We start from the raw sequence: 121,896 nt of genomic DNA on the forward strand, positions 1-121,896 counted from the left end.
CAAAGTGCTTCCCAAAGCCAAACTTGCACCAAAAAAGTCACGGTCACTGTTTCGTGGTCTGCCACCAGTCTGATCCACTGCAGCTTTCTGAATCCCAGCAAAACCATTACATCTGAGATGTATGCTCAGCAAATCAATGAGATGCACTGGAAACTGCAATGCTTCAAGCCAGCACTGGTCAATAGCAAGGGGCCAATTTTTCTCCAGGACAACACCTGATGGCATGTTACACAACCAATGCCTCAAAAGTTGAATGAATTGGGCTACAAAGTTTTGCCTCATCCACCATATTCACCTGACCTCTAGCACTGACTAGCACCTCCAACTGACTAGCACTTCAGGACCTTGACAACTTTTTGCAGGGAAAAGGCTTTCACAACCAGGAGGAGGCAGAAAATTCTTTCCAAGAGTTTGTTGAATCCCAAAGCTTGGATTTTTAACCTACAGGAGTGAACAAACATTTCTCATTGTCAAAAATGTATTGATTGTAATGGTTCTTATTTTGATTAATAGAGATGTGCTTGAACCTAGTTGTAATGATTTAAAATTCACTACCTGAAACCACAATTACTTTCACACCAACCTGGTATATAATTCCCTAGAAGTGGAATTGCTAGGTCAAAGGGCAGTGTATTTGATGAGTTTCAGGTTGTAACCAAGTTGCCTTCCATATCAGTTTACTGTTATGCCATTTTATGCTTGTAAGGAAACTAATGTATGTTTTAATTCAGAGAAACATATAGCACAGTCATTGTCTTTGATGATAAACCAGCATTCAGAAAACATCCACTATATATCAGGAACCCTTTTTGATAAAAGCACTCATGACACCTCTGAAGCAAGCGAATTTAAGATTTTTGTTTAAGGTACCGAGGGCATGGCAATCCACTCCAATATTCTTGCCTGGAGAATCCCCATGGGCAGGGGAGCGTGGTGGGCTACAGTCCATGGGGTTGCAAAGAGTCGGACACGACTGAGTGACGGAGCACAAGCACAGCACCAACTAAGGAGGCAGCAGAGCCAGAAATCAGACTTGTCCAGCTCCCTACCCTGGGCCTGGGCCTCGTCACCAGGCAGGAGGCTGACGCCCTGGTATGAGGAACTAGATTCCAGCATAACTGGTGATGTCACGTGACAGGTGACTAGCGTATGACCCAAACACTTCTGGGAACACAGGCTAAGGAGTGAGGCTGGGCTAGGGGAAAGGGCTTTACAGAGGAAAGAGCACCAGGCAGAAACCTGTATGGGAGGTGCTTTCAGGGAAGGAGGAGGGCGCTGTAGGTCAAGGCTGTAGACTGGACCAGGAGGGGTCCTTGGTCTGATCCTCACCCTGGGACACTACTGGAATACTCAGAAGGCCCTCATCCTGAATAAGATACTTACCTGGGAGAAATTAAATATCAATAGTCATGAGTGGCTGTTGAACCCTTGAAATGTGGCTAGTCCAAAAGGAGAAGTGCTATAATAACTAGAAAATACACATCGAACTTTAAAAATTTAATACCAAAAAATTTTTGTAAATTATTGCTTTACAGTGCTGTGTTGGTTTCTGCTGTATAGCAAACATTTTTTAAGTAAGCTATCTCTATAATTTTTATATTAATCACATGTTGAAATGATAACATTTTGGATACATGAGGGTAAATTTTAAAGTGTTACAATTAACGTCACTTGTTCCTTTTTTTCGTGTGTAAAGTGGCTACTGGAAAACTCGCATATTGTGTTTCTATTGGACAGTGCAGGTCCATAACCTTCCTTTAGGCCCCTGCCTCCCTTCCCCTGCAGAAGAAGCTGTGGGGTCAGTGGTGAGGGTGGGGACGTCTGGGTGGTTCATGTGCTCGGCCTGCCCACTAGGCTTTTTCATTTGGATTTTCCCCACATCTGGGCTTCTCCGATGTTAAGAATCCTTAGGGTAAAGGATCCGCCTGCACTGCAGGAGACCACAAGAGACATGGGTTCTATCCCTGCGTCCGAAAGATTCCCCCGGAAGAGGAAATGGCAACTCGCTCCAGGATTCTTGCCTGGAAAATGCCATGGACAGAGGAGCCTGCGGTCCATGGGGCCGCAGATAGGAGGACAAGACTGAGGGATTAAGCCTCTCTGCGTCCGCTTCTGGGCAGCCGCTGGGTTTCCCGTGACCGGCCGGGCTCACTGTGCTCTGCCGCCCTCTAGCGGCTCCTTTCCCAGCTGTTCTGCTCTTCAGCGCCATCCTTCGAAATACTGTGCTGGATTTGGTATTCTGAAACACTTCGTGGTCCCATTTATTTCACTCACCTACCATCCTGTTTTGATTTTAGTTAATTCAAAGTCTTTTCACAGAAGTAATTTAAGAACTATTCTGATCCCTTGTTTAGCTGCTCAGTTTTGTCCGATTCTTTGTGACCCCTTGGACTGTAGCCCCCCAGGCTCCACTGTCCATGGAATTTCTCAGGCAAGAATCCTGGAGTGGGTTGCCATTTCCTTCTCCAGGGGATCTTCCCAACCCTGGGATGGAACCCACATCTCCTGCATTGGCAGGCAGATACCAACTGAGCCACCAGGAAAGCCCATTCTGGTCCCTAGTTACTGTCTTCTCAATAGGCCTAGGGCTTCCCTGGTGGCTCAGACAGTAAAGAATTTGCCTGCAATGTGGGAGACCTGGGTTCGATCCCTGAATTGGGAAGATCTCCTGGAGGAGGGCATGGCAACCCACTCCAATATTCTTGCCTGGAGAATCCCCATGGACAGAGGAGCCTGGCGGGCTACAATCCATAGGGTCACAAAGACTGTCTAAGCACAGCACACACAACAGGTCTCAATGTTACTAAAATGGAGGCATCATCAACTTCTCTTAATTTCTCCAGTTGTGGCTTTTTAATGGTGGAAAATTATCAGTAATGTCTGGAAAGTGATATTGCCTAATTCTTTAAATTCCTGTATATTAATAAGTAATTTTATTTAGAGGGATACGATTTCAGCATTAGAAGACACTTTCTTTTGTTGGTAAAATGAATTAATAGTGTGGTAAATAGGTTAACCTGCATGCTAAGGATTATTGGGCAATAATGGCCTATAAAGTACTTAGCATGGTGCCTGGTACATTATAAGCTCTCGATACATGTAATTGTTAGTGTGTGAAATTCCTTGTTGTTTACATATGCAGCAATCTTTGAAGAGTGTTGTGGTTAGAAGCACTTGAGCCCCTGCATGCTAAGATCCTGGTTCAGACCCTTCCTAATGAGCAAACAAGGGGTAATGGAAAAGAACTATAAGTTTCAACAGGTCACTGAACTAGAAAAACACCTGGCTGGTTTGGGATCTTCCTGGAAAATCACTCATCTGAGTCAGAGCTGAGTTAAGTCAGCCAACCAGGGCAAGAAGAATGGCAGGGGATGAGGTTGTGGATCCACTCCACAGGGAACTCTGGATTTTCCAGGGTTGTGCGGAATGGAAATACATGTAAGATCAAGGAGAAAATGAAACAATATGTAAATGCATCTGTTCAAGAAAAACGTGTCTGTCTTTAAAATGGAAAATTGTGAGTTCGAATCACTGTGGCATTTATATTCCTATGGATATATTTAAAAGAATGACTAACTGCTTTATTTTTAAGAGTTGACATTATGATGATGCTGGAAATTATAATCTTTCTGAATTTGTTTATACTTAGGATGAAAAGTTCTACCTATACTTAGGATGACAAGTTCTGCGTAACTTGGAATGGAGAGAGGAAAACTGCATCCTTCAAACTCTTGTAGAGAGAACGTGAGCACAAAAAAATGATCAGCACTCTGGCTGTATAACTCAGCAGTGGGATTGCTGGGATCTGGGGGCCCACAACCAACATTCCTCAGGATACCAAACTTTCCAAGGCAGCTGTGCTAATTTACATTTTCCCCAGCAGCAGTGGAGACGAGTCCCACTACTCCCAGTTCTCCCCAGTGCACTGGCTGTGTGGAGGCCTGCAATGTTCATGAACCAGACATGGCCACTGTCTCTCTGGGGAAGCACAAGGCTCAGCAGAGGTAACAAGAGCCTGGACCCTTTCTAGGGCTTCTGAGCCTGTGAAATCAGAGTCTGGAGAACTAGATCAAAGAGTTCTAATGACTTCTCTCTACAAAAAGCCCAAAGCACTTGTTGCTATAGGGAGGCAGCCAGCCCCGCATTGTATCCCAGTGATGGCTTCACGCCAGGCCTTGGCTCCTGCCCACTCCCTTTATCTCTGAGCTAACCAGTCACCCGTTCATATGGCCTGGCTCTGGGCAGGAAGCTAGGCAGTTGGTAGCACTGACTTGTTACCATCTTAGTCCTATCCTCCAGTCACCTCAGTGGAGTCACGGTAAATTCAGCCCTAACGTATGAACTCCACTAGTCAAATCCTGGGAAGCCAGCCTCTGGCCGCTTTTTTTTTTCGCGGAGAATGCTCACCTCCCAGTTATGTACTGTCCCATATTCTCAGCCCCTTGCACAAGGTTAACCAAAAATGCCCAGTTGCCCAGACAAAAGGGTGGAGAGTGTCTGAGGCGGGGAGCAGCAGCTCCACCCCCACCCCACTCCACCCCTCCCCTCCCCTCCCCTTTACTGGGAAAGGTGATCAAGGCCCTGTAGTTGTCAGTTGTGGCCGTCAGAGGGCAAAGTGTGCAGCACTTTGGGAGAGCCGATTTAGGAATGATGGTTTCCACTTTCCAAAATCAAACTAGACAAACTTACTGTCTCTGCATACTCCAGCTGTGTTTGCCGTCCTTGAGCTGAGTTTGGTAGCATCCCCTCAGGAAAGGTCTTTTTAACCTGCCTGCCTACCCCCTGCCCTCTCCCTCCTAGCCCTTACTGGCCATGGGGCAGGTCCCTGTTGCCGCCGTCCTCGGGCTCCACCTCCCCAGACCAGGAAGAAGCCTGATGAGTTAGAACTCCTTGGCCTTTTTCTCTCCCTTGGCCATGTCTTTCTGCTTCCGCTGCCTGATCTCTGACCCAATTTTTCCCATATCATTCTTTTAAGGAAGACTTCTCTGCCCCATACATTATTATAGTCTGGTCTTTCTACCCATAGCAAATATATTTGTGCCCGGTGTGTGTGAAAGGAATTGGTGTGTCATGGCCTTCTACAAAGAGCAGAGGTGTGGGCCTGCATGTTAGTGTTAGCAAGTTGACTCACCCTAACCAAAAACATTGAAGATTAGCATCAACCTAAGTGCCAAGTTGTTTATTTACACTAAAAGCAGTGATAATCTGTCCCACTTAACGAACACTTTCCACATTCTAGGCACTATGCAGAGTGCTTTAAAGACATCATTTATTCAGTCACAGAAATCCAGGAGGTTAATGGTCATTTCTTCCCTTTCAAAGCAAGGAGTCTGAGACTCAGAAAGGTTAAGTGACTTGCCTGAGATCACAAAGCTTGTAAGTGGTAGCAGTGGGACATGAAACAGAATGAGCTGGCTTGATTATTTCTGCACCCTCCTGCCCCCTGACCAAGCTGTCCACTCCTGGAGACCCTCCTGGCAGGACACCAGCATCCTTCAGTGGCGCCCATGCATTGCAGTGATCCCGTCTGTGTGATGCTGCAGGTGTACACCATTCATCACAGAGCATCTTACTGCCTGGAGAGAGACCGGGAAACACGTGTCCCGAAATGTTTATGCTGCTTCACCAAAAGAGTGGTGTATTTATTTGCTTCTCTATCTTTTCAATTTTTTATGAATGTGTTTTATTTTTTAAATCAGAAGCTATTTTCATAATGCTGGGGGAGTCCTTCTTTTGCTCGCATTCATTCTGACTTACGTGTCTGCCTAAGTGTTGGGTGTCCTGTAAACCTCACTTCAAGGGTTGGAGCTCTGTGACATCGTCTCCAACACTCTGCCCTCCTCAGTGCCCTGTTGTCCCTACCTTGACACTTATGATGCTTATCACACTTACTTACTTATCTGTATCCCCAGCACCCAGCCCCAACTCTGAGTTTCTGGAGGGCAGGAGCTGTGCCAGATTCAATGTCCCCATGATCTGATATGGACAGTGGATCCAAGTAGTAGCAACTAATGCTGCTTCAGCACTTACTGAAATGGAGCAGGACCCTATGACCTTTGCCCGTCAGGTCCTCAGCCTGCCTTTTGTCTATGGAAAAACTTTAGCCAAAAAATAAGTTTAATCAGAGAAGTGAGGAAATGATGAAACAAAGGAAAATCGTCTAACAAGACTAAATAGTAATAGTTTAGTCATTAAGCATAGTCAAGGATCTTTAGCTCCTCTTCAAGGGCTATAGATAATATTCTGAGCCTTTGAGCTGTCTCACAGTACTTAAAACAATGACGATGACCCTGATCAGGGCCCTGCAAGACCAGTTTCAAGATGACTTTTAAAGCTGACTGTGCTGTTTCTGAATGTAGCTCCCTTCCTTCATCTATAAAAGTTCTTGCCCACTGATTGTCAGTGGTGGGAAGTCTTTGGATGGGAGGCTGGCAACCTATGGGGAGCTTTACTCCAAAGTAAAGCAAACTTTCATTTCCACCAGACTTGCCTCTTTGTTGGCTTTTGAGTGTCAAGCAGCCAAACCCCAACTTTCAGTAACACTATTATGTTCCACTACTATGTTTACTATGTACTAAGTATTAAATACTTTGCCTGTATTGATTAATTTAATCTCACAACCACCTATGGGTGGGTTAGAGATTATTTCCATCCCATTTAATTTTAATTTTTATATTTCGGCCACCCTGTGTGGCATGTAGGATCTAAGTTTCTTGATCAGGCACTGAACCCACACTTCCTGCAGTGGAAGTGCCAAGCCTTAACCACTAGACCACCAGGGGACTCATTTTATAGAAGAAAAAGGTCCTGTGTATATGGAAGAGGGTGCTGTGACAGTCTCACTTCTCTGGCTTCAGGAACAAAGCTGAATTCTGCCTGAAGGGCCTCCTCCACCCTAGCTCCTGTCCAGAGCTGATCTGGGTCAGAGAAGGATTTCAGGAATTTGCATGAAACAGTTCTGAATTTCCCAGCATCCCAAGCAAACAGGAAAACAAGATTGGCACATAATTCAGCTGTAAATCTGGGAAATAAGTGCATACACTCTGCCACTGTGCCTAATCTCATGGAAAGAGAGAAGTAAGACATCATTGATTTCTGGGGTTGAAGGGATTAGGGCAGCACTATCCAAAGGAAATATGAATCATGAGTGGAAGCCACATATGTAACTAAATTTTCTAGTAGCCACTTAAAAAAAAAAGCAAAAGAAACAGATGAGCTTAATTTTAATAGCATATTTTATTTAACTCAGTGGAGACCTGGGTTCAATCCCTGGGTCAGGAAGATCCCCTGGAGAAGGGGATGGCAACCCACTCCAGTCTTGTTGCCTGGGAAATCCCATGAACAGAGGAGCCTGGCAGGCTACAGTCCATGAGGTTACAAGAGTTGGACACAACTTAGCGACTAAACCACTGCCATCATCTAAAAATTACTGTTTCACCATGTAACTAATATGAAAATTATTAATAAGATGGTCTTTTAAAAATATATTTTGAAATCTGGAGTATGTTTACACTTACGGCACTTTTCCACTTAGACCAGCCACATTTCAAGTGCTCAATAGCCCTGTGAGGCCAGTGACTGCCGTGTGGGACCATATAGATTTATAGTCCGATTAGAAGAATAAACTTTTCTTTATTCTGAGCTTCCAGAAGAAAGGATTATAGGATTTGGCGTTGGAGGTTGGGACAGTCACAGTGTCTCACAAGTGGCCACATGATCAGAAATCCATATCTTTATGTTGCCCTTCCATTTTTTCCCATTTTTATACATTTAAAATTTTACCAGTGGGACTTCCCTGAGGGTCTGTGCTCCCAGTACAGGGGGTATAGGTCTGATCCCTGGCCAGGGAAGATCCTTCATGTCTTGTGCTGTGCCCAGAAAATAAAAAAATAAATTTCACAAATGATACATGAAAATATTCTTATAAGAAAAGTCAAGCAATAAATTGCCCCTGAACCTTCTCCAATACTATTCCAGATCCTCCTATATATTTATATGTATATCCATTTTATTTTATTGTATATATTACACAGTCTATATTGTTTTGCAAAAAGTTTGGTCACATGGTGATATTTCTTGGTGCTCTTGTCACGTACATACACAGATTCACCTCATTCTTTTTAAGCACTGCATAATATCCCATAACCATTGTTTTACTGAAGGGCTGTCAGATTGTTTTATATTTGTATTTTCACTGTTATTAGTAGTACCATAATAAGCACTCTTGCACCACTTTCATTTACATTTGTGTGTTTTTCTGAGTAGATAAAAATGAACATATTTGTTGGGCCAAAGGGAATTGACCTCTTAAGTGAGAGTAGGAGGTACCACCAAGCTGCCTTCACAAAGAAAACGCAGATTACACCCCAACTCCAGGGTGAGGTTGTGCTCTTTCTCACACTCTTCTGTGCATTGGATCTTATTTTTCTTGTACATAGGGGTATACGGTAAAGACTCTGTCTGCAATACAGAACTGGGTTCGATTCCTGGGTCGAGAAGATCCCCTGAAGAAGGGAATGGCAACCCACTCCAGTATTCTTGCCTGGAGAATTCCATGAACAGAGGAGACTGGCAGGCTACAGTCCATGTGGGTAACAAAGAGTCAGACACAACTGAGAGACTAATACTTTCACTTTTTTTTTCAGGGGTATCAGTAGTGTGAGCCTTTTAGAAGTGATACAAAACAGTAAATTTTAAAAACTCTTGGGGACTTCCTTGGTGATCCAGGGGTAAGGATCCGGTGCTTCCACTGCTGTCGGCCCAGCTTCCATCCCTGATTGGGGAACTAAGATCCCACAAGCCACACAGCGAGGCCAAATAAAACAAAATAATGAAAACTATTTTGAAATTTATTCTGTAATATTGTTCTATTGATAGTCAGAGACTCAGTTCCAGGTTCAGAGTGAGTCACTGATGAATTTTATTCAAATCATTGAAAATGCGATGGAATCATCATATTTCACTTGAAGGTGTTACTATCTAAAGTATTTGATGACTGGGACGTCCCTGGTGATCCAATGGTTGGAAATCCGCCTGACAATGCAGGGGACATGGTTTTGATCCCTGGTCTCAGAGGATTCCATGCGCCTTGGAGCAACTAAGCCTATTCATTGCAACTGCTGAAGCCTGAGCACCTAGAGCCTGGGCTCTGCAGCAAGAGAAGCCACAGCGATGAGAAGCCTGAGCACCACAGTGAAGAGTAGCCCCCGCTCGCTGCGACTAGAGAAAGGCCATGCATAGTAGCAGAGACCAGCGCAGCCCAAATAAGTAAACAAACAAAAGAGCGATGACCAAATAGCGTGGATATTATCCTCAAACAGCAATCCCTTAAGAGGGGCTCTAGTAGAGACTGATGTACCCTCTCTCTGTGAATCCAGTGTTCCCTCAGGATTCGCACAGATCCCTGGTTCTTTTATTGAACACTAGGAAAAGTTGTTGGCTTATTCAGGGGTCTTGTAGAAAAAAAAATATAAGTCACTGAACACTCAGCCCAGCTAGATGCTCACCCTCAGGGAAGAGCAGGCCCTCAGGGAAGCAAGACCTACACAGCCTGGTTAAGCAGAAGGGCTCTTCAGTTCTCCATCTCACATGCTCAGGGAACAGGGAGGCAGGCACACCCAGTTTCACTCTAAGTTCTCTCTTCCTTTTTTTGCCAAACTCCTCTAATTGGATCCACATATGCTAAATGCTTTCTATGAGATTCCACTGGGCTGGTCTTTAAGTAACTACACTGTTCTCCAAAACTGTGGGCTATATTCATTCAATCAGGCAAGCCTCACCTTTGATTTCTAGGAATTTCAGGACAAGACTTGTGTGGCCCTCACAGACACATTGCCCTTTCTTCACAGTTCCAGGTACACTTCTGTGGCATGAATGGCCAAACTGAGTAAACCCTGTTTACATTTTGGATATTTGGAAAGAGATTAACAACTTACTCTAACAGTCCCAACATTTTTTTTTTTTTTTTTTGGCTTCACTGTGGGGCATGCCTTGTCTTAGTTCCCTGACCAGGGATGGAACCTGAACCCCTGCAGTGGAAGCACAGAGTCTTAACCACTGGATCACCAGGGAAGTCCCAAAGTCAGACATCTTTTCTTTTTTTGGCCATGTCGAGCAGCTTGTGGGATCTTAGTTCCCTGATCAGCAATTGAACCTGGGCCCTTGGGAGAAAGCAGAGTCCTAACTACTGGACAACCAGGATATTCCCTATTTTTAATTAGAATTCAGTGTATTGTGACTACTATTATTTTTACAGTGTGATTTTGAGTGATATAATGTCTTCTTATAATAGATAAAGAGGAAGGCATCATGATAAAGGCTTCCTTCATGGGCTTTCTCCTAGGACCAGACGACAATACCCAGGGAGGCATCCTCTTGCGTCATTGGGAAGGGGCAGGAGATGAACTACCATGGAGACTCCAGAGGTGGTGTTTACATCAAAGAATTCTCCATGGTCTGATCCTTAGCTTTGAGTCTCCACAACTTGGTTTTGTGGGTATCCCAGTAAGATGCAAGGAAATTTATATGAGCCACACTACTAAGAACTGATCTAAAACCAGAATTTGTTAATTAATTTCTTTGATAATCAAATTTTGATTGACACTGGGCCTGAGCCAGGCCATATCCTAGACTCTGGGTGTAATGAACAAAATAGACTTGGTCTCTGCACTTAGGAAGTTTACGGTCTAGTAAGAGAAACACATAAATAGGCCATTCCAACCCAGCGAGGTGAGTGTGCTAGTTACGGGAACAGCCAGAGGAGGCCCAATTCTAGAGGAAGTGACAGAGGGAGAGACATGGAGAAAAAGCCTATTCCTGATTTCCTTACCTCAGTGAGGGTTGTCACTAAGCATCTAGCCGTGATGTCATTTTCAATTCTCCCCTCAACCTCAGTCCATCACCAAGGTACATTAGATCCACAGCAAGTCTCTTTGGTTCATCCATTTCTTTCCATCTTCCCTGGTCCCTCTGTACAGAGTCCCCCCAGAACTCTGTTAAGGCCATGACTATAGGATCAGAGCATCTCAGCATCAGAGGTGTTTCAGTGCTGGCAAAAGCTCAGATGGCTTCTAGGACCAGACAACCAGTGAGCGAAGCTGTCAGGAACCGTGGCACATTGGAAAACCCTTTCCCATATAATGGGAAAGGAGAGTGCTGGTATGAGGAAATGTGGGGCCACAATTTTGCTAGATATTTCTATATTTTTAAGAAAAATGTAAAACAGTTTTATAAAGAAATTTTCTAATTTTTTAAATAGAAACAAACTTCGGATTTAAAATAAAAGTGTTCATCACAAGGAAACTTTTTCTCTTTTTTCAATTTATTTTTGTATCTATATAAGATGATGGATGTTAACTGAACCTTTTGTGGTAATCATTTAATGATATAAGTGAATCAAGCCATTATGTTGTATGCCTTAAACTTATACATTGATGTATGTCAATTATTTCTCAATACAACTGAAAAAAAAAAAAAAAACTGTTGGGAAAGTTTAAGGCGTGAAGTGTCCTGATGCCTGAAAGTAACTTTGAAATGTATCAAGAGATGCATTGTTGGGTGGATAGAGGCAAGGATAAATATCTGATTAAGCAAATACAGAAAAAAATGTTAATTGCAGCACCTAAGGGATGCATATATGGGTGTACACTGTACAGTTCTTCCAACTTTTCTGTATGTTTGAAATTTTTTGTAATAAAATCTGTGAGGAGGGATTTTTTTAATTGAAAAAGAATTGCGAGCCATTATCGTGACTTCTGTTACAAGCTGTAAGACTTTATGAACGTGAGGTAGAGGTAATGACTTAATAATATAAAGTCCTAAAACAGCCCTTAGAATATTTAATACATATTATATATATATTATCAGTTTGCAACAGAGGAAGTGGACACAAATTGGAAGAGATAGGTGCCTCAGTGAATTTCTTTGAGGGCTTTCAGCCCAAAAGTGCTTTTATTTTTTTATTCTTTTGTTTCATTAAAGAATAAAGTGAGCAGATAAGTGTGTGTTTATACTTGGTTTTAAACTGATGAGAACTGGACTCTAAACTTCTCTGAATTTTTAAAGCTCTGATTGAGATATTGGCTCCTCTGTCTATGGGATTGTCCAGGCAAGAAAACTGGAGTGGGTTGCCATGCCCTCCTCCAGTGGATCTTCCTGACCTGGAGATCGACCCCTCATCCCTATGATCGACCCCTCACCACTCTCTCTCCTCCATTTGCAGGCGGGTTCTTTACCGCTAGTGCCACCTGGAAAGCCCCAGGTTTCTGGATATTGTTGCTGTTCAGTCGCTCAGTTGTGTCCAACTCTTTGCGACCCCATGGGCTGCAGCACGCCCGGTTTCCCTGTCCATCGCCATCTCCCGGAGCTTGCTCAAACTCATGTCCATTGAGTCGGTGATGCCATCCAACCGTCTCATCCTTTGTGTCCTCCCCTTCTCCTCCTGACTTTAGTCTTTCTAAAAGCAGTATCAGGGTCTTTTCCAATGAGTCAGCTCTTTGCATCAGATGGCCAAAGTATTGGAGCTTCAGCTTCAGCATCAGTCCTTCCAATGAATACTGAGGATTGATTTCCTTTAGGATTGACTGCTTTGACCTCCTTGCAGTCCAAGGAACTCTCAAGGGTCTTCCCCAACACCTCACAGTTCAAAAGCATCAACCCTTGCACCGCGCTTTTCTCTTTCCTTTTACCAAAGTGAAAACTACACTTCCCATGAGCGCTCACAGGCGTCGACGTCGCGCAGTTCTTTGTCGTTGCACAGCGCCCTTTATACGCACTTCCGCCCGCTTACCACTTCCTTTCCTTTCGGCGGCTCGCGTCGGCAAGATGGCCGTGCAAATTTCCAAAAAGAGGAAGGTGAGATCCCGGGGCCCGGTTGCAGGAAAGTGGCGTTTCGCGGGTTAGGAGCCTCTCTGGGTGCTATTGCGAGACCTATAGCTCTTCGCTATACCCGGGGCAGCGGCCGGACTGTGTCGCTTTCCCGTGGGCTGCGGATGGCGGTGGATTGAGCGCAGGCCCGTGGCTGCTGAGAGCGGTATGGCTGGGATGGGAGAGAAGGATTTCTGCCGGTTCCGGGCGGAGAGCAGAGATGAGCACTGAGGGCTCCTCCTGCCGTGGAGGAGCGCTTGTGAGCCTTTCTTAGCCTTTCTTACTAACTTTCTTAGTAAAGTTACTAAACGTGATGTTTTGAATGCCTGAGCCTTTTCCCTCATTGAATGATAGCTTTGAGAAAGGGAGGTAGTAGTGTTTGCTTGCCGCCTTCCTAGGCGTGTCTGGGTGCAGGCTTCTGACCCCAAGGACCTCAGTTTGGAAGGTTACTGACAATTTCTTGTTCTATCTTGGGGTCAAGGAAAAGTTCTGGGGAAATAGAGGGAAGGGACCTGGGGGAAACGGTTTGATAGTTTAAAACCCTTCAATGAAGAGGAGATGACGAGTCTGACTGGAGGTGTTCTCTTTGTCCAGGTGACCCCTACCCTGTGCCGCGTTCTGTGGCACAGTTTTAAGGGCCTGGGTCAAAGTTAACTTCCAAAAGATGACTTAGAGGCATTTGTCTGAGAAGGGTTGCTATATTTTCTCTGGAACAAGGCAAAATAATTGATGATGGGTCGTTGGTTGGAGGTGTTGAATTTTGATTAGGGTTGCATTGACTGGGCTAGAAACCTGAGCCCATTTCCAGATCCTGATTTTCATTTTACTTTTGGTTAGTTTGTCGCTGATGGCATCTTCAAAGCTGAACTGAACGAGTTTCTCACTCGGGAGCTGGCTGAAGATGGGTACTCTGGAGTTGAGGTCCGAGTTACACCAACCAGGACAGAGATCATTATCTTGGCCACCAGGTAAAAAATTCCTTTTTCTGGCCATCACCTGTAATTGTTGTCTGCACTAAGGTGATTTCTTCTGTAAACGTAGCAGAACAACAGTTGAGTCGTCGTGAATGAGTTTTTAAGCTGCATTAAAAAATAAAGATAATCTTTTAGTTCTTGTCATCCAAAATTTATACTTGCTTGTGTCAGATGAATTAGATTTTTACTACCACATATGTGCAAGGTTTAAAATTATATCTGTAATGTTATGAGAGCTGTGAATTGTCACTCTTCATTTTCCCCAGGACACAGAATGTACTTGGTGAGAAGGGCCGGCGGATCCGGGAATTGACTGCTGTGGTTCAGAAGAGATTCGGCTTCCCTGAAGGCAGTGTAGAGGTGAGTGATCCTGGCTTGTGCCAGAGGCTACTCTGGAGCTAGAAATGGCTCTTCAGGATGGTGCTGTGCTGTGCTTTGTCACTCAGTCGTGTCCAACTCTTTGTGACCCCCATGGCCCCAAGGCTTCTCTGTCCATGGGGATTCTTCCAGGCAAGAATTCTGGAGCTGGGTGCCATGCCCTCCTCCAGGGGATCTTCCCAACCAAGCGATTGAACCCAGGTCTCCCACATTGCAGGCGGATTCTTTACCATCTGAGCCACCAGGGAAGCCCTCTTTAGGATGGTACTTCTGAAAACTCATATTATCACCCTGAAAGCTTACTTGTGATCAGTGAGTATTACAAATGGATTGGTATTTTGTTGAAGGTCTTTTAATAAGCAGTTGGCAGCAGTTTATACCCATCTTGGAATTAGTAATGATACATAGGAGAGGTTGGCTGCCCATTGATCTCCATGATTTGGCTGTGGAAAGAGGTGGGGGTGGGAGAAAAATGAGGAATGGTTCAGTTCAGTCTACGTCCCTGAGTGTTTGTTAGATGTGGGCATTAGAAGTGCTTTAATACTTGGGTAGCACAGTGAAGGGCTTCCCAGGTGGCTTACTGGTAAAGAATCTGCCTGCCAATGCAGGAGACGTGGGTTCAGTCCCTGAGTCAGGAAGATCTCCTGGAGGAGGGCATGGTAACCTACACCAGTATTCTTGCCTGGAGAAGAAGAGGAGCCTGGTGGGCTGTAGCCACTAGGGTTGCACACTCATCCACTAAATGAGGACAAATATAGTGATACATAGAGTGGTATCTGCTTGAATCATGAATGTGCTGATTTTTAGTTGAAAACAGTGGTGAGTGTAACAAGTTTAAGAATGTGCCTTGTTTTCTTTAAAGCTTTATGCTGAAAAGGTAGCCACAAGAGGACTGTGTGCCATTGCCCAGGCAGAGTCTCTGCGTTACAAACTCCTAGGAGGCCTTGCTGTGCGGAGGTAAGAGTCCTTATGAGTTGTGTCCTTTTGTGAATCAGTATATCAGCTGTTTTGTTAATTTAGTAAGTGGACTCTTGACAGGCTCAGCTAGTCTCTCAGGGCTTTAACAATAAGACATTGTTGATCCATGTTGCAGCCTAGTTAGAAAGACTAGTAAAGACAAGTGTTTAAAAAAGCGAGTGGTGTTAGTAGAGCACGGTGGGAGTATGAACGTAGGATGGGGGTGGGGAATGGTTTGGGTTCATGTTGAAGTCATTCACATACATCGTGTGGTGGTAACTCTGGGGATTCAAGAGGGAAGACTCATTGCTGATGAGAGAGCTTAAAATCTAGTCAGGTATGCCCAGTAGGTATTTATAGATAGTGATGTGAGGAACACAGGACATGAGGTGGTTAGATTGGCCCCGGAGCTGGGCTTGCTAATAAGATTTCAGCTGGCAGTTCCTTGAGTAATTTCACTACTTGGAGTAAATAAAATGCCTTGCTTGGGTGTTGGGAATTCATTAATCCTTAATGCAGAACCTTGGGAGGTTTTTCAACAGAGGAGGGATGTGAAAGCTGTGCTGTAGACAGGTTCCCATGGGAGGAATGCTGTAAGCAAGGACGTGCAGAAGACTGCATACCTGGTTTGACTGCCATCTCCACCACGTACAATGGTGATAAGTTTGGTGCCTGGGCCAGCATCAGTGTTGCCAGTAAGAATCGATGAGAAATTTTCCGTTTCCAGCCCAGACTCACTGAATTGGGGAGTGGGGGGAATACAGCCCAGCAACCTGTCTTCATAAGCCCTCCAGGTGAATTTTGCACACACTGAAGTTTGAGTGGTTCATTTTGACCTTGAGACGATTCTGTAGTGTTCAGCCAAGTTTGGAAAGCGCTTGATTAGAAGGTACTTTATGTCAGGCTCTGGTCACACTTACATTAAAGGAACATTGAAAGTGTTCAAGTGCAGGCTGAGTTCTGTTTTGAAGGAGGATGGGGTTGCGTGGGCATGTCTGGTGATGACACATGGCGCTCTGTCTCTTGTGCCCCCAAAGGGCCTGCTATGGTGTGCTGCGGTTCATCATGGAGAGTGGGGCCAAAGGCTGCGAGGTCGTGGTGTCTGGGAAACTTCGAGGACAGAGGGCTAAATCCATGAAGTTTGTGGATGGCCTCATGATCCACAGTGGGGACCCTGTTAACTACTATGTTGACACCGCCGTGCGCCATGTGCTGCTCAGACAGGGTGAGTAGCCAGGAGTGCTTGGTGCAGTGGGCCTAAATGGGTAGACGTGGTTTTACATATGCTTTCCAGTGTTTGGGGAATCTGGGATATAGTGGAACATGTTTGTTCTCTTTGGGCTCATTGTTTGCTTCATTGAAGAGAGTTGGTTTGTCCTTGTCTCAACCACTGGTGTACCCTTCCGTGATGATACGATGACGAGTCAGAAAAGGCACGTACTGCTCTTGGTCCTTGTCGGTGCCACGTTCTGTGGCACTGTGCATGGGTTCCTTTTGCAAAGTGTCCTGTTCATTGATTGATTAGAGGCATTTGTCTGAGAAGGGGCCAGACACAGGATGCTTGAGTAACCTGTTCTTTTCTTCCTTCTGCTCTGTTCTGTTGTGTAGTGGGGGGCAGTGGAACTCTAGGTGGGTCTTAACTGTGGCATCTTCTAGGTGTGCTGGGCATCAAGGTAAAGATCATGCTGCCTTGGGACCCAACTGGTAAGATTGGCCCTAAGAAGCCTCTGCCTGATCACGTGAGCATTGTGGAACCCAAAGATGAAATACTGCCCACCACTCCCATCTCTGAACAGAAGGGTGGGAAGCCAGAGCCGCCTGCCATGCCCCAGCCGGTACCCACAGCATAATAGGTATGTCTGTAAGGGCCTCTTGGGGCATAATGGAACAGTATTCCACCTAGTGAATAAAAAGGTTACACTTGTTCTACATGAGAGGACTCAGATTGGAGCCAGGGATTCATTTAGCCCTGGTATTCTTTTGGGAAGAGTGTTTGCACTGTCTTCTTTAGTTCAAAAGTTTCAGGTCACTCTTACTAGTGATTAGCTGTTCCTCCCACAATCGTTAAAATGGTGACAGGCCTCGCCTGTGCCTAGTGCCTGTTGTGGTGTTTGTTCCTAGATATTCTGTGTGTATTAACTTCCATGCAAACCCGATACTCAGGTGAATTTTCTGTTCTTACTGTACTTTGTTTGCTTTTAGGTCTCCTTGGCCGTTGGATCTGGAATCTGAATGTTGCTCTGCAAAGACCTCTAATAAAATCTTTTTAAAAGACATGTGGCCTACCAGACTCTGCATCTAGGATTCAGGCTGAGGGTCATGTCACCCCGTGGGAGCATTGCTTGATCGATTCTTAGGACTGCCTGGTTCACAGTGTTTCTGTGCTTTCCTTAAAAATCCTGTTGGTTTCAGTGTGAGGAGAGGGGCAGAATGAGAGAACCCAAGCAGAAGTAACCAAACCCTGTCCTTGTGGGGAGTAAATCTGGTGATGGTGAAGGCTGATAATACATTAACAGGACAGCACCTTGATTGCCTCAACTTGAAACTCGGGGTTAAAGGAAAGCAAATGCTGAAGAGCCTGATGTTCAGAAGTAGGTTCACCTAAGCATTATAGAGCTGTGATCAGAATCTACATCTCTGTGTCCTTGTTCTCTTAACCATTATCCTCTAGGAAAGTATAAAGGGTACTTCAATTAACTACCGTTCAGTCTGATGATTTAAAGAGTTTTATACTGATAGGTGGAGAAGGCAATGGCACCCCACTTCAGTATTGTTGCCTGGAAAATCCCATGATGGAGGAGCCTGGTAGGCTGTAGTCCATGGGGTTGCTAAGAGTCAGACATGACTGAGCGACTTCCCTTTCGCTTTTCACTTTCATGCATTGGAGAAGGAAATGGCAACCCACTCCAGTGTTCTTGCCTGGAGAACCCCAGGGATGGGGGAACCTGGTGGGGTGCTGTCTATGGTATCGCACAGAGTCGGACACGACTGAAGCGACTTAGCAGCAGCAGCAACATACTGGTATGTATTTATAAGAAACTAAGGATTGTCTTCATTTATTCAGGTGAGACTCGTGAGGGACAGGCTGGCATGAAAATCCTACAAGACTAAAGGTAGTGAATTATGTTGAGAGCATACTGACATCTGTGTTGTCCCCTTTTTAACAGAGCATTGGATGTTTCTACTTGCTAGACAGTAATACCTTAGTTGTTTTTGTCAGTGTTAGTGGAATTGAAACCATGTCTCAGTGGTAAAAGTACTCCCCTCTAGAATTCTCCAACCACTGGAATAGCTGTTGTGTTAATCACTGTTTACTGTGTTCCATGGAATGGGCTCATGTATGTATATTTCATCTTGTGGCTAGGAACTAGAGCCTGAATACCAAAACATTCCCGTTACTCGGTGGTGGCACATGTCCAGGAGTGAGTCCTTTCTCAAGCTGAAGAAAGTTTTCTGTAAAGGGTCAAGAGAGGTGGTTGCTGAAAATTGTAGTGTTTGAGCTGAGCTGCGGTGTTGGAAAAGACTTAAGAGACTGTTCGACTGCAAGGAGATCAAAGCAGTCAATCCTAAAACAAATCAGTCCTGAATATTCATTGGAAGGACTGATGGTAAAGTTCCAATGCTTTGGCCACCTGATGCTGGGAAAGATTGAAGGCAGGTTAAGGGGAGGACAGGATGAGATGGTTGAATGGCATCACCAAGTTGATGGATGAGTTTGAGTAAGCTCTGGAAGTTGGTGACGGACAGGGAAGCCTGGCATGCTGCAGTCCACGGGGTCACAAAAGAGTCAGACGCGGCTAACAGTCAACATTTTCTATGTCAGAAGGTAATTTTTTTCTATTTTCTCCCTCAGAAACAAGATTTTTACATTTCATGAAATTTTTATTTCTTCTTTAACAACGAAGTACAGTAGTACCTCCACATGCACATCCCTTACTTCCAGCGGATACACTTCAGGCCCTCCAGGGGTGCCTGAAACAGCAGATGGGAAACTGTATACTAAGTTTTTTCTTATACTAATGGGTGGGCAAATACACAGACATTTTAGACTTTTGAATCCAACACTTCCTTGGTGGTATAGTGGGTAAGAATCCACCTGCCAATTACGGGACATGGGTTTGATCCCTTATCCAGGAAATTTTACAAGCTGCAGAGCAGTTAAACCTGTGCACCACAACCGCTGAAGCCCTCATGCCTGGAGCCTGTGCCTCACAAGAGAGACCACTGCAATGCACTGCAACTAGAGAAGGCTGGGTGCAGCAACAAAGACCCAGGGCAACCGTCAATAAAAAAGAACCCAATGAGTCCATAGAGTGATCATGTGATATCGAGTTTTATTCTGTTGGGTATGAAGTAAATGAAGTCTTCCTAGTTCCTTTGAAGCCCACTAAAAATTCCAGTTATGTAGCTTACTGAATGGTAACAATTCACATTCGGCAGGCAATCTGGGAACCCAGAGAGCTGGGGGACCCTGTATATATGGTCTAACCAGTCATCCTAGGACATGAGGACACGTGGCTGTGGCTGTGGCTGTCACCTTTTGCTTGTGTTCCTGTGAGCCTCTCCAGGGATAAGCACTATGTCTCCCCTCGTCAAGTTCCAAGTCCATAAGATCAGGGACAATACCCTATCTGGGGTGGAGGGTGTTAGGTCTGCCCAGGCCTGACACCCTCCTCAGCAGCAGGAAAGAGCATTGGCACTTGGCATAAGCAAGCACTGGGACAAATGGCCATCATGGGAGAAACCGGGCAGTCTGCCTAGCTAGACAGAATTGTTAAGCCTGGGGAAGATGCCCATGTCTCTGGGGAAAGCTTGCTCTGGCTTTTACCTGGGTAGGCAATAGAGCACCTTCTTTGCCTTGTTCTGGTGTTTTCCACTGGGTGGGAGCAGGCAGGCTCTGAAGCTAGGCCTCTATCCCACTGCCCTCCCCTTTTGCCATTATCAGCATGTCCAGATGGTCACAGGGTCCCTAATCTGGGATAATCGGAGGGTGGGAGCTCAGCTGGGACCCAGGCCTTTGTGCTGGGTGTGATGGGCCAGCCCCAGCTGGAGAGAGCATGCAGACAGGGCCCTGGGGCTTTGGAAGATGGAGAACAGCATGGGGCTGCCCTGTACTGAAGGGGATAGAGGAGCAGATGATAGCTCTTCAAAAGGCAATCTGAGTGCAAATAAGGGGAGTCCCAGATGGGGCCTGCCAGCTCTGCTGGGCCTTGCCTCAGAATCTGTGGCGTCCATCCTTTGTTCCCTCTTTATCCTCCACTGGGCTCACCCCTCCCCACCCGACAGTTTTACGTTGCTGCCCCAGAGCCCCAGCCAACCCAGCTGTTTTATAATGGCATCAAGAGCTTGTGACCCCCGTTTATGCTGGGGCGGTGGCATGTCCAGATGCAGAGCTGGACTCATTGGTGTCTCAGAGGCCTGTGGCACTGGTGCCCACTACCCTGGGCTTTCAGTTTGCTGTGAGCCTTGACCCCAAGTCTGCTCAGGGTTCTGCAACTGTCTCTGTTTTGTTTCAGCTTCTTTCATGAATGGAGGAGCCCCACCTTGGCCCAGGCTTATAGCAGTGAGCCTGGGTTTGGAATCTTTTTAACACCTTTATCCCAGAGTCTAAATCTAAAAGCTTGAGCTTCTGCCTTAGGTTTTACAGTTCTGTTTCTGGTCCTCAGACATGTTTGCTTACTTATGAGCTTATGCCTCTTTTTAGTTGTCTGATTTTTAATTTTATCTATCACTGAAAGTGTTAGTTGCTCAGTCATGTCTGACCCTTTGTGACCCCATGGATTGTAGCCTGCCAGGCTCCTTTGTCCATGGAATTCTCCAGGCAAGAATACTGGAATGGGCTGCCATTTCCTTCTCCAGGGAATCATCCCAGCCCAGGGATCGAACCCTGGGTCTCCTGCATTGCAGGCAGATTATTTACCATCTGAGCTAGCAGGGCTAGGTGGTTAAATTGGAGAGGATGGTTTAGAAAGGGAGAAGCATTCTGACCAGAAGTTCTTCTTAGATTCTGAAGCTTCATGAAATCTGTGGGCTATATATTCTGCCTTCTACTAAGTATGTGGCCTTGGGAGAGCCTTCTTATCTTACAGATATTAGTAACTAGCTGACTAAAAGTTTTTTTTTTTTTTTTTAACTGTTGATAATCTGAAATATGGGCTTCCCAGTTGGCTCTAGTAGTAAAGAACCCACATCTCTTATGCAAGAGACAGAAGAGATGCAGGTTCGATCCCTAGGTCTGGAAGATGCCCTGGAAAAGGGCATGGCAACCTACTCCAGTATTGTCTGGAGAATCCCATTGACAGAGGAGCCTGGTGGGCTATAGTCCATAGGGTCACAAAGGGTCAGACACAACAGAAGTGACTTAGCACAATTTGAAACAAGAATAGTGACTATTCCTGGGAGGAACGTGGGAAGGGATGGATTGGGAAATAGGGGGACCTACAAAGGCATTTGTAATGATCTATTTCTTAAGTTAGGTTGTGGGAACACAGATATTTATTTTATTAGAATTCTTAAACTGTACAAAATATATTTTTATGCATGAAATATTTCATGATTCTTTAAAATGTCCATACTGTTATTAAATGAAGTAACATGAAGTGCTGAAGTGCTTTGTAAAGAGTCATAGCAGGGAGCAGATATTGGGTATTACTTCTCCAGGCAAAGGAGGCTTGAGCTGGAATACAGACTCGACCTTTGAAGAAGGTTTTATTTCTACAAGAAAAGGGGCAGTAAGTTAAGATGCTGTTTACATGGAGGTGTCATAAGGGGAGCAGTGGTGAGCCTGAGTTCTCCCTCCCCTCCCACCTCCTGCCTCAAGTATGAGTCACCTGCCCAGGCTCTGGACGATGGTGACGCAGCCATGGGAGCTCGTGCAGCGCTGCAGGGACGGCTGGGCCTCCACCTGCCCACTGCTGGGGTCAAAGGTGAAGACCCTGTCGGTGCTTTCCCCGAGATCATCCCGCCCGCCGAGGATGTGGACTTTCCCATCACACACAGTCACGCCACAGCTCTCCTGGGGGGACAGACAAAAAGACAATTAGCTATGTGGTCCGGCCAGGGGCTCCCTCTGTCCCTAACAGGCTAGGCCAGACAACAAAACTTTGACCCAGAGTATGAGCAGACAGTCTGGATGGTAGAGAAGTAGGAATTGGATGGACCTGACTTGAAGCTCTGGCCTGACCCTTACTAAATGAATGACCTTAGACAAGTCATTTCACCTCACTGGGCCTCAGTTTCCTCACCTGCCAAGTAAGAATAACAGTACCTTCTTCATAACGTTCCTTTAACTTAATGAGAAAGCACATAAAGCATTTTACGTAGTGCCTGGATTATAGTAAGCACTCCAATAACAGTAATTACCACCACCACCATCTTCGGATCTCAGAGAAGCCAGAAATCTTAGGCTCCTAGAATTACTGGAGATCAGAACTGGCAAGGACCACCAATCCATCCACATCCCTAGATACTCTCAGGAGCTTTGGAGAGGGAACAGAACAGTGAGGAGGGGCAAGGAATGCAGAAGTAGAGCATCCGAGGGCCGAGCACCTCCCTTCTCTAATACCAGTGAGGCAAGGGAACTTAGCAAGGCCCCTCTCTGCCTCCTTCCTCCTCCCACAAGAAGCTACCAGGTAGTGGCCTACAGAGCAGGAGAGACTGCAGGGCCACTGAGACCAAGCTCCCCATCCAAAGCTACAGCACTTCGGGGCTGGGATTCCAGGTTCTGCCTCACGTGGCCTTGCTGGTGGCCTCAACCTCTCTAAGGCCAGTCTTCCTACCTTTGAAGCCCAAGGCTGATTATCATTGTAAGGACTAAACTAGAGAACATGTAAAACCACCTAACATGGAGTCAGACTCACTACCTCTGAGATCCAGATCCTTAGAAGTGAGTCTTTACCCTCCTCAATGGAACCAGTGCCAGGGCTGTACCCAGGAGCCTCCACTCACCACAGGGCTGGGGAGGACAGCTGCCTCCCCCCAGACATCTGTGCCAGGGTCGTAGGTGAAGATTTTGCTCATAAGGCCACCAACCACATAGATGGTGTTCTCCAGGGAGACAGCGTCAAGGCACCGCTGTGAGAAGGGAGCCGGTGACCGCAGGCTCCACCGGTCCTCCTTAGAATCAAAGCACTGCACCTGAGGGGCAGGAGTGGCAGTGGTGAGGCCTCAGCCCCTGACTGCCCCGCTGCCCACACCTCTCACTTCTCTCTGTTGGGGGCGCTCATTCAGCACATTTGCCTATGTCCACCAGTTCTGAGCTTGGGTCCCTCCCCGCAAGTGTGCTCTGCCTGGTTCCACATTCTAGCCCCTCTCCCTGGACTCCTGTTGTCAAAAGTTTTCTCATCTTTCAAGGTCCAGGAAGAGGTCTGTGTCCCAGGAGGTAGAAGTACTGTCTGCATTAGCGCTGCAGAGGGTTCTCAGAGCAGGTCCCCTATGAAGATGCATTCCTGGCTGCACAAACTGTCAACCCTCTTTCTCCTTTCTGGTGCGCTGAAGTCGCGACAAGGTTCCAGCTGGGGTGTCTTGCCGCCCCCATTCCTATAGCTGTCTATAGGCCTCCTAGGCCCACAGGTGTCTGTGCCCTCCACAATTTCTGAATGTTCGAACTGCTGCACAAGAAGGTGCTAAAGGGCATTCCCCCAGCCAGCCCAGGAAGCACACCAGGAAGGTGTGTGGGAGCGGCACTTTAGTGAGAGTCCTAGTTTTGGAAAGTTAGATCTCAGGGCCACATTCCTGTGAGGCCATCAGGCCAGGGAGGAAGCTGCCACAAGGTTTTGTTCACAAAAAGCCTAAATGTACAAAATTTGTACATTTTTTGATAGATGGAGAATTTGATAGGCTATGATTCAGCCACCCAGGAGACTATTACACAGACATCGAAATGATAGCTGTGAAGGGTCTCTAAGCAGGTAGGAAGTACTTACAGTTTGAAGAAGAAAAAGCAGGATAGAAAATTTTACTAGTGGATTGTAAAATTGAAACAGAAAAGCAAAAGTTAATTCAGAGGAAGCCTGGAAGGCAATGTACCAAATATTAATAGCAGTAGTTATCCTTACCTGACGAGATTATGGTTTCTATTTCTGTTTTCTAAATTTGCAATAATAAGTGTATTATATTTTCGAATGGAGGAAGAGCACTTTAACTACCATTGCCCTCACTTAAGTTTTTAAATCTTTGAAACCCATATGGCACCAGGCCAAACATTCAGGTCCAGACCTACTGTGTGACCTTGGAGTCCTTTTTCTGAATTCATTTCCTTGCCTGAAATATGGGGAGGACGACTCGGTGCTGTCGATTAAATCAAGAAAATGGACAAAGACATGAAAGAGGTAGCTCTGCTCTGGGCACACAGCAGGCCTCCCCCGCGCTCTGCTGGCCCACCTTGTTGGTGCTGACGCCATCCTGCCCAGCGCCCCCGATCACGTAGAGCCGGCCGGCGCAGGGGGCCACAGCGGCTGAGCTTACTGCCTCGGGGAGCGGGGCCGCGGACGCCCAGGTGTTGGAGAAGGGATCGTAGCGTTCCACGCTGCGCAGTCGACGCAGGCCATCGAAGCCGCCCACTACGAACAGCTGTGGATGAGGAGGTCACCTTGAGTCAGGGCTGCCTGCATCTCCGCCCCACAGCCGCAGGCTGGGTGTGGAGAAACTGTCCCACCCAGGGAGCATCCCAGCTCCTGGCTCCGCCTCTGCCCCGGCCACTACTGATCCTCCCTTAGATTTTCCTCTATTAATGGGGCCTGGTTTCTAGGATGGGTATTGAATGTGGATAGTGAAGTGAAGTCGCTCAGTCGTGTCCGACTCTTTGCGACCCCATGGACTGTAGCCCACCAGGCTCCTCCGTCCATGGGATTCTCCAGGCAAGAATACTGGAGTGGTTTGCCATTTCCTTCTCCAGGGGATCTTCCCGACCCGGGGATCAAACCCAGGTCTCCTGCACTGCAGGCAGACGGTTTAACCTCTGAGCCACCAGGGAAGCCCAAATGTGGATAAGATCTGCAAAATAACTGGCACCAAGTTAATGCTTATGGACAGCTATAAAAATTACTATAGAAATACTATAAAAATAGCTAGTAATTTCTTAAAGGTTTACCACCTAACTTAACTGACCCATTTAATTTGCATTTCTGAACCTGGGGTGTAACTTACAAAGATAATTGGCAGGTTTTGTTTTTTTTTTGGTTGGTCTTAAGTGGCAGAGTCAAGATTCAAACCTAGGTTCTTTGACCCCAGAGCCCACACCCTTGACCTCCTGACTACCAGACTGTACTGTCGTTGCTATTTTTATTAGCATTACCATTATTAAGCAACTTGGAGCAAGTTCTTTTTCTTTTAGGTGCCCTAGATCCCTTCTTAAAGAGAGGATCCTAGAGGGCCCTCCCCGAGAAGGCCACAGATCTCTGCCTTGGGCCCAGGGTGGCAGCGGCGAGGCGCCCCTACCTGCCCCTGCACCACCGCCATCTTGTGTCTCCACCGGCCCCTGTGCAGCGAGGCCACTTTGATCCAGGTGTGCAGATGGGAGCTGAACATCCACACATCACGGCTGTTGATGTGGCCTCCTAGGGGGAGAGAAGCAGCTGTCGTCCCCAGGCCCTCTTGCTATCCCCTATCCCCAGGGCACTCCGGGAGAGCAGGGGCTGTGTTTTATTCTCTGAATCTCTAGGGCCCAAATCTCAGGGAGGGCACAGTCCACTGGTATCAAATCGATCTTTGCCATTGTGCCATGACAACAGGGAAATTGTTGACTCCCTATAAAATTGTGTTGTCATGGGAATTAACTAATATAAGCTGCTTAGCATAATGCACAGCACATGGTGGGCTAGATAAAGAGAAGTGGTTAATACTAATCTGAATTGAAGTAAACACTGCTGAATAAGGGGTGGAGTCACACCAGCGATTGCTCTGCAGTACCTCTACAGCATGGTGGTGGTGGTTTAGTCACTAAGTCCGGCCCCATGGACTGCAGCCCACCAGGCTCCGCTGTCCATAGGATTTTCCAGGCAAGAATACTGGAGTGGATCGCCATTTCCTTCTCCAGAGGATCTTCCTGACCCAGAGATCAAACCCAGGTCTCCTGCATTGCAGGCAGATTCTTTACCGACTGAGCTATGAGGGAAGCCCACCTCTACAGTATCAACAACTGTAGGTTATCAAAAGGATCTGGTTGGAGGAAAAACAGGGCATGAAATAATGAGCCAATCCTGTGGGACTCCATTTATGGCCTCCACCCTCACCAGAAACATAGATGTCATTGCGGAGAGTACACGTTGCGAACTCTGAGCGAGCATAGCCAGGCAAGCTGGGCAGCGGGGTCCAGCGCCGGCTGTCTGGATGGTAGGCGTCGGTGAAGGGCAGCTTCAGGAGCCCCTTTCGGTCACAACCACCGATGACCACGATCATTTCAGCTAGGTCCATGAATCTGGCAGGGGGACAAACCCAATGCTGGTTAAGCTACACCCAAGTTTCAGCCTTTTCACCCTCTCATCGACTGCACTATGTGGTCCTGCTCCCCTTCTGCTCCCCATCCTCCCCATGTTGGACTCTACCACTTTCAACCTCCCCTCTGGCTATTGAGGGGAAGAGGATCATTACTCCTGACCCCATGTTGCTGATCTCTAAGTTACAGGAAAAGAATGCTTACAAAGCCCTCACCCTTACTTAGAAAAGTTATCTTGTTTAATCGACTTTGGCTTTCCAAAGGTTATATAGCTGAAAGTAACAGAGCTAGAATTCAAGCCCATTCTCTTGACCTCCATCGGGGAGTAATTTTGCCATGTCCCTCCTCCTATAACCATACCATCTCCTAAACCCATCCCCTAATCACGAAATCCATTGAACCAACAAGGTACACACCCTTTTAGCAAAGCATTCTCCCCTCCCATTGACCCCTCAGACTTCTGACTCCACCAGAATTATTAAACCCTTTAGCCAGTTCCTACCTAATTCCTTTGACAAATACTGAACATCTTGTACTCTTGTTCCAGGCCCTGAGCTTACTGTTGGAGATACATTGATGACTAAGACAGACTGTCCCTTATTCCTTCGAGAGCGACAGACCATCCTGACTACTCCACCCAAAGCCTTTGGTCTGATGTTCCAGGGGTGGGAGTATGCCTCTTTCATTTTTCCCCAGCCTATTTTAACCCCTTACAAGACCGCGCTCCCTGAGGTTAAACGGTGTCTCCAAATCACTCCGGAGACTACACGGGACAGTTTGTACATGAGAATTTTTCAAGGACCCAGAATCAAGCCTATGAAATGTCTGTTGAGTGTATGACAATCTCATTCAAGAGGCATGATCAAGTGATAGGATTAAAGGACGGTGGAGGATTGTGCGAGCGGCTGAAGAATGCCTGAGTAAGGCAGGGCGGGAGGCATACCTCCGCGGCCGGGCTCGAAGTGCGCTAGACTCGCGGCCCAGGATGAAACAGGCGCGGGCCTCGAGAAGCAGCGGGCGGCACTCGATGCAGGCCTGCAGCAACTCATCGGCCTCCACCTTCTCCAGGAAGTAGGCGGGCGCCAGAAGGGGCAGTCGCACGTGCTCCAGCAGGCGCCGCAGCTGGCCGCGGCGGGCCGGCGCGTCGTGGCGCACCCAGCGCATGGCCGCCTCGAACACGGCCTCCTCGTGCGCCACGCCCAGCGCCGGGTCTGCCAGCAGCGCTGCCACCTCGTCAGGCGTCAGCTCCAAGAAGTCAGCGTGGCGCGCCACTTCGGCGAACGCCTGGCGCAGCACGCGGCCGCAGCGCTCAGCCAGAGAGGCGAGGGAGAAGGCGGCGGCCACGCGGCGCAGCGCCAGGCTGTTAGCGGCGCGCAGGCGACCCTCGAGGAAGCGCGCGCAGGCCTCACGCAGGCCCGCCACGCCCAGCCGCTCAGCCAGCGCCAGCACCGCGGCCGCCTCGTCCTCGGCGCGCAGCCGCACGCCCGCGCAGTACACGTAGTCGAGCACTACGGCCAGGGCCGTCGCCACCGCTGTCCCGGCGGGGCCTGGCGCCTCGGGCACCACGGGCACCACGGCCAGACCACGCTCTGGCCGCCCGGCCGCGAACAAGCTGCGGAAGTAGGCACTGCCCGCGCTAAGCGCCGCGCGGTGGCACGGGAAGTCGCGGCCACCGGCTCGCAGCACCACGTCGGTGAGGATGCCGCTCCGCCGGTACGCGTTCAGGGTCTGCAGGACACGCTGCGCGTGGCAGGACCCCGCGCATGGCGCCTCGGAGCCCCACTCCGACTCCTCCAACACCGGGCCGTTCAGCATCCTGCCGGGCAAAAAACAGACAGCGTCGGCAAATCCATCTGGCTGGGGCCCTGCTAGAGGACAAGAGGCCCCTCTTCCATCATTCCTTCTTTAGTTCACTAGTTTACCCAGGCAGGTGCACACGATCTTAACATGTGTTTCACCCCTCCCCCCCCATTCATGCAACCGCACTCCCTTCCATATACCCATCGAGATTCCAAATGGCCTCAAAGAGCTGGTCCCTGCCTACCCAACAGGCTAGACCCGTAGTTGTACCCACTTACCCACTTCAGCCATATTGCTCTTCCTGTGCTTCAGGCTCGCTAAGCTTTTCCCTGTCAGTCTCAGCAGGAGACAGATGGCATACTTTTAACGGGTAATTTGAGAAGACTCTAATAAAGGAAGGATTTACAAAAGCATAGGCAGTGCTTTGGGACTCCTACAAAGGATAAAGCAATGCCACGTGGCTACCAACAGCCAGGAGACTTTACCTCCCAAGGTCTAAAGGCAGAGGGCTGGGAGGTTATTGGAAACTATACAAAATACCTGTATGAGAGCCCTCTGACAGGAGCTGCAGCCTTTGGTCAAGGAATTCTGGTGACCTCACAAAGATCCAGTATGTTTGGGGGAAGTAGGCGCTGACCCTCTCTCCTCATCCCATCTGCTCGCCTAGGGATCTCTGTAGATGCTCCCCATTAACCACACACTGATTATACTAGTTAATATCTGCCCCTCCCCAAGAGTACAGGATCTGGCCCATAGTAGGTGCTCAGTTAGTGCCTGCTCAAGGTCGAGTGAATATATTGAGCTGGTGTTTATTGAGAGCTCTTTTCTGTGAAAGGCAGTGAACAAGATTGTCCCTGCCCTCCTGGAGCTTCCATTGAGGTGGGATCCCCTGAGGAAATACAGAGCATTAGGGGAGCTAAGAAGGGGCACTGCACCCAGTTGGAGGGGAGTCAGGGAAGGCATCCTTGAGAAGAGACAGAAGAGATAGAATTAGCCAGGTGAAGGAAAAGGAGTCGGAGGGAGGAAGTCTCCAGCTGAGGGAACAGCCTGTGCAAAGACCCAGAGGGAAAGAAGGCATGAGGTTAAGCGCCCAGCCTGGGAGGGAAGTTGACCCTCTTTCTAGTAAGTTCTCTGTTCTCTAGGAAGCCCCGTGGCGGGTGGTGGGAACACTGGCTCTAAGGACTCATCCAGGTGCTGGTCCTGCCTCTGCCACTGACTCGCTCGCTGTGCGACCTGTGCAACAGCTCCCCTTTAGTTTCCTCATGTGAAACAGGGTCATAAATGCCTCCCTTGTGCAGTGGTTGTGACCTGGTGACTGTTAAATGGAATGTATGAGAAGTGCTAGGTTTATAGTACCAACTGAACAAATGTTTCCTTACCCGGGAGGAAGGGAGCACATCACATATGTTAGTTGCTTTTATGTACATAATTTCATTTGATCCTCAAAAACCTGAAGTTTCTTTAGACTCTTCCTTTTCTTTTTTAAGTTTGTCATGAGGAAGCAGTCACATAGATAGAACCTGCCCTTCAGAGGTTGCTGTGAGGGTCAAAGGAGGGGTGTCTGTGAAAGCATTCTGTAGCCTGAAGGGCTGTAACGAATTGCTTATGAATTGGCCATTATGAACACGCAGCCTCTGCTTCCATACCTCCGGGGACAGGGGGCTCACTCCTTTATGTGGCCACTTACTCTAGGGGAGCAGACGTCTGCTCTCTGCTCCTTGCCCTTCCCTCCGTTCTCCTGATCCCAGCTGCCATGCCTCCTCTGAGCCTGCTTTGCCCTGGGAGTCAGATCTTGCTTAGTAGTCAGTCTGGCTTTCACTGTTTATGCCTGGGCCATCCTTGCTAGTGGATCCCCTGTCTTTGCATCAAAGGAAATGAGCTCCATGGTGGGCAGGGTCCCAGCAAGTTAACTACTTTGCCCAAGTAGAGGGGCTGAGCCCTGCACGCACTCTGCATGCCCCGTGGCTCAGCCACACTTGCCAAAGTGGGGGCATGTCTCAGGAGCAGCCTGGGACACTGGCAGGAGCTGGGAGGGGTCATGGGAGCACGCTGCCCTCCTTCTGTTCTCCACTGGTTGAGAAGGCAGCCACACTCTGAGCTGAGATCCAAGAAGGCAGATTTCATCAGCATCAGGAAGGACTTCTCTCTGCAGAGACGTCCTGGCACAAGGGGAGAGGGAGGGAGTCCCCTTGGGGGAAGTGCAGCAGTGTTTTTTCATTCATTCTCCTACTGTTTACGGCACTGGCACTTAGAACACACTGACACATCAGACCGAGTTTCCGCCCTAGGGATTTCCCGTCTGGGGGCTGAAGAACACCCCACTGGAACATGAAAGGTAGGGTTCCCTGGGCAGAGCTTGATTCAGTTTTCTCTCATCCCAGCTAAGAGTCTAGGTACCTCAAACTGAGGGTCCTGACACAGACTGAGGTACCCAGCCCCTAGAAGTTGACATGTCACCCTCTTTTTCACACTCACACCCACACCTACACACACACACTCAGACTTGTAGACACCACCCAGCCAGGGCAGCGCTGCCGCCTAAGTCCCCAGCTGTACCTGGCACTTACCTGGCCATGACCTCTCCTGGGCACTCTGCGGCTGCTGCTCCTGCACTGACCACTCCTGTTTGTCCTGCCGCCTGCACCCCTGGCAGCCTGGGTGCAATGTCCCTGCCACTCTGCCTGGACTCCCGCTCAGGCTCAGCTGCAGGAGGACAAAGGGGATGGACGCTGGTCGGTGGGGGGGGGGGAGTGGGGGGGAGGGGAGAATTAAGGGGGAAGGGGAGGAGGGGACACTGGGCTTTTGTTCTGCTCTTGGACCAGCCCTGGGAGGGGGAGAAGGGAGGAGCTGGGAGTAGGTGTAGGATTGACTGTGCAACTCGGGGATCCATGTGCCCAGATTGGGGGTGATCTGGCGCTGGTTGTGCCCTTGAGTGATACGTGGATGTGAGGGTGTGTGTGCGTGCAGGTGTTCCAGGGTACGTGTATGTGCGTGTGGGAGTGCATGGGGATGTGGTGACCATGTGGCATTGGGGCAGATGTGACTAAGAATGTACCTGCGCAGCTTAGAGGTCTAGGTTTTCCTCCCGCCTCTGTGACTGTGCAGTGTCTGTGTTCCTGCTTTACAGCAGACATGTCATTGTGGGACTTTGTGTATCTGGTTACAGGCATTGCATGTGCCTGTCTTTGTCTGCATCTCTGTGTGATTGTTCATCTCTGTGACAGGGGTCTGTCTGCATACAACAGGGGGCTGTGTCTCGTGGACTGTGTGTGTGGACAGCGTATGGTCCCTGGCTCTGTGGTATGGTATGAGCTGAGATGGCTTTCACTCAACAGTGTACCCACCCTTGGAGTACAGTCAGGCAGGCGTGATGGGTGTGGGGGAGAGAACAAGGCAGCTCTGGGCCGGCCTGGAGTCCTGGAGCCAGAGAGAGGTGGCACCCTGGGTTGGTGTCTGATCATTTGCTGCCTCTATGCAGGGCCATTGGGCCTGGTGTCTTTGGGGCAGGCAAGGGGGGTTTGTCTTCATGGAAGAGGGCAGCAGACTCTGGGGAGGTTGCCTGGACAAGAACCTGGATGGGGCAGGACACCTGGGACCTGGCCCTGGCTCTGCCGGGATTCTGCGTGCAGCTCCAGGCAGATAACTGCCCAACCCTTAGCCTTGGTTCTTCATTTCAGCAGGATTGGTAGTCTAGTTGTGGTTCTGGCTTCGTTTTACCAGGGTGCTGTGAAATCAAGAGGGGTTTGTGAAAGCCATGTGCCATGTGGAGCAGAGTGGGTGAAACTGGGATCCTGTTGGAACCCGCCCCAGCAATGCTCAGGCTGGCTGAGTTGGTGGAAGGAATTGTAATGGGAGGGGTCAATGGCTAAGCATGTGTCCTGAGGCCTGAGGGAGTCTGTTCCAGGGACTCTGCTCCAGGGAATGGTGTATCCTGCTTCCTCCTAAGAAAGGATTGTACATGTGGCTCTATGTTAAAGGATGTGAGAGATTCGGGCACCATTATACTGGGGACAGAGGGTCCAGAGAGGGCGCTGGAGGGGGCGGGTAGGCTCAGCCTGGACAGGCCTCACCCAGTAAGGTCCAAGGTAGCAAGAGAGGAGTGGGTCTGTGGAGATGGCTGGAGGGAGGGGCCCTGTCTCCTGTTTCCCTGTGAAGGGGAGTCAGGCTGTCCTCCACAGACAGGGGGAGGTTACGAAGAGGGCACTGGGAAGGTGGGCTTCCCAGTAACTCCCCAGGTCAAGGGACAGGAGCCAGGGTTGAGCACAGGCTCAGCTGAGGGTGGAGAGGGGCCCAGCCATCTGCCTAGAGGGGGGACGGCCTCCATCTTCCCGTTGTTTGGGGTGAGGGGAGGCAGCCATACTGCCTCTGTGTTGGGGGGTGCAGGGGTCCAGTGTAGGGCTCTGGTGAGAGTGGGCTGCTGACTGGCTGTTCCACTCAGCACTCCCAGGCCCTTCTCCCTGCTCCTGAAGGCTCTAGGTTAACTCAAGTTGCCCAAGTGTGGCCAGGAGCCTGGAACATGCTGCCCAGTGGACCTAGGGGCACTGACTGGACAGGGAGGGGCTGGCATGAAAGACTGATTCCACTTTCCTGGGCAGGCCTGCCAGACACTGGAGAGGAGGTTACTGGAGTGTTTGGGTAGGGCAGTGTGCCCCACTGCTGACCCAGACAGTCCAGGTTTCACTCACACTTCCTCATGCCCAGGGAAAGCTGGAGCTGACCTCTACCCCAGGAAGGGAGCACTTGGCAGATGTTTGAAAAGGGGAAAGGAGGGAGAGTCCCCCAAGAGTTTCCAGAGGGACGGTCCTAGAGGTTAGTGTGGGGGCCCAGTCTGGTTTCCAGCATTGGGAGGGATTTTTCTTTTCTTTTTCTGAATGAAGCCTCCAGACCCCAAGAATTTTATTCAGCAGGCCCCCATTTGGAGAAGAGACATACCCCTTGGTTCCCACGAAGCACCATGTTTATTTAATGCAGGCTGGAACTGGGGTTCAGCCTCCCCGTTCCCCCTTAGGACACACCCAAGACCATGCAGACTCTTAGGACAAATATGGGAGTTACAGACATCTTCCCAGGGCGGGCAGGGAGCAGGGGTCCAAGGACTGAAAGACAAGGACATCTGTGATCCCAGGGGCTGTATTTTGGCTTTCAGCCCAGGTGCCCCCCTGCGCCAGGAATGGGAGTGGGCCTCTTCAGTCAAAGCCAAACCTCTGCCATCGGGGAGAGGCATCTCCTGACTAAGGGCCTGTTCCTCCATAGGCCAGGAGCTCAGAAACCCTTCATGTGACTGCTAGTCCCACTGGCCAGTCCTACAGTGGGCCCAGGAGCCCGCCCCGTCTGCCTTACCGTTCCCAGCTGGTCACGGAAGGTCCACAGCCAGGGTGGGGTCCTGGCTCTGCTGTACTAAGCTATGTGGCCAGGGATGGTCACTTTGCCTCTCCAAGACTGTCTCCCCCACCACAGGATGGGGACACTGGCCCCCCCGAACCCAGGACTCTTAAGGAAGCCCTAGTGCCACATGAGGCGGGGAAGGGGCCCACCACTCTGCCTCTCTCCCATTCACTCCCGAGAATGGCTCTTCCTCAGTCATGGGACCTGAATCCCAAACCCTGCAGGCTCTGTCCCCACCCTCCCACCGATAATTCAGAGATGAGACGCGTCAAGATGGCAGCTTTAATCATCCTGCCCAAGGCCCCTCAGGCTCCCTCCACTGCAGGCCTCCTTGGTCATACACCCACCATCAACCATGCCTGAACACTTTTCCCAGGTGGCCCCTGCTCTTGGCCACTGACGTGGGAACCTGAGGTCATGTCAGTCTGTGGATCTCCTGGGTCTGGATCCAGCAGCCCTGAGCCTGCTCTTGCCATCTCCAGCGGCTCCTGGGGGACATGGCCAGCATCAGCGGGAGGCTGGGTGGGGAGGACAGGTGTCCCCACCACTGGAGCAGGCATTCCTCCTGGGCCGAGCTTCCTTGTGCTTTGAGACTGACGGAAGAGCGGAGGTGCTGGGGCAGAGGCCCAGCCCAGCCCCTTGAGGCAGGAGAATCACCGAGAAGGCGGTTTCCTCACAGCACGGACAGGAGAACAGACACACGTGAGCACACGCGGGCGCCACGTCCTCTGCTGCTGCAGCGGGCATGGCACAGCCCAGTGACCCCCCCAAAGCTTCCAGGTAAGGATGCCAAGGAGGGCCTCAGGGAGTGGACCAAGCCCCGGGCCCCAAACTTCCCAGAAAACGGAGCCCCAGGCCTGCAGGGGCATCTGAGAGGCTAGAGGGGAGCCCCTCCAAAAGAGGCCGTGGCTGACAAGGGACCGGAGCCTATGAGGGGGCAGTGGAGTCAGCGCCCCGAGCATGCTTCTGCCAGCTCTGTGGGCTTCTCTTGTCTCCACACGAGGTACAGCTGGACAGATGGGTCTTCGGCTAACGCCCACTCCGGTCTGTGAGGGTCTTGGCACGGCTGCCGCTCCCCTGAGGGGCCACCGGGGCGGTGGCGCTGTCGGCATACGTGTCGTAACTGTTGTCCGAACATACGGAGAGCTCATCGGAGACCTCCATGCCATCGCTGATCTCTGCTGGGCCACAGGGAGGCAAGATGTGAGTGCAGGGAGGAGAGGGGACACATAAGGAGGGCTGGCAGATGCGGTGGGGAGGCGTGGCCTGTAGCAACTCCTGAGCAGGCACTTGGAGGCTGATGCAGCCTCAGGTTTCAGGTGTGGTATTGGTGTGTGAGTCTGGCATTCAAGGCCCTTCTCAGTCTCTGCAAACACTCTGGTTGCGCCTCATTCTCCTCTCCCCTGGAACTCCAACCTCAAGCCACAGAAAACTACCTGCACCCTCCTGAGCGTGGCACCCGCGTGTTTACTCTCCCTGGGGCTTTGCACATATTGGCCTGTCTCCTGGGCACGACCCCCCAACATCACCTCCTTTTCTTAAAATCTGGCTAAATTCTTCTCATTTCTGTTACTGCCCCCAGGCTGGGAGGGGGCCTCCTCACCCTGCCCCCTGCTGCTCCCCCTGCTCCATCACCATCTGTGACCCCCTTCAGCCGGAGCACTTCAAGGACACGGATGAAGCCTGGGCATCAGTGTTCCCAGTGCCTGGTGCAGTGCTGGACGCACAGCAGAGCCTCAGGAAAGGTCTGCTGAGGGCAGCGAAGCCTGCCCAACGGGACTCCAGGTGCCTGGGTGGGGCTGACGGTCCCTAGAGAGGGCTTCTCAACCAGGAATGGGCAGAGGGTAAGACCTGTGGTTGATTCCTCAGGGCCAGCACCCAGAAGGTGCTAAGTGAATGGCCTTTGGCACTGCAGGAAAGGTGAGGGGTGGGGTGCAGGATCTGACAGGCCTAAGTGCTGGCCTGCCTTCCATTCATTCTACCCGCCCTTTCTGGCTTCTCTGAGTCGGGTACAGCGCAGGAGCCTGAGGATCCCAGATGTCTGTTCTGGCTCCTCCTTCCAGGAGCTCCTGAGTGTTGCCAGAGAGCTGTGGAACACTAGGGTAGGCCCTCCAACCCAGCTCTGGTGCTCAGGGAAGGCTCCCAGGAGGAGGGTTTTGAGTGAGTGTAGAAGGAATCAAGTACCCTGGAGGCAAGAATCTGCATATCCTTAGCACCTGGAGCAGTGCCTGCCACGCCTTGAAAGAAGGGTGAATGAAGGAGTGACTGAATGAGTGGATGTTCACACAGTTGTTGGAGCCAGCCCCCCCTAAAACCACAACCACCCACTCTGGGTCCAGGTTCATTCAAGCAGCATTTACCAAGCACCCCTCTGGCATGGCACTAACCCTCACAAGTACTCTGTGAGGGAAACCTCGCCCATTTTACAGATGAGATGTCTGAGGCTGAGGTAGGTTAGGTAACACATTCTTGTTCACACAGCGAGGGGCATAAGCTGGGCTTTGAATCCAGGGCCATCTGGCTTGTAAATACCTCCCAGATCTCTCCTCTCCCATTTCCATGCCCACGATTCCCATCTGAATTATTGGTTTCCTTGCTTTCAGCTTCCCGTTCTAACCTACCACCCTCCACACTCGTTAGGGATTGAATTGTGGGGACTTCCCTGGCAGTCCAGTGGTTAGGTCTCCACGCTTCCACTGCAGGGGGGCATGGGTTCAATTCCTGGTCAGGGAACTAAGATCCCATAAGCTGTGTAGTGTGCCCACCCCCCAAAAAGAGGTTGAATTGTGTTCCCCTCAAATTCCTATATTCCTACACTCCGCATGTGACTCTTTTTGGTAATAAGGTCACAGCAGATGTAATTAGTTAAGGTGATGTCGTTAGAGCGGACTGGTGTCCTTGCAAAGGACAGCTTCAAACACAGAGATGCATTCGCAAGGCAAGGGGAGAGGCCAGGACCAGATTTTTCCCTCACAGCCCTATTGACACCTTGATCGTGGACTCAGCATTCCCAACTGTGAGACGATACATCTCTGTTTTTAAGCCACCTTTAAGCCATCTCTGTTTTAAGCACGTGGTACTTTGTTACAGCCCTACTGTAACAAAGGCAAACCTATCTGTGACCCTCCTCTGCTTCCAGAACAAAGCCCAAGCTCCTGACCACACAGGCCCAAGTGCCTCCCCAGTGCCACATTGGGGTGAACCAGCCAGAGGCACTCCCTTCAAGCCGTGCGGAGTGACCTGGAGTTCTTGGTGCCCAGCAAGTAGGCCTTCCTTGCTGCCTCTGAACACAGGCTGTTCCTGCCTGGAGTGCCCTTCCTTCCCTCTGCTTGCGCAGTCCTCACCTCAACCCATCAGCCAGGCCCCTCCTATCATTCCTTTCCATTTCAGTGACATCACTCCTCACAAAGTGGGCCTGAAACCTTCCTCACTGTCCCAGGGAGTGCTGAACCCCTCTCCTCCTTGCATCCCCATCTGTTATATCTAATTCTCCATGTATTTGTTTGTACAGCTGCTTCCTCCTTCAGTCTGGGAATGTCAACAGGCAGCAAGCAGGGGGGGAAATCAACATTTGTGGGGTTCCTGTATGAACCAGGCATATGGCAGGATGGACCTTCAAAGCAGACTCCTCCCCCAACCCCAGCATGTCACCCTAGCCCACCACCCCTGGGGCTGACACTGAGCCACAGGACCTGGAGCTGATGGCTGGAGGTGGAGGGGTGTGTGTGTGTGTGTGTGTGTGTGTGTGTGTGTGTGTGCTTCCGTGTCATTGTGACATGAAGCCAGGTGGGTATACATATGTCTGTGCCATGTGCCTGTCTGTACATGCTGCATGTGAAATACGTGTACACACACCCGTGTGAACCTGCAGGGTGCAGAGAACAGAGCCCGGAGCCTGTCTCAACCTGTCTGTGGAGTTGCACACCTGAGAAGATGAGCTTCTCCTTCATGATGCTGACGTCTCGGCTGGTCCGGCGTACTGCGGCACTCAGCATGATCTGCTCGGGGTTGTAGCTCCGGATGCCACCCAGGCGCCACCTGCAGAGACGGCCCCGTGGGCATCAGGTCCTTCCCCACCCTTCCTTGGAGCAGGGATCATGCCCACTTCCACAGACTCTCTGGAACTGGCCCGAGAGACCAGCAGGAATCTTGTCTGACTGTATAGAATCTGTGGGGAATCTGAAGCCCAGAGAAGGGCAGAGCTGGGGCCTGATCAGAGTCCACTGACTCTCAGCCACGGCTCTCCAGCCCTCTTACCTCCAGAACCCTACATCCACTCCCCTTGCCCAGGAGGATGCTTAGGGGTTGGTTAGTTATGTCTCAGGTGCCCCCAATTATACACCTGGCTCTCTTTGGATAGGACAAATTTGGGGGGTGCAGGCTTAACAGGCATGACTGATGACCTGCCCTGGGGTACAAACCAATCCTGGGGAGTCCCAGCTAATGTCACCTATAGCTCCACCATTAGGACCAGGCTGAGTGAAGCCAGTGAGGACCCCCAGAGAGGAAGTAAAGGAAAGGAAGGAGAAGAGGGGAGACAGCGGGGATCTTGTCTTCACGTGGGGATCAAGGCAAGGGTGCTGGAGTGACTTGGGGTGGGGCCTACTGCTGCTCCATTCTTACAGCCCTGGAAGAGTGGGGGTGCATATCCCCTAACAGGAAGGGGCAGGCTGGAGTGTTATCCCTCTAACGGCTGGGGCAAGGTGGGAGCAAAATTAATTGAATGGGTTGAGGTGGGGCTGCATGGGGTGTGCAGGGACCAGGTGGAGCCAGGAGAACTGTTTCTTTGGTCCGGCCCAGAGCACAGTTTTGATTGTTACAGTTCCTCTGAATTAGCCCCAAATCCCTGGCCTCCGAACAGAGACTCTTCCTGCAATCTAAGAGAGAAGGACTCACTGGACCCCCACCCACACTCAGGGAAGCGGGGGATCAGCTTGGAAACAAAACCCAACTCCCCTGGGGCCCTAAGCCCTGCTGGAGTGGGTGGACGGAGCCCAGATTCCATGAGAAATCAATTGTTTCCAGATGGGATCGGCACAGCAGAAATGGACAGACAGATGGACAGGCAGACAGGTGGGTGAAGAGAGCAGACAGACACGGGGAAAGCAGGAGGCAGAGGGGAAGGCAGTCTGTGCTCTGGCCGGGCTGGCTGCCCTACACGCGCTCAAGAACAGCAGCAGGGTCTCATTTATCACTGCGTGCCTGGCACCAACCCCCATGCCTGCTGTGTGGTGGGTGCTGTAAGGAGTGTTGAGTGAATGAAGGGAAAAATGAGGCCCACGGGGAAATGATCTTCTCCCCCAGGGTCCTCTCCTCCATCAGGCCTTGCCTGACCCCCAGGAAGACAATCACGTCGCCCTGACCGTATCTCGAGTGGCCCAGCATGCCCACGGAGCACCCTGGGGCTCCGGGCAGAAGACCCGACTCTTTGCTACAGGCCCAGCACAGCACCAGCCAGCACGGGAGGACATCTGCCCACGGAGAGGATGGTGGAAATTCCAGGTAAACGGCCCTTCTCTGGGCTCAGCCTCACAGTCAGGGAGCCCAGGGCTCCTCTTCCTAGAAGCTGGTCAGTGAAGGTGCCTGACCTAGGAGGCACCTGCCCAAGAGGAACTTCTCATCTTAAAAATCAACATTAAACCCAGGAGGGAAGTGTCAGGCCCGGGTCTCTGCAGCAAGGTACATCTAGGACAGGAAGCTCAACCACTGGGGTCTCCTCCCAGGGGAAAGCTGGGAAGATGGTGCATATAGAGGAGAAGGGGAGGGTCAGCGTCAAGAGACAGGAAGTGAAAGAGATAAGAGAGAAAGGTAAACAGAGTGAGCAGTGGAAAAGGCAAACGGAGGCGGGAGGGCAGCAGGTGGGCACGGAGAGACAGAACTCGGTAGGCTGTGCTCCGGGCGTTGGGAAGGCCTCGCCCAAAGTGCCAGGCTGTGGCGGGAGGTGCGGGGGGGTTTTGCCCAGGCAGAACCCCCTCCACAGAGGGAGACACTTCAGTGCTGAGAGATGCCAGGTCAGCAACCTGCAAGGAAATGTCTGCGGGAGGAAGAGAGAGCAGGGGGACACACACGAAGATGGAGAGAGAGCGGGAGGGCTGCAGGGGAGAGGAGGGGAGTGAGGAAAGGGAGGAGGCTTCAGGCAGGGCCAGGGCCTGGGAGGGGGACCTGGGCCTCGGGCTCCGCGAGAGGCAGGCTTTCAGACGGAAGTGGAGAAGGGGGTGGTGAGGAAGAGGGAGAAAGAGGAACAGGAGGAGGAGGACCACACCAGAATTACCTGATCAAGTGATAGCTGTGAGATGCCAAGAGTGCAGCAGAGAGAGGGGAGGGGGAGAGAGGAGGGACATGCGCCGAATCAGAGCGGTATGGGGCAGAGAGAGAACGTCAGTCAAGAGCAAACCCCCCTCCCCGGGACCAGCCCACTCCCACTGCGACCACCACCCCAGCTGTCGTCCTGAAGGGTGGGGGGGAGCTGGCATGGGAACTGTGGGAACCCAGGCCCTGGGTGACACGGGGGGAGTGGGGAGACCAGCCCAGAGAGCAGCTGAAACTCACCAAGGAGTTTACACAGCAAATCTCCACCCAGCCTGGCTCCGGGCTCCCTGCTGGGTGCTCATTCCAGAAGCCACTGGGCTCTGGCTAAGGGGGACGGGCTGGGGGCCACTGGGAGGCCTCCTTCTCCCCTGAACAGGGTGGTCTGGTCAGGATGTCTCCCGGCCAAGGGCTCAAGAGGATGGGACCCCACCCTGTGGCTGGGGTGGGGACTGGCCTGTCTTGGGCAGGGGAGACCATGGAAGGCGGTCGGGGCCTACTCACTTCTGGAGTACGAAGATGCCAATGATGAGGGTGAAGGAGATCAGGTCGGCGGTGACCCACATGAGACAGTACTCGTCCGGGGGCTGTGGACAGATGGCCCGTGGCCAGCTTCCAGTCATGCTTGGTCCAGACCAAGGGCCCATGGGCAGGAGGACCACATGTCACCCTCAGACAGGGGCAGAGGAGGACTTGGAGGGGCTTGGGGTTTGTGTGTGTGGGTGTGTAGGATAAAAGAGAGCCACACAGTAGTCAGAGTAGAGGTGGTGGTGTGTGCTAACCCTAGAGGATTTATGTGTTTAAGGGAGCTTAACGCGAGAGTCAAAATATGAAAGACAAACAGCTGAGTGAGAGGCTGTGACGTGACGAGCGGGTGCACAGGTGAGTGTGGGTGGATGTGGCACCACGTGGATGGGAGCGTACGTGTCATTGTAGGCTGTGGAGTGTGGGAGCTTCCCCTCCAGGGGGCCAGGGAGGTGGCTAAGAAGGCAAAGCCTGCAGAGCCAGGCCCCACAGCCCCGTGATCTCAGGGGAGCTGTGGAAGAGGGGCAGGGACGGGCCAGATGCACTTTCTGCTGTTGGTCAGCTCCTATGGCCTGGAAATTAGTGTGCTCGTAGCTGCTGCCGCCATGTCAGTTATTTCATCTCATTCTGAGCTGAGCCTTTGGAGATTTTCAAGGACAATGGGTGGGTGGATAAAGATAACCACCCAAATCCTAGATGATTCACTGACACTGGCAATGTCTTAGCCATAATGAGAGCCTCCATCTGCCTTTCATGACTTCAGGGAAGTGGCAGTGGGGGCAGTGGATGGAGGTCAAGGGCTCCCCAAGACCCCTGGTTGGCAGAGCCGAGACTAGCACTCGGCCAGTCTTCAGTTGCTCGACCAATTGAAATGTGGTTTCATTAGCTATACTCTCTGAGCAGATTTCAGTGTCTCCTATTCTTGCCCTCATGTTGCCCTCTCTTCTCAATTACTTTCCTTCCTTTAAAACAAAATGTAATAATCCTCAAAACCAAAAGAAAACTCGTTGTTTATTTCTCTAGGGCTCTTGGTGTTTTTCCCATTTGGCTCAGGCCCAGGTTCCTCCCACCTCCCAGTATCTCCTGACCTTAGGTCAGAAGAATCTTCCTCACGTCCCCCTAAGTGTTCCCTCCACCCCTAACACCTCACCAGAGAGCCGCAGGTGTGGAGCCTGCTCCCCACTCCTGGGAGTCACAGGTAGCTATCAGACCCCCAGTAATCCTCCAACTCACCATGATCCAGAGTGGGGAAGGCACCTGGGACAAGGTGTGGGAGTTGTCGGAGGTGACGGATGGGACGCCTGCGCACCACAGCAGGGAGAAGAGCCACGGGGCATTGACCGTGTACAGGTTCACACTCAGGTTCCAGGACGCATAGTCCCTGTGGGGCAGCAACAGAGGCCGGTCAGCCCTTGGGCCTGTGTGGGAAGCCTGTAAAGCCTGGTCCTTCACACCCCCATACCATGCTCACAACTGGTGGAAGGAACCTCTGTTCCCAGAGGGCCAAGCTCACACACAAGCCCAGGTCTGCCCGATGCTCTCCACCTCTCCTCTCTGAGCCCGGAGCCCGCGTGTCCAGTCCTCTGGGTGAGTCTGGCTGGGTAGGGTAGGCACCTGAGCTCCTGGCGGGACACCTGAGTGTAGCGCAGGTTCAGCCGCTGGATGTGGCCTCTCCTCAAGCTGGCGGCCGCCTCCTTGGAGCCTGACACCTGCTGGAAGCCGGGAGCCACCTTTTGCACGAAGGGCCTCTGCCTGTTGGGCAGCCACAGGACCTGCAGGCAGGAGAGAGGCAGCCTCTGATTTCTCTTCTATAAATGGGGAAGGGTGTCTATCCCTTCTGGAGCACCTGGAGGGGTTAAAAGAGGCGGGACCTGGCACACAGTGAAAGCCTACAGGTAATAAGGTGGTCCTCTGGACCATCTCCAGAGGATGTGGTCCCAGCCAAGGCTAGGAACTGCTCCGGCAACACCTCAGGGAGTTTTCCCTCCAGACCCTAGTCAGGACAAGATCGATAACCCCCCAAACGTCCACTACTCTGCACATGGACACCAGCGTCTGCTGTGCTGCCATAGTTGGTATCAGATTCTTTTGATTCCCAAGTATTACACCCCGAGGATGTGGGCAGCAGTTCACGGGAGTACTGTGTTCCCAAGAACCTGGCCCTGCTCCTGCCCTTTGTATATTTTAAAGGACCTCTTTGTTTCCTTCTCGTCCCTAGGGTGAACCCTGTCAGGAAGGTGTGGGGCATGCTACCCTCATTTTACTAATGTAGAAACTTGAGGTATGGAGAGGAGTTTATAGCTGGAACTAAACTCCAGGCAGGCCTGGTCTCCCTGCGGCCAGGGGCTGGGCGGGGCTCCCCAGGGGCGGGGCGGGGCCCCCCAGGGGCGGGGCTCCTTGTGCTTCAGGGCCTCACCTGGTGCTGGGGGAAGCCTGAGTGCAGAAGGGCCTCCAGCGTGATGTTGAGGAAGCTACTGCGGTAGGGGTGCTCCCGCGGCGGGTCACGCAGGTTGAGCAGCAGTGTGGCATTGCCCTTGGCCAGCTCCAAGAGCTCCACTAGTCGGCAAATGGACTGGTTTTGGGCCTCCCTGTGGTCGGAGGGTGACAGGGAGCTGGCTGTCCAGAACGGGTCCGTCTATCAGAGATAGGGACACACATGGTGGCCTCACCAGTCCTATGGGGCCTCCACATGCCTTCCTGGCTATGGAACTTGGAGACCTCTGAGCTGCCAGTGTCTGCTGGTGTGTGCAAGTCAGGCAAACTGAAGGCTGTGGCCCCATGGGGACTCTAGATTAACCCAACCTTAACCTCTCTATCCCAGTCTGCTTACCAAAAGAATTATTTGCTTGGAACCTTTCCCAGACCGCAGTACGTTTCTCCTTTAGTACCATTTCAGATCAGAGAACCGACTTTGTCTAGTTTTACAGTGTTAACAGTTTTAACTATTACTATCACCATCAACTTTTTCTGGTAGGGGGGGCAGAACCAGAACAGGCAGTGACAGCCACGATATCTGGGCCGCAGTGGCATGAGCCAAGGAGGCCGCCAGCCAGCCTGGCTGTGAGTCAAGGAAGCTGGGCGTGTGAGGGTCGCCTGAGTGGCGGGCGGCCCCGGGTCCTCTCTGTGGAGTCCCGCCCATGCTTTCCATGCCTAGGACTGGGACAGGTGCTGCCAGACCTTCAGGAACCACTGGCCGGCGTTGAGCTTCTGCAGGATGGTCCAGTTGAGCATGGAGGCGGGCCTGCGGGCGAGCTCCGGGAACTCCTCCTCCACGTTGGTGGTGCGCCGCAGGGTGGCGTCGTGCATGAGGAAGGGCACCCCATCCAGGCTGCGGGAGGGTGGGGCCACCGAGTCACTGCCCACCCGGGTCCCTCACCTGCTCGTCCCACTCTTTCCTGCCCACCCACTTACACCAGCCTACCAAGGGGCTCAGGAAGGCTCTGCCCCTCTTTGGCCTCAGGTGTCCTGACTGCACAGGGAAGTCAGTGGACTGATAGGTGACTCCCTCTGGCTCTGAGGGTCAGACAGGGCTGGGGACGGCTGAGGAGGAAGGGCTGGGCCTATTGGCAACCTTGGAAGGCAGGTGCTATGTCATTTGATAATGGGGAGACTGAGGCTGGAGACAGAAGTATCTTAACTCAAGGCCTACCAGCCAGTGAGTGGTGGAACCTGGGTTAGAACCCAGTCCACGTGATGCCATATGAGAAGAGGGAAAATGCAGGCTCCTTTGACAAATTCCATCCCACTATCATCGTGGTCTCCCCCACTGCTGGCCATAAGCCCCATAAGGTGCCTGAGTATGGAACAGTAAAAGGCCCCCGTGCTCCCTATCCTCAAGACATTTTCCTACCATCTGCTAGGAAGAGTTGGTAAACACACAGTTCCAAAATGTCTACAGTGGGAGTGGTGTCTTCATACTGTGGTCCCCTAATTCAGGACCCTGCCCCTCCCCGTCTCAGAGATGATGTCATCAGATTGGTATGGATTCTTCTTGCCCTTTATATAAATAGTAATACATACTCATTTATCTACATGTAGAAAATGTATCAATCAGTTTTATCTGGTTTTTAAAAATAGAACTGACATCACAGTGAATGGATCACTCAGGAACTTCTGCTGATTTCACTCATCAGAGTGTTTGTGCTCCACCTTGCTGAGCCATACAGATCTAATATTTCCATTAAGTGGATCAGCGGCAGGACTCCAGGTCCCTACCTCCACTCTGCTTGAACCAAGAGAGTCTGTTTTGTTCTCTACATATTTTATATCCTGGAGTATGGCACAAGGGGATTCCCAGGTGGTGCCAGTGGTAAAGCACCTGCCTGTCAATGCAGAGGACATAAGGAACATGGGCTGGGAAGCTGCCCTGGAGGAGGGCATGGCACCCACTCCAGCATTCTTGCCTGGAGAATCCCCATAGAGGAGCCTGGCGGGCTACAGTCCATCGGGTCACAGAGAGTCAGACACGACTGAAGCAGCTTAGCGCACACATGTACAGCGCGTGTTTACTTGCACGAACATGGTGCCTGCCCTGCAGTGGGTAACTCAAGCCTCCATTCTCCCATCCCCAAGACTCTGGGACCAGAGGTTTCTCCAGAGACCTGGATGTGGATGCACTGAGGAGGGGAAGAGGTGCTGTCCTCCCAATCCGTACACCTACCTTATGGCGACATCAGCCTGGAGTCCATACAGCTTCTGCTCTAGGGCCTTCCTGAAGGACATCAGCGTGTGCTCTGGGGCCAGCTGAGGGGGAAGGTGGTGGTGAGGGGGAAGCCAGGCTTTAGCTGGTGTGCCCCTCCCCAGCCAACAAAAGTCTTCCATGCCGGGAGGCTGGGCAGGCCTGGTTCTAATCCCCCTCCTTCAAGCAGTAGCTGTGGGGCCCTGGGCATTCTCTGAAGCTCAGTTTCCTTATCTGTTAAACCATGCCTGTCTCACAGATTTTGGGGCGGGGGGGGGGGGGGGGCGGGTAGGGAAACAGGGATGGTTAGTGTTGATGAATATAAATGTGGAGGTCAGAGGATATTTTTACAGTCTTCTGCCTCTATATAGTCTGGGGCTGAGCTGAATGCCGAGTTTCCTCCTGTTTATACTTGGAGTCCGGATAGAGATACCCAAGGGAGAGGAGAGGGTAGATAGCATGGCAGTTTCAGTAGGGTGACCAGTTTCCTCACCTATACAGACATGAAAACACCATCTCTTAGACTGTTATTAAAAGCCCCAAGCCTGTTGCCTGATATCCAGTAAATGCTTAATAAATGACAGCTGTTACCCTACAGCATCTATATCAGAAAATCCTAGTCTTAGTCCTGACTGTCCTTAACTAGCTTTGTGGCCTTTGGTGCATCTCTTTATCCTATAGGCCTTGGTTTCCCCATTTGCTCCTTGAGGGTATAAGTACAGTGTTCTCTGAGGATCCTTCCAGTTGGGGGAGTTGGGGGTGTTGGGGGTCTGAGTCTCCCTCCCTAGTTTAGTTTGATGATCTTGTCATACCCTTTTCTGCCACTAGGCGTCAGCACCATACCAAGGGTTGTGCTAGGACCGAGCGCAGTGTAGGATGGAAGACTGGGAAGACTTCAGGCAGTGAAGATGGATGGAAAGTGCTCCCATGGCTCATCCCTTTCTCATCAAGATGTGCTAATTCCCATCTTTGCTCCCTGTGGCCATATTTTTCCCATTTCCCAGCACATAACACATTCCCCTCTTCTGGAAAGCAGCCTGGCGTGGCAAAGGCTTTGGAGCTGAGGTGGAACAATTCTCCTTCCCAGTCACCGACCTGGGCCATCACTTCCCCTTCTGGACCTCAGTTTCTTTAGCTGTCAAATGGGTTAATGTTATCAAGCTCATAGATGAGGTAACAGATGTCAGCAGTCTCTGAAAGGTGTGCTTCTTTCTTCCCCTTTCTGCAGGGCAGAGGAGCCTTGGGGGAGGTGCTACCTGTTTCCCAGTTAAGGGGGCTGTGTAGGACCCCACAGAGGCCCCTAAGGGGAGGTGTGCACTTGGTGGAGTTCCTACTCAATCACTTCCAAATGCCCTGGTGCCAGGCCTCCCACAAATGACCACCGGAGAGGCACTGGCAGGAGGTAGACAGTGGGTAGACAAAAAGAGCATAGCAGTGGCTATGGAGACTCTTGGGGACAGAGGAAGTGTTTGGGCGGGGCCTAGTCTCTTTTCTGGAGGCTTTTTAAACTCAGGTCTCTCTAGGTTAGGTGCTGATTTCCTGGAGAAAGAGGGTTCCCACTGCCTCAGGCCGAAATGCAGATGGGGTGTATTGTCAGAAATGTGCGAGTGTGGGGTGGTTGGCACAGACTCATGGTGGACCGCTGTGCTTCAGAGGCTCAACTCTGGAGTCAGTCTGACCAAATATTACAGTATGCACACACACACACAGGTCACTCCAACAGGAATGACACCCAGATACCATCTCCAAGACAGGGAGGAGCACTTGGGCTTACCACACATAGATGTGTGAACCCCCCCCCCAGGCCGATGTATACAGGTGTAGACACTGATACTCACGCATTCACAGTGACACAAGAGTTGTGTCAAGACACCTATACCAGCCTCTTAAGGAGCGCCGCTAGGATGCAATCAGCCAGATGCACAATGGGGAAATTCTACAGGACAAATGACTCAGTTTCTTCAACAAATAAACATATGGGGAAAAAGGGAAGAAGATTATTATAGACTAAAAGATACTTATGGAGAAGGACACGGCAACCCACTCCAGTATTCTTGCCTGGAGAATCCCATGGACAGAGAAGCCTGATGGACTATAGTCCATAGAGTCACATGATTGAAGCAACTTAGCGCAAAAGATACTTAGCTCAGCTGGTAAAGAATCCACCTGCAATGTAGAAAATGCTGGTTTGATTCCTGGGTTAGGAAGATCCCCTGGAGAAGGGAAAGGTTACCCACTCCAGTATTCTGACCTGGAGAATTCCATGGACTGTACAGTCCATGGGGTCACAAAGAGTTGGACACGATTGCGCAACTTTCACTTGACTTTCACCTACAGAAAGACATTTTAGAGACAGTAAAGGAAAGCTGAGCACTGATTCAGTATTAGATAGTATTAAGGAATAAACATGAGTTTGGTTAGGTGTAATAGTGGCATTGCGGTCGTGGTTCCATTTTTAAAGTCTTTATGCATTAGAGATACACCCTGAAGTAAGTATGGGTAAAATGATACACTGTTTGGGATTTGCTTTCAAATATTAAAGTGGGGGGAAGGGAGAGGGGAAAGAAAAATCAGGGAAATGGATGAAACAAGAATGGCAAAATATTGCAAAATATTGCTAAGTGAAGGTGCTATTGGATTCATTGTACTATTCATTCCACTTCTGCTAAAAAAACAACCCGCACAAGGTCATCTCGCTCCTTCCCTTTGCCCCCTCCTTCCTGCCTCAGCAAGCCTTCTTGTCCTGTGGCCTCCAGAGCAGGTGGGATGAGTAATAGGGGCCATGGAAAGAAGAGCAGCTATAAGCTCGGGCCCTGCTTCCTGGAAGGCTGTGCTTCTAATTTATCCTCACAAAAGCCAGCAGCAGGGAGGCTTGGAGGAGATCAGCAACCCCCTGAGACACACGGGCAGCATGTGGCAAAACTGGACCCCCAAATCCAGATCCCTCTGATAGGAAACGATGGCCTTCCCAGCTGGCTGCCTCCAGGTGCTGAGAGCAAACAGCACAGGGTGTGATGGGAGGACCCCAGGCTCCAACTCAGGGGCACAGGTCTCAGCCTTATCTAGGAAATGGGCACAATAATACCCCCATATGCAGGGGGTGTAGGACCTTCAGGGTGATTTGCAGCCCTGTCAGACTCGACACCTCCTTTAAATGCTTCCTTTGTGAGGCTCCCTTAACTATCCCGAAATTCGGTGACACAGTGGACCTCCCAAAAACCCTCACAACCAAGAGAAAGCTCTCAAGAGCCCTCAAACGCCCTCTGGTGGTGGGGAGAGGTACTGCCTCTGTTGAGAACCTCATTTCAAGGCTTCCGTAGGTGGGGAAACCCAACCTAGGGAAGCAGGAGGGCTTGCCCAAGGAAACAGGAAAGTGTAACTCTTACTTTCTGTAAGCCAGACTCATATCTAGGCACATCACACATGCTAACAGACTCCTGCTCTTCGTGGCCCTATGGTGCAGGCACTCCCATCATCCCGGGGTACTAGATGGGGAAAACAGGTCCAGTGAAGATCGAATTGGTCCTGACCTCCCACAGCTGCCAAGGTGCCTGGAAGCCTGGCTCCGGACCATACTCACTCTTTTGAAGGGGAGGGCCTACTGTGGGGTCACAGGGGTGGCAGAGAAGGAGCAGGTGCTGTCTTTGGTGCCTTCCTCCCCTGTTTTACCCTGGTGCAAATGTTTTCCTTTAGCAGTGGGCTTGGGGCTGTGCCCAGCTCTCCTGCCCACAGGAGGGTTTTCCTATTGCTTCATCCCGGCCCTGGGAGCCTGCTCCCCTCCCCACAACCAGCATCTCTCTCTCTTGGGTCTTCCTAAGCCACAGCCTCACAATGTCTTTCCAGGGCCCTCAGGATAAAAGTGAAATCTTTTAAGCAAGATGCCTTCAGGACTTGATCCCACGCACAGATGTGAGAGGTGGACTGTGAAGAGGGCTGAGTGCCCAAGAATTGATGCGTTTGAACTGTGGTGTTGGAGAAGACTCTTGAGAGTCCCTTGGACTGCAAAGAGATCCAACCAGTCCATTCTGAAGGAGATCAGCCCTGGGATTTCTTTGGAAGGAATGATGCTAAAGCTGAAGCTCCAGTACTTTGGCCACCTCATGAGAAGAGGTGACTCATTGGAAAAGACTCTGATACTGGGAGGGATTGGGGGCAGGAGGAGAAGGGGACGACCCAGGATGAGATGGCTGGATGGCATCACGGACTCGATGGACGTGAGTCTGAGTGAACTCCGGGAGATGGTGATGGATAGGGAGGCCTGGCGTGCTGCGGTTCATGAGGTCGCGAAGAGTCGGACACGACTGAGCGACTGAACTGAACTGAATTGAACTCTCTAGTCTTTACACCAATCCTTTCCATATACCACCCCCCACCCACACCACACACACATCATCACCAAGAAGGGCTAAAAATCGTTGCTATTATTATTATACCCATTTCCCTGCCAGCTCCTCCCTGCAAGGAGATAGGTTTTTGCCTGTCTCCCTCTGGAATGGCAGCTCTGCCCACCCCTCACCCAGTCTTTAGGGCCCACAAGTGGCACTCACCATGGGGGCCCCGCGGTGGCCGATGAGGGCAGGTTTGGGGCCCAGGTCCTTTTTCTCCATGATGCAGGGAGAGGAGATGGTGAGAGGGGCCAGGTAGAGGGCAAACACCACAGTGAAGAAGGTTCCGAGAATGGCTATCTGGGAGGCTGCAGACACGGGCACAACCGTGAGCCCCAGGCAGCAGGGCAGGGCATGCCAGAGCCCTCCTCCCTCCACCGATCTGGACCCTGACACTTTGAGGGGGACCCTGCACCAAGAGGACTCCTCATTCTTGCTGCAAAAGTGAACCCAGCCGGCCTCTAACTCACACACAGATGTAGAGACACAGAGGAGGGAACATGCAAGGCTGAGGCTGTCACCTCTGTGCAATCTGCAGGCCACTCTGAACTAGGACTCGCCATGCTAAGAGCAAGGGCCCCACCGCATTCCCAGGTTGCCCAGGTACCGTCCAGGTGGGGGCAGGGCAAGCTGGCCTTGGTGTTTGGAGCACATGGGTGGGGACAAGTCCTGCCCAGTCATACTTACAGGATCGCTCTGCACGGGCAAACTGTCCTGCCACGATCCAGGAGAGCGCTGTGACAGCCACCAGGGCCCCCACGTGCAGGAACGGTGCTGTGCCCTTGGGTACAGGAAGGGACAAGGGAGACTGTCAGCTCCCAGCCATGCCCAGACCCAGCATCCTCCCGGCCTATCTCTATCCGTGGGGCAGGCAGCTGTCTCTATTTTCAGCGGAGGACACTGGGACCCTGGGTGCTAGAATCCGCCCTGTCTCTGAGTTGCTCTGTGATGTGGACCCTTACCCCGCCTTCTGGACTTCAGTCTGGAGGAATGGGAGTGACCTAAAGGTGCTGTCTTGTTCTGAGGGTCCTGGGGAACCAGCCCGTGGGCCCCCACCCCCACTCACCTGCAGGGAGATGAGGAGTACCTCCCACTCGTCCTCCCACAGCTGGGCCACAGCCGACATGGCCACCACGGCGGCTACCAGGATGGCCACCAGCCCGATCTATAGGGGATGAACCACCAGACGGTCAGGGGGGCGCCAGAGCCTGGACAGCCCAAGGGTCCCCCATGTGTGGGGGCGGGAGAACGGAGGTAGAGAGACAGAGGGAGGGGCCGAGACACGGACAGGGAGAGCGGGGAGTGCGGGAGAGGCCGACCTGGCAGGGCAGTGAGAGACGGAGGCAGGAGGAGGCAGGTGGGCGGGTCCGGCAAAGAAGGGACAGGAGGGTGGAGAGAAGACAGGTGGGCTGGGCTGGGACATGGCCCCAGGGCTGGGACATGGCCCCAGGGCTCAGGCCCCAGGGGAGGGAAGACACTCAGCAATCGGGGCCTCCCCATGTCCAGCAGGTCCCATTCCAGGGCTTGCCCGCCCTCCCAGCCACCTTTCATCCTGCGTGATGGGTGAAGATATCAAGGCTCCCCTGGAGCTGGGGCGAAGGGTGACTTGCTCAGGTCACCGGGCAGGAGGCTGAGGAGCCGGGTCCTATGCAGGAGCCTGATAGCCAGTCCAACCTCCCCTCGGCCTTCAGGCGGGAGCAAGCAGAGGGGAGGCAGGGGGCGGCCCCGTGTGCCCTGCCACCAAGGCGCACTCTCAGTCCCAGCCTCCCGGCTTCCAGCCTCTGACGAGTTATGGGAGCTGCCCTCCCAGAGAAAGTAAGGAGCGGAGCTCTGACGGAACCTTTGTGGGACAGAAAGCTGTGGGGACAGATGCGATCTGACATGTGTCCTGTAACACAAGATGCTTCCCCACACTAAGCAATGCCTAGCTTCTGGTTATTTAGCCCCCAGGGTCCCTGCCTTGGGCCCTGGATCTATATCTCTGCACCACCAGGCTGGTCTTGTAAAACTCAGGTCATGCCTTCACCCTGAAGCCTTCCACAGCCCCCAGCTCCACAAAGCGCCAGCCAGGACCACCACCTCTGACTCCCTACTGCCTGCTCCCAGCGGTTCTCTGTGCCAACAGGGCTCTCACCCTCTTTCTGTCCCTACAGTGCCTTTTCTGGCAGTGGCAGCAGCATTCCCAGAGCCCTCCAACAACCAAACAGGCTCTAAATTGAGTTTCTGGCTCGTGAGAGCAAAAACGGCAGCTGATCCATCTTCGTTCCCTGCCAAGCAGGGAAGATTCATTCTTGTCTGGGATTAAGGTTTCCTTTGGAGGTTTGTCGTTCTGGCCCATCAGCCTGGAAACAAATGTTCTAATAAGAAGCAGTAATAACGCTGAAATGGGTAGGAACCCTTATGGACTGTGACAGGCCGGCCCAGAAGACATGGGAATAAGAGGTATGAAGGTGCGTGGAGGGCCCAAGTGTGCCCTGGGTCTGTGGTGGGCCCCGTCGCTTTCCCCTCATGTTTATCCTTGGGAAAGCCCAGTCAGGATGTCATCGTCTTCATTTTACACGTAGGAAAATGGGGCTCAGAGAGCAGAAGGGTTTGCTTGGTCATGTAGCTTAGACGGGGCAGAGTCAGAAGCAAGCCCCATTTTGCCTGTCTTGGAGGTTAGGCTCTTTCTGGGGATCTGCCCTCACAGTGAAGTGGAGGGAGGCCCGGGGAGCATCCTCTCAAACCCCCCACCCCAACACGCAGGCTCCCTGCCCCCAGCTCCAGGCACAGCAAGCATCTCTGGAGGCTCACTCCCTGAGCGTGTTTTATAACTGCTAGTGGAAATACTTGTGATAAAACTGATTTCCCAGGATCCTAATGCAATGAAAATCTTTATCCTCTCTGAACTCGGCAGTTGTCATAGTGGCAACCATTATGCAGCATTCCTGCAGTGGTCAGCGCCTGTGGGATTTCGCCACACACACTGTGTCCTGAAGCCACGGAAACAGCGCTGATTCCTAACAGCTAGACTGTTGTTCCTCAAGTCTGACTGCAAAGGACACATCCCACCCAGAAAGTGGGGAAAGCCCAGGAGAAGCCTTGGAGAAAGTGGCCTTTGGTTTTTCATGCTGGAGGCGCTGCGGTTCGTGATAACAGTTAGAGGGATGGAGGATACAGGAGGTACGTCCATTCATTCATTGAGCCCTGTCTGGGTGCTGGGACCTGGGAGGAGTTGGAAACCAGCCTTGCCAACACGTTGGCCTCTTGGGAAGGTGATTAGAATCTGGGTTCCGCGTGGTTTAAGTCACAGATGGTTGGCCCAGGGTTCAGGGACCCACTCATGTCACATTCCTTGGTGACTGTGCCTAATGGTGTGGTTACCCTCTCAGAGCGTGTTTCCTGAGCTGCAGACATGGGGAGAGTGAGCACCTGCTTGAAAGGGGTTTGGAAAGATACATGAGAACACTCAAGTGAAATGCTCAGCACCATGGCTGGCAGCAAAATAACCAGTGCTTACTAAATGTTGTGTTAGCTGCTCAGACGTGTCCTACTCTTTGCAGACAAATGTTAGTAACATAATTTTTTAAAAGTGGGCATGGGTTTCCCTGGTGGCTCAGTGGTAAGGAATCTGCCCGTTAATGTAGGAGATACAGGAGTCGTGAGTTCGATCCCTGGGTTGGGAAGCTCCCCTGGAGAAGGAAATGGCAACCTACTCCATTATTCTTGCCTGGCAAATCTCATGGACAGAGGAGCCTAGAGGGGTATAGTCCATGAAGTTGCAAAGAGTCAGACACAACTTAGCACCTAAACAACAATGGCAGCATCAAAAAGAATGAAATAATGCCATTTGCAGAAACACAGATGGACCTAGAGATTGTCAAACTGAGTGGAGTAAGTCAGAGACAAATTTCACATGATGTCACTTATATGTGGGATCTAAAAATCAAAATGGTACAAATGAACTTATTTACAAAATAGAGTCACAGATATAGAAAACAAACTTATGGTTACCAAAGGGGAAAGGGGTGTGAGGAATAAATTTGGAGATTGGGATATATATATATACTATACTATATATATATATACTATATATAAAATAGGTAACTAATAAGAACCTACTGTATAGGTCGGTTCTTATACAGGGAACTATACTCAGTATTCTGTAATGAGCTATGTGGGAAACAATCTGAAAGGAGGAGACATATGTCTAACTGAATCGCGTGGCTGTACATCTGAAACTAACACAGCATTGCAAATCAACTAAAAAAAACTACACCGAGGTACCATTGTCACCCACCGGGAATGGCAAAGCCCAGAAATGCCTGAACACTTTATGGGCAAGGGTGGCTTTATAGGCACAATCATGTACTTTTGCTTGTGCGGGCTCAGTCGTGTCAGGCTCTTTGTGACCCCTTGGACTGAAGCCCGCCAGCCTCCTCCGTCCATGAGATTTCTCAGGCAAGAATACTGGAGGGGGTTGCCATTACCACCTCCAGGGGATCTTCCTGACCCAGGGATCGAACCCACATCTCCTGCGTTGCAGGTGGATTCTTTTACTGTTGAATCACCAGGGAAGCCCATACATAAATTATACTGCAAAAAAAAAAAACTACCAAAAAAATGTTAAGATGCAAAATGAGGGTATAATAGGCTACCACTTGTGTTTAAAGAAAAAGGAATGTGTGTGTATGTGTGTGTACATACACACATCTGCATGTGCTTAAAATATCTCTGGAAAGATAATGGGGAGATTTACATTTTGTACTTCTTTTGTAATGTTGAACCGTGTCAATGTACTAACGGGCAAAAGTTAGTTAAAACAACCCCCGCTCCGCAAATAAGAATTCCTTAAAATCTTAGAATAAAACTATAGAGTCTTGCAAACAGGTAGAATTTCCAGCCCCTACTTGACTGCTGAGCCCCAGGGAGCTCCTTCCCTCCTGGTGCAGTGGATCCAGCTAAGCATCAGCTGGAAAGACGTTCCTCATGCTGAGATCTCTTGGGAGGGATCAGAGGGGAGAGGAAGGCAGGGCTGGCACCCTAGGAGCTGGCACCGGTGCGGACGAAGGGATCTGAGCCCCTGCCCGCAGGAGAAGACTCCCTGCGCTGCACTGCTGCCCTGGCTGGCTTGAGCCTCCAGATGCCTCTCTGCTGGGATCAAGCAGGTGTGCCCTGGCCTGCTGAGAGCCAGGCAGGCCCCAGAGAAGGGGGCCGCGGTGTGCACCAGCCCCACCTGGCGTGCCCACAGTTGTCGTCCTTTCAAGTGTCAGCTTTGCAGCTGGGAAAAGAAAGTCCCTCACAGAGAAGGCTTCAGAAGTGCAGAATAGATCTTAGGAAAGAGTGATGAGCAAGAGGAAGGTGGGAGGCAACCAGAGATGGCTCACTGCTCTTTATCCCTCCAGGACTTTAGTCACCTGGGTCTGACTCCCCAGCTCCAGACCCTGGAGGCATGCCTGGATGCCCACAGGCACCTCCCACTGCACGCAGCCCAAGTGGAACTCACCACATCCTTCTTCCAGTTCCCGTTCTATATCCTTTTAGCTGGAAGTGAGCCCCTCCCTCAGAGTCACTCTGGACCCATCTCACGGGCTCATGATTATTCCTGGACATTTCTGCCTCTTCCTGAATGGCCAGCCCATGGAGTCAGGCTCTGGGGAAAGAGAGGTGGCCTGGCCCTCTCTCTGGGGCCCTGGTGCTCCTGGGAGGGAGGGCCTCTGTCTGGGTCAGTTCTGTGCCACTCCTGAGCCCACTGGGGTCTCAGAAAGAACAGGAGGCATCAGCCATGTGCATTCCACACCATGTGCGCCATGAACGGTGAGCCAGAGAGTCGAGGCTCTGGAGTGTATGATGCCTCTTTGCTTTGGGTCCAGCCCTGCATGGGGCACTGGGGACACAGAGATGGAAAGTCAGTTCTGGTCTCTGCATGGAGCTCCTAGACTAGGGAGGGTGGGGCCAGGGAGCCAGATGGAAATGGACAATGAGATGTCCGGACTGTGGCCAGGGAGCCTTAGGGGACTGGGGGAGCCTGAGAAGCTTTGTGTAGGTGGGCGGAAAACCAAGGAAGGGTCCAAAAGAGAGAGAAAGGGAGGCAGGAGCGAAAACATAAAGCAGAGAAGAGCCAGGCGTCCTGGGAGGGCCTGAGATGTCTCTTGTGGCAGAAGCCGAGGGTGACGGTCCCATGACAGCAGTTGGGAGAGGTCAGCAAGGGGCCAACCTGCTCAGGGCCTTCCTGTCTGGAGGGAGGGCTTGGATCATCCTGGGAGCAATGGAAGCTATGGGAAGGGCTTTAAACTGGGAGTCATATCACTGAATCAGAGTTTTAAGATGAGCTCACTGAAGAGAAAGAGAGGATGAGACTGAAGTCAGAGCCAGCCAGAGAGCTGGAGCTGTGACCTACGCTGGTTAACCACACGGCTGTGGATCTAGGAGCCTGGACTCTCTACTTATTAAGCTGGAAACCTTGGGCAAGTTACTTAAGCTCTTTGTACCTCAGTTTTCCCAACTGCAAAATGGGATGATAATAGCACCTATGCTGTAGGGCTGCTGAGGGGGTAAATGAGTAAATACAGTCCAGTGTTAGCTCCTAGAACAATTATAACCATGATCCAGGGGAGGGAAGATGTGTCTGGGCCCTTCCTCTGCAGCTGTGGCCTCCAGCCTCTCCCCTCCTCCTTGAGTACCTGTGGAGGCAGCCCTTACCTTGTGAAGCCAGTGCAGGTTCATCTGTTGCCCCACGGCGATGTGGCATAGTGCCAGGACCTGAGGGAGGGCCCAGAGGGCAAGAGTCAGGCATCACGTGTGACCCAGGTTCTTGCCAGTTCCCCAGACACCCTGCTCCCCACAGCTCTCCAGGCCCGGCTCAAGTAGTCAGCTAACCAGCAAACCATTTTCATGCCCAGCCCTGCTCAGCCCTGCCTAAGCCTGGCCTCCTTCCAGGTTATTTCAGGTTCCTCCAGGTTCCTTCTCCTCTAGGGTTTTTCCCTCAAGAGCTCATTGGGCCCTGCTGCACTTGGGCTGCCTAATTCATGTTGCGGGAGTTCCAGGACCCAGGATTCTGAAGAAGACTTGAGCCTGTCCCCCAGGAGCCTGGAGAGTTGTTGTGATGCTCACTCACTAGGGTAAAGAATCTGCTTGCAATGCAGGAGACCTGGGTTTGATCCCTGGGTCAGGAAGATGCCCTGGAGAAAGGAATGGCAATCCACTCCAGTATTCTTGCCTGGAAAATTCCATGAACAGAGGAGACCGGTGGGCTATAGTCCATGGGGTCACAAAGAGTTGGACATGACTGAGCAGGTAACACACACCCAGGAGCTCCCAGGCCAGCCTGGGGACCGAGTTGAGTCTGAAGGAGCACAGTGTTGGAAACAAGGACCAAAGCAGAAGTTCTTGGAAGAGGAAGTCTGCAGTGGGGCCTGACAGTGGGATGTCCTCACAGGGTCAGCGGAAAACATGCCAGAATGGGGCAAAGCAAGAGGACCTCCCACCTTGAAGGAACCAAGCCCCAGAGGTCTGGAGAAAAGCTAGCCATCCTCCTCAAACCAGGGTGGGGCCCTCCATCAGCCCAGCACAGGCCAGGTCTCCCTTCCTCTGAGAACAGGGCCACCTCCCTCTGAGACAGCCCCACGTACCTGGAGGCCAGCGATGTAAGTGAAGGCAGCTGCTGTGGTCATGAGGATGGGCGCGGACCAGTCACTCCAGTAGCCCATGCGGTTGTAGAGGTACCTGCCAGGAGGAGAAGGGGCAGGGGTCAGACCTCCACCAGGGAGCCTAGATGCTCCCTGGGGCCTGCCAGCTCTCAGCTCTCAGGCGGCCTGCTCAGGTGCTAGACTCTGGCCCTTCAAGGAGGAGGTCACTGCTTCCCTGGTCATCAGTCAGCCTGTGGAGGGCTCTGGGGGGACACCTGGGCGTGGCAAGAAACATAAACAAGAAAACAACTTCCCTTAATTCTACTGCCCAGAAGTAACCATCACCAAAACTCTGCTGCCTTCTTCCGGTGGGTGCCCCGCTCTGCTTGTATATTTTTGTAAACAGCAAAGCCAAGACCCCACTGTGTATAGCACAGGGGTCAGAGTTCAGGCTTTGGAGGGAGGCACTCGCAGATTCAAATCTCCTGGCTTACAGGATGCTGGGGAGGTGACAGACTCCCCTGATGCTAAGATGCTATTGATTGTGACATTCATCTCAATTTCAACGTCAGCATTTGAAAAGATGAGGTCTTAGGATTGATGACATGTGACACCTGACTTCCCCGCACCTTAGTTTCTTCATCTACAGGGTAGAATAACAAAGTGCCCTTCCTAAGGTTTCCTGAGGATGCAGTTTATGTGAGGAACAAGGTAAGTACTCAACTCTCTGCTTCTTATTAACATAAGCATTCACTGATGTCAGTAAAAGCCTGAGGAAATGGGATTTTTCTCAGAGTCATGCGGTTTTCTGTTGCACTAATGTACCGCACGAAGCCAACTTCCTACTAATGACAATTAATAGTTTCCAATTATTCACTATTATAAATGAAAACAAAAACTCTTTGGCACATACCTTTCTGCATTACCAATTATTTCCTTAGGAGAGACTCCTACAGATGGAATCACAGGGCCAAAGGGAATGAGCTGTTTTTAGGGCTCCTGTTAGAGCCTGATAAGTTGCTCTCCAGAAAGACTGAACCACCCACATCCTCCCTGTACAAGTGGGGAAACTGAGGCTCAGAGAAGGCAGCAAGCAACGTGCACAGGGTCATCAGAGAAAATGAGCTGGCACCAGGCAGCTTCAGGCCTGCTACCCTCCTGGGGCTGGGAGGACTGCAGGAAGACACCATGGGGTGGGTATCTGCTCTCCCCTGGCCCTCATCCTCGGAATTCGAGGGCAAGTTTAGTCAAGGCGAAACTGAGGCCCAAGAAAAGGCAGCCCCCGGCCCTGGTAACTACTCCTGTAAAGCACCTGGCTCCACACGCCTCTCCCTTTTGGGAGGGACCCCCCGCCCCCAATTCCCTGTTGATAGTAACAGCCCAGCCAGTCCCTCCCTGGCTTTCCCCATTCAGCCCTGACCACCCAGGTCTTGCTCGCCTCTTCTTACCGCATGAGCTATCCCTGGAGGCTCTCTGTACTCTGAGGACCAGGCCAGGGGCTCCTGAATCCCAGCACAACTCCAGGAAACCAGAAGACTGGCTGAGGGAGCTGCAGGTCCCCAGACCCTCCCCCAGGCAGGCCTTGCCTCTGCGGCCTCCCCAACATGGCAGCATCCGTCCTCTGCTTGAGCTGCCCAGTGATGGGGAGCTCAGTCTCTGGGCAGAGCGGGGTGGCCCCGTGGGCCACGTGATACAGTCTGGTAGTTTAAGTCCCTGTCCCAGATCTGACTGCATCCTGCTGTGTGACTACAGAGAGGCTACTTAACCTTGCTGAGCCCCAGTCTCCCAGACTGTCCTAATATGTGCACTTGGCACTAACTGGTTGTATGGCCACAGGGGAGTCCTCTCCCTCTCCGGGCCTCAGCTGCTCCTTCTGTACGTGACAGGGTGGGCCACCACTGGGGCAGCAGCCCTGCGGCTCAGCAGAGCCATCCAAGGGCCTCAGGGAAGGGCCATAGGGGAAGGCTCCCACTTGCCCACAGCAGTGCCTGTGCTTCGGATACCTGTGCAGATGAATAATTTATTTATGGCATTTAATAAAGGCCAGAGGCCACCTCTGGGACTCGGCTGGGGCCCCGGTTCATCTCACCGGGCTGTGGCAGGGCAGCAGCCTGTCCTTTATTGAGATCATTAATCACAGAAGCACAGCCTGGTGCCATGCAGAGGGGAGCGAATGCCAGACTCCATGAACTGAGTCTTAGAATCACTACAAAATCCTCGAACCGCAGCCCATCAGAAGCCCAGAGTCCAGAAATTGTAAATTCTAACATCACGACCACCTTCCAGCTGGAGATTCAGCCTCCCAGGAAGCGACCTCGGGTTTAGGGGAGCCTGGAGCCCTCTCACATCCATCATCTCACTTGTCCTCAGAAAGACCTGCTATCTGCTAGCACTCTGCTATCCCATTTTACAGAGGAGGACACCAAGCCTGAGAGAGGACTCACACTCCTGTGCCCATGGTCACACTGGGCTGAACTTCTAACCAAGAGGAAAAGGCAGCACCGGAGGGGCAGGGAGCACCAGCTGCCAAGCCCGAACTCTGCCCTCAATGGGTAGTCTGCACTTGGGCCTCAGTTTCCACACCTGTCAGTGGTGGGCAAGTTCCTACTGGAGCCAGGTGACCTTCCTCTCCTCCGTGCCATCCACTGTTTGACAAAGGCAGGCCATGGGGGAGCAAGGGCAGGGGGTGAAGGATAGGTGCCCTTGTGCACCCATCCCCAGACATGTCCTTGCACCTGAGGCTGCTGCCCACAAGGGACCCTGAGCTTTCCCAGAACCACAACATCTGCCAGCCCGGCCCACGGCCCTGCTCAGGGAGGCAGGAGGCCTGGGGTCGGGGACCACCTCCTCTGCTGAGGCCTTGGTTTCTTTGGGCCTTGGAGTCCTTGTCCACAAGGGGTCCAGAGGTCCTAGCTCCCAGCCGAGCCCCTGCCCTGTCTTACATCCCTATTTCCATGATAGCAGCAGCAGGAAGGAGTTCCTTGTTCTCCCTAGCTGGTCTCAGCTCCCCTAAGCGTCTGTTCTCTCTAGAGGATTACGCCCTCAAAGGTTACACAGAGAGCTGGTGGCCACTGGTGGCCAGGCCCTGAGGACCAGCCTGGGAGAGAGGTTCAAACCCATCCCTCACCCTGGATCCCAGTCTCAGCCACCAGATGCCCAGGCCCCAGCCCCGCCCCCGGGTCCCCACTCACCAGTTGAATTCATCGTAGTCATTGTGGACCTCCCACCAGAAGTAGAGCCAGGTGAGCGTGAGGCCGAAGGTGAAGGTCAGGAGCAGGAACCAGAGGCGCTCCCACTGCAGGGGCGGACCGAGGGCAGGGGTCAGCGGGGCAAGGCTGGCCCTCGGGCCACCATCGCCCAGAACGTTCCCACCCCTCCCCCGTGGCAGCCCCACCACCAGGCTGGGTGCACAAGGGCACCTATCCTTCACCCCCTGCCCTCGCTCCCTCATGGCGTGCCTTGGCCAAACAGTGGAAGGCATGGAGGAGGGGAAGTTCCCCCCGCTCCAATAGGAATTCGCCCACTGACAGGTGTGGAAACTGAGGCCCAAGTTCAGACTACCAGTTGGGGGCAGAGTTGGGGCGTGTTAGCCAGTACTCTCCGCCCCTCTTCACATGGGTGGGGACTTGAGGCTCAGAGAGGGGAGTGACCTGACCAACATCACCAAGCCCGGTGTCACAAAATGATGGGGAACCAGGGCAGGGTCGGGGGTCCACCCCAGAGCTGGGCCCTTAGTGCTGCAGCCTGACACCCTTCCTGTGTGCGCCCGTCTCCAGGACCAAAGGCCACATCTGCCTGAGCCTTCACACTGGGAGGGTGATCCTGGGTCCGATGGGTCACATTCCTCACCTCCACCCCTGCTATACCAAGGCCCAGAGAGCTGAAGGAACTTGCTCGAGTCACACAGCAAGTTAGAGAAGGATTAAAGAGCAGTGCCCCAGCCTCTAGACTTGAAGAAATGTGGCCTTCTACCACCCCCACCAGGGGTCAGCCCCTCTCTCTCATGGGGCCCGGGGGTGGGGGTGGGGGCAGTTTGCGTGTGGGGTGGATGGAGGGGGTCCTGCTGACGCCACCTCTGCTGCTTCCCCCAGAGGTCTGCAGGCACTTCCGGCTGGGCCCTCGGGTGTACCCCTGCTTCCATCCGTCCCCTTATCTCAGAGGCACAGCAAGCTTGGAACATCCTGCTCTCTGGGAAACTGCTGAGATCATGAGCACAAACAACAGCTCAGAGGGGAAGTCAGTGCAGGAGAGACCCAAGACCACCCCCCACCTTGAGAGGCTGGAGGGCTTGGAGGAGCTCAGCGTCTCTCATCCAGCCACTGCCCGGGCCCCCTGCAGCTTTGCTGGCATCGCTGATCCTTCCTGCACCGCACAGCCAGCTTGGAGCTACAGTTCTAAGCCCGGTTTAACCTCTCAATATCTCTGTCTAGAAAGCAAGCCCTATCAGGTCCACCGGACAACCCTCTTCCTCCTCCTCCTCAAGGCCTTCCCCATCCCAGCAGGGATTCCATCTCCTCAGAGCTTCCATAACTGTGGCAGCCCTGTCGGTTATGACACAACCCCTGCAGTTCTAGAACTGTCCCACTGTATGTCAGGAACTCACCCCCACCCCCGCTATACTGTAACCACCTTGACGTCTGGGTGGTCTTCATATTCCCAGGGTAAGTGGCAACTTAAGATAGATTTGATAGTGAGATGGCAGATGAGAAAAGACTCCTCTGACGCTGGCATGAGTATGCCCACCCAGGAGAGATTTCACTCTGGGTTTACCAACTTACTATCCCCTCCAAAGAGGAGCCCTTGGTATTCTGTGAACACCGAGCCAGCAGTAGTGAGTGGCCCTCTGTCCACAGAGATCACTATCCCTCAGTAGGTATGAGGCCTCTGGCTAGAGGACAAGGTTCTGAGAAGGGCCTGGCTGAGGGGGGAGCCTCTGCCGATGATGAGTCCTGTCCCAGGCCAGCAGCCTGGAGGTCAGTAGGTGGTGGGAATCAGGGGGATAGTATCAGAGACAGTGATAGGGAGAGAACCGGCCACAGGTGCTGGGAGGGGTTGTCCTTGGTGACATGTGATACAGGACCCAGTGACAATTCTGACAGGAGATCAGGAAGACTGTGGGTGTCAGGAGGGCCCACAGTGGACAGGGGTCCTGAGTACTAAGGGTCACTGTTCTCACTGGGCTGGATCCCGACAATGGGGCAGGAAGGATGGGGCAAGAATGAGGGTTACCCCCTCCCTACCCCTGGAAACCCACAACGAAGGACTAGGAACCCCATTATTGGAACAAGGCATGAGCTGGGGTTGGGGGCCACCCAAGGCTGACAGTACTGGGAGCTGAAACCCAGAGGTCCTATGGCCACAGGGAGCCTGTAGATGGGGGTGAAGAGGCTCTGTCCACAGCAGGTCACTCAGAACAATCAGAGGAAAAAACCGAATGGCAGGGGCTGGAAGAAAGGGGAGGGAAGACCAGGAGCTCGGGGAGGAAGTGGCCTAGGGAGAAGTTCCACTGACAAAGAGGCTCCAGCGGCACGACTGGTCCTTGTCCGGGCAGGTTATAGGGGAGGGGCCTGAGCCAGCCCTGCCCCTGACAAGCCAGCCTGGCTCTGCTCCAGGGCGGTTCAAGCCACTGGCCCTCCATCACCTCCCACTGTCTGCACAATGCCCGGGTATGTATCCCCATCTCAGAGCAAACAAAGATCCCAGGTCTCGGAGAAGGGCAGCCACACATACAGGCTGAGCAAGTTGTAGAGCCCCAGCGCTAAGAGGCGCCACTCACATCATGGTCACACCACTGACGTGCATGTTTGTCATGACAAATTTTCCAGCAGGTAATGGTCAAAAGCCCTGTGGAAGGGGCACCCTTTGCTTATTTGCACAAAGGCTCAAAGTGGGTAAGTGGTAGTGAGTCAGAGGTTGAGCAATGCATACAAGGTGACCAAGTAGAGGAGGAGTGGAGATAGGAGGCAACCCTCAGCAGCTCCCTTGGGAACCAGCCCTGCATAGCTCTCCCCGAAACCCACCTCTGCCCTCTGGGACACAAGTGTGATGATCCCAAACCCAGCTCAGCTCCCTGAGATTCCTTTCTCCTCTCTCGCTGGGGCCCATCCCCTGGGCCAAGCCTTCTTCTCCTTCAGGAATTCCTCCCATCCCTGCAGCCCCCAAGACCTCCCTTTCTTTCTCCTTTTTCTTTTTGGCCCCACTGCATGGCACGCGGGATCTTAGTTCCCTGACCAGGGATCAAACCCATGACCCCTGTATTGGCAGTGCAGTCTTAACCACTGGACCACCGGGACCTCCCTTTCTTCACTTCTTCTGCACAGACTCTTGGTACCCACCAACTTGACCTGGAAAGAAGCCAGGCTCAAGAGGGAGACAGACCTGGCTCTGCCACTTGGGTAAAAGTTACCACTGAGCCTCGGTTTCCTCCCCTGTAAAAAGGGAATAGCATCCATACTCTGGAGGGGTGATGTTAAATGAAGTGATGCACATCAAGCGGTACACAGTAGGTGCATAATAAAGGGCAGTTAGTTCACTGGGCTGTGGACTCCTGCGCAGGGATGGCTGAGGTATCTGTGCACCCTGGCCCACAGCCCTTGGAGGACCATGGTGCTCAGACACGCTGTGAGGAGCAGAAGACGGTGTGGATGCAGGGAGGCCTCAGGGCCACCAGTGGACAAGGACGTCATCCAACCCTGGGTTTATCCTCAGGCGAAGCCCAGGGGCCCCTGGGATCCAAGGGAAGGAACTCCCATTGTGACACCCCAGCCCCTTCCCTTCCAAGTCTAGCAGCCGCCTGAGAGCAGGACAAAGGTCAGGTGATTCCTTACGGGCTAGAGGCACAGGGAAGTGGCTGAGAGCAGCCCGGGAAGGGGAAGGGTGAGCTCTGGCTGTGGACGGGCAGGCGGCTCCCTCCCTGCACAGGGGTGGCTGTGGGGGAGCATCCCAGAGGCCCCGGCCCCATCCTGTCTCCTCCACTCTCGCCCCCACCCTCCTCCATCCCACACCTGGCCGCAGCGCACCAATTTTCCCTGCTGGTTGTCACGTCTTCTCCTCATCCCTCTTATCTCTGTCCTGCCTGCAGCCTTCTGCATTCAGAGGAGACCATGCGTGCGGAAACAGGTTATCAGCAGCTGGGCTCACAGGGGCACACAGCGCTGCAGCCACAGACCCCAGCCCATGCAGGACGTGTGAGTGCAGGCCATGCTGCTGCCGGGTGCTGCCCGCCCGACTGTGCCCTGGGCCAGAGCTCTACACACAGACACTGCTGTGGGTGCACCCCGGGGGTCCCCTAGCATCTGGGGCACCTCCAAATAGAACCTGGAGCCTGAAATCTGCATCAGGATGGCACCTGAGTGGGAGCCGCCTCCCTGCCCTTGGTGCTACCATGGACTTCAGACTCACACTCGGAGGCAGAGCTGTCTGGCAGGACTCCTATTCCCTGCATGTCCCTCGGGACAGAGACTACCTCTGCGGCCCCCAGGACAGGAGCGCCCCTGCTTCGGCTCCCACGGCTCCAGGGATGGGTACTCCTGTCTGCATGCTGCTTGGCCCTCCTCTGGGCTGAGGGTTCTCCCTTCTGAGACAGTGGCCGGACAGGGGCAGGGCAGAGTCCTGTAACACTCGGTGAGAGTCCCAGACAGGCTGATACTAAATGGTGCCCTTGGAGAAGACACTCCTTTATCCTCCCCGAGCACCGACTTTCTATTCTGTAAAATGGGGACGGCAGTGTTGGACAGAAGTGCCTGGCAATGGCAGGGTGTCAGGAGTTGCTTTTCTTGCCTCCATCCCTCCCAAAGTCTGCTCCTCGGCTGCTGCCCTGCCACCGGTTCTCTGATACCTCCCAGAAAAAGTCCAGCCAAAGGGCAGGAACACTGGGGTCAAATGACCAGGGCACGGGGCAATATAATCAAGAGCTGGGTTTTCATTCCCCACCCTCCTCCTGCTAGCTGTGTGGCTGTGGGCCAATTGCTCAGAACCTCACTCAATCCCCAGCTTCCTCGTCTATTCCTGAAGATGACATCACCTCTACCTCACGGGAGGGCTGCGAGGCCTGAATGTGACTACAGATGTAAGCTGTAAGTCGCCAAACCCACGATCGTTCCTATAATTATCATTTCATGTCTGACAGCCCTTTAATTACGTGAAGACAGTGATCAAGTCTTCCCTGCCCCCTGCTCTACACCAAATTTCCCCAGCTGCTTACAGCCAAGCAGATCACCCCTTCCCAGCCCAGGGCAGGCGCCACGGTCAGGGGGACGCAGAGGCCAGGCTCAGTTCTGCAGGTTGCAGTCCTAGAAGCCGGCACAGATGAAGGAAGAAGACCCTGATCTGGCACAGCAGCTGCCCCATCTGGGCTCACAGAACCATGTGGCCGCCCCGGAAGACAGCCTTGCAAGAGCACTTCATAAAGCTGGGGGTGGGGCGCTCCTAGCAGCCCTCTACCTGCTCCACCACATCTCATCCTCTCCACAGCTCTGCAAAGCAGCAGAACAGCCAGAGGAAAGGGAGGGGAGGGGACGTGGGCGGCCCGAGGTCACAAGGGGCAAACGTGAGCCAGAGTTCACACCCAGGTCTGGGTGCCGCCAGCTTCTTCAACTATCCCAAAGCAGCAAGAAGCAGGACCTGTAATTATCCTTGTCTGACCAAGGAGGAAAGTCAGAGGCAGTGCCAGAGGAGGAGCCTTGGGATTTCAGCGTTAGAGAAGATTTCAGAGATCATCCTGCCTCATCCGCTAAAGGTCCAATTAAGAACAGGAGAAAACTGAGACCCAAAGACAGGGAATGGCCTGGAAGGATGGACACAGGACGAATGCCAAGTAAATCAGTTACACAGAAAGGTCGGAGAATTCAACAGATGATATTGGGACATCTGGACATCCTTGTGTGTGTGTGTGTGTGTGTGTGTGTGTATAATTAGACTCCTACCTTACACCTCACACCAAACTCAATTCCAGCATCCCCCTCACATCTGAGCCACTACTCTCTTCCAGTCATTCTACACACATATTGAGCCCTGGACACTGGGAGATAAAGCCTGGACTCCACACTGAGCCACCTGCACAGAAGACTGACCAGCCAGGAGGCAACTCGGGTCCTAGAAACCAGTATGGTGAATGGGGCAAGCATGGGCTGCTACAGAGCACACTGCCAGCTATGGGGGCAAGGATGGTCTGGAGGGCTTCCTGGAAAGCTGAAAGGAACAGGCTTTTTGGGATGACAAGGTAAGGGAGGGTGTGGAAGGTGCTAAGGCACAGAACCTGGTGGCTTTTGTCTGGGATAACTGGCTTCTGGCAGATTTATAAAAGCTTGTCAGGACTTCCTTGATGGTCCTGTGGCTAAGACTCCGAGTTCCTATTGCAGGGTGCCCAGGTTAGATCCCAGGTTGGGGAACTAGATCCCAGATGCCACAGCTAAGAGGTCACATGCTGCAACTAAAGATACCATGTGCTGCAACTAAATAAATAAACAAATATTGGTGTAGCCAAATAAATAAATATTGAAAAAAATCACTAAATATCAAAATGAAATTTCAAAAAGTTTCCTCTATGTAAGAGTATTAACTTTCGTATAGATTATCTATTTTTTCTTATTTTATCAGTTGACTTTAATTTTGGTTTTCATGCTTTTTATATAAAAAATTAAATTTTTATGCAGTCAAATCTATCCCTCTTTTCCTTTATAGGCTTTTGCCTTTGGTATCGTGTTTAAGGAAGGTGGCTCGTGATTATATATTTAGCTCATATTTTACACTGATAATTTCTCATTGTTGACACTTAAATCTGTAGATCACCTATCCATCTATAGCTCCGTATGTGTGTATACGTGTATGGAGAGAGGTTTGAAAGCCTTTCCTCTAAGGCATGAAGATGAGAATCTCTTTTACTTTCTATCTTCCTGAGTTGTTTGAATTTTCTCAATATGTTCTTCCTAAATAGAAAAAAAAAAAAAGCTTAAAAAAAGAAAAAAACATGCTTTAATCCATCTGGAATTTCTTTTGATTTGAGGTAAGAGGCAGGGATCTAATTTTACTTTCACCAAATGGATACTTCAGCTGTCCCCGTTCGGTTTGTCATCTCTGCAATAATTTCCACGATCGTCTACCACACAGCACACACTCAGATGTGCGTGGGCTGTTTCTAGGTTTTCTAGTCTGTGTTCCCATGTGCTGGTTCCGCCTGGCACGGCTCCTTCCGCGTGGCTGAGCTCTGCTCCGGATGCCCCTCCTGTGGTCCTGCCTCGGCTTCCAGACAGAGTCCAGCTGTGAATTTAGCACTACGCAGCCCTGTGCAGAGGCTGGACAGCGACTGAGGGGTGCCTCTCCGCCGAGTCCGTCCACCTGCAGGCCACACCTGGGGCACACCAGCTCCTCCCATCATCAGCCCATTTCATCCTCATCGAGTTCCTAATGGGGAGATGGGTGAATGTTAGCTGGGAAGGGTGTGGGGAGCTCCCAGAAGAGAGAGCTGGGCAGCCCTAGCAGGATTACTCTGGCTCTGACCCAGGAGATTTGGGGGAGGGGGCAGCCTGGGGAGGGTTGAGCTGGATGGCAGCATTAGGGCGAAGAAGGGAAAGGGATTAAAATCCCCACCCCCAGCCAGCTCCTGACAGTGTAAGAGGCTGGATTTATCTTTCTGGCTACAGAGAGCTGGGCAATTAGGCCTCTGCCCTCACTTCTGCCGGGGAGCACTCAGAATGGCTCATTAGGCAGGAGAATGAAACCCGGCTCAGCCTGGAGCACCCGCTCCCTCCAGACCTTCCTGGGGGTTGCATGTCAGTGTGGAGACAGGAGAGCAAAAGCTGGGGGGCCCTTCGGAGGGATTATCCCTAGGCCCGGCAGAGGGCGCTGCCGAGGCCACAGCCTCTTACAGATGCCCATCACCTCCCACCCCATCCATGCTCCCTAGGCACTCAAGGTGGTCATGGAGGTCATGAACAAGAGCTTAATTGTCTGCCCTGGAGTGCGGCATGACTACGCCAGGCACCCCTTCAGTGTGGTTTAGGGAGAGGGGGGTGGTGTGTGAGGTGGGGGGTGGGGTGGTTCCTGAAGGCCAGAGACAGCCTGGCTTTAATTACAGCGCTAAATCCTCAGCTCCCAGCACTGCAACAGCCTCGGCCAGCCTCTCCTCTCTCTCTCTCATGGATGCAATAATATCATCGCCCATTTTCTTATCCTCATGGCAACCCTGGAGGGTTCACAGGATTAAATGGGTCTTATCATCTCCAGTTTAGACCTGGGAGAGCTGAAGCTCAGAGGGCTCCTTTCTGACCTGCTGAGTCCCTTTCCCCCAAAGCACTGGAGTAGGGAACAGCCATCCTTTAAAAGTTGGTAGGGAGGACACGTTTTCCCCTATTGGAACAGTGGTCTGTCCTGCTCAGGTGTCTGTTATCTAACTGGACCCGTGGGGCATGGGTTTGTACCTCCACCTAATTCACAAGCAAGCTGAGGCCCAGAAGGGGTCTGCCTTTGCCTCAGGTCACTCACTCTGTCGCTGGAGAACGCAGGGTAGAGTTCAGGCTACAGCCCCTTAGCCAGGTGCATCTGGCTGACTCTAATCACACCCCTGAGCCCATTCCCAAGGCTGCTTCCTCCAGGGAGCCCACCTTGATTCCTGAGTGAGAGCCATTCTTCCTTGCCCTGTATGCCTGTCAGAGGCCCACAGGGTGTAATAGGACAGGAAGGCATGGAGCTGCGAGACTCACCCGCTCCTCCTACCTACTGGCAGAACCTGACCCCAGCCCCAAGCGTGGGCTGGGAGGTCCCTTGGCTGGGTTAGCACTGCTCCCTGCCAGCCACAGCCAGGGGCAGCGGAACACAGTGTGTGCCCACACTCTCCAGACCACCCAGTGCTCCTTGGGGTGCTCACTCGGGACTCATCGGGGATCTAGCTTGCCCACCCTAACTGCTTTCCTCACTTGCTCTTCAACTCACCTGCTCAGTCATCCTCCCTCTCCGTGCCCAAGGGCCTCCTCTGAGAAACAGTCACCACCCACCTGGGCGGCCCAGGGCTCCGGGTGCTGCTGCGGGAGTCCAGGGGAAGGAGCAGGGGACGAGGCCTGACCCCTTTGTTTGAAGTGGAGACTTCTTAGAGGAAGAGACATTTGCAATGAGCTTTGAGGGGCAGAGACCAGAGAGAAGGCATTCCAGGCAAGGGGGTCAGTGGAGCGGAGGGCAGAGCTGGAGGGGGTGGGGTAGGCTACCCTGGGTGTGCAGGTGAGAGGGGCCGATGGATTCCCCCCCAGAGGCTGTCTTCCTGCCATGGTGGGAGGGGCTCCCATCGGAAGAGGCAGGGAAGGAGATTTATTTCGTCTGTGTTCTTCCTCCACTATACTATTCCTGGACTCTACTGAGACCGCGGCCCCTCTCACGCACCCCTGGGCATAGCATGGACTCCTGACCCCAGGAACGGCCTCATCCAGCCAGGTAGAAATCATGGGATGACGGGAGGCATCATCAAAACTCTTTTGCAGCCAGTCAGCTGATGATACTGTCTAGGTGTCTCTAGAATCCCTCCCTTAGCTGCTGCTTTGTGGACCCCTCCCCCTAGTTGAGGCCTCAGCCTTCTCTCTGGCTCCCTGCCCTCCCCACCTCCACTCAAGGTCCCTCAGCACTTTCTCCATGATGGAACCAGAGTGGTCCTTGCACAGTCTGAGTCCCACTGGGCCCCCACCTCCCAGGATGGAGCGCAGGCTCAGGTCCCCTTGGCCACGCGCCTCTCCTCACATCGAGAGCTGCACTAGGCCAAATTGGTTTCAGTTCTCAAACACAAGACACTCAGCTGCAGTAACACGCAGCTGCCCTGCCTTCCCCATGCTGGCATGACATGACAGCTGATTCTCTCTGACACTAGCTCAGACAAGCTTTCCTGCCCAGGATGTCCCTGGGCCTTGACAGTGATCACCCTGGGTGGTCTGGACCTCAGTTCTGGTCTGCTCCCCACCCACCCGGGAGCCCTTCGGGGGAGGGGAGGCACCAGGTTTGATATACTCAGGGCAGGTGTCAGGACAGAGTCATTGATTGACCAATGCATCCCAGACAAGACTGGAGTGAACAGGGGAGAAGGCACAGGGCTGGGGCAGCAAGCAGGGGCAGTGCAAGCCGTGCCTTCAACTCCTGGGCTTGAATAAATCACTTCCTCTCCCTGGAGCCCCATCCATACAGTGGAGGACGGCAGAAAAGCTTGGCGCACCCTTGAAAAGGCAGATGTAGAAGTGCAAGACTGTCACTGTCTGCCTCCTTCAATGTCTCAGACGGAAGTTCCTCCAGGCCTCTGACCTATATCCCTCTTGTGACAGTGAGTCTGGTCTTGACACTGTGCTGCCTCCCGCGGACGCCGAGTCTTCAGGGGGCCCTGTGGGGACGGCCTGAGAACCGTCTTCTGTCCTATCCCGTCCTTAATTGGCAATATTAGAGTAATGAGTCACAGACAACAACCAATTAATTACCCCAGTTATAAAAAGCTTCTGCTTCCCCTTCCTAGCTGTCGAGTGAGCTGGCCTCTTGCTGCCAGGCTCCTCCACTCCCTCGGTGTTGGCAGGAGGGAGAAGATGTCATTTCACCTCTCTGGTCCTCAGTTTCCTGTTTCCTTATTTGTCAAGTGTGTGTCCTGGGGGGAGGGTTGGAGGAGGTGGGAATGTGGAAGAGGGTCAGGAAGGAAGAACAGCCTGGATGGAGAGGAGGGGCAGCCTTCCCAGGCTCCCAGCCCCCCTCCTGCATCTCCAGGATCTACCCCAAGACTGCAGGGTCAGCTCTTAACCAGGGAAGCACGGAAGGTGCCTAGTCTGGCATTCCAGCCACTCGTCAACTTGTCCCAGACGCTCCTGGTCCTGTGCTCTTTCTATCAGGCAGCCTCCCAAGTCCTCTCCATTCCCCTTTACCTCCTTGAGGGAGGGAACGAACAGGCCAAGCTGACTCCATCTTGAAAAAGAAGGAAACTCCATCTTGCACTTTCAGTGAGCTTTGGACCACGTGCCTGGGAGCCATGGGGATAACATACCTAACTGGTCTCCTGGACAGATAAACACCAGATTCCATACCAAGATTTCCCGTTGCCAAAAAGAATGTAATACTCCCCTATGTAGTCAATCGCCTTTGTAATCTTTACGGCACCCATTGGTGTAGGCTACAATGTATAACCAGCTGACCCTTCTGATTATGAATCACGGCTGTAACCTGATTATATCTCCCTTTAACACTTTCCAAGCTAGGTTTAAGGAATTTGGGGATGTGGGCTTGAGCAGTACACTTAAAGGCATATAAGGTTTTCAACAGAAGTCGGTTGGGGTCCCTGGCTAAAGAGGAAACTCTGCCTCGGACGCGCTGGTGTAATAAACTGCACTCCACTCTCCACGTCGTCCTTCTGAGTGAGTTTGTTTCCCAAAGCGTTTGGCTATAACATCCTTGAAAGCTCTCCTTTAAACACACCCAGACTCAAAACATGCCTGTCTTCCTGGCAGCCTCCAACTCTTGAGACTCTTGCTGCAAATCTATCATGGACTCCAGGTGGGACAGGGCTTCAAGCCTTGATTTCTCCATCCATAATCAGGGCACAACAATTAAACATGCCCCACGGGGTGTTTGCCACGCCCCACAATCAACAGGGCCGTGCCTGTAAGAAGTCATCCACTCCCTGCACACAACACGTGCTAGACAAACATTAACTGTTACTCTCACACTTCATTCCCAGCCTGAGGACGAGGGCTTCCGTGACTCACCACCTGTCTGTCACCTCATCTCACAGATGAGGCCCGAGAGGTCCAGCTCCACCAAGGAACCTGACCCTAGGTTTCCCTGACTTGGAGACACAAGAGGCTCCCCCAAGAGGTCCTGAGGGGGAAACAGGGGTGGGGGTGGTGGTAAGGGGTGCCCAAAGGAGGAGGGGAAGGTGGGGATGAGGCCCGAAGCTGGACCCCCTTCTGCTGGCCGAGGCCTCTCCTCCACCCCCTAGACCCCAGGGGTTCTCCTTCACCCCAGCCTGCACTCCCAGGGCTCACTCTGGGCCTCCAGCTGTTCAACAAAACTTAGGTTACAGCTTCTCTGCACCAGCCCGAGTCTGAGACACCGGTCCTTCACTGCATCAGGCCAGGAGCCCATCACAGTCCTGGGGAGGGGCTGAGAGAAGAGAGTGGGCTGAGGTGGGAACCCAGGAAGTGGGTGGGGAAGCAGGAGCTGACTGGGGAGGGGTGGGGTGGGTAGGAAGGCTCGGGTTGCCTGAGGTGAGCTCAGCCCTTTTTGCAGAGGCCCTGCTACCTGGAGCTGCTGCAAACCCTCTCCCCTCTAGCCGCCAAGCTGGCTCCTGGCCTGCAGCCTCCTGCCATTGCCCCATACCTGGCACCCAGGCCTTGGCATCTTATGGAACCTACACCGCTTGGGCCCCCAGTCAGCTCAAAACTGGCCTCACCCACCACCTCCCCCACTCTGAGCCCTGTGCTAGCCCCAGCCAAGACCCATCACTTCCCGACTCCACACAGTCTGTGACTGGCTGGCCCTGGGCCCACCAAGAGGTGTGAGGTCCCCCAGGAGAGCGGCCTCCTCCAGTGTCTGATGGCCAAGTGCTTCCTTCTTAGGAGGCCAGCCATCCTTCTCCTCCCTTCCTCAGCCTCAGCTGTCTTCCCACTCCACCCCGGCCCCACCGAGAGTGCTCGACCCACACCACGCGGACCAGATCTGAGCTCTGCCCCTCACCAGCTCTGCGACCTTGGCCTGGTCACAACGTCCCTGGCTGTTGCCCCAGGTGGGAAGTGGTAGTGATGACATCTAGCTCATGGGCTTGGGAGCAACAGGGGTGGCTGCATGTCCAAGCTCAGCTTAGCACCCGGCACACAGGCAGACACACCTGGGTGCCAGCAAACTGTGAGCTCCTGCCTTCCTGACACGTGGAGGCCCTGCTGTCTTCTGTCCACTGTCTCCGGAAGAACAGAGCTCAGAGCAAAGCAGAGAAGATGGCCAGGGTGCCCTGGGCAGGGCCGTCCTCTCCCTTGCCTCATTTGGGTGTACTGTCTCCTGTGTGCTTGAGTGGGGACATGGCAGTGAATCAGGCCAGGTGCCCACCAGGTGGTACCTGCTTCTCACCATTTGAGGGTGATGAGCCCAGGTTCCTGGGTGAATCTAGCACTCTGTCCCCTCGTCCCTACCATCACAGGCAGGGAAGGAAGGCACACAGGCGGACAAGCTTCTCCAACCTCCACATGCAGGTATCCCAGCGATGCTTGGCCTCTGACCTCCGCCCCTGGTCACTCCAGCCTGTCTTGGGACTGGCTGATTTTGGAGGCTGGCCTCTTTGTTCAGACAAGCAGAAGGGAGGAGAAAGTTGTTTTCCAGGCAGCAAAGCTCTTAGATAAACACCATTTATCTCTCTCTCCGTTCCCTCCTGAAGGAATTGGGTTCCTTCAGAGAAGAAACTAGATCCATTGGCTGACAGCGCCCCAGGGACGGAAGTGCAGTGTGGGGTATGGCCTGGGGAGCCGGACACTGAAGAAGGCTTTCTGTATCCGGCTGAGCACCTGCTGCCAGCCCTGGCAGGCGTGTGTGGCTCAGGTGACTGGGCCCTGGTGCCAGCCCATGGCCCTGCCAGCTCCCAGGCTCCTGATGGCCTGGCCCAGCTCCCCACCCTCCCCTCTGGCCACCTGCCTGCTTGCCTGCCCATCGGGATCCACAAGGAAGCTGAGAACTTCTGCTCACCTAGGGGGGACACCTCCCTCTTGGAGCAGCCCACCCTGCCCAGGGCTCCACGAGCAACCCAGCCCCCCCACTGACAGGGGGGCGCCAACAACTAGCTACACCCATGACAGGGTGGCCTACTGCCTTGCCCACCTACTCAGGTAGATTTGGGAACTTCCACAGGCCCACTGTACAGAAGGGGAAACTAAAACCAGAAGGCCACAGCAGCGGAGTGACAGAGCTGAGGCCCGCCGCCCCCGCCCCGTCCTTGTCCTTTGGGGCCTGCCCCAGCACAGCTCACCGGAGTGGTGTCATCGTGAGAACGCTGGTAGCGCTTCCAGCGGCAGCCGTAGATGCCCGTGAGGCAGGAGAGGCACAGCTGCGGCTCATAGTACTGCAGGGGCTGGTGTCTCACCATGCTCGTGCCAGCGGCCCTGGTGCCCTGCCTTCAGGCGCCCATGGAGGGCCCCAGCTGGTCCTGTGGGAGGAAGCACAGGTCTGTGAGGCTGGGCAGGGCCGGGGACTCAGTCTGCACACAACAAGTGTCTCTGTAGCCCAGGTCAGGGAGGGTCAGCCTCCGCTCAGAGCCCTGGTGGGTCCTTGGCTCACCTGGAGTCAGAGGCCCATCCTTCGCAGCCCCCTGCCACCCACCCAGGACCTAACCAACCAACAGAAATCCCCTAACCCATTAGCTGTCACTCTTCTACTCCCACACCCTGGCGACCTGACCTCCTTTCTGTCTCCATGGAGCCGCCCATTCTGGACATTTCACACAAACTGAATCATATGATATATGGCCTTGTATGTTTTGCTTTTTTCACTTAATGTTTTCAAGGTTCATCCACGTTATAGCATGAATCAGTACTGCATTTCTTATGACTGGGAACTATTTAGTTGTTCTGCTATATCCATTCATCAGTTGATACACATTTGGGTTGTTACTTTTCGGCTGTCATGAAAACTCTGCTATGAACACATTTTTGTGTGTATTTTTATTTCTCTTGAGTACCTACTTTGGGATGGGGTAACTAGGTCATATGATAACTCTATGTCTAACTTTTTGAAGAACTGCCAACAGCTGTTTTTCAAAGCTGCTGTACGATTTTACATTCTCAAAGTACGGTCATTATCATCCCCATTTTACAGGTGAGAATTCTCAAGCACAGAAAGGTCTAGCCATTTGCCAAAGGTCACACAGCAGAGTCTGGCAGTCTGGCTTTAACTCGAGGGCTAGAAAACTATAAGTGAAAGTGTGAGTCACTAAGTCGTGTCCAACTCTTTGTGACTCCATGGACTGTATAGCCCACCAGCCTTCTCTGTCCATGGAATTCTCCAGGCAAGAATACTGGAGTGGGCTGCCATTTCCTTCTCCAACTTATGACCAAATCCAACCAGCCACACATTTTTACACAGCCCACAAGTTAAGAGTGGTTTTCACATTTTTTAATAGTTGGGAGGAAAAAAGCCAAAACAAAAATATATTTTGATCTGCGAAAATCATACAAGAGTCAAATTTCAGAGTCCATACATAAAATGTTTTACTGGAGACAGCACTCCTCCTTCATTTATGCATTGCCTACGGCTGCTTTGACTATAACTGCAGAGTTATGACAGAGACCACAGGGCCCACAAAGCCTACAGTACTTACTGTCTGGCCCTTTACAGGGAAAGCCTGCTGACCCTGCCACCACAGGGCACAGTGGCTCATGACGAGGGATCATAAGTGCAGCATGTGGTGGAGAGAGGAAAGGGTGCCGTGGGCACTTAATAGGGACAGGAGGGTCAGGGCATGCTTCCCAGAGACGGCGCTGAGTGGAGGCCTGCAGGATGAGCTCCCTCTCTCCCTCTGAAGCTCCCTCCCTTCCTCAGGGGCACTGGCTTCAGGCCCACCAATGACTTCTACGTCTGGGCCTTACTCAGGGCCTCTGCCCAACACCCCACCACCCCCACTCCCCAAGTGCTAACCTCAGCACAGGGATTACAGCCTCCACTGCAAGTGCAGGGATGAATTAGGAGCTTGCTGGGAATATTGACTGACCTGCAGCCGCCTAAGTGCTGGGAATTGTCTGGTGCAGCCTGTGCCCGTGTCTCCTTGGGGAGGCATGTGGACACAGAACAGATGCTGGGAGCTCTCTGACCTGAGCCGAGTCCAGGGCTCAAGGCGACAGTATTGGATGGGGATGCTGCTGCAGTCAGCTTAGCTCCCATGGGGTTTGGGAGGCCGGGTGGGGGGAGGCAGTCAGCAGGTAGGAGACCCTCTCATTTTTCCTTTATTCCTCTCCAGAAGGAGTGTGTCAGGGTAGGAATTCCCTGGTGGTCCACCAGTTAGGACTTGATGCTTTCACTGACAAGGGCCTGGGTCCAGTCCCTGATGGAGGAACTGAGATCCCACAAGCCACGCAGCGCAACCAAAAAAAAAATAGGAGTGTGTACTCATATACAGACTCCCACTTCCACAGCCTTCCAGAGGAGGTAAAAGAGCAAAATCCATAGCCAGGGAACCACATCTTATCCTGTGCATCCCCAAATGAGGACCTCTACTGTCAGGCTGGCCATCACACTTGCCCCAGGAATGGGGGAGGCAGCTGGTAGATGTAGAAAGAGGACTGGATTCATCCTGCCTTGGCCAATGACTTGCCCTGTAGCCAGAGCCACTCAGGGCTCTTCCCTGAGCCTTGGTTGAAGCTTTTGTCTTGACTTCGGAAAAAAGGTCAGATGCCTGGGGGGGAGGGAGGGCCGGTGGCAGCGGGGTGCACGGCTGCAATGACAGGGGTACAGCAGGTGGGCACTCTGCACGCAGGAGCCCTGCCCTCACATTCCTTTCCCAGGACCCCCCAACCCCGGGACCGATTCCCATGTGTCCTCTGCTCCCCCACCCCCCACAACTGAGCATTACAACCCACCCAGGAATGGAATTTCCATTTCAAGTCTGGAAAAGAGGGAAATAGAACTGCCTGCACCCAGGTCTCAGCCCAGGACTTGGCTGACAGGGGCTCTTGGAACTGCTCCCCTCTCACCCTCCACCTGCCGTGAATTTTCATTCTATTCATAACTGCAGGAGTATCTCTGAGAGGTAAACTTCTTCTTTTTCCTTTACACATTTTCCTGGGGCCATCAAGATCGCCAGTGGCTCCTTGCTCTCTCCAGGGGGGCCACCCAGACCCACACTGGCATAGTGACCAGCTCACCACCCCTAACGTGTCTGTAACATCCCTCAAGGCCTTTTTCTCACCAGCCCTTTGGCCACTGCCCAGGTCTCATTTCTCCCCCGGGTGGGGAATCCCTGCAGTAGGCCTGGCCTGGCCAATCTAAGCTCTCACCTGCAGCCAGAGAGCTTCCTAAAAGACAAATGACCAGGATCTGGCTCCTCCAGCCTCACCACTCCAGAACTTGCTGTCCCTTCATCTGGCTAATGCCTCCTGACGCTTCGAGTCTCCGCTCAGATGTTACCTTCTCTGGGGAGCCTTCCCTGAGACCCAGGTTGGGTGAGAGGGCTCCAGGAGTCCCTCCTCCCTCCTGGGCTGCCTGTGGGAGCACAGATGACACACCTGCCTCCCCCAGGGAACAACCTGAGTTACTCCCATTTCCCCAGTGGCTAGCACAAGGCAGTCCTGGGGGCTTCCTGGACTGTACTTCTGAAAAGGCCCGAAAGTTCTGCTAACAGAGACATGCTGTCCAGACCCTGAGTGGTTGGGACAAGTCCCCAGAGACCAGATTCTCCACACCTGTCCTGCTCCTGCCCAGACTAATGGCTTCACTTCCCATTTTTGGTTCTCCAAGTCACCTCCCAGGGCTGCTGCTATCAGGCAAGTTCCAAAGAAATCTCCAGCTTGGAGCCCTGCCAGCTCTCGGACAAGAGAAAGCTTCACCTCTTAACCTGAACTACCACAGCATCCCGTTTGCACAGGGAAGGGAGTCAGGAGGGAGATGGAGTGAGTGTCTGCTATGGAGTAGGTGAAGGATGTTGGGGGTAGGCATACCTCCAGGGGCCTTGCCCACCCTTATACCCTGGGAATGCACCTCACCCACTCCTTGGCTCTTCATCCCTCCCCCCGACTGGCCGGCTGCCAGGCCCTCACTGCCCCCAGACCCTGCTGCCTCTGGTTCCAGGTCTGCATGCTCTCCTGACAGTGGAAAGAGTCTCAAGCCCAGTGTCAGTGCCTGGCTATCAGCCTGGTCTCCTTCTACTGAGTTGCTGTGTGACCTTGGAGACTTATTTTATCTATCTGAGGAATGGGCACTAGATAGAACAGCACGAAAAGGACCCAAGGTTACAATAAAAAGGAATAAGACACTGATACATGCCATTAATACAGGGTGAATGAATCCTGACAACATCACACTAAAGTGAAAGAAGCCAGTGACGGAAGGTAGAGCGGGTGGCTTGCAGGGCACCATGCTGAGCACTGTACCCGTGTCATCTTCTGATGACAATTGTCCAAAATAGAGCTTGACAGTCTTCTTTTACAGGTTAGAAATATGGGTTCCAGGTGAATGGAGGAATAGGGTTCATCCCAATAATGAAATATTCAGTTCAGTTCAGTTCAGTCGCTCCATTGTGTCCACTCTTTGCAACCCTATGAATTGCAGCACGCCAGGCCTCCGTGTCCATCACCAACTCCCGGAGTTCACTCAGATTCACGTTCATCGAGTCAGTGATGCCATCCAGTCATCTCATCCTCTGTCATCCCCTTCTCCTCCTGCCCCCAATCCCTCCCAGCATCAGGGTCTTTTCCAATGAGTCAGCTCTTCCCATGAGGTGGCCAAAGTACTGGAGTTTCAGCTTTAGCATCATTCCTTCCAAAGAAATCCCAGGGATGATCTCCTTTAGAATGGACTGGTTGGATTTCCTTGCAGTCCAAGGGACTCTCAAGAGTCTTCTCCAACACCGCAGTTCAAAAGCATCAATTCTTCAGTGCTCAGCTTTCATCACAGTCCAACTCTCACATCCATACATGACTGCTGGAAAAACCACAGCCTTGACTAGATGGACCTTTGTTGGCAAAGTAATGTCTCTGCTTTTGAATATGCTATCTAGGTTGGTCATAACTTTCCTTCCAAGGAGTAAGCGTCTTTTAATTTCATGGCTGCAATCACCATCTGCAGTGATTTTGGAGCCCCAGCAGTAAAAATAAATGCGGGAGACCCAGGTTTGATCCCTGGGTTGGGAAGATCTCCAATATTCTTGCCTGGAGAATTCCATGGACAGAGGAGCCTGGCAGGCTATAGTCCATAGGGTCCAAAAGAGTCAGACATGACTGAGCACTTTCACTTTTCACAAAAAGAAATGAGCTATCAAGCCATAAAAATACATGAAGGGACCTTAAAAGCATATTGCTCAGTGACAAAAGTCAGTGAGAGAAGGCTACACACTATGATTTCAACCATGTGACATTCAAGAAAAGGTAAAACCACGGAAGTGGTAAATGGGTTAGTGGTTGCCAGGGGTTGGAAGTGGAGTGTGCAGGTAGATTTTTAGAGCAGTAAAACTATTTCATATGATACTATAGTGATGGATACATGTCATCACACAATTGTCAAACCACATAGAATATATAACACAAAGAGTGAGCCCTAATGTAGACTGTGGACTTCAGTTAATAATATGGTATCAACACTGGCTCATCAGTTACAGCAAATGAACCCCCCTAAGATAGTAATACCGGGAAAATTGTGGGGTAGGGGAAAGAGAGTATGTAGGAACTCTGCATTTTCTAATCAATTTTTAAAAACTCTCACCAGGGATTCCCTGGTGGCTCAGATGGTAAAGAGTCTGGCTGCAATGTGGGAGACCTGGGTTCAATCCCTGGGTCAGTAAGATCCCCTGGAGAAGGAAATGGCAATCCACTCCAGCATTCATGTGTAGAAAATCCTAATAGATATGAATGGAGGTGATGGAATTTCAGTTGAGCTATTTCAAATCCTGAAAGATGATGCTGTGGAAGTGCTGCACTCAATATGCCAGCAAATTTGGAAAACTCAGCAGTGTCCACAGGACTGGAAAAGGTCAGTTTTCATTCCAATCCCAAAGAAAGGCAATGACAAAGAATGCTCAAACTACTGCACAATTGCACTCATCTCACTTGCTAGTAAAGTAATGCTCAAAATTCTCCAAGCCAGGCTACAGCAATATGTGAACTGTGAACTTCCTGATGTTTAAGCTGGTTTTAGAAAAGGCAGAGGAACCAGAGATCAAATTGCCAACATCCGCTGGATCATGGAACAAGCAAGAGGATTCCAGAAAAAAATCTATTTCTGCTTTATTGACTATGCCAAAGCCTTTGACTGTGTGGATCACAATAAACTGTGGAAAATTCTGAAAGAGATGGGAATACCAGACCACCTAACCTGCCTCTTGACAAATCTGTATGCAGGTCAGGAAACAACAGTTAGAACTGGACATGGAACAACAGACTGGTTCCAGATAGGAAAAGGAGTACGTCAAGGCTGTATATTGTCACCCTGCTTATTTAAATTATATGCAGAGGACATCATGAGAAATGCTGGACTGGAAGAAACACAAGCTGGAATCAAGATTGCTGGGAGAAATATCAAAAACCTGAGATATGCAGATGACACCACCCTTATGGCAGAAAGTGAAGAGAAACTAAAAAGCCTCTTGATGAAAGTGAAAGAGAAGAGTGAAAAAGTTGGCTTAAAGCTCAACATTCAGAAAACAAAGATCATGGCATCCGGACCCATCACTTCATGGGAAATAGATGGGGAAACAGTGGAAACAGTGTCAGACTTTATTGTTTTGGGGTCCCAAAATCACTGCAGATGGTGACTGCAGCCATGAAATTAAACGATGCTTACTCCTTGGAAGGAAAGTTATGACCAACCTAGATAGTATATTCAAAAGCAGAGACATTACTTTGCCAACAAAGGTCCATCTAGTCAAGGCTATGGTTTTTCCAGCAGTCATGTATGGATGTGAGGGTTGGACTGTGAAGAAAGCTGAGCGCTGAAGAATTGATGCTTTTGAACTGCGGTGTTGGAGAAGACTCTTGAGAGTCCCTTGGACTGCAAGGAAATCCAACCAGTCCATTCTAAAGGAGATCATCCCTGGGATTTCTTTGGAAGGAATGATGCTAAAGCTGAAACTCCAGTACTTTGGCCACCTCATGGGAAGAGTTGACTCATTGGAAAAGACTTTGATGCTGGGAGTTGGTGATGGACACGGAGGCCTGGCATGCTGCGATTCATGGGGTTGCAAAGAGTCGGACACGACTGACAGACTGAACTGAACTGAACTGAAGTTAAAAAAAATAAATAAGAAATTTAAAACTCTCACCAAAAAAATCATCTAATAATTAAATATGTATACATGCTAAGTTGCTTCGTCTTGTCTGACTCTTAGCAACCCTGTAGATTGTAGCCCACCAGGCAAGAATACTGTTGTGGGTTGCTCTGGCCTTCTCCAGGGGATCTTCCCAACCCAGGGACTGAACCTGCATCTCCTGTGCCTCCAATTTACCACTGAACCACAGGGGAAGTCCAATAATTAAACACATATTAATTTAAATATCTATATCGATTGATCGATAGATAGCTAGATCAATAAATCCAGTCCTAAGAGATTACATGATTCAGCCAAGACCAAACAGCTAATGGTGGAGAAGACAGTATTTGCAGCCAGGGCTGCCAAGTCTAAAGTCCAGTCTTTCCAAGGCACCAGCCTTAGAGGGTCTGTCCTTATTTCTATCACCCTCTGTGTCTATGACAGCCACAGCATGCGTCACTGAAAGCTGCACCTCAAAGGGCCAAGTTCAATGTTTTGGTTGGCACCAGGGAAGCAGGGGCACAGAGTGGGGCCAAGAACTCTGGGGAGGAGAGAGGACTCCCCCATCCCACCCCCACCATGGGCTCAGGGCTGGGGGAGGCAGAGACCTGACGTCCCCCTCCAGCAGCCTTCCAGCCCCCAGGGAAGGAGGCAGGACATACACATGGAGAAGGAACCATCACCCTTTCTCCTTGGCTATGGCTGCCCTCGTGGAGTGTCAACCCCAGCCCAGCCCAGCCCCAGGGCTGGTGGGCGGAAACTGCTCAGTCACCAGCAGGCTGGGTGACCTCCATAAGCCTCTGGCCTCAGCTTTCCTGTCTGTATCAGGGGAGGGTCTAAACCACATCCAATGATCTCTAGGGGACTTTTTAACACTCAGCTTCTAAAACCTTTTAACCACCTGCTCTCTCCTCATTCTCAGGAGATAAGCAGAGATGGGATTGCTCCAGGAGGATGGAAGTCCTTCCTTGTCTGGTCTGATGGGGAAGAGCCTCCTCCAACCCCAGGAACCACGGTTGGAAGTCAGCAGCCCGCCCCTGACTGGAGCAGTCAAGATCAGGATGAAAGCTGCAGGCAGGCCTGTGACAAGGGGAGAAGCCTGGTCATCCTGGGCCCCATCTCTGCCCAGGGGCTGCCACCATCTTCGACAGGAACCCAGGTATAGATAGCCATGGCCTAGATAACTCACAGTGATGACTCCACACCTGACTTAGAGTGAAACCCAAGGGGTAAACGGCACAAGGCAGTGGGGACTCCTCCCTATAGTGCTTGGGGAACATGGCCCTGGAGCAAGACCAGGGCCTCCCTGTGGTCCTTCCTCGCTGCATGCCCATCCCCTGTTCCCAGTGCAGCTGTACCTGGGAAGCCACCGTAGGTCAGGGCCACTCCGTCCATCTACTCATCTCAGTGCAGCAGCCCCTCCTCCAGGAACCCAGCCCCAGGTCAGGGTCTCTTCTGGACCCACAACTCTTGTGCTTCCTCCAGCAGCGCTGCAGGGCAGCTTCCTGGAGAGGGTGGATGTCACGAGAACTCAGAAATAAGGGATGACTTCTAGCACAAGAGGGGTCTTGCTAGGTGGACAGCATAGGGAAAGCGTGGTGGCAGGGAGGGTGAGCAGGGCCTCTCCCAGGACTGAGGGCTCCAGCAGGAAGTTAAGCCCCATGTCGGTTCCATCTGGTGGTGACCGTGGGGTCTGCTGCCAACAGTAGCCTCCCAGGCCACTGGGGCCCTAGGGGGCCAGCAGCAAGGCATCCCCAGACAGCTCAACAGCTGGGCTGTTTCTCCAAACAACCCACCAAACCCACAGAACAAGTCCCCGGCCACAGAGCTGCGGCTGGAGATGGGGGAGCCGAGCAGATTCCAGGCTCCTCCCCACAGCTCGCCTGTGCTTAGCTTTTGAGGAATGCTCAAAGTCACTATCTTCCCCATTGCCCGGGCCTCGTCAGATGGCTTAAACTGAGAGATGTGGGCTGCCACATCTCACTGTGTGGCCCTGGGCAAGTCACTCTATTTCTCTGGGCCTCAGAGAAAGCCCTAGATTCTAATGAAATCAGCAAAGAGGCAGACAGAGGGCAGGAAGGAAGTCTGTCACTGAAGCAGCTGCCAGTGGGGAGGGGCGGGGGCAGGAGGGCCTGGGAAGGAGGCCTGGTGGGCCAGCATACTGCCCCCCCACTCCACCCCCGTCATGACCACTCATTCTTTGGGAGGAAAGCTACTGGTGGCTTAGGCTGGGGCTCAACAGGAGCCACCAAAGAATCAACCACACCCTAATTAGGGTCACTATTAATCTCTTTTCATCGTGGTGCCAGGGCCTCCTGTTTACCCAACACTTTGTCCCAGAAGATTTCTGATGGCTCTTCCTCCGGGGGAATTCCCAGCAGGCTGGCTTTACCCCAAATGTGGGTGCTTCTGCCCCTCCTGTAGGGAGTGCTCCCTGTTTCTCCTCCTTCCTCAGAACCACAGTCTCTGGAATTATCTGTTCCATACCCAAGGCTCTCTAGCTCATGCGGTAAATGTTTCAGAAGCCTCTGCAATGCTGGGACCCAAGAGAGATGTACAGAGAATCAGGTGGCTCCTCCTTTCAAGGAGACAACCTCATCAGAGCAACAGCAGCTATGATTATAACCACACACACAGCACTTTACAGTGTACAAAGTCTCCACACACACCGTCTCACTGAAGCGTGGCCCCAACTCCACGGGTAAGTACCAGATCCCCATTTTATGGACGAGGAAGTTGAGGCTGCTAGAGGGTAGAACAGGTTTGCTGAGCTGCATCCTTGGTTGAGGCCCTTGGGGGACTGACTTGCATGCATGGGGCCTGGTGGGCCAGCAGCCCCCTGTCATGGGAGTTCATTCTTTGGGAGGAAAGCTTAGGGTAGCTGAATGGGGGCCAAGCTCAGGACCTTGCCCAGGACCCTTGGGTTCCCTTGGCACAGAAAGGACCTCTCCTTGGGTCTTTCTTTCCCCAAATCAGGGCTGTGGGCTGGGCTGAGCAGTCACCAGGAACAGCCCACATACTCTCTAACCAGAGTCTTAGAATCGCCTCCCCCAAGGCTCGTACAATCACAGAATCCTGATGCAATCCAACAGGGATCTCAAAACTAGCCCTGGATTTCAGACTATGACAGTCATCAAATGTCAGCACCAGGGAAGACCTGGAGCTATTCCCTCCAGCCTTCCATCCCTGCAGAAATACCCTGTACAGCTGGTGGTGGTTTCCCGGCAGACTGGCCTGCATGGGCTTGTATATGCCTCTAGACAGGCCCCTCCCTCCCTGGAGGGCTGACAGGTTCCTCTTTAAACGAGAACAGAAGGTAGGCCCTCTTAAGAGGGGCAGCCTGCCCCCAGCCACCCTCTCCCCCAGCAGCAGTGACAGGTTCCCCAGGAGCAGGCAGAGTGAACATGGGCCAGCCTGGGGCCTGGTGAGGCGAGAGACTTCCCCAGTCTCTCCTCCCTCCCCGGTGGACGCCCCAGTCCCTCCCAGGCGCCCAGTGATTCAGTCACAGGAACCAGGCTGGCTTTTTCCAATGCCTCTCCCTGAGTGTCTGTAAGGAGGGAGCCCTGAACAGGAGGAGGGCAGGCGGAAGCGGAGTCTGGCGGAGACAGGCCCTGAGCAAACTTGTCTCTGCCCGGTTTTTGCTCCCTGAGGGAATGGTGAGCAATGATTTATTTTATTTATTTATGCAAAATAGCAGAGTTATTATACAAACAGGCTTCCGAAGCAGGCCCTGGGGATGGGAGGAGAAGCAAGTCCTGCCATTTTAGGAATCTCTTTTGCTTCTTTCCCCTCACACCTACCTGTCTCGCCTCACCTGCCCCTGCGCCTCCTCACACGACTGTTCTCCAAGCAACACAGCACCTCGCAGTCTTCCCTGCTCCCCCAAGCCTTTGCCAGTGCTGGGCCCTCTGCCAGGAGTGCCTCCTGCCCCCGCCCCAAATTCCATCCATCTTAACAAATGCACCCTGGACAAAGCCTGGTCTGATCCCCCCTGCAGAAGCCCATTGCTTCCTTCTTTGTCCTCCCATCACCAGGCAGAGCTCTTGAGACATGATCACAGGCCTCTGTGCATGGTAATTATCTGTTTCCGTGGCTGCCTGGCCTGCCAGGCCGAGAGCCTCCCCAGGTGGAGATTTCTCATCCATCTGGCCCAGCTTTCCTGAAGAGTCTGCAGATGATATCTGTGACCCTGCAGGAGATAGGGACACGAGCTCCCCCAGGCCCCCTTCCCTGCTAGAGGAATCACTGCACAGCAGACCCGTGTTCTTGCACGAGGTCAGCAGCAAGGAAGCTCCTGTTTGCACCGGTTAAATGTGCAAACGAAGGAACGAAGGACCATATTGGAGGCTCTTAAACCACCCAACCGCAGAGCCACTTCTGAGCCTGCTCCCAATTCTGCCTCTGAATAATAATTAGCCTTTTCCCTATTTACAGAAAAAATTAAGTTACTAAAAAAAGTCTCAAGTATTTTCTCCCACAGTTTTTTCTGAACCCTCTGCTATGCGTTCCAGGTCTAGTACAAGACGACCTCAGACTTAGCACAGAATACTGATTTCCTCACTGCCACCTGCATCTCTCCCCATCACAGTGCTCCAAGAGGAGCACAAGCTGGGCTACTTCCAGGCAAGTCTGAGAACCTGGGGCCTAAGCTTCTCTTCCCCTCTTTCAGACAGCCAGGTTTCCTTTCTGACCTTGCTCAAATGCTGAGGAGGAAAGCCCTAGGGGTTGGCTGGCCCAGGAAACCCTGATGGTTCATGCTCCTTCCATGATTCAGGCCTCTAATTCCACCATTTACCATTCATTCCTTTGGCTGACGCATCACTTTCTCCAGGATTCGTTCTTAAAAATACAAATCTCCCCTGGAAATGGGAATCCATCAAACCTCTAAACTGAAAGTCAAGGAAACTCAGTTTAATGCTTGGCTCTAGAGAGGCAATAAATCATAAGGGTTAGGAATGTGCACCCAGAGCCAGCTTGCTGAGTTTGGAACCCAGTTCTACCACTTACTAACTCAGCAGGTTCCTTAATGCCTCACACCTCAGCCTCCTTATCTGTGAAATGGAGATAATAGCACCAGCCTCATGGGCTGTTGTGAGGATTAAATGAGCTAATACCTATAAGGTGCTTTTAGGTAAGTATCTAGTCCACTGCAGAGAGCAACAGATAACTCTACTCAGAATATTATTTTTTTTTCTTTCTTGCCTATAAAATGGAATAATAATTCTTATTTCCTCTTTTTCCATGAACTGCAGCTCACCACTCCCGTGAGAGTGAATATCATTCTGGAACCCAGTGGGCTGTTCTCTGAAGCTTGCCTCCAATTCCTTTCTGCCTGCCTCCTTCTTTGCTTTTTCCTTCACCTGGAAGAAGGTACCAGCGGCTATGAGCTGGGCTCCTGGGGGAGGGGGGTCTTGTCCGTGGAGGTGGTGATGTCACTTCAGTGGGAGAGCTGAGGGGACAAACCCAGTCAGATTGCGCATATGTCCATGCTGCCTCTCCCCTCCCCTGGGCCCTTAGTGAGCCCCAACCCTGCGCCCACCCTGTGCTGGGTATGGGGACCAGGGATGGGCTGCATCCAGCTCCTGTTCTAGGGAAGCCGCCAAGTGGGTGGGGGAGCCCGCGTGATCTGGTGGTGGACTGTGAGATCCCACACAAGCACCTCCACACGTGCTGCCCACAAACCGGCCCTAACCCAGTACAGCCTGCTCCCGGAACCACTCTTGCCCCCACCAGGACCCACAGAAACATGATCTAAGGCCCAGCCACCCCGGGGTGAAACCTGGGGGTGCGTCTGGCTCCTGGGAGGCAGAGGCCCGTTCGTGCTGCCCTGAGACCTGCTTCTTTGGAGGTAGACGCCAAACCAGCTGTTCTAAGGCAGCCGCTGAGGGAGGGCTGGGTGGGCTGGAGGTGGGATCTGGAGCACCGCAGTTATGCGGCCGACTTCTGACTCACGCACCGCTTCCCCCATCGCCAGCTCCTTCAGCCCTCCTGCCCAGGAACCGCCAGGGGAGATGACTTGGTAGTGACAGGCCATGGAGCGAGGAGAAGGGGTGCTGGTCAGCACCACAGGCTTTGGAGGATGCTGCCACACTGCCCAGTAGGCGACACTGAGGCTGGTGGGGCCAGAGGTCTGCCTACGTCACCCAGAGAGTCAGAGCCAGAGCCAGGGTGGGACCCAGGGCAGGGGCAGCTCAAGCTGGTGTCCAGCCCAACACCAAGCCGACGTGAGGAGCTTCTCCAACCCAGTCGGGGCCTGGAGCCACATACCAGCTAGAAGCACTGCCAAGACTCAGCCTTGGATGGGAGGGGGGACAGAACTGGGCTCCTAGACAGCTTTGAAATGACATCCAGCTACTGGGAGATGGACTCCTGGTGTGCCCCGAGTCCTCCTCCACTTCCAGCCCCCAGGTTTCTCAAAGAGCCCTGAATGCACTGCAATTTACAGTTTATAAAACACTTATTTTCTTCATCTCTCACAATGATCCTAAGGCCTAAGTGACAGAGGGATATAAATAGAGCAGGGCTTCTCAAACAAATCACCTAGGGATCTTGTTGAGAGGCAGCCCAACTCAGTAGGTCTAGGCTGGGGGCTGAGATTCTACTCCTTTTTTTTTTTTTTTTTTTAAATAAGCTCTTAGGTGATGCTGATGCCACAGGTCCAGGGACCACAATTTAAGTAGCAAGAACATAGTTGGTAACGGCACACACGCTAGGGTCAGACTGCTTAAGTTAAAATCTTGGCTCTTTCTTTGTGACCTTGGGCAAGTTACTTAACCTCTCTGGGCCTCAATCTCCTTATGTATAAAACAATAATCATCATAATAAAATCTACCCCATAGGGTTGATGTGAGGGTTAAATTATGTAAATTGCTTGAAGTGATGATTATCATTTCAAATTTTAAAATGGAGGCTCTGAGAGATGGACACACTCAGCAAGGGGGCGGAGGCAGGATTCAAACCCGTATCTGTTAAATATAAATCCTGCAACAACAGTTTGCCACAACATGTCACAGCCATCAAGCCCTCCACCATCAGACAGACATGGATATTGAAGCCTGGAGAGCAGCCAGGAATTGACAAGGTCACTAGAAAGTTGATTCAGAAATTCAAGTCCATGACCCCCGACCTACTGCTCTTTCCATCACACCTCACTGGCCTGCAAGACAGAGAAAGTATCCCAAGTTCCCCCTGTGGGGGTCCCAGCTCCACTGGGCAGCGGGCACCTGAAAACCTGATGTGTGCAGGAGAGGCTGCACGTGGAGGCTGCCCTTGTGCCCACTGTAGCTTGAGTTGTCCCTCACTCTCAGAGCCCTGCCTGCCAGGCTGGACGAGAATGGTCTAGCATCCCCCTTCCATCACCCATCTCTACACCCATTCTGCTTCATTTCAGGGTCACCCAGCCTGGGTAGCAGGCAAGGAAGGAGGCAGGCCAGGCCCATCTCCACCCCCACCTTGCTTCCCAGCACGGGGCCAGCGGGAGCCTGTGAGTCACTTGAAGGAAGTGCCTGGCCCCAACAGGAAGTGGCTCTTCTAACAGAACCCTCATCCCCCAACGGAAGCTCCCTGGGGCAGGTGCTGTTGAAGGAAGACTCTCCCCAGGCAGAGTCTGATGAAGGAAGGGAAGTTGACTGGGACAAAGCGACACCTATTCAGATCTTAACTGAAACTCAAATGCAACACCCATTGTCTGCACTGGGAAACCCAGTCAGAGAGCTTCTCTGCTGTGTGATATTATGTACACCAGTGTGCCTCTCTGAGGCTCAACTCTCTCACCTGGAGGATCACAGGGCTGTACTGCAAGACCGCTATGGCCTGATATTCTACAATGAAATGAAGGATCGGAGGATGTGAATATAGGTTTTAAATAAATGAAGAAAAGCTTATATGAAAGCGATGAAACAGTGGCCACCAATACCTAGGTTCAAGCTCCAGGTGTGGTGTAAGCACTGTCATCTATCTATCGTTAGCACAGGGCAGGGATCTCATTGGCAAGAAGGCGTCTCCTGCATCACCCTTAGGCTCAAGGCAGAAGGGTCATTGCCTTGAGCCCCACACATCACAAACACATGCTTACAAATATATGACAGAACATACAGGAGCTTCTGTCACACATCATCCATGGGACAGCAAGCCTAATCTGCTCTCCTAACACTGCTCAGGCCCCAGAGACACTCTTCACTCCCTGGGTTTGTGGAACAAAAGGTGACTCTGTCCAGATGAAGGTCTGAGGGATGCACAGTTGCTGACAGGGTTGAGAGTAGGGTAGAGGGAGGGAAGGGGAGGGAAAGAGGATGCTACTGGCAGGAGGAAGGGGACTAAGTGGCAAGAATGCTTGTGGGGGGGCAGACAAATCAAACTTGTCTGATCCTTTCAGAGAACGGCAACTTCTTACATAACAAAATATCCATTTCCCAGTAATGCTGAGCATCCTCTTTTTTTTTTTTTTTTTTTGGCTTGTCTCCCTGTTGCAATTTGTGGTTCTAAAAGTACTCATGAATTAGTGTGGTATTCACAATAAATGCACATGGCAGCTGAGAAACACCTTACAGTATTTAACAATTCATATTACTCAGATTAATGTAACATGAAATGTGATACTAATTCTTTACAACTAGATGGACACTAAACACAAAAATGAATAGTTTCATTACAAATGAATAGTTTCATTTTTAGAAAATTTTCAAAACTTTGAATTAATTACTATATCACATATATTTAAATAATTATTTTTAAATTAGATATTCATTAATTATGATGCATATAGTTTTAATTTCCTAGATAACTTCAAGGAATAAAATAATTTTTGAAAATATAAAATTTCCTTTCTTTACGTTTAATTTGCATTTTTAATGGAAATTATTCAAATTCTATATATTTTAAATATAGCTGCATTTTATTTTTGATCCTTTAGATTACTATCATCAATATACAGTTTTCAAATGATGTGAAAATCTTGATTATAACAATTATAGTGATCTTGCTAACATGAAGACAACAAAATATATTTTATGAAATAAATAACATATGAAATATGTCTTATTACTCATCCAAATTTCCACCAGCCCACCAACACAACACCTGGATGTGTAAGAACAATTGTCCTTGAAATTTGGTTCCTTTCAGTCATATAAAACCATAACTTTACAAAGCGGGACAGCGAAACTATCTTACTCAATAGTGTCTTGGTTTGGTCTGTGACCTCCCAGTATACGACACTGTGTGGCCCCCGTTTGTACTTCTGTCCTGGGCCCGGGAAAGTCTAGACCAGGCCTATCTGTAGACTCCCTGCCCACCAGCTCACTTCTGTGGGGCTCAGGCCACTTGAGCTGGTGGCTCCTCCTCGCTGAGGATCAGCTGGGTGGTGAAGTCAGCCTTGTCCTCCTAGGTCTGCCTTTTAAAAAGTGCTCCTCACATGAAAGGTCCCCATGCTTAGATGTCGGCCTTATTTCCGGAGCTGACTCATACACCCTCAAGGGCCGAGGCCATGACTTGAGGGCCATCTCCCACAGACCCGGTACTCTTTACAGTCCCTTACATTCCAGCCCCATATGCAAAGGGACCCGGATAGGAGGGCCCAGCTGCTGCTGGTTCACCAGGCTGGGAGTGCCCACTGGCTCAGACTGTGGACTCCACCACTGGTTTTCTCCTTCTCTGCACTCACCTCAGCTTACTTTTACCCATGACCCCCTCCTGTCCCCTCACTCTGGGCCTACCGGTCACAGTGACCCACTCTGGGCTAAAGCCACCAGTATGCACCCTCAGCTCCCTGACATCTGAGCTGACAACTCTCCCTGTCCCCGGCCCTCCACCTTCCCAGCATCTTTCATGAAGAGCTTCCAGAAGGCAGGACCTGGGTTCTGAAGGGGGGAAGGTTGAGGAACCTGCAGGAGAGTGAAAGTTGGGAGACCTGGGTTCTGGGTGTGGCCGGGCCACTGAAAGGCAGGTCGGTCTCATCTCTAAGCTCAGGGTCTTCATTTGTCAGATGGAGATGCCACAACTCAGCCCAGATGGCCTTGTGGGATTTAGGGGAGACCCAGTGAGCAGGACCTGACTGGGTTTTGTAAACTGCAAACTTCTGAACCATGCGATGGGGCCTCGTTCATCTCCTGTGTTTCCTACTTGGCCTTCCCTCTGTGAAGACACCGTCCACCATTTATGGAGGGCTGCCACGGCTTTGCATGAGGCCGACACTCCCTGTCTGTCCTCTCACTTAGCCCTCTTAACCTCACATTACAGCACATTCTACAGATGCCAAAGCAGAGGCTCAAGAGGGTTTAGGTCTCCTGCTCAAGGGCACAGCTAAGCAAGCGGCAGAGCCAGGATTCATACTTTATCTGACTCCGAAGCGTCTAGACAACACAAATCCAGTCACCAACACATATTTCCTGAGCTTTCCAGTGTGCCCCGGGAGGCCTGGGCCAGAGGGCCAGGGGGGCCTTGGCAGTAGATCAAAGCCACCCCTCAGCCTAGCCTAGGCAGAATAAGCAGACTTGTTTCCCCTGCACCGACCAATCGTCAGCCCCTCCTGCCTGCTCCTGGGACCAGGTGCTTCAGGCCACCACCTCCTCTGGGGCCTCCACCCTATGTCCACCTTCACCCCTAGGGTCTGCAGATCCCCCGAGCTTCAGGATGGGGGCGCAGCTTTGCAGCAGACTAGACATTAAGCCCGATGAATCAGGATCCTGCCCATCTGAGCATGGAACCTCTTACATCATATGTGGTACGAGGGGCTAATTGACTAAACAGCAGTGACTGACCACTCTGGTGTCTGGCTCAGTTCATCCTGGCCACTGGGAGGTTGGCTCAGGTTTCGAATCAGACTGGAGCTGGTAGGGACCACAGCAGAGCTGGTCAAGGTGCTCGGATAAACAGGCATGGAGGCTGGGGGGAGTGGATCCTGGCCCTCTCACCTTCTCCCTTTGTTATACGAGCAGAAGCAAATCATTCCACCTCTCAGGGTATGAATCAAGCAGGGATTAACCAGGCTGAAACCATCTGCTTTTAGGTGGGCGTGTATAAAACTTTGGTGAGAAACAGGGGGCACTGCAGCTCAGAGAAGGCAGGTGACTTGTCCAAGGTCACACAACAGGTGAAAGAGTCAGACTAGAATCCAGACCTGTCATGCTCTGTGGAGTCAGACCCCCAAAGGCCAGAGTGGAGAGGCCAGCTTAGGGTGACATCCCTTTATCACAGGTGCAGGAGAACGACTGGGACAAGTTCCATCAGGGCCGACCCAGGCTGACATCACCAGTTAAAGCCATCAAAGTCAGAGGCCTGGACGCACCACTTCTGTTTATTTGTTCCTGGGATACGCTGACCCACACGAGTTCCACGAGCCATCCCTGAGTACTTTCTATGGAAAAAGTCCAGTAGACACAGCCGAGTGGGTGGGCTGGGCTGGGAAGAAAAGCCAACTTCAATTCAGGTGGGGGATGGGCCCCTGGGCCTCATCTTCCTCCCTGGTGCTCAGGGCTCCAGGGCTCTGTGCAACCTCCTGGTCATCCCCAGCCCCCGCTGCAGTGCAGCTGGGGCTGGAGGTGGGGGTGGCACAGAGGCAGACTTTTCTAGAAGGGGCGACATCAGGGCATCAGACCAGCCCTGGCAGGGCTGGAGCCACTTCCTGAAGTCAAGCAGTTAGGGAGAGCCCTGGGGCACTCTGAGGGATCTACCTCTGGGTGCTGAGGGACAGGGACTGTGCCTGGGGCTGGGGGCAGAAGAGAGGCACAGGGCAGCTCTCAGAAGATCCTGCTGACCACATGATCCCGGAGCACCCACTCTGCACCCCTTTCTAACAGGCGGGAAGAGCTGACACTTAACAGTGCTTCCTCAGAGCCAGGCTGTGCCTGGAGAACTCTGCCTCTCTTGTCCCCACGCACATCCCTGAGACCCCTTCACCATCCTGGGTCTCTGTTCCTCCTGAGAGCCAGCACCTGGGGAGACGTGTGGGTGAACTGCCATCAGAACTGCCGAAATCCCCTCTCCTGTGGGCAGAGCCACCCCTCAGGGGTCCTTTACCAGGGAGCCCCCCGGGCGAGGTCTAAGCTTTACAGCGACCTCACCCCTGGCAGCCAGCTCTGGGGGCTCAGCCAAGTTCCCCTCCCAGGGGCTTGGCCTGAAGTCACGCTCTTGCTGCTCCTTCTGTTTCTGCTTCCACTTTTCTTGTTCTCTTAGTAATTCCCAACCCTTTCCTCTTCCCCCAGAAAACTTCCTAATAACTCAGTTTCACATGAATTTGTGTCTCACAGTTTGCTTCTGGATTCCCCAACCCCAGACAGTTATGAGGTAGGTGCCATTCATTTTCCCATTTCAGAGATGAGGCTATGTAGCTCAGAGACTGTCAAAGACGTCCAGGTGGCAGGCAGCAGAACACAGGCTTGAAGTGAGCTCAGTCAGTTCAGTCAGTTCAGTCGCTCAGTCATGTCTGACTCTTTGTGACCCCATGAATCACAGCATGCCAGGCCTCCCTGTCCATCACCAACTCCCAGAGTTCACTCAGACTCACGTCCATCGAATCCGTGATGTCATCCAGCCATCTCATCCTCGGTCGTCCCCTTCTCCTCCTGCCCCCAATCCCTCCCAGCATCAAAGTCTTTTCCAATGAGTTAATTCTTCGCATGAGGTGGCCAAAGTACTGGAGTTTCAGCTTTAGCATCACTCCTTCCAAAGAAACCCCAGGGCTGATCTCCTTTAGAATGGACTGGTTGGATCTCCTTGCAGTCCAAGGGACTCTGAAGAGTCTTCTCCAACACCGCAGTTCAAAAGCATCAATTCTTTGGCGCTCAACTTTCATCACAGTCCAACCCTCACGTCCATACACGACTACTGGAAAAACCATAGCCTTGACTAGATGGACCTTTGTTGGCAAAGTAATGTCTCTGCTTTTGAATATGCTATCTGGGTTGGTCATAACTTTCCTTCCAAGGAGTAAGCGTCTTTTAATTTCATGGCTGCAATCACCATCTGCAGTGATTTTGGAGCCCCCAAAAATAAAGTCTGACACTGTTTCCACTGTTTCCCCATCTATTTCCCATGAAGTGATGGGACCAGATGCCATGATCTTCGTTTTCTGAATGTTGAGCTTTAAGCCAACTTTTTCACTCTCCTCTTTCACTTTCATCAAGAGGCTTTTTAGTTCCTCTTCACTTTCTGCCGTAAGGGTGGTGTCATCTACATATCTGAGGTTACAGGCCCCTGCAAAGCCTGAACACTGACCTCTCCTGTCCACCATCAGTATCATCTGAGTCTATTTACATCCCTCCTGGCCATCTGAGCTAATCTTTCTTTTTATTTTTTTACTGGAAGAAAAGCAGGAGAATATGAAGATGATCCAAGGGGGATGACTAAGTCCTTAGATTCTTGTCGTTGGCACAGATCCTGTTTTGGTCAATCCTTGTGAATCAGGGTGGGTCTGACATTCTGGGAATGCAGGAAGACTTCAAACCAACTTCATGAAAACAAGTTGTAAAAATACTGGCCGGCACTCAAAGCGGCCTGCTGATGAGCTTGGCTCCACAGAGCAGGGTTGAACAAGTTCACGAGAAGGGAGCACACAGCAGGAAAGACTTAGGTTAGATCCAGAGGAAGGACTTCCAGGGATGGGGTTGGTCATGGACCCTTGGAAGCAAGCGAATCAATGTCCTGATCTTCCCAGGCCTTGCTGGTTTAAAGCATCTATGAAGTCACTTTGGTGAGCAATGGAGACGAAACAATGTGAGGCCAACCCCGCACAGTCCTAAGCTTCAACCATTAACCTGGGACCTGGTTTACCAGGATGTTCTGAGTTTGTAGGGTTTCTGCCTCCTAGGAGGTCAAAAGTACTCACAGGGGACTTCCCTGGTGGTCCAGTGGTTAGGACTGTGCTGCTGGGGGGCCCGGCTTCGACCCCTAGTTGGGGAGCTTAGATTCCATGAGCTGCAAAATGAGGCAAAAAAAAAAAAAAAGTATCTGCAGGTAAGGACCCCCAATCCTCCCCACACCCAGTGTGGATGGAGGCCCTGGGGCTGGCAGAACCCAGGATGGCACCAGGCTGCCACCTGGCCACCTCCTCTGCCCCTGCTGTCTGCAGCCAGCCCTCTGGGTAGAGACACCTCCTCCGGGAGCCTCCCAGTACTGCCCTCAATCTTTCCCAGGATTAGAGTCTTTTCCAATGAGTCAGTTCTTCACATCAGATGGCCAAAGTATTAGAGCTTCAGCATCCGTTCTTCCAATGAATATTCAGGGTTCATTTCCTTTAGGATTGACTGGTTTGATCTCCTTGTCCCCTTTTAGACGCATTCTAACCTGTCTGCTTTTACAAGGAGGTGTCACATGGGCCCTGCAAATGCATACACGTAGACATACAAAAATACACCAAGAGTGCATTCCTAGGCAAATACTTATCAGTACTTAGCACCAGCACACGGGCTTGCAGAAGTATGTGCAGATGCACAGACAGGCCCTATAGACACAGCTTCCTGGAAGCAGCATGGACTAGGACCGCTATCTCCTTTGGAGTACCAGCCTCGCTGGGCATCATGGGCTCCAGGAGTCAAGGTTGGCTCGGCAAGGGCTCAGGGCTGGATCTAACAGCTGCAGCGCAGGGACTTGGGGAAGGCCAGACCCCAGAGAACCACTATCTGCCTCAGTTCTTCCTTCCCTCTTAGTTTCCACAAACTCTTCCTCCAGGAAGCCCTCCCTCATCACATCCTTCCTCTCAGTGCTAGGGGGAGGAGGCTGCCCCCCAGAGGGGACAGCACCCCAATCTTCCCCTTGGACACTTTCTCATATACAGGGGAGGGCTGCACAGCTCAATCACAGCTCAGAGCTCTCAGGATCAAGGTCCCCTCCTTTTTCAGCCTTAGCCCTGCCATGCCTCCAAATCTTAGCTCAAGCGTCCCATCTGAGTAACCCCTGGCAGCTTCCCTTCCAGGTGCAGCCCCAGCATCAGAAAGATAAGAGGTCAGCATGTGGGGCTCATCTAATCCTTAAGACAACCCAGCTGGGGCCAGTGTTCTCACGCTTTTTTTTTTTTTTACAGATGAGAAAACCACAGCTTAGAGAGACGAGGTGACGCAGGGCCATACGGCTGCTAAGACTTTCTTTTTTTTCCTTGAAATCATATTCTCAGCCATGACTGCCCTCAGGAGGGATGCACTGGCCTCAGAGGCAGATGGGGAGTGGCAAGTGGAGAGCCTGGCAGGGAGGAGCCCCCAGGACCACCGAACGTGGCCACAGCCACTTGGAGGGCAAGTGAATGGGTTCCTCCATTCACTTGCTATGGGATGTGGAGCAAACCAGCAGGGCTCAGCTTCCCCATCTGTGATGTAAGCAGGGCTGGGGACCACGACCCTCAGGGTCAGTTCCATTTGGACCCGGCAATGTGGCAGAGGAGGAAGGGGAGACAATGCAGGGTGCAGGGGCTGTTCTCCATGAGGGCGTGGGGACAGAGGAGGTGGCCACTGGATATTCTCTGGCCCTGCCAGCTGCCAGGATCCTTCAGAACCCTCCTCCAAAGTAATCATCTTCCCAGAGGGTGGCAACCTTCTACCTTCCTCTGCAGGAGAGCCAATCTAAGCAGAGACTAAACGGCCAAGTATCCAATATACTGGGCTTCCCAGGTGGCTCAGGGGTAAAAATCCACCTCTCAATGCAACAGACGCAGGAAACACGGGTTCAATCCCTGGGTTGGAAAGATCTCCTGGAGAAGAAAATGGCAACCCACTCCAGTATTCTTGCCTAGAGAATCCCATGGACAGAGGAGCCTGGTGGGCTACAGTCCATGGGGATGCCGAGTCGGACACGACTGAGCGACTGAGCACGTATGCACACACGCATCCAGTATACTGGAAGGGGTGGGAAAGCAAGCCGGGTGGGTGTGCACAGCACATGCAAAGCTGATGCAAACACCCCAGGCAAACACCTGGGTATGAGTCCCCTCATTCCTGTCCTCTCTCCCTACAGCCCCACCCCAGTCCTGCTGATGCCAGCTCAGAAGCAGCTCCTGCAAGGGGGCACTCCAGCCCCTCATACTTCACCCAAGTGCTCCCTGGGACCCATAGCATCAAACAAACCCTTTATGTTGGATTGGCCAAATGGCAAAACCCAAACAAACTTTTTGGCCAACCCAATAGTGAACTCTTCTCAACTCGGCCTCAATTCACCATCCTGGCCTCCCACACACGGGAGCCCCAGCCAAGTGGGGCTAAGTCCCTGCCCCAGGGACTCCACTCTCCAGCTCCGCACCTTTACACAGCCAGTTCCCTCTGCATGGAATGCCTTCCCACTAGCCTCGGCTTGTTGAACTCCTATAGATCCCTCAGTACCTAAATGGGAAATACTGCCAGTTAGCAGGAGTCAGGTCCTAAAGTCAGCATATCACGAGTAATTGCATCTGGTCAAAATCACCCTTGACTATGTATAGCTACCATTTGTTTACAATGCCTAGGCTTTGTTCTAGATATTTCCTGTGTTTTGATTCATCTTACTCTTACACTTCTGGCAGACTGTATTTCCAAAGACATTGGCACTAATAACTCCCAGCCCCCACACTCTCCTTAGAACTCTGCCACTCTTGCCATGGAGAGGTGGGGTCTACGTTATTACCCCCGACTTGAATCTGGGAGGGCTAGCACTGATGGCTAAAGTAACACTACAAGATTTCCAAGGGCAGGTCATCAAATGGGATGCATACTGTGGGGAAGCACAGATGAGCTCAGAGAGCAACAAAGGCCAGAGACCACATGGGGAGCCTTGAGCCAGAACTGCTCAGCGGAGCCCATCTTAAATCCTGAGCTATAGAAACTGTGCAGTAATCAAGTGACTGTTCTTACATAAAGTCACTATGTTTGGGAGTGATTTCTTATATGACAGTAGTAACCTGAACGTCATTATCTCCTCTTTAAAGCAGAAAAATCTGAGGCACCGAGAGGTTAAGCAACTTGCCCAAGGTCACAGAGCTAGCAACCAGCAGACCAGGATTTGAACCCAGGGAGTTTAGCCTGAGTCCACACTATTCACTGCCATGCCATACCAAGGGCCTGCAAGGTCTGACTGGTCTCCAGGCTCACAGCAGGCCTCAGGTTGTGGTTGCGGAATAAACGACCGAGAGAAGGGATGAGCAATGAATAGCCGAGTGAATGTGAATGAAAGCAGAGCAAGCTCCCAGGTGCAAGGCAAGGGCCTTAGATGAGCCCAAGCCGTGCAAATGAGTTGGACATGACCCCCTTGTCACCTGGAGAAGGCGGTGATGAGGGAAGCCTGGCAGATGCCACCCACCTCTGCCCTTCATGGATGAGCCTGAGATGCCTGCCTCCCTGCTCCCCACCTCCCTCAGCCCTGCACGCTACAGGATCAATCCTGGAGAGTCAGTGCCTCCTAAGAACAAGAGCTGTGGATCCTGGAGTCTGCAATGGGAAGGTGCCAGGCTGGAAGGCGGGAGAGCTTATTTTTACCCTGGCATGGCCAAGGCCTAGCTGTGTGAACTTGGACAAATCCCTGACCTTCTCTGGTCCCAGGTGCTCTCCAATGACACTGTTGTTGTTGTTTTTTTCTAACTGGTTATTTTGTATTGGGGTATAGCCAATTAATAATGTTATGATAGTTTCAGGTGAACAGCAAAGGGACTCAGCCATACGTATACATGGATCCATTCTCCCCCAAATTCCCCTCCCATCCAGGCCACCTCCAGTGACATTGTTCTAAGACTCACCAGATGCTGAGTTGGTCTGGTGGATGGAAGTTGAGGTGAACTTCAGTATGTGGGTCCTACAAACCCCCAAAGGGATCTGTGCCTAGGAGGAAAGCAGATAACAAGAATGAATCCCCCTACCACTCACTGGTGGCTCTCCACATGCTGGGGCATTTTCTTGTGCACCATTTCTAGTCCTTGCAGCAATTTAAATCTGGTACAATATCAAATGACCAATAGCAATAGCAGACTTACCGCTCAACTGGTACTGGAAACCAGGAATCCAACCCAGGCTCATTCAACCTCAAAACTCCTGCTCTTTCCACAGCAGCAAGAGATAGGAGCAACCTAAGGATCTATTGACAAACAAATTGATAAACGAAATGTGGTATATATATGCTATGGACTGTTATTTGGCTTTAAAAAGGAAGAAAACCTTATCACATGCTACAACGTGAATGAACCATGAGGACATTATGCCAAGTGAAATAAGCCAATCACAACAAGACAAACACTGCATGATTCCACTTATATGAGGTATTTACAGGAATCAAATTCATAGAAACAGAAAGGAGAATGGTGGTTGCCAAGGGCTGGTGGGAGGATGAGGAGTTATTATTTAGTGGGTATAGAGTTTCAGGTGTTTGAGATGAAAACATTCTAGAGACCTGCTGTGCAACATGTGAATACAGTTAAGACTATCAACAGTATTCTTAAAAATGATTAAGATAGTATATTTTAAGTTATGTGTTTTTTTGAACCACAATCCCACTCTTGGGTTAGATAGGGAGATTAGGAGAGGTTTGAGGGGAGAGTCCAGGCAGGCTTCATGGAAGAGGGGACTTTTGAGTTGGGCAGGGTTGGGGCAAGCATAGATGAGTCTGGGGCATATAGCAAAGGCTCGGGGCCTTTGGCCCTTGCCTTCCTGACTCTCAGCATCCAGCTGAGATCCAGCTGAGATCCCCAGCCCACTCCAGGCCCCCATGATCTCCACACAGATGTAGCACCCCACAGGGGAACAAACACTGGCCTGGCCTGAAGAAACACCTACTATATGTTCCCAGGCCCACTTATTTCATGACCTCAGGCCATCCCTGTTCTTCAGGGGCCTCAGTTCTCCCATCTGTACAATCAGAAGGTTACCCAGAATTCCTTCCAGTTCTCACTGGGAATAATCTGTGAGAGGGAGGGGAGGTGGGAGGTACCAGTGACCTGCCAAGAAGGGCACCAGGACACTACTGGTCAAAAGAGCAAGAATCAGAAGCTGCAGTCTTGGAACTTCCCTGGTGGTCCAGTGGCTAAGACTGCAAGCTCCCAATGCAGGGGGCCCGGGTTCAATTCCTGTTCAGGGAACTAGATCCCACATGCCACAATTTGGTATAGTCAAATACACAAATATATTAAAATTTTAAAAAGAAGCGGCAGCCTCACGATCCCGCCCTAGGCAGCCTTTACCCACTTCAAAGAGGAAGGGGTTTGGTTTCATCCCAACTCTACACACAGGGGCCAGTGCCTGCTATGTTGTGATAGGATCACAATCCCACCTCTCAATCCAGTACTGGAGTGACACAACTGTGCTGAGGGATAGAGCCCCTCCATGCCCAGGGCTCTCTCCAAGAACCCCGACTCTCACCTCTCCCCTAACTCAGGAATCCTTTGTCCCCAGAACAGACAAGGTGGGACGGTCCCTGGTCCCAATCCCAGCTCTGCCAAGTACTACCTGGGCCTCAGTGTCCTCGTCTGATTTCGGAGACACAGATACCTCCTCTGTGAGGGTCAGAGAGGGCAAGGACACAAAACGCTGTGTCCAAGGTCTGGCATACAGTAGGTGCTTAATAAACGGCCGCCATCACCAGCTCTCTTTGCAGACGATGCCATTTTCATCGATCTGTTTGTTTGTTCCTCTCAGAGGCGGGTTTGTTTGTCTGAATTCTTCCCAGAAGAGATGTTCCTGAGCGTTCCTAGGGGAACGCTGAGTGATGCTCCCCAGCCAACTGCAGGGAGGAGAAGGGAGGAGCAAAGAGCTTCGCCTGATGGAAAGTCAAATCATCACCACGTGGAAACGGAAGAGAACTCCCAGGGAAGCCCAGTGGCTGCCCCAGCACCTTTAACTCACCCTCTCCCTCTCTCACCCAGAGGCGACTCACGGTAGCCTCAGATCCTGCTTCCTAAGCTCTCTGAGGCCTGGCTGAGCGGCCTGATATGATCAGGCTGCTACTTAAATCGCACAAAGCCTTCTATTCTTAGCTGAGCAGCGCCGAGCTCCCTCCCAGTTGCCTGTCAGTGCTACCAGCCCCTGGTGTATGGGCCTGGGGTCAGTCATGACCACAAGGAGGTGGCAGGCAGCCTGGTGACCTGACTCAAGCCTGAGGCCTGCATGAGGGCGCCCTGACCCTGGATGACCAGGGGTCCACAGAGGGGTTGCCTGGGCTAGAGGGAGATGTGAATCAGAGGATCCATGAGGTTACTTCTGAGTCTAGTCTGCTTCTTAAAGTCTTGATTTCAAAGAGCCAAGATTCTAGGGTTCCATGATTCAGTGCTTCCAAGAGTTGGGGACAGAAAGATTCCGTGGTTCTAAATGACCAAGTTTCCAAGGTGCTGTTGAAGATCCGAGGCTGGGCTTAGAGTACACACTCCCCACCCTTCCCTTTAAGAGGCAGAGGATGGCTGGCTCCATCCTGATCCTGGAGTCCCCGGCAAGAGCATCACATACAGCCTACTGGACTCAGCGCTGGGATCTGCAATACTCCCCAGCCCCCCCAGATCTGCTGGGCACAAGAGTTCCTAGGGAACTTCCTCCTAGGGAAAGGAGGTGGGGACGGGCCGGAGCTGCCCTGAGGCCCAGCATCACCAGACACTGCTGGGCAGGGCGTCCACTATCAGTGTCTGCCCTGGGCCAGCAGGACCAGCGTACACCTGTCAGACAGGTCTGGAAAGGCTAGGTGACCTGTCCAAGGTCAAAGCTGGGACATGGAGGAGCCAGGGTGAGAACTCCAGGCCTGGCTGGCTTCAGAGATCATTCCTCAACTCACACTGCTTCATGTTAGCTCACAGCTTCCTGGGTCCACCTTCCCCAACATGCTCTTTCAGATGCAAAACTGAGGCCCAGAGAGAGAAAGGTCAAGTGCTCAAAGGCACAGGGAATTGGTAACAGAGCCAAGCCGGACTGTTCCCACTGACTGTCCCCCATGCCCTGACCGGGTCCCTGCCACTGATCCTTCTCTAAATCCTCTCTTTCTGCCCACCCGGAACCAGGCTTCAGGCGCAGAGCTGTGTCCTGCTCTCCGTCGCCAGCACAGCAACTGCTCCATCAGGTCATCTAAGGGACGAGCTGAGAACCAGGAGATGGGATGGTGGGTCATGACCTCATGCCCAAAGCTGGCCAGCTAAGCACAAGGAGTGACAAGGTCTGGCGAGTGCTGACCCAGTGTTGGTCAGTTCACAGGGGCATTTGTCAGAAATACTCAGAGGCTAATTAACCAGCTGTCCCATTAAGGAAAGCAAACGAAGCTTCACTGAGCTGGCGTCACAGAGCCTGCTGGTCACCAGAACAGGGAACAAACACAGCCTTGGCTTTCTGAGCCACTGGCCTGCACCCACTATGTATCAGTGGTGCTTTTTGCTTTCCAATAGAGTGTGTGTGTTTTTGTTTTTGTTTTTTTTTCACTGTTCCAGGTCTTTGTTGCAACATGAGGGATCTTTAGCTGTGGCATGGAAACTCTTAGTTGAGGCATGCAGGATCTAGTTCCCTGACCAGCGCTTGAACTCAGGTTCCCTGCATTGGGAGCACAGGCTTTGCCACTCGACCACCAGGGAAGTCCTTCAATAGAGTTGTATAGGTAATTCCACAATGCTGAGAGTTAGGCGTCCTTTACCTTCCTTCTACAAGAGCAAGGAGGTCAGGGACTCGCCCTAGACCACTGGCAAGAACGCAGAGTCAGGGCTGCCCCATCCCAGAGAGAATGCCCAGGTGACTCAGAGCCTCCCCTGCTGAGCTCATGAGTGGAGAATGTATCTAAGCTGCACTGATCATTTTATGGAGCTTCAGAGAAATTTCCTCTTTCCTGCTTAGAGAGAGATCACAGACCAAGTATCTAAAAAACCAATTGCTTTGTTCCGGGCTAGAACTAAATCTTTCTGCAAATCAGTGGTCTACTAAGTACCTGGCACCAGAAGGTGTCCCTCCTGCTGGGTAGTTTGATATGACCTCACACCAATCTCAAAAGCTTTATAGCCTAGGCCGAGCCTCAGACTGGCCATGTCACAGACTCAAGGTTGCACACATAAGGGGTGGAGCTGGGACAAGAATCCAGGTGTGTCAGGGCTTTTTAAGCCAGAGGGGTGGGAGAGAATAGATATTTTATGTCCACTGGGCTCTCTTTTCAATAAACTCCTTAAGTCTATGCTGCCCCCTCGCTATATCCTTCTTCCTGCCCGCCCCCTCCCCTGCCCCCAACCCTGTGCCAATGGAAGTGGAGGGAACATCTGTGATGCCAGTTGTCTAACTCCAACCCCCAGCCCTGGTGGGGCCGGAATACCCTCTGGGAGCCACTCAGGAACAAGGGCACTGAGAGGGACCCTCAGAGCTCTTGGGGAATGGAGGCTGGGTGCAGCCCAGCCCTACACTTCTGCACCCCCACCCTGGACAGGTGGCTTTGACCAAGCACTCTGTGTGACAGGCTGCAGGGCCCCCAGATTGGAAATAAAGCAGCAGCCACACCAGAGACCTGAGTTGCTCCCACTGACACCTCCTGGGAAGCAGAGGGGAGGGAGGGTGACAGTCTTGTTCTGCCCTCAGGGACACAGGCCAGAGTCCCCCAGATAAGACAAGCCTGTTGGATCCAGTCTGTGAGCAGAACAGAAAAGTTGAGGAGGGAGCGTTCCTGACACATGCCCCACCCTTTCCCAGGGGCCAGACTCAACACTCTGCAGGCCTCTGGGGTGCAGCTGGGAGGGGTGGTGTCTGGTCCCAGGACCTAGCACTGCTTTTCCTCCTGTCAGAAGGCACACATACACAGGAGTGCAAACATGCAGGCCTGGCCTGCCTGTGCAACATGTACATAATTCATGGGCTCCGGTTGCTTTGGCCTGGATAAAGTATACCCTACAGAAGCCTGCACGGAGATTAGCGAGTGGCCACCCGGGAGCACTTCTGGGAAAGGGGTGAGTCCCCAGAGGGCTGGGGGATTGCGGGCAGTGAGGGTCAGTTTACTATATGCTTTCACAAGTTTTATCTCATTGAATCTTCATAGAAGCCCAGTGTGGGAGTTACTATTGCTCCCATTTTACAGATGAGGAAACTGAGGCTCAGAAGTCAAGTAGCTTACCCATTTTCACACAGAAGGAAGAAGCAGAGCTCCCTATCCTGCACCAAGCTGCTTCATGCAGGCAACCCACAACCCCTGTCTAGCTCAACTCCCCTCTGCCACCCAGTTTGGGTCCTTAGAAAAGCCATCAGTGAGGACACCATGGCACTTCATCCTGAGCTCAGCAGACTGGATGCTGAAAGGAAGAGAGAATGAGGACTGAATTCCTCCAGCCGAGTCAGCCTGACCTCTGCCCTGGCAAATGTCTGGCCCATGCCCTGCTAGGGCTTCCCAGGAGACCTCAAAGCTGGGAGAGAAACAGTCTGGTCCTCCCATGCACACATGCCAAGAATTCCCAAGAGCCCTTCAGAGCTGGAAGGGACATGCTAGGCGACCTTGAGCCCAACCGTGAGCATGAGCAACTCAAGGTCCAGAGCAGGAAAGGACTTGTCCAAGATCCCATGATGGAAGAGTCCAGTCAGTCCACAAACCTCCAGGTGGGCAGCGGCCAGGTGCTGGGGACACTGGGATGAACGGCTTGGCCCTCAAGCTGCTCCCACTCAGCTGGTGTCCGGACCCTTGTGAACTGCCCAGCCAGCTTCTCCAGCCCCATCTCCAATGTCCCACCTCTCCTCCCTCTGCCTCCATCACCCCAGGCTCTACACAGGGTCCAGAAGGTGTAATTTACCTGGTTGCCACCTCTGTACCTGTGCTTCAGGCTATTGCCTTTCCAAGAATGTCCTTCCTGGCTGGCCAGAGCCCGTCTACCCCTCCAACCCCCAGGTGACCTCTGCTCTTCTGTGCAGAGACTAATCCCAGATTCCTGAGCCCAGCTCAGCCCAACGGAGCCCAGGGGAAGTGCTCCTTCCCTCTTCTGAGCCTCCTCTCACTCCTGACAACATCAAGGAACTCCTTCTGTGTGAAAATGGGTAAGCAACTTGACTTCTGAGCCTCAGTTTCCTAATCTGTAATATGGGAGCAATATTAACTCTGTCTAGGGTAAATGTTCTTGGAACTATCTCCCTCACCTACCTCTGGACCAGCAACTACAGAGCCACTGATCTCAGCAGTAGCTGCATCACCCACCGACCTCCCACAAAGACCCGTAACAATAAAAAACAAAAGCAAAAACACTTCTTTCTTTTAGGGCTAGTATTTATCTTTTTTTAAAAACCCTTAGTGGGCACAAGGAAATGAAATGAAAGGTTCTTAGTCAGATGCATCTTGGCATTTCCAAACGCTGGCTGTGCGCCTGGCACCCAGAAGACATCTGAGAGATGTGTGTTTGGTGGATGAAAGAATCAAAATATCTCCACCATTCTCTTCCTCCTGTTGCCTGAAACTCCACCATTATTACCAATTCTTTCCTGGGGCCAAATGGTCCTCCCACAGATCCTCTCTCAAAAGGCCAGCTGCCCGGGGCAGAAACAAGCTCTAGCTGAAGCCTTCTGTGCCAAATTGGAAAGTGAGGGTATACAGATCAGCTCTCCCCTGTGTTTTCTCCAGGCTATCAGCCCCCAGACTCTGCTCTGCAACAAAGCAGCCACATGTTCAGGCAAGCTTGGGAAAGGCTGGTGGCACCTGTGCCACAGGTTGGGGATCTCTCGTGCATATCAACACAGTAAAGGCCCTGAGAAGTCCTGTTTTGAGCTATGTGGCCTTACATTTCCCAAATCTATGTGTCCTGGGACCCAGAGCCATCCCAGGGAATCAGGGCTCCGCAGAGCACAGTCCAGGCAGTGTGGACCAGATGGTGGGCCCAAGCTGACTGCAGGACTAGTATGTGTGCTAAAGGCAAGCCCACACTCCCCGCAGGCCAATCCAGAGGCAGATGATCCTGCCCCAGCTTTGTGACAGAAGCAGTAAATGAATGGGGCATCACAGGGCTTGCAAACAGAGCACAGGAGAGGGAAGAGGTAACAGGCCAGGCTGGAGACCTGAATTCCCACTGCACTTCTGTGCTCACTGCTGACCACTGGGCAAGGGACCTCCTCCAGCTGAGCTGAGTTTCCACTGTCTGCAAAACAGAGATAATGCTATTCTCAGGGCTGCTGCAGGCAAAGGTGAATTATAAAGTCCTGTGCTGTGTACACCATGATATACCTGTGTGTGCTCCCGGGAGGGTGTGGTCATGCCTTGATTGATCACAAGCCACTGCAGAGGTCCTCAATCAGGATGGATAGATAATGGATGCAAGACCCAGGGACAAAAATTTCTAGTTGAATAGCTACGAGTGAATGAATCAATGAGGCAATTCTAATAAGCTCAATTGTCCCATTTCTCAGTCCCCAACTGGTAGAAGCAGCAAATTAGGAAATACACACAGGGGCAAGAGGGGAGGAAAAAGAGGTGCTGGACCATTGGAGGCAGATCTGTGGGCAGCAAATACAGGGTCAGGGGGAGAAGAGTCAGGAACCGACAAAGGCAGAAACTGTTGTTGAACAAGTGAGCAGTCCTGGGTCAGGGGGTGCAGGAAACCTGTGGGGTCTCAGCTGGTCTCAGCTCTTCGAGCAAAGCAGTCAGTGTTCACCATCCCAAGAAGTTAACCATGTGGGCCTTGTGCAGGGAAAGGAAGACATCACTCCTTTTCGAAAAGGTTTCCAACCCAAACTATTAGACGGTTGTTTTAAAAGGGAACAGGGAGCAGGAGGAAACCTCAGGGACACAAGCCTTAGCTGCCTGAAAAAATAGGCTCGGATGGTAAAGAATCTGCCTGTAATGCAGTAAGACCTGGGTTTGATCCCTAGGTCAGGGGGATCCCCTGGAGAAGGGAATGGCAACCCACTCCAGTATCTTTGCCTGGAAAATTTCATGGACAGAGGAGCTTGGCGAGCTACAGTCCACGGGATTGGAAAGAGTCAGACACGACTGCAACTAACACTTTACATTTTTATACCAACTCATCAACATATTCATGCACAGAACAAACTACTTTTTGTTTTCTTTTTTTCTTCTTTTCTTTGGGGATCTTAGCTCCCTGGGGATGGAACCCATCCCCCAGCAGTGGAAGCACAGAATTTTAAGCACTGGACTGCCAGGGAAGTCCTGACATTTTGAAAGTGCCTACTGTGCGCCAGGTAAGTGCTGTTAGGCGCTGGGGGGAAGGCCTTGTCGGACAGTGTAACACATTGAAGACCTGGATAGACTAATGAAGTGTTGGGTCACTTGAGGATAGTGAAGGAGGTGTTGGAGAAAAAAGCCACGGACAGGAATTCTGGAGGACCAAGCTAAATCACCATGTGACCTCAGGCAAGTGACCTTCCTTCTTTGAGCCTCCACATTCCCATCCAAAAAGTGGGGCAGATTAAAAACAAAAAAATCACTGAAAGTACTACTCTGCACCAGGAACTGGACCAGTGGTTACAGACCTTATCTAATACACACAGCCAGCAAGACAGCTGCTGCTATTCGTGGTGGGGAACGATTGTCCCTTTTGCAGATGAGCAAATCGAGGCTCAGCTGGTTACTCACATGCCTGAGGGCAGAGAGTTGGCGGGAGACAGAATTAAAACCCAGGTTTGCCTGACTCCAGAGCTCCCCTTCTCTGGCCCTTGCAAGCAAGTCCCACGCTGCCTCGCACAGATGGCCGCTAAGGTTCGGTGACATCACGAATAGCAAACTGCTTTATAAAAGCTAAACTATCCTGTGACCAAAACCAAAGAGAAATCAGTCTGGATCCTCCAGGAAAACAAACACTGAAGTTCACAGGAGCATTGAGAACTAGCTGCAACCCAGAACTCCTGGGTTCCTGATCCCTCTACCTCCTTGACCAACTTCTTCCCAGGAAAACGGCAGTCCCAGGAGCCCCGGGCAACCTCCCACAGCCCATGCAGTGCCCTGCCAGACTGGAAATGGCCTCACGCACGACAACCCCTGTGGTCCTCCTCTGCTCAGGACCTAGATGCCCTGGCCTGGTGTGAGTGGGGGTAGAGGCTGGACAGTCAAGAGCCCCACAGCTCCTTGGCCCCAGTGACAAGCCAGCCACCTCATCTCTCTTAGCCTTGAGTTTCCCCACCCACAAAAGAGGGATTAAAGCAGACAGACCTCACGTGGGAAAGGATCTGCTCGGAGGAGGGACTCGACAAATATAACTGACCTTTTGTGGGATGAGTTTAACTGGGTGGGTAGAAGGAAATCCAGGCTCTCAAAATCCATTTGAGGAGGCAGGCATTGCCCTACCCACCAGGAATCCCTCCATCCCCACTCTCTAACTTTTTTTTTTGTAAAAGGTCTTAGTTTATTCTCTTTCATGAAAAATCTGCACAATCACCACAGATACAGTCACTGCAGAATCTTTACTCCTTTTTGCCAGCACCAACGTTGGCCTTTGCAGTCCCCCTGACTTTCTTCATTCTGTTCTTGTGTTCCTTTTGCTGTTTTCTTGAGGTCTTTTTCTTCTCATACAGGCCATGTCTTGCAAGCCTATGTTTGGGCTCATTCTTCTTCGCGTAATCCAAGGAATCGTAAATCATGCTAAAGCCAGTTGTCTTGCCACCACCCAAATGAGTTCTGAATCCAAATACAAAGATGACATCTGGTGTGGTCTTGTACATTTTGGCCAGTTTTTCCTGAATTTCTGTTTTAGGTACTGTTGCCTTTCCAGGGTGAAGAACAACGATGACCATTTGTTTCCGCTGAAGCAGTCGGTTGGTCATGAACTTTCTAGTCCGGACAGTTACTGTGTCATTCATGATGGCAGGTGATCTTCAAGCAGCCAGGGAGGACCCTGTCTAACCTTAAACGTGCCCCGGCCTGAGAGGTGAGCTTAGCTCCTACCACCACTGCCATCAGCAGGACCCTAATTTGCTGACTTCCCAGGGTGGTGGGAGCCCAGGTAAATGAGAAAGAGAAAGGGGGGCTTCAGCTGAACTGCACCCATCTTTACTGGAGACATCTGGGACCCTGGGCACAGACATCCTCATAGACCTACTGTGGCCCAGAGAGGCTGCTAACTGGCTTCCGGCCACACAGCAAGTCAGGAATCAAGTGGGTGCTGGGACCCAGGCCTTCGAGACCTAGCCCAGAGCACTCTCCACTACCCCTGGGTCCCCGTTTTGGAGCATAGATAAAACCCAGGGAGGAAGAACAGTGAAAACAGTCAAGATGAGGCACCCACACCCACATCATGCTGGTCAGTAGGCTCTGGCCATTGACAACTGGACTCCCGAGATAGAGGTTGAAAACCAACACCCAGTTGCTCTGCTGTTCCCTGCCTCACTCACTGTAGGTACTGACAGGCACATTTCTGTACAGAAAGGGCTTAGCCTGCTTCTGCACAGGCCGCAACAAAAGGAAGGAGGTTCCAATTGCAGCATAGTGAACTTAAGTTAGACACAAGAAAGAACTTCCTGAGGCAGCATTAGAAACGGACAGTGCAGGTAGAAAGGAAACAGGATGAAAGTGGTTGTGGAATCTCTTCTAAAATACAAGATGCTTGGACTTCCCTGGTGGTCCAGTGGTTAGAGTCTGCCTTGCAATGCAGGGGACTCAGGTTGGATGCCCAGCCAGGGAACTAAGAATCACACGACTTGGAGCAACTAAGCCCAAATGCCACATCTAGAGAGAGTCCATTTGTCGCAATGAAAGATCCACATGGTGCAAGGAAAATCCCAAGGAGCCAAATAAATACATATTTTTTTTAAATACAAGATGCTATCTCATCCATCAGGGCTTCCCAGATGGCGATAGTGGTGAAGAACCCGCCTACCAACACAGGAGACATGAGAGATGCGGGTTCGATCCCTGGGTCGGGAAGACCCCCTGGAGGAGGGCATGGCAACCCACTCCAGTGTTCTTGCCTGGAGAAGCCCATGGATAGAGGGGCCCAGCAGGCTACAGTCCAGGGGATCGCAAAGAGTTGAACAGGACTGAAGTGACTTAACACGCATGCACGCATTCCATCCATAAATTCATTTTAGCTTCAAAACAGACCTGGAAGGTAAGTGTGGCTACCCTTTGCTTCTGCCTACCCTTACTTTCTAGGTGGGCAACTGAGGCTCAGAAAGTGTAATTAACTTACCCAATGTCTTCAAAGCTCTAAAGAGGCAGAGCTGGGCTGCAAAGCCAGGACTGACACGGCAGCCGGTTGAGATCAAGGCACGACCACACCCACCCCTGGCATCTCGCTGCTCCTCCTCAGCCTCAGAAGCTGGAGATTTCCATCCGGGAGAAGAGGGAGTGCTCAGTGGTGGCCAGCTATTAAGGAGAGGGCTCTGCATTCTAGGACTGCCCTGCTGTCCCCACAATGCCACCCCCCAAAGGCCTCCAGACACTTTCCATGCAATATGGCCCGATACATCTTCTGTCTGACTATGCACCTGAGCTCATCTGATGCCAGCCTCCCCGTAGCCTTTGCCTGACTCCTGAGATAAGGCTGTCCCTGGTAAGACCACCCTGGAAGCTACCTGCAGCCTGATCTAGGGGGAAGAGGCATGGGCCACGGTGAGCCCCGAGGTCCCTGCCTTCTCTGCAGCAACAAGTGAAGGGGAGGCCTGGCTCCTCCTGCCGCGCTCAGCAATCTCTGAGTCACTGCCGGACCCTGCGAGGGCTTAGCCCTGTTCCACTGCTGGGGAAACAGAGGGCCAGAGCAGCCAGGCCACTTGCCCACAGTCAAAGAATAAGAAATAATTCAATAAGAAACTGAGCAGGGATTCAAACCCATGTCTGTCTGATTGCAGAAGCCCTGTGTGTCACCAGAGGATCATTCCACCCCGGAGCATCATTCTACCCCAGAGTGTCTTCCTTGTGCTCTGCTTGCTGCAACCCCTAGGGCCACACCTCCGTGCCTTATGCTTCCTTTTCCTAGAACACCCTTCCCACCCAATTCAGACCAGTAGAGTTCCTAGCCTATCTTTTAAGATTCATTTCAAATGCCCCCTTTTCCATGAAGCCCCCCGGCTTCTCTCATTCTCTTCTGAGCTCCTGTGTTTTTGCTTGTATCCTGCTCAGAGCAGCCTGCCCTGCCCTGTGAGGAAGAGACTTGACCCACACCCTAACCATTCCCTGCCACCCCAGCCTTGGGGCTTCTCCTGGGTGGCGACACCCAAGTCTTCTTCCTCCCAGCTCTTCATGCAGACTTGGTGGTGGAACTTGGGGACATCTCATCCAACTGCTTTTATTTTTTTTTCTGACAAATAAGCCATTTATTCACAAGCAGAAAAAAACCAAATATCCATTTTGATTTTCAAAACACCCTGGACATCCTCTTAGAGCATTTATCACATTAAATCAGTTATTTGATTACGGTCATCCCTCGGTATCTGCGGGGGGACTGGCGACTGCTCTCAGACACTGAGCCTTAATAGAATGAGGCCACTTCTCACAGGACGTGATTTGCAGGGGAGGACCTGGGGAGGGGGGAGGTAACTGACAGATAAGTGTCCACAACGGGGTCAGGCCATGGGGAACGGTCACAGGCCTCGTCACCGGGGCAGAGTCTAGACTGAGGGCGGTGACAGTCCCCATCCTCTCATTAAAGGTCCGGCCACATCGTGAGTACTGGGCTCCCACTGTCTTATTTGTGATAATGGTAAAGACCGTTATTTCCTGGGCACTTCCTGCTCACCAGGCACCATCCCAAGCACTTTCCATTCATTCACTCATCAATCTTCACAACAACCCTCTGAGGTACTCTCTGCTATTCCCAGTTCAAAGATGAGGAAACCCAGGCACAGGGAGGTTAAGGGACACAGCGGTTGATCCCCCAGCCATGTTACGGCAGAGTCAGGATTTCAGGAGAAAGTCGGTTTTAGAGCCTGTGTTCTAACCACTATTCCATGCTTCCTGACCAAAAGGGACAGAGACACACGCTGGAAACTCACAGCTAGTTCCTCTGAGGACCAGTGGCAGCAGAGCTGGGCCAAGTGGTGGGGATGGCAGCCAGGGGCCTGAGCACCAGTCTCAAAGGGGTGCTCAGGCACTGCTGGTGAGGCAGAAATAGAAAGATGGGTGCCCCTAGCACTCCTCTCGGAGAGGATTGTGGAAGATGGGATGCTCTGGGGTGGGGGCTGAGATCCCCTTTGAAAGGGATAAACTCAAGTATCAAAGATGAGCCTTAAACTACATCCCTTGGAGGGTGAGTCCAGCGCACCTTATAGGTTTTGCCTGAAAGCCTTGCGTTTGTTGTTTGCCTCTCTGGGCCCAGCCCACTGTGCGTTGGGGCCCCTGGAGGCTGAGGTGTTGAGTTATCTGCTGTTGGTTTCTGGGAGGTTCACCCACTGGGAAACCCCAGTGGGAGACTGGAGGAAGGGAGTGGAAGTTTTATTCCACCACTGGGGCTCCTGGGTTACCTGGGTCTCTCTCCTGCAGGCCAGAGCCTCTCTGCTGATAGCTGACCACCTCCTCCTGCGGCACCTGCAGCCCTGGGCAGGAACCGGCCCCCTGCAGCTGTGCTCCATTTGCTGGTTTGCCACACCCCGTTGTCTGAGCAGCTCACTCTGGGCTCATACACCCTACCTTGCTGGGCCAGAGCAGAGGAGACCAGGTACTGTTGCCAGTGACCCCTTTTCGCAGTCTTTCTTTCCCCCTCAGAGCCCCTTCTAAATGTGCATGAAACAAATGATTACATAATAGGGGTCTGCAGGGGGGCATGTTATAAGTGTGCAGACCTCTGCTCTCTCAGCCTGGGCCAGCACTCAGAGCAGGTTGGGAGCAGGGAGCAGGACTGGGCCATGAAGGCAGGAGGCAGAATTCAGTGAGGACAGCCGTGGACAGTGTGAGCACTCATGACACGGTAGGCACTGTGTACTATACACCAAGCACTTCATTCACTTCTCAGAACCTCCCCAAGAAGGTTGCACATCCTATTTGCGCATTTTACAGAAGAGAATACCGGTGCTCAAAAAGCAAAGCTGAAATGACTCTCCCAGGGTTGTATTTCCAGTAAGTGACAAAGCCAGGGCTCAAAAGTGACTTTCTCTGCTTCTGAAACCCATCCTGGTAACCACCCTGAAATAATTTTCTTGGATTGGCTTTCAACAGAGGCAGCTGACTTAAATGGGGTCAATTATTGGTGAGGGCCACACAGAGGCCTCCAATGTCTCCCCAGTACCCTCCCCGAGATGAAAAAAAAAAAAAAAAAAAACCTCTGGCATTCTTTAGTTCTCCCAGGTGGGACGGAGGCCTCAAGCAGGCGGTGCAACTGGGTGTCCGGGTTGGAAAAACAAGCAGATTCAGACAAGGCTTCATTGTTAAGGAGAGCTTGACTCTTGGGCCATTAAAACAAAACCAAGCAAGACAAAATGCTTGCTGCCTTGTCTTATCTCTTAGAGAGAAGGGGGATGGGAAGGGCCCCAAGACTGGCTGCTGATCTCGCCCCACACCAGCCTCCGTCTCCGAGACCCAGCTTCAGGTGGCCGGGCCAGTAGAAGGAGCAGCGCAGGGGGAGCCCAGGGAGCCCATTATCCAGAGTCCAGCAGGCTCCGCCACTGGCTGTGACCTTCGACTGCACACTGCTGGCATGGCCAGTGCCGCACTGGTGCCTCCTGCACGTGGCCTCATTTGGTCTCCACGGTCCTTTCAGAGAGAGATGTTATTTCTGTTTTCAGATGAGGACATTGAGGCTCAGAGAAGATACTCAAGCAGGGATCAGAGGGGTGTTGGAATCTAGGTTTATCAGATTGCAAAGTCTTTCCAGTCCCTGTTTCTCCAGGGAGGGCAATACCCTGGAAGCAAAGAGCTCCTTGTCTCGGGGATGTACGGGTATCACCTGGGGATGCGGTAGGAGGCGCACTGCAGAGGGTGGCCAGGTGGTTCTCAATCTCGGTTGTGCTTTGACATCACCTGGGGAGCTTTAAAAACTACTGTTGTGTAGGTCTTGCCCCAGGAGTGGGGACCAGGCAGGCCTTTTAAAAGTTTCTGCAGTGATTCTAGTGTATGCAGCAAATGTGAGAGCCATGGGCCCAGATGCTCACTATAACCTCTTCCACCCTACACCTTATAAAGGGAAGAAGGGCTTTGTTACTCTGACCTCATTTTACAAGAGAGGCAAAAACCAGGCAAAACAGAAGGGCCAAGGTCATGTCCTCAGGGCCCACCATCAGCTGTGAGTGCAGGCAGCGTGAGGGGACCCTGACTTTAGGGTGCCTCTGGGGTGAACTTTTTAAAAGATAGTTGGGGGGTCCTGGCTGCTTTGTTAGTGGAAGAAGTTTCTCTTTGAGCCTCCAGGGTAGGAGGGTGAGGCAAATTCTTCAAGGCCTTTTTTTCTTTTGCATAGAGTTCACTCATTCAAAAGCTAAACAGCTGTAGGATTAACGCTGGAAGACCACCTCTGCCGGTGGGTGTGCTTTGGGAGCAAGAAGATAAAAGAACTCCAAGCAAGGCCTGTTTATTCTTTTCCGTTGGAGATTTGGTCCCAGGCCTGGGAAGAGCTGAGGCTCTCAGACCTCGGCCCACACTTCCTCCCACCTGCCTCCTTGGTGCCCTCCAGGAGGATGTCACAGGTGGCGAGATAGCATGGGGCAGGGGTAAGATGGAGGCCTGTGGAGTCCAGCAGACCCAGGGTCTGCCCAGGCAGGGACTCCTCCTGGACAGGAACCACTCCTCTCTGAGCCTGTGCCTACTGTTGCCCGCATAGTGATACCAGGGTGTGTGTGCATGCGTGTTAAGTGATACTTTTCAATGCAGCTCCAGGAGCACCACCTTCAGGAAGCCTTTCCAGACTCCACCTCTGCCCTGCACTGAACAAACCCAGCCCCTGGCCTCCTCCGCCACATTGTGTGTCGCCACTGCTTGTGTCCTCCCCTCCTGAAGAGGCCGCATATTCATTCATTATCCAGGGCAGCTGCCCTGTGCCTGGGACTCATTCCCTATGTCCATGCTGAGCACCTATTCTTTCAGACTCCAGAAGATGCTCAAGATACAGGCAACAACAGCACATATGCACTGAGTGCTTATTATGTGCCAGGCATTTTTCTGAGTGTTTTACATGAATAATGCATTTAATCCTCACCACAACTATAACTGTCTCCATTTTACAGATGGCAAAACTGAGACCCAGAGAGGTTAAATCACTTGCCCAAGTCACATGGCTAGAAAGTGTGCACTTGGGCTGTGATCTGAGAATTGCCCTCTAACCATCCACAGATGTCCATGGGATCGGCCCCCGCCTTGGGAGCTCAGTCTTCACAATTTGGAGGTTTTATATCTGTGTTTACTTGTTGAATGTCTGTTCCCCCCACGGACCAAAATCGGCAATCATGTTATGTTTTGTAATATGTAATCATGTGTGTGTGCAGAGAGAGAGGGAGACCAAATGAACACTGCTTCCCTTAAAGGAAGGATTCGTTCTGCTCAGCATCTGCTACCTGGACTCCAGACGGCTCCTCCCAACTGGGTCATTCCTGCTGTGAAGGTCTGGGAAGGACCAGGTCCCTGGACATCCCTCCTGGTCCTGACCTCTGCCTGGAACTTGGCCTACCTACTGGGAGGGTGGTGGGAATGGCAGTTCTCCAAATCGGATGATCTGCCAGAGTCCTCCCCAGGTGGCAAAGCCTCCTCCTGGCGAAGCCCTCCCTGCTGCTTGGCACACCCTCCCTTCCCAGCCTCAGTGGCTGGGCTCTTCCATCAGCTTCTTACTGAGTCACTTGATCACGAAGCAACTGTGGGGACAGGCAAGGGGCCTCATGCTGACAGAGTCTGTGTATCAGGCCTGGCACTTGCCTGCCATTGTCTCATTTAACCCCTGCAACACTGTGATTACTGGTGCCATTTTATAGAGAAGGAAACAGAGGTATAAAGATTGAGTAATTTGCCTAAGGGGCAGCTTGTACTGTCTCTCCTGGGATGGGGTAGAGGCACCCACTCTGTGCCAGGCACCCACTCTGTGCCAGGCACTCTGGGAGCAGCGGAAGAATTGGGTGGCAGAGAATCTGCTTCTGACTGGCTAGCAAAGGAAGCAGACCTACATAAACCCAATCCACAGACCACAGCAGGCAAGTAAGGGCTGTAGATCTGTAGAGGAGGAGTCCTGGAAGCTTCTAGAAGGAGACATCTTCAGGCCTGGCTCGCTTCCTCATTGCTCCACTCCCACGACCACCACAGGAAGAAGGGCAAGCCTTGGCCGACAAAGTTCTAGTGCCCCGTGGGTCCTGCCCTGGAGGCCGCAGAGGGAGGAGAGGCAGCTGCTCAGCCAGCTGCCCTGCCAGTGACCCCACTGTGACCAGGCCCGCCTGCCTCCAGCCCTGCCAACCCGACCTGGCCCAGCCGGCTCCCAATCACAGGGTCGTCTCGGCCCAGTTAATGACCATGCTCCAGCAGCCCAGGCTGCCTCCCTCCTTCAGGGGGAGGAGGCAGCAGCTAACTACAGAGCCTGCTGGTCCAGACAGCGCCTGGGCCAAAAATCACAGCCGCCCATAGTACCACATCCTCTGGCTCTGATGCTGTGGTCTCCTCCCCTACCTTCCAGGGTCACGAAGGACACTGCAGAAGGCTGGAGCTCTGGAAGCTCGGATACTCCACTCCCCTCCCCAGAGACCCGGGGAAACAGGACCACAGACGGGTCTGATTCACCCCAAGTCATACAGCCAGCCAGTGCAGGGTCCAGGGCCCCCTGCTCAGCCCAGCACTGCCCTTCCCTAGCCCTGGGAAGAAGGACCCTTTCCAGGCTTTTTACATGTGCAGTTTGCTCTCGAGGTACTTGGGTGGAGTTGAAGAGGCAGGACATCTAAGAGCTGCTGTGCTGTCTGTTCAGTCACAGATAACAGCGCACTCCTGACTTCTCCCACCATCTAGCTGTGTGACCTTGGGCAAGACAAGGAGCCTTTCTGAGCCCTAGTTTCTGAGGCATAACAGTAGCTTCCTCCCAGAGTTGTGAATGAGAGGGTCTGTAAAACAGCACCGTGTCTAGCTCAGAACAAGTACTCAAGAGCATTAGCAATTGCTCATATCACCATCACAGTAGTAGTAAATGAGTATGTGGATGCATATTACCAACTGTAAAGTGTGATGCAATGGTAGGAATTGTTTATACTATTACTATGAAGTGTGAAAGATTTAGAGGCAGTGTGACCAGAGGCTTGGGTAATCCAGGAATGTTTCTCGGTGGGGGGTGAGTGGGTGGGGGGGATTTATGTTCTGAATTGGGCCTTGACTGATGGGGAAGTGGGCACAGCGGAGGATGGTATGGATAATGGGGAAGAAAAGTGAAAGTGTTAGTCACTCAGGGTCTGACTCTCTGCGACCCCATGGTCTGGCCATGAACTTCTCCGGGCAAGAATACTGGAGTGGATTGCCATTCCCTTCTCCAGGGGATCTTCCTGACTCAGGGATCAAACCTGGGTCTCTTGCGTTGCAGGCAGATTCTCTACCATTTGAGCTATCAGGGAAGCCCATGGATGATGGGAGGAACCCCATAAACAAAGGGGCCACACACGATGTGTTTAGGAAACAGTGGTGAGCAATGACCAGGGGTCCATGCAGTGGCTTCGGTGGGCAAGACCTTGAATGCACGAAGAGGTCTATAGTCTCCATCTTACTGGTAAGAAAGAGTCACAGAGGGTTCTCAATGGGGCCCTGTGATGCTTTCTGCAGTGTGAATTCTGTCTGGCATTCAAGGGTCTCCACCATCTGGCCACCCACCCCACTTATTCACACCCCTCTCTGACCCCACAGATTCATCACCACTCTAAGTTCTCCCCACCTCCCTGCTTATTACACCGGCTCATCTTTCTCACCATTAGACCACCTTGTGGCTCACATTCACAGTGAGGCACTCTTTCATTAAATGCCTATCAGGCTATCTTTATGTATATGACCTCACAGTTACCTGTAGCTAACCTCATTTTACAGAGGAGGGAGCAGAGGCCTGGCTGGGCAGGTGCCTTGCTCACAGTCACACAATAAGTAAGTGGCACAGCCAGAATTCAACCTTGAGCTGATGTCAGGACCGCTATTCTCTACAGCAAGTTGCCTCTAGCCCCTGTCTAGACACCTTTCTCCTTGATAAAGCCTTCCGGGTTACTCTGGTCCCCAAGAGCCTCTCCCAGCCACCCCTCCTGACCCATTTGGTATCAGGGGCCCAACAGCTTGATACTTGTTCGTCTAGCTTGGTTTCCATTGTTTCCTGCAGGCCCACCTTGCCCCCTTTAAGAGAGCTGGGGTTGATAACAGGGCACTCTTTTCCTGTCGCCCCTTTCTGCCGTATCTAAGACTTGATCTAGCACTGACAGGGACAACCTGCATCCTCTGGTGGGGTTCAGAAACCCAGCTGAACACAGAGCAATCAATTTCTCCAAGCTGCCTCCCAACAAGGGTAGCCATAAATTATTTACTGCACCTTTGTGGCTAGGGAGGCCAGACAATGGGACAGAGGGAATGAACTCCCACTCCCCCCAACCCTGAAGGGAGCCACCAGCCCTGAGGTGAGGGGTCAGAACCCAAAGCCCCCTTGCCAGGGCCCCCAAGCAGATTCAAAAGGGTTATAGGATGAAGGTGGTGGCCCAGGGGTGCCTGACCCTTACAGCTGAGCAAATCCAGGTCTGTGAACCTACAACAGTAGCCTCCATTCCTACCCAAGGCAAGTCTAAGAATTTCTCTGGCTTTCCTGGTCAAAAATTCAAGCTTCCTTTTCTTACAGGGAAGGAAATAGCTATCTGGCCACGTGCTGTATATTTATATCTCATTTAAACCTCACAACAACCTTGTAAAAGAGGAGTTCTAATTCACAGAGAAGCAGCTGGGGCTCAGAGGAGTGAAGTGACTTGCCCAACACCACATGGCCAGTGGGAGGAATCAGAGCAGATTTCTGCTGCCTAGTGTGACTCACTGCTGTCTGCCCGTGCACTCAGCCCGCCCCATTGAGTGCTAGTCCCCATAATCCCTTCTCCATCCGGACACCTTCCAGGGCATCTGATACGCAGTCAGCGCTCAGTTCCTGAAGCAAACTCAAAGGCTCTGCGCAGATGGTTTGACCTCTCTGAGCCTCAGTTTCCCACACAAGGTAGCCATTAGCAACAAGCCCTGTGTTGGCAAACACCAGTCTTTAGCACTTGACAGTCGGCTGGACGAGATGGCCCTATTCTCTGAGCAGGTAACATATCACCTGCCTTGACTCCAGTTTACAGGTGAGGCGTGGAGCCACGGATGCATCCAAGAGGCCCCTGGGGGGCACCCCAGCCTCTTCTGCCTCACTCTGTGTTCCAGATCCTTTCTACTTCACCATGAAATGAGATCACAGGCGTGAGATTATCTCACCAAAGAGGAGCTTTGTTTAGATGTGGGATTATTATGAGCATTTGAACCCCCAGGGAAGGTAGGGGCTGGGAATCCCAAGCCCCTCCAGTCACTTTCTCTTCCAGTTCCCCTAAACACTCACCCTCAGAGACTGAGAGCTTCCTGTCTTCAGCTGACCGCTCCACCCTCCCCTACCTCCCAGGGGCTTTCCAAGGTGGTTTCCCCTCGACTCTAGGAAGCTGGGCACAGCAGGGGTTAACTAGTCCCAGCCAAGGCCACCAGGGCTCTTATTGAGGCCACGTTCCCTCCCCACCAACAACAAGAGCCCACGGAGTCCACGCCAAGCAGTCTTTCACAACATCCCTCTCCATGCACAACCCCAGGAGGAAACAGGACCCCTGCCTGGGAATCCGGCCCCTGGGACTGTGCCCTTCAGCCCCGGCAGCCCCAACCCTGGGAACCTGTGCAAACCCCTGCCCTCACGGACCAGAGGTGTCTTGCAGGTTCCCCTGACTCGGAGAGGCTGCGGTCAGACTTCAGGTCTGGGCCAGAGGCTGTGGGGCTGCTGGTCTGTCTCAGGCCCCAGCACCAACCACATGGATTCTCACAACAGCCTCATATGTGGTCACTGAGACCTTACATCAGGGGTGGGAAAACCCCAGCCACCCATCCAGAAGACGCTAACCAGGGAAGCGGAGTGGATACCTTGAAGGATGTTTGCAAAGGTTTTTCTCAAGTGTAATTCTGGCTCAACCTTTCACTTGCTTTAGGACCTCAACAATTGGTACCCCCTTGTCCCCAGGCCTCAGTGTCCCCCTTTCCAATGTTAAGCATGTGCGCCGGGTGAGTGCTGAGGGCCTCATCTCCTTCAGCTCTGATAGGCTTTGACTTGGGGACCTCTATGGTGTGTTCTCCTAGCAGATAAGCAGCGTCTCAGGACCTCCTAGCCTCTTAGAGATGCTGGATCCTGGCACACAGGGGACGGGGCAGTTGTCAGGGAGGGAAGCTGTGAAACTGGTAAGCTTCACACTTCTGCTCTCAACTCTGGGTCACCTTTCCTGGGAGGTGACATGACAGCGGGGTGGGAGGGAAAGAGGCCAGGAGAGACCACCTCCCAGCCTGAGGATCAGCTCTCCGCTGGCCCGGTGGCCCCACCTTGACCCCTCCCCCCCACCTCCCGCCTGGCAGCTATGCACTTCCTTTCTTTTCCTCTCCATTCTCTGCTCCTCTCCCTCTCCAGCCTAACACTCCTCCCCAGTCTCAGCACCAGGGTAAAAAAGAGCAGGGACAATCAACCCTGATGAACCTCAGTTTCCCCATCTGTAAGCGCTCTTAACAGCACACAACACCTTTCATCACACGCAGTGGGAGTGAGCCATTTGAGGGATCCTTTGCGCAAGGGTGGGGCGCGGACCCGCACACAATGGGCGCTCAATAAGTGCCCGTTTTCTCCCCTTTTCTCCTCCCTTTCCCGCGCCCCACTCCTAGCCAGTTCCAGCTGCAGCTTACGCCGCTTGCACACCCGCAGGTGGCCCCGGAGCTGCCAGGATGGGGTCGGAGGCCGGCTTTGCTCGGCATCCGGGGCTCTCACCTGCAGCTCTCGGCTCTCTCTTGTGTTCTCTTCGGGGCAAGCGTTCAGCCCCCTCGTCTGGGCGGCAGGAAGGTGGTAGCTTCGACTCGCAGCACCAACCCTGTCTGGCTCAGTCTGACTGTCCAGCCCTCCTGGGACCCCTCACGGGGATCTGGACCAGGCCGGGGCTTCCTGGACTTTCGCACGAATCCCAAGTCCGAAGTACCGTATCAGAGGAGGCAGAAGGTCCGGGTTTCGGGGAACCAGAGTCTGGAGGCGTCCGGACTCCTTTGCACTCAATCAGGGGGTTGGGGTGCACCCCGCCTTAACCCTGGCCGGAGGGCTGGGGGCTCCGACACACACTACAGAAAGGCTCCGAGCGAGCTCGTAACCCTGGAGCCGTATGGTGGGCGAGGAGCGTCCCGTCCCGGTGCACTGGATCTGGGTCGGGGGCTCGGGGCGTCCGGGGTACACGCCCCGGACCGCGGAGCAGGGAGCGTCCCGCCGGAACCCGGGGCTGGGGCAGGCGGGGCAGGGCAGGGCGCCGGCGAGGAGCGCGGAGCCGCGGCGGCCGGAGCCTGCGGGGAAGTCTTTCTAGGTCCGGACTCGGCTGGCTCTGCAATATGGGGCGGTCCACGGCGCGGCAGCTGACTCCAGAGCTCCGGGCCGCGGCTATACTTCCTCCTCTTTCCTCGGCTCGCTCGCCGCTCGCTCAGTCCCGCGCCGCAGCCGCTGCCACCACCGCTGTCATCCCCGCCGCCCACCCCCACTGGAGCTGCAGTCTGAGCCGGAGCCGAGCAGAGCCGGGGTAGCGCCGCTCAGTGCCTGAGCGCCTGCCAGCACGGCCCCTCCCGAGTAGGGGCGGGACCAGCATGAGGCCCCGCCCGCCCGAGCTACAAGCAAGGGGCGGGGCGAGCTCCAGATTCCGCCCCTACCCCCACCCGGCTCAGGTCCCG

The 121,896-nt window shown here is 52.2% G+C and overlaps 4 protein-coding genes and 2 non-coding genes across 7 annotated transcripts; 3 read left to right on the top strand and 3 right to left on the bottom strand.

Moving 5' to 3' along the window:
• Window positions 1–12,804: 12,804 nt before the first annotated feature.
• RPS3 (ribosomal protein S3) lies at window positions 12,805–17,444 on the top strand. Its single transcript, XM_068988403.1, has 7 exons — window positions 12,805–12,852; window positions 13,702–13,832; window positions 14,105–14,198; window positions 15,079–15,173; window positions 16,211–16,398; window positions 16,830–17,026; window positions 17,376–17,444. The coding sequence occupies exons 1-6, from the start codon at window positions 12,823–12,825 to the stop codon at window positions 17,021–17,023; spliced, it is 732 nt and encodes a 243-aa protein (XP_068844504.1). The 5' UTR covers window positions 12,805–12,822; the 3' UTR covers window positions 17,024–17,026; window positions 17,376–17,444.
• LOC138093342 (small nucleolar RNA SNORD15) lies at window positions 13,407–13,556 on the top strand. Its single transcript, XR_011146071.1, has one exon. It is a non-coding gene; the product is annotated as a small nucleolar RNA SNORD15 (small nucleolar RNA).
• On the top strand, window positions 16,574–16,717 carry LOC138093341 (small nucleolar RNA SNORD15). The gene has a single exon (XR_011146069.1). It is a non-coding gene; the product is annotated as a small nucleolar RNA SNORD15 (small nucleolar RNA).
• Window positions 17,445–21,999: 4,555 nt separating the features above from the next.
• Window positions 22,000–28,422, bottom strand: KLHL35 (kelch like family member 35). Its single transcript, XM_068989338.1, has 6 exons — window positions 27,551–28,422; window positions 26,405–26,589; window positions 25,611–25,729; window positions 24,555–24,743; window positions 23,121–23,309; window positions 22,000–22,188 (listed from the first exon to the last, which is right to left on the bottom strand). Exons 1-6 carry the CDS (start codon window positions 28,420–28,422, stop codon window positions 22,000–22,002), a joined length of 1,743 nt encoding a protein of 580 aa, XP_068845439.1.
• Window positions 28,423–33,379: 4,957 nt separating this feature from the next.
• On the bottom strand, window positions 33,380–121,329 carry GDPD5 (glycerophosphodiester phosphodiesterase domain containing 5). Of its 2 annotated transcripts, none has more exons than XM_068988368.1 (17): window positions 120,962–121,329; window positions 98,918–98,999; window positions 74,251–74,427; window positions 60,485–60,588; window positions 57,297–57,390; window positions 56,368–56,427; window positions 50,753–50,851; window positions 50,374–50,467; window positions 49,849–49,994; window positions 45,284–45,366; window positions 43,801–43,951; window positions 43,040–43,258; window positions 42,238–42,395; window positions 41,857–42,004; window positions 40,603–40,685; window positions 37,718–37,830; window positions 33,380–34,970 (listed from the first exon to the last, which is right to left on the bottom strand). In XM_068988368.1, the coding sequence occupies exons 3-17, from the start codon at window positions 74,365–74,367 to the stop codon at window positions 34,822–34,824; spliced, it is 1,818 nt and encodes a 605-aa protein (XP_068844469.1). In that variant the 5' UTR covers window positions 74,368–74,427; window positions 98,918–98,999; window positions 120,962–121,329; the 3' UTR covers window positions 33,380–34,821. The 2 variants fall into 2 exon arrangements, with proteins under 2 accessions (XP_068844469.1, XP_068844468.1); XM_068988367.1 differs by having other exon boundaries at window positions 33,380–34,973.
• On the bottom strand, window positions 108,498–108,893 carry LOC138093247 (small ribosomal subunit protein eS24-like). The gene has a single exon (XM_068989375.1). The coding sequence runs from the start codon at window positions 108,891–108,893 to the stop codon at window positions 108,498–108,500; it is 396 nt and encodes a 131-aa protein (XP_068845476.1).
• Window positions 121,330–121,896: the final 567 nt, after the last annotated feature.

Source organism: Capricornis sumatraensis, chromosome 16 (assembly GCF_032405125.1).
Source record: "Capricornis sumatraensis isolate serow.1 chromosome 16, serow.2, whole genome shotgun sequence".
Lineage (NCBI taxonomy): Eukaryota > Metazoa > Chordata > Mammalia > Artiodactyla > Bovidae > Capricornis > Capricornis sumatraensis.

Excerpts from the sequence above, each read along its gene's own strand:
- GDPD5 (XM_068988367.1), bottom strand. The coding sequence starts at position 74,367 with ATGGTGAGACACCAGCCCCTGCAGTACTATGAGCCGCAGCTGTGCCTC. Across the intron at positions 43,952-45,283 it reads CAGGCTGATGTCGCCATAAG|CCTGGATGGGGTGCCCTTCC; the intron begins GTAGGTGTACGG and ends ACCCTCCCGCAG. Across the intron at positions 37,831-40,602 it reads GGCATCTTCGTACTCCAGAA|GTGGCGCCTGGGTGGCATCC; the intron begins GTGAGTAGGCCC and ends CCGTCTCTGCAG.
- KLHL35 (XM_068989338.1), bottom strand. The coding sequence starts at position 28,422 with ATGCTGAACGGCCCGGTGTTGGAGGAGTCGGAGTGGGGCTCCGAGGCG. Across the intron at positions 26,590-27,550 it reads CTTCGAGCCCGGCCGCGGAG|ATTCATGGACCTAGCTGAAA; the intron begins GTATGCCTCCCG and ends TCCCCCTGCCAG. Across the intron at positions 25,730-26,404 it reads CAATGACATCTATGTTTCTG|GAGGCCACATCAACAGCCGT; the intron begins GTGAGGGTGGAG and ends CTCTCCCCCTAG.
- RPS3 (XM_068988403.1), top strand. The coding sequence starts at position 12,823 with ATGGCCGTGCAAATTTCCAAAAAGAGGAAG. Across the intron at positions 14,199-15,078 it reads TCCCTGAAGGCAGTGTAGAG|CTTTATGCTGAAAAGGTAGC; the intron begins GTGAGTGATCCT and ends TTTTCTTTAAAG. Across the intron at positions 15,174-16,210 it reads GGAGGCCTTGCTGTGCGGAG|GGCCTGCTATGGTGTGCTGC; the intron begins GTAAGAGTCCTT and ends GTGCCCCCAAAG.
- LOC138093247 (XM_068989375.1), bottom strand. The coding sequence starts at position 108,893 with ATGAATGACACAGTAACTGTCCGGACTAGAAAGTTCATGACCAACCGA.